Source organism: Pempheris klunzingeri, chromosome 19, assembly GCF_042242105.1.
Source record: "Pempheris klunzingeri isolate RE-2024b chromosome 19, fPemKlu1.hap1, whole genome shotgun sequence".
Taxonomy (NCBI): Eukaryota; Metazoa; Chordata; class Actinopteri; order Acropomatiformes; family Pempheridae; genus Pempheris; species Pempheris klunzingeri.
The window spans coordinates 14,665,010-14,779,699 of NC_092030.1; the positions used below are offsets into that span (position 1 = coordinate 14,665,010).

Consider the following 114,690-nt stretch of genomic DNA (forward strand, 5'->3'; position numbering starts at 1 on the left):
AAATGTATGAAGCAAGTTCAAAGTTAAAAGCAGACTGCAGGAGTTAAAAAACATGCATAGTTATATATTAAGATAAATATATACATATGTACGGTATGCACAGCATCTGAAGGGTGAAAGGGCTCCTAGATGATTAATGGCTCATCCGGTTGCTGAGATGCTCATTTGAATTGCTGCACAAGCAGTGTACATGTTTGTAACAATGAATGTGGCCAGAACCTCTGTCAACTAACTTACTGTCACTGTGTTTTATTATGTAGAGACAGTGTGGCGATGCTGGTCGCTGCCCCAGCGGACACCAATAAAACAAGTCATTCTCTAGCTTTGTTTGTCATTTACTGCATGTACTGCAACAAATGTGGCAAAATCTCTTGGACTTTATCCTCTTTATTGTATATGCTAAAGTGCACCATGGGAAAGTGAATGCGTTTTTAGTATGGCTGAAATGCGAAGAAAAGCATCTATTTTTGTAGACCTCTGGTGAGGAGCTTTTCCTGATGTCTGCAGTGTGTGGGTTCCCGTCCACGCTCTTTGATCTTTTTCTGGAATCAAATGTAATGATTGTGGCTAACTTTGAAATCTGGAAACACACTTGCTATGTCTCGTTGCAGAGCTCCTTTGCACGGTACTCACTGGCATTTTTAAGGTGCTGTTTGCTGCTATATTGCTTATTTGAAATACTGGAGATTTTACATGTGATACTTTGAATCACTGGCATCATTAGTAGTTCAAGTGCTGGTGGATTGAAGGGTTTCAATGTATCAATACACTGTACCAAATTATTCAAGGAATTTGGGGGATTACACTTATTCACCCTTTTGATGAGAGTTAAATGATAAGATGAAGGCCACTCTTACATTTGATAATGTGGTGCTAGAGTAGGGAGACAGTTAACTTAGCTTAGCATAAAGACTAGAAACAGAAACAGCTGGCCTGATTCTCTCCAAAGTTTAAAAATATGCCTACCAACACCTCTACAGCTCAAACAGAAATGTGAAAATGACTAGCCACTGTATGGTCTGGTGCCAGGCACCGTGACTACCTTGAGTCAAGTTCTGTTAAAGTTTTGAAACTGCCACAGAATTTTACTCCCTCATTGACCTCTATGAACAAATCTCCTTATCGCAGCGAATGTTTAGAGTCCAAAATTTTGCATCATAATTGCTGAGGAGACCGGGCACTGGTGCCAAATTAGCACAGGACTTCATCTGTCATGATTGGGTGTAACGAAACCTGCATACTCTGTGCCCTCCAGTATGGACCACAGCTTAGGCCGTATTGAATTACAAATACCTGGAAACCACATGTACTTTTTGTGCTCGCTAGTGTTATACAGTTTGATTTGACTGCTGTTGCACAAGTAATGTGTATTGATTGAATCTACTATGGTTGATGTTAATTGCACTCTCACTTTATACCTACTCTAATCTGTTTTCTACTCCTGCTGGAGTGCATTATTTGCACTCGCTAATAACAGTATTGCTTGCTTTTAGAACACTTCTTCAACCTGCTGCATGTTTATTTATTGCCCTTTTCAATCAGTCATTTTACATTTGTGCACAGTTTTAATTTTCCTCGTCAAACATGATCAAATACCAATATATGGGGAAATCCCGGTAAACGGAGCAACTGCCTTAAGAGGCAGAGGCAAACATGTTAGGCTATAATGGCAAATGGAATTAGAGCATAGACTGTCTTTCATGTGGTAATAGGCCTATTTGTTGGAGTTGGGGGACCAGGCCTTCGTGTTACTTAAATGGTTTTATGGGGCTATATCTCTCTATATATAAAAGCTCTTTTTACCATAAGTACCATGGAGGTTTTTTCATGTGCATTTTGTTATAAAGATGTAGAGCTCCTGAATTCTCTCCCAACCTCACACAGTATCTATTAATGTGAGCTGTCTTTAACTATGAAATACATGTCGTGATAATAGGTTTGTAAAATTCTTCACTGCTTTCTGTATTTTGCATATCGGTCCATTCTAGTTTTCCCTGCTAATTTTTTAACCATGTTGGCAGCATTACCCTATGAATGGCAATGTCAGCCTGTCCCTCCACTCCTTTGGTACCCATGAAAATTGGGCACAGACATTCACGGTCCCCAGAGGATGAATCCTGATGACTTAAGTGATCCCCTGACTTTTCTTCTTTTAAGACCAGCATGTCAAAGCTTTCACTTCACCCTGAGAAATATCTCAACATCTACAAGATGAATCTGCACAAGAGTTTGTACACACATTCGTGGTTCCTAGAGGATGAATCCTAATATCTTCGGTAATCCCCTGGCTTCTCCTGTAGCGCCACCATGAAAGTGACAATTGTGGTTTTGAGTCAAATGCCTTAACAGTTATGTATTGTAATTTTAATTTATTTCTTTACCTCACAGAGCTGCTAACATGGATCTAGACTCTCCTAGTTTTGTTTATTATTAAAAATCTGGGGAAAGTTTAGTCATTTACCAGCAGGTGCTTCCTTTATGTGTAATTTGCAATGTTTAAGGCAGGCAAGTGACCTCAGTTCTTTTTTTCTGACTTGGGAATACGTATGTCTCAGCTTTGCCAACTCATGTGGCATCGAGACTTTGATTTCCTCAACTTCATCGTCCAATGTACATAATGAGTTCAGAGCGCTTCAGGTTAAGAAGCTCTGCGCGGACTATAAATCTGTTACTGCATGAGATTAGACTACCTCAGTTGGTCTTGTTCAGGAGTCATTTGGCAACATAATGAGTTTTATAAAAGGATGCCCTCACTTGCTCTTTCTTTTTGCTCTCTGGCGATGAACTTAAAACTTCTTCTTCTTCTTACAGAAGTTCTAATTTAAATCTTTAGGGGAAAAGTGTTTATCACCATGACGCACAAGGCACCGGTTGACACATGCACACAATGTTCAAAATAAGAGTTTATAATTTCAGCTGAACAAAGAGTCTATTATGGCCGACTCACGGAGCAGAGAAGACGCTGACTGCTGATATTTCTGTTTGTTTAAACTTTTTACTCACAGTGAAACAACGTTAATTTTGGTTTGCGGGATGTTGGTGGTAGGGGATTGTAGAGCAGTGTGAAGAACAGATGGTCTGGGTAAAAAACCTGTTCAAAAACACACAGCCAGTTGTGACGGTGCTGCTTTTTTTCTTCTTTTGATTGTGAAAATGCAGCATTTTATGTTGACACGCAAGTGACAGATCACCGCGGTGGTAAGACAGCAGATATCTGTTTTAAACTGTTTGTAAAATTTTCTGTATATTCAATACAGTACTAACAGCCAAAGACACCATAGTTGTTTAGCAATCAGTGAACGCAAGAGAAAAAGAGAGAGCCCCATTCCCAGCCATAGCACACACATGGGAGTCTGTTCCCACTAGTGTCTTAAAATAGTCAAGAGGGCTTTTCAATTATACAGGCCACGCTGAAAGAAGGGGCCCAATCATAAAACCAGAGTGTTTACCTCCTCTCTAAATCTTACTGTGCTTTGATTAAGGGGGCAGAAGGCGGCTGGGAAGCTGGGATAGAAAGGACAAGGGGGAAGATACTGTACGAAAACTGTAGGAAACACAATGAGAGCTGTAATTGTCAGCCATCTGTGACCTGAGGCCAGCAGAGCCTCCACCTCCATAATGTTAGTCAGTCCTGTAACACTAGAAGTACAGAGAGAGAACATGAGTGGGGTCATTAAAGAGACAAAGTTAGGTCAAGGTGTGTGAAGCTGAAGTTCAACTCATTCTATCTTAAAGGGACAGTCCTTCCTTTTACTTGGGGGGAATGACTAAGCATGTGAAAAGTGAAAAAAATACTCAAGTGACTTCACCTGAATATTTCAGCTTGTTCTTACAAATGTTACACCGAAAGATTTTAATGTGGTAGTTTAAAGGTGGGTGGATTTGACAAAATGTGCTATTCAGTTGCATTGTGGGAAGTGTAGGATCCAGTGTTTTCAAAATTTGCTGGTTAAATCATCATATAGATCACAGTAAATATCTGGTTCTTAGAAAAAATTGGTACAAACCTGTGTACATAAAAACTTAGGGAGAGAAGTTAACTGCAACTCCCATGGGACATTTCAGCAAAAACACACAATCAGACTGATTGCTCATGGTGGATGGCATTGTAAGTGACTTTTGGACTTTGGATGAATTCAGCAACCATGACTCAGTGTCTTAGTCACAAATCAAAAAATAGGAGTGCAGAAAGGAGAACAATACTTTGCACCAATTTCGCAACTTTATTGAACCTGAGCCAGCAGGTAATTAGCTTATCTTAGCATAAAGGCAGGAAGCAGTGGGAAACAGCTAGTCTGGCTCCATCTAAAGTTTAATACCTCTAAAGCTCACTAATTTGTATCATCTTTATTTAATGTGTACACAAACATTAATGTTTCAGAGGAAGTAGCATGCTCTTACCATTTTTTGATGGTAAGACTTCAGGAAGTCATCGTAGCCAACTACTACTACTACTACTACTACTACTTGGGCATTAGCACATTTCTACTTGTGTACAAATTAAACAAACAAGATAGAACATGTTAATAATTAGTGATCTTGAGATGTGCTGGTAGGTGCGAGACCCACGCTAGCTGTGTCCATCAGCACTCAGGCTAAGCTAAGCTAATCATCCCCTGGTACCAGCTCCATATTTAACACAGAAACATAAGAGTGGTATTGATCTTCTAATCCAATGTGTGTAGTCATCTTTAATGTTTAACCCAGAAAATCTTTGGATAAGGTTTGTCCTCAGCTGCAGGATTCCCTCACTGTCGTCATGGAAAATAGAGCACCTCCTGCACACCTGCACACACACACATACACACACGCATGTGAAATTGCATTGTTTATGTGTCTTCATAGAAACAACAGCTGCATGCAAGGGTGTGGATGCAGTTATAGAAAAGGCTTTACGCTGCTTAGAGGACCCAGCTAGACCTGTTTGGACAGAGTTCCCTCTTAATAAATCATAACATAAGGGCCTCTTTTATAGCACACACCTTGCCATTCATGTTGCACTGCAGGCGAGATCATGATGCGCTGCTTTTCAATCAGCTAAAAAGCACTGAAAACAGTGTTGAGAACATTACTGTCCAGGCAGCTAACTGTTTACTGCCGCCATCGTGGAGCTGGTGTAGAGGCAGCAAATCCTCCTTAGTGCTTCAAGGCTGCTGAGCTTTTATCTGCACACGTCTTCATCAGGGCATAAAAAACATAATGTCTCCTTTATTTTCTCTTTTCTTTTGTCTGTTATGTGTTAATTTCCTCAACCTGAAAATCATCTTGATAATAATGACCAAAAAATGGTAATTTGTTTAAAAAAACAATGTAACTTTCACATCGGGTGACATGACTCATTGGGTTTCCAACAAAAAAAAGTAAAAACTAAGCAGAAAATGCTCAACATTTTCAGTCACAGATGTCAGATACTCCCACCTCTGAGAGATTACAGCATCTGTTTAAAAATAAATATATTAAACAAATACTTGTTTTTAAATGTAGGACTTATGCATAAATCATTGAGGCTCATTTAAGGGTAAATTAGAGTTTTGTTGATCTTTAATTCAGCAGGTCAACCTCAGCATAAACACCCTGTCTGATCTTTTTCTGCTGGCTGGATGCTCAGGGGATTATGTTTTTTAACGAGCTTCTCCTCATAGGAGGTGGATCATCCCTAATCAATATTTCAACGCATATATTAACATTATCCAAATTGATTAAGTGCCTTTGCATCCTTAAATGTTGTTTATCAAAGGAAAGGTCACTTGATGTATTTGGCTGTCCAACAGGGTATCTTCCTGAGGACTCCATAGGAAAACATGGTGTAATATTGATCAATGGTTTAGCTTAGCTTATCATCACTAAAGATTCATAAGTAAATGTTTACACACCCCATCAGTGAAAACAGAAAGCATCAGTATGTGGGTTTTGCAAATAAGAGACCAATCGGAAAACCAATATAAATCAGGAAAGATAGTTAAACCGTCATAACTGCTGCATGCAAATCAAAGATCACATCAGCAAAAAAACATAAAATTTAGGTTCAGAGCTCGATGACTCATAGTTCACACTCTGCAAAATGTCTCACCCCTGCAGCTGTGTTAATCCACTGCTCATTCTGTGTTGGTGTGGTGTTCTGCAGGGTTTTAGGCAGTGCAGTAAAACTAATTTCCGTATTGAACTTCCTCTGCCTGGAATAAATTCCCCACCAGCATCAGCCAGATCAAAAGTAGATTTTGTTTTGAAAAGTCACTAAGAGAAAGACTGTTGCATCTCACATTAATTTTACTTTAATTATTGTTGTTTTGAGGCCAGATTTTATTTTGTTTTTGTTGCTATTTATTAGTGATAATTTGGTGTTGTTGTTTTTGTGTGGACCCCCAAAAGACTCGCAGCCACTTTGTGGAAAGCTGATGAGGATCCACATAAAGAAGAAAGACTTTCTAAGAAGATTTCCAAGAAACCTGACATAAAAGATTTTCCAGCCCTTTGTCTGATCAAGCAGGTATTCATTTTTGATGCACAGATAACAGAAAAATGCTCAGTTTGGCAATGAAATTGGAACACAGCAGCGCCAAACAATAAATAGAAGTACTTCTCGGCCTAAGGTCTTCTTTTATTCTGAGACTACAAGTTCTCTCACCGCGTCTGACCTACTCCTGCTGATATAAAATTTGATTCAATTTGAGACAGAGCATGACGCGAACATTAAATTATTAATCCTGGAAGGGATAGCGTTTTTTTAATGAACACATAGTGGTGTATGATGCCTGTCTAATGCTCCATTTGGCATGTAGGAGGAGGTAAGATGATGTTACAGGGTGAAACACAAGCCTTAAAGATTTCTCATTATTTTTCAAGACGATGGAGAACAGAGGAGTCATTTTAAGCTTATCAATGTGTCCTCAGTCATTCTGCCTCTGGGATCTGTGGCCAAAAAGTTCGAGAAAGATTTTAGTAAAGGCAGAGGTCAAAGCAAGACTTTTCTGCCAGATGTATAAGAAAATAGATTGAGTTTGTTTAAGTTTGTTAATCTTAGATGCTAACCTCTTCTCTGGACATTGCCACACTGAAATTCCTCAGAAGTAGGAAGATCAAGCCAAATGAGGGAGCACATTTTATAGAGTTCCCACCAGCTACATGGTGTTGCTCTCAGTGCGAGGCAAACCATGCTGTTTGTGATCCATTGAGCCAACATGGTCAACTGAGAACAGAGACCCTTATGATCATTTTTAACAGGACTGACTGACACACCATCAAAGCACTGACACTATCTGCTCCATCTGTGCAGGTTGTGTCAGCTGGCAAGTGCGAATAAAGACATTTCACGTATTTTGATATCCAGCCATTTTCAGTTTTCTCGTCACCTCCTGTTCTCTGCAGCATGATTGAAATACAGCATACAGCTCTCAGTATAAAGGCCTTTTAAAATGTTTTTATTTTACCACCATGGCACGGTCCATAAAGATTAAATGCTGGTGTTGCTATACATGCACGTTCATATAACTTTGTATAGACAAGTAGATGGTAGCGTGTGCGCATTTTGTTGTATCATAAAGATGATTTGTACAAAGACTCCATGATATCCCACTATTTGACAGCATTCTAGCTTATCCTGTTCTGACATGCATTTGTTGTAAGCCTACAAAAGCTGAAATGTATTTCTCTGGATCATACACCAAATTTCCATATTAAAACATTTGGCCAGATCTGAAGCCACCATCAAATTCACAAAGTGCTAAACAGCGCTTGCAACACAGCAGAGAGAAAACTGTGTCGCAATCACATTCCACATTCTGAGCGAGGTTGACCCTCCCTGTCTTTCACAAACATAAACAAGCCTATGGTTTGCAGCTCATTCATGAATCTAAGTCTTTGGAGTTCCTGCTAGAAAGTGTAAGTCTACCAGGTCTGACTCAAGGCCAAGGGACGCCTTTTCTCTTTTTTCTCTGTCTGAGCTTTGCAACCATTCATGCCCTGTGGAGTTTACGCTCCACCCAAACAGTATCTCCATGGTGACACACATACTGTATATAGACCAACCTTTAAGGTGTGCGTCTGTGTGTCTTTTTTCTTTTTTTCGTCTCTACCTAAGCGGCCTTTGAACCATGACAACAGTTGAATGACAACGTCAGCAGATAAGGGGTTTCCCTCTTCGTGGCCTCCGGTCGTCCAGGCAACATTCCTGAGTCGACAAACACTGGCCCAGACTTGAGCCTGCATACCAGAGGATCTCCCAGGAAGTCCAAAAGGCTTTCCTGCTGTGTTGTTATTGTTGTTGCTATAGTAGTGGCTGGCAGCCAGCGAGTGTGTACAGGTGAAAACAGGTACACCTACTGTACCTACTTCTACCTGTTACCTTCCTGGAGATAGAAATAGAAAACCAGCTTTATATATAGACAAGGACACACCTGAAAGACGTCACAACTGATGTAACACTGTGGGCTTTCCCAAACACAAAACAATACACTGTGGCATGTTTGTACCGTAGTTATAAACAAAATACAAACAAAGTATTTGGATTAGATTTATAGTTTATGAAAAATGGGAACAGACATAATTATTAATATTTGTGTCTCATCACTGAGATCATCCAGAATAATAGATCTGTATGAGAATGATTTGCAGCATCCAAGCAGCACAAAGGTAATTTGGAAGACTTAGGAGAGTTTGCTGACCCGACCCTTGAAAAGTAAGTGTATATATATGTGTGTGTGTGTGTGTGTGTGTGTGTATCGTGTGTGTGTGCGTGTTTGCGCACATGGTTTGTCATGGACACTAGGGAGGCGAGAGGCTTGCAGCCGTTCAGTGCAAACACAAACCAGGGCCATCTGCATGCCTGGATCCCCTCCAACAGCAACACTAGCACACACACACGAACGCACACGCACACACACACTCACACACTCACACACAGACACATCCACATCCACACACACTTTACATGATATCATGAATTGGGTGTCAGCGGCTGTAGCACTTCATCTTTCGACGTAAATGTATACGGTCTGGGGCCCGGGCAGATGTTCTGCATCTTGTGATAATCTAAAGGAGTTTTTGGCAACAATTTTCATTCAGATCTCAGAGATGTGGAGCAATAATCATTGTTGAATTAGATATTTACAGTTTAAATTAAACAACAGCTTCTGCAGTGTTTGTAACAGTTTCGCATCACACAGATTGCAAGTTAGATATGTTTTGCCTTAGGCCCTGGCTTTACTGTTGCTGGGTAATGTTGAGAAAACAAGTGAAGCATGTTGTTATGAAACAGTGACTGATGCAGTAGAGCAGCAGGCCAAAGTGAAAATGCCTCTTTCCCTGCCAGAGATTTGTATTGGAAACCACAAATCCATGGCACAGGACCATTTAGGCCTTCCTCTAGCACACAGATCCAGTTCCACAGGAAAATGTGCATGTGTGTATGTGTGTGTGTTCTCTGGTTTTTGTGCGCGTGTTAGTAGCCTGAACATGTTTATGGGTTTAAAAAGGTTTCATTTGGTTTCAATCGTAACTGTAACCAAATGTCTTGCCAATTTCACAGCAAGGAATCAAAAGATAAACGACCTGCAACAGGTTGCCATGGTGGCTAATGAACATCTGATGAATGCCCTGTCATGTTGAAGTTTGTGAGTGAGCCCCGTAAAGGGCTTGGCAGCCAAACATAACTCCAGGTGAGGGTAATTCAATTGGCCAACCTAGGAAAAAGTAGGATTTATTTCCCTCACATACCCAAGTTGATGGAATCTTTTGGATTTCAGAAATTTCAAGACATTTTCTAAGACTCATCCTCAAACAGTAACATGAACTTGAACCTCACATCTTTACTCTACTACCCTCTTTTTCTTTGCATTCTTACTCAACTTTAATGGAAATGTTTAGAAGAAGACATCCTTAACTAATTAAGTCTTCGAAGCTGTCCTCTTGATCCACGTTGCCGGGCTCCAAATAACAGCATTGGGATCCCAGCTGTATATACTGTACAGTCAACCATCCATCAAGCTGGTCCCCTTCCCTCTGAAACTCCCTTTGAACCTATCATCGTGGACTCACAAAGAGAAAAACATATTTGATAGTCACAGCATGCGCGTGAATTATCGTCATGACTCAAGACCGTCTGCTGTGTCCTCTTATCAGTCGTGCAGAGAGCTAATACGTATGGATATTAGTCACTGAGTGCCCAGATTGTGCTGGAGCCTCTTGAGCTGTAGGACAGCCTGTCATTTAGTGGGGAACTTTGTTTACCAAAGGCTTGTTTGAGGCAAAGTTGTGTTTTTTGTTCCTTTCAATCTAAGTAAGTAAAAGGCTAAAGCAAACCCAGAAACTCTTGTTGCTCACTAGGAAGAAAACAAAAAAGGATGTTTACTTTATGTGACACTGAACAGAATGCTTTGTGAGTGATAGTGACGATTTCTTTATATCCTCAAAGGTTAAATTTCAGCTGCCAGGAAAACTTAAGTCTGTCCTTCTAGCTCTGATTTTGGTCCCCACCAACTTCTATGGGAAATATATGGCAGCTCAGTGATGCACTATTTTCACCAGCTTGTCACTAACTTTGCTTGTCTGCCATTTGGTGTTTAGTGGGTAGTGTACTGAATGTTATTGGGGCTTTTTTCTGCATATCTGCATGCTAAATCTTCACTGATTGATTTTTGTGGCCACTTTCAGCACATAAGCAAGGTGCAAACATAACAGTGACATATTATCACTTTATAAAGATGTTATGGCTAGAATGTCAGCAAACAGTTGTCTATTGACACATCCACTAGACACAAAGTAACTATAGCATTCATTTGGAGTCGTGTATCTGCTCACCTGACAATTGTAATTCCAAAACTCACTCTGGTTTCCACCAATTGTCTCCAATTTTGCAGCTGAAAAGGACTCCAATAAGAGCAGTTGTGATTTAACCAAGGTTGCTGTCCATAAAACCAAAACCATGACCTAAAAGGTTCTGTGGAATTAGGGGCTGTGGAGGTGAGTAATAATTATTTGAATGGTCGTCAATATTAACAACCCTATTCACATTACACATATTCTTTTGATCTATTTTTAATATAGACTTAGAGTCTTCAGCCATCTTGGCAGCTCTGTTCTCATAGTGACAGTGTTAACATGCTGATGTTTAGCAGGTAATGTTAACAGTTTGGACCAAAGTGATGGACAACCAGCTGACATCACCATACATAGAACTCTGCTGCTGAAGCATAGTTCTGAGCATTACTTCAAACAGCGATCAGTGCAGCTCCAACACAGTGGTAGAATATAGAGTATAGTATTTTTGCCCGTTCATCGTTCGAGTGACTGAACACATCCAATTAGATCATTAATTATCACTTCACTCTGACCTTCAGCAAGTCCCTGTTTTTCCAGGTGGGTTTTCAGATGAGTCATCCAGAGGTTTTGCAGGTTCTTCTAGTTTTGTGCTTGGAATTCAACAGATGCACTAAATTTCTACCAGCATGTGTGACACATCTGATACAACCCCAGCAGGAGTCATATCAGATGTACCGTGACCAACCTCACTGAAGCACTAGACATAGTTACGTGGCAAAGCTTAATCATAAAGCCCAATCACACTCTCATTTCCCATCAAGGAGTTCCCTGGATACGAGGATGTTTTCATGTTATTCAGTGGGCATGATACTGCAGATAGTTTTAGTGAATGTAGTGTTATGTAAGAGCTATCATTTTAGGTAATGCCCTCGAACAAGAATAAGATAGTGGCAGTCGACATTGCTGACACGATGACACAACTATCTTTAAGAAAGGTAATAACTCCACTTTAATTGGATTATAAGCTTTTCTATGTTTCTCACTCACTTGTGAATACCTAGTTAAGAACCCCAGTTGTGAACCAACAGTTTTCCCTCTTTGCTGATCCGAAGATCCATTACTCCCTACTAGATTTTGGAGATTTCTGTCATATCATCATCATTTCATCATATAGCTTCTTCTCTGCTATGAGTCAGTCTTGGGTCCTTCTCTCATTACTGAATCTCTCATTCGTATCACCACATCACGTCATTTCTCCCTCTTAAAATGCCACTTATATTTGCCTTCCTCCGTTGCTCACACTGAGATATGGGCTCAGTGACCACACCACCTGGCCAGACTAGCAGTCCACTGACAGTCTCAGGCCGATTGTGGACAACAATCCGTTGTAATATCACAGCTGCAGAATGCACTCATCTCAGCCAAGACCTCATAAAGAAATATTAAACTATCATATGACTACCCCTGCTCTCATATCTTGTATATTTTCCTGTTTTATTTGTTCAGTTTTCAAAACTTCCTCTCTACTATCTTTAACTAACAATTTATGCCAAATCTTTATATATAGGAATGTATTGCAGTCATAACGTAACATTATTCTGCTATTGTATTTATTCTGAATAACAATGTCAGTTAAATTGTGTAATGTGTATAATACATACCAAAACATCGAGATCCCTTTTAACTCCACACATGCCATGGGACATCACTTAGATATGTATTACTGTCTGCTGTTTTAGTGTCTTGTGGTGCCATCTAGTGACAATTACTCTTTGTAGGCAGGCAGTTTAATACAGCATGTTACAAGGAAAGTAATGCATCACAAAATAAATGTCAGATCTGTGTAAAGCGCTGACAGATTTCAGTTGAAAAGTGGGTCAAAGCTATAAAACCGCAGGCATCCTACACCTAGTGTATAGAGAGCCAACAAACTCGGAGACTGTGAGAACATCCAGGTGGGAAATGTTAGGGCTATTCCTGGGAATTTTAACAATAAAGTTGGTAAAAGCGATACCATCTGGATCAATGGATGGCTGCGTGAGATTTCCACTCGTGAAACCAGAATGTCTGAAACTGTGGGTGGGAGGGGTATTGTGTAAGGCGAGGGTTGATCTTTGTGGTATCACCAGGGTAATTCTCTGAGTCACTGTACCTGGGGTCATACCTGAAAAACAATCGTAGTAGCCTACTGGGTGAAATTTATCAAACATTTAACTGTATCCTGTTTGAGTTACAGAAAATACATTAAGCTTCAGTGACTTCATTTAAAACATCAAGTCAAACAATGTACCAATATAGCTCAGAATTACAGCAAACATTTGACACCTCTCATCAGTAGACCCTTGATTTGGATATTAGTAATTTGTAGTAATTAGTTTGTGTGAATAAGCTATCAATAAAACACTTACTGGTTCCTGTTGGTATATTGCTACTTTAGAGAAAAACATAAATACATTATACTTTATACAATATAATTTTTGTAAATACTGGGTGATTTGGGGCTATAGCACTGGGAAACAAAACAGAAGTTTAAGAGCCTTGTTCTAACTGTGTAATTAAAGAATTTATGATGTGTGTAAAAATGTGCTTTCAGCCACTAGAATTAAATAATACTTAAATCCTCCGAGGTGAATTTAGATGCCTTTGACTAGAGGCAAATAAAAGTAAAAGCACAGAGGCAATACAGATGATTCCCCGTGCTGCTGCACCCATTTTCACATCTACCAACACCCAAGGAGTGACTAACAAACAGTCATCTCTCCTCCACGGTCTGCCAAGCGTCTGATGATTCAACGCATGGACAATGTCCAGGCAAATGCAGTGAGAGTGAGAGTCTGTGAGCCATTATTGAGAAGGATGGGCCACTGAAAGAAAATATGTTGTTAAGGGAGAAAAGCCAAAATGTTTCGTCTCAAACAAATTAAACTAGACGAGGGAAGATACTAAGTAATAATTGAAGCAGTTACTTGTAACAACTGAAAAAGCGAAGTGACAGTTTGAATGGAGAAGGCTGAAGGAGGAGACTCAGTTATCAATACAGACTCAGTGTGTGTTTTTGCGTAAATGCTTGGTCAACTTTTGTATAAATCTGATGGCATGGCTGAAATTAGTTGTTTTTGTTTCCCTGCAGCTCAAACTTTGCAGGATGGACACCTAAGCTCTAAATTCAAAGCCACAGAACACATTTTCTGAGCAGCTGTTGATTGTTTTCCTCTTCTTGGTAGTCTGAAATCCTTGAGATTTCATCATATAAAGAAAAAAAATCGAAAATACTGGAAGGATTCATCACGCTGATGTTCCTTGTGTTGATTCATCTACAGAGCAAGTGCTCCAAGAGCCAGACTAAACAGAGTGATAGCGGAACTGACAAGAACATTCATTGACTTCACTGATTTCTCAACATCTTCAGAAAGATTCAGAAAGATGGACTTGTCTGCAATGTTCTCTCAAAGCTTCTTTTGCTTCTGAAAGAGCATCATGAATCAGCGGACAATGTGACTTCAAAGGAGCTTCAAATGGAGACAGAGTTGCATCTTTGTTTATCTGAGTGATTGATGTCTTTTAATATCTGTGGGTTTTCTCTCATCCAGGTCAGTGGGTTCAGACAGCTATAGCATACATCCCTCAGTAGGTGGCACTGCACCACGTCAAAAAAATTCATATCATGAAGCACTTAAACGCCTGTACATGTAATAAATGATAATGCAATAGATTATGATGGTAGTTTGGTGCTATATGCATGAAATTATTGTTGGTATTAGTCGCAGTAGATGGTAATAAGATTTGTTTTTTTAGTCTAATAAAATGTTTTGTTTATTTTACTATCAATATCATTTTCAGATCTTAGTCCTTCATTCTCTTTGTAACTTTAGATCTCAGTCAGTCCACCTTTAATGAGGCCGGGCTAGAGAAATAATCAAAGTTTCACTGTGGAGATCCATACCCTTATTTCATCAGCACCAATCTGGTTTAGATCTCCATGCACACTCCCACACATATAAACACACACACACACACACACACAGAGACAGAAAAGGGGGAAAAAAGAGAAAAAGATGAACAGACATCAATTACTGTGTGAGCACTGGTGAAAGCAGGACAGAGCTACACAGTCACACTGAGGGTTTGATGTGTCTTTATCCATATGAGCCTCTTTGTGCCTCACTGGTCATGGTGCAGCACCAGACTGAGCCTTCTTCTCCTCATGCCCACACTGCAGTGTCCTGATAACACTGTGTTCAGTTGTCACAGAAAACCTTACATGTGTAAATTATATTATAGACGCACAAAGGTTGGTGAAGCCTTCTCTAAAGCAACTTCTATCAAGTAATTCTGAATTGTGAGATACACTCCCTCTGACTCATGCTATCTGCCTCAGTGATGATTCACTGAGGGTGGGCATTTTGGGAGGAACAAAAAAAAAAAATTAACGGGTCACTTTCTGCTGTTAGTGATAATTTTGTCCTTTGAATAAAACTGAAGTAGGATTTTCAATAATTAACACTTTCAGTTGATTTTTCAAGAGGGCTCATTGTAACTAGAACTAGCAGCATGTTATTATGGATTGTTCATTCTTGATTGACACTGCCGATGAAAGAAATTGCATTTACAGGACGCACTTCTCTCTAGGCTGCCCAGTGAGCAAACCAATCTTTTTTTTTCATCATCAAAATGATTTATGGTGTTAGGATGTTGGAGAAAATGAGCCTACTGTAATGATCTGTAGGAGTCCAGCTGACAGTGAGATAAATCATATTGCTTTACTGGCCCTTTCTGACCCAAAAATGGAAATATTCCAGTATATGTGAGAAATGCCACTGATTAATGTCAAATTAAAAACAAAAACATGCTGTATAGATTGCAGCATAGAGTGCTTTCTTGAAAAATATGTTATAAGCTGTTGAAGCTGAAGAGACTCTTTTTGCCAACTACTGGCTCAGTATCAGATCTGTTAGAGAGTCCATCTATCTTTTTTTTGTATAGATCAGTAGCAGATCAGAGCCATTAATACTGAGTCGTTACTCTAAGTGTTATTTTGTTTGTATGATCAAATTATTGTCTAAAAAACAACAGAAATAATTCCAATGGAGTATCACATTTGATTTTATGCAGCCTCACAAGATTTAATCAATACCAACAAAAACCAAAATCAAGAGTGAATGCTGTCCTCCATCACCACCACTAACAACAATATAAACACAGAAATGGCCAGTAAAAAATGTCCTGCGATGTGATGTGAACGCTCATCCAGACCAAGGGATTACTGGACTTCTACATACATTAATCTGAAGAAAAGTCGATGTTACATCGCTATTAGTGTGGAATCCATCAGGTCCTTTAATTGAGCCTGTGGGCTGCTCATCGCACTGAACCGGGCTCACCAGCACCGACAGTAATGAGCCTGGCTCGTCCCCTGTAGCTAGTGATAAATGACATGGGGCCATAATGGCTTTGCTCTCTAGCATGTGACTGACAGCACAGTGAAGCAGGGCTTGTGAATCTGTGAGCATTTCAACACATAACATGCAATGTGTCTTCATACAAATCGGAAAGACTGCTTAGATAACAGTGGTGTTAGCTGAGTTTTGGGACGTCGCTCTGATCATGTGTTCATTTCCTCATCATTTCCTCATACGTCTATTCAATTGATTGATGATAATAATATTTCAAGTTACTGTTTGCCACAGGTTTCATTATTTAGGCATATAGGCTTATAGGTAATTATTTGAAGATTTTGTGTATGTCTGTCACTAAAACTTAAACAAAAGGAACACAATGCAACATATAGAGCAATAGCAAATCAATAAATCCTTACATATTTAAAATATCCCTATTTATACGTTCAGTACATTTTTCCATACTTTCACTGAATTTAGCCGTGAGCTCAGCTGTGTTCTACCTACCTACCTAGTATGTTGTGTAGTGATCAAAGCAGCGTTACTTTTACAGTTTATAAGTGTGTATAAATTGGATTTGTCCGTGTGTTTAACTTACAAGTACTTAACAAGATATATAGAATTTTTATATATGGTAATAGAAAAAGACAAAACATTATTAGTGCATTGATGGATGATTTTTTTCCCCCTGCATTGGATCCAAAATATGGCGACATCACTCACTCAGTCGAGGTTTACCTGACTAGATTGCCATGAAATTCACCCTGCATATTCACAGTGGATGATGATGATGATGATGATGATGATGATGATAATTCACAGGCAGAAATCAGAGCAACAGACTTTGCCAGGGACTGGGGCTCTGAGTGGGGAGAGGACATTACTAGAAAGTGTTGAAGCCATCGAGTGCCTCAAGAACTCTGAGCTCTGAGATCAGTGGGTAACATTTAGGATGCCTTTTCCATTTGTTGCATAAATTCTGGACTCTTTTAAACCCTCATAATAAATCTTACCATTCATGCCTTTGAGGTATGATCTAACATCTAATTTCCTGGTCTGCGATACCACTTTGAGTGCCCAACTCAAACCTACTTGCATCAGCCTTTTTGAGAACCATTCAATAGGCTTCACAGTATTGGTGTTTGTCACGACAATGCAGTGCCTGGACACAATTCCTCTATGCCAAATCATATCAACTCACCACTTAGAATTAAGCATTCTTTCCCTTCATTTCCTGTTTCTCTCCCTACTACCATCCATCCGATAAAAGCAAAGATGCCCAAATGATGGGCTAAGTAGAGTGAAATGCAAAAGGAAGGGATTTGTGGTTCAACTATCAGATGCAATAAATTAAAGATAATGCTTCCTTTTAAACTAAATCAGCCTAAGAGAACTCTTGATGGTTTTAGTTAGATATTTGGCTAAAGAGTTTAAGAGTTTACAGCCACGCTTGTGACTCTGTTTGTAAAGTATACCAAATTGATGACTAATCAAGAGGGACCAAAGTCATTAGGATTCCTCAGGGCACAATGAGATGTCTGTGGAAAATGTAAAGGCAGAGATATAGAAGTGGTGGACCAACAAATAAACTGATACTGTCATATCTAAAGCCATACTGACAGTGGCCAAAAAGCTTTGATGCAGAACTGTGTGAAGATTTCTCAGCCATCATCAGTCAGCAGCCTGTCAGATTTCCACGCCTCTTTGTTTCCCACTTGATGTGATTTTGTTTTCATGAACAGCAGATCTATGTGGCAAGTTATTGGCAAGTTGATAAACAGCCTGTTCGAGACTTCCAAGTTCCTTAAGTATTTGTCTGCACTACTAGAAACTCTACTATACAAATTTGTAGTAAAGAAAAATCAGGAAGCGACACAAATGCAGCACTTTTCTATTCAAAATTTTGGAATAGTGCACTAGTGCAAGGGTGAAACTGGAACCCCTGACTCCACCCAGAATTTGAATGGAGTGAATGGAGTGTGAATACACGGCTTGACAACAACGCCCTTCTCCAGTGTCTGCTCTACCAGTCCAACAAGCTAGAGACCCTAACAACCATAGTTTATTTGCCACGCATAGGTATTGTGGAAAGTGAGAAATGTAGAAACTTGAAAAAATTGTATGATGTTGACTATACAGGATGACTTACACAGAAAACTGAGAGTCCATGATGGTCCATAGACAGTATGTGTTGAGGTGTCCATTGAGAATAGAGTAATTCACTGGTGCAAAAATTTAATTAAGAATACTTGAACAGGAATTTGGTGAGAAAAGCAGAATTCTATACTTGAAATTCGTCGCACCACCAAGGCAACACCTTTTGATGAAAACTCAGTTTTCACTACGGACCAGCACGGTTCAAAGTCACCAATTTAAACTAGTCATTCCTGGCAGGGGTATTAAAGACTGAACACTAGTTAGCAAGCAAAGAGGTTGAAATGGGCAACTAAAAGTGGCTGACATAGTCAAATAATGAAACAGCTCATAGGATAAACAGTCTGAAGTCATTTCCATGTGGATATAATCTAACTGTGCCATTTCTTTTCAAACTGCCAGATTTCTCCAAAGAGCCGTGGCACAGCGCAGACGGGCTCTGGCCTATGTGCTTGCTGCAAAAATGGCCAGATGAGGCTCCCTGGACAGAAAAGAGCACAATGGGCAGGTACACACACATTGTTGTTTTCATTTATCCCAAATGAACAGTGCTAACACATATCATTGAACTACTTGTAGTTCAATGATATGTAAAGATATAAAAATATAGATAAGATAAGTAAAGATATAAAGATATAATAAATGAAAAGAAAAAACACTGAAAAAGAGCTGAGGATTTGAACCTGGAACCTTCTTGCTGTGAGGCAACCATGCTAACCACAGCACCACCATGCTGCCCCAAGAACAGACAGTGAAAAAGAGAAAACGAGTGGAGGAACATTGATAAATAGTTACTCCTACAGGACACAAGGGGAGCGCTGTGTCCTCACAAATGCAAAACACCTGAACCCAAACTTCTACCTGCACTGTGCCATGGCAAGTTCCTGAAACTTGATATCAGCTGCATCCCTGAACTTCCAAATCTCACCCCAGAAGCCCACGTCATTGCTGGACAATCTTGTCTATCTCTGCAGGAGAGTAGCCAAGGAGCTTGGCTATTTTTTCTATTTCTCCCAGGCTCTTATTGTGCTTTAGAGTTTCCTCTAAATTGAAAACTGACATGTACTGCAATGCTTCAATGTTGTCTGGCAGTCTCACCCTCAACTCATTAGTGAGGGAGATGGTGAAGGCTACACACCGCTTTCTGACATTGTTCTTCTCCTCAGGCGCAAGGTGGAGCTCAGCTGCCTTTGAGTCAAGAAGGTAACCAAGGTACGGTTTGGGACTGATGTATCCATCAATTGGCTCTTTGAGTACATCAGTATTTGCCAGTGGATTCAGCACCCTGCTACTCACAGACTTTATCAGGCTAACCAAGCTGTCAAGAAGTGAGGATCACTGTACATGGACTAGGGGGCAGCATGGTGGTGCTGTGCCTCAAAAGCTCACATTTCATGTCTAAACACATTCATCTGATGTTCTTGGTAAAGTTGAACGTTTTTACCACAAGCTGTTCGTGTCACTCAGGAGCTGCCACCAGCAACGGGGAAAAAGGAAAATAAATGACATTATAGATGAAGTTCACCTGCAAACATCACAGACTAAATGTGACAATAAAGTCTGTGATTTCTCACTTCAAAGCTGCTGGTTAAACTTTGTGGTTCACCACCTGATCTCAGCCATAATAAACCACTGATGTATTAATACTTCCCTGAGCTTTTGGTCTTTAAACCAATTTAAGAGAGTGAAGTTTCATTAGAGCAAAACTCCACTTTGTTCGGCAGGAAACAAACTTCGTCCCAACACGCTCCCGTGATGTGTTCATGGCACCAAGTGATGATTTGTCTCAAAGGGCTCAGCAGAGCAGACACACCTGAGCTCCAGGTGACACCACAGGGAGCAACGCCACTGCTGCCTGATCTGGTCCTGAAGAACATCCAGTTACAAACAGGCCACATGCTAATGCTACATGCTAATACTAGCCAGCGTGTTAGCCAGTGATTAGCCACATGGTGAAACTGATCAGTGATTATTGACCCTGCAGTCCAGTCATTAGCAGCAAACTCACTGCAGACACTTACTGATGAAACAGGACTTTAATTAACGTTACACTAAGTCTGAGCTTTAACTCTCCTGCTGCTGCAGAGTGTCTGTGAGCTCACCTGTTTCCTCTTTCCCCCTCTGAAGCAGCAGCTGCTAATTAACAGGAAACAGCTGTGAGGATCCATAAGGAACTTCTGGAGGTTCTAGTGCAAACACAGAGAACATCAGAGCCATCAGTGTTTATTACAACAGTAATCTGGTACTTTTGTTCCACAATGAAACCACCAATACATCCAAAAATCACAGAGTAAAACTGTTGTGCCCTTATTAGCATATATATATTAGCATTTATCCACCAAAATGTAGCAGATGTGAACATGTTAGTTAGCATTAGCTTATTAGCTAACAACTGACCACTGATTTGTTTGTGATTGTTCGGCCATTCAGCCTCAGACTGACCTCATTAACCAAAGCCAACTCCGTGTCTCCATGATGTTTTCCTCCTCTCGCCCTCCAAAGACTTTATGAAGCAGAAGCAAAGCTTCCAACTCTTTGTAGCTGAAGGAGAAGAGCCGACTGCCATCAGGAGCGCCGCATCTTCTGACTTTTATTGTGATGGGCACACCATGTGGCCAATCACATGCGAGAACAGAGTAGGATTATACCATTATGTGAAAGTAGGAAGGGCGACACTCTGAAGACAGCTACTAAGGTGGTACAGTCCAGGTACAGAGCCACAGAGAGACGGGGTGTCGGATTTAAATTCAAGTGGGTCGGGAAAGAGTGAACACTTGACTTTTAGTTCAAGAAATGAGCAAAAACCGCAAAAAGATGCAGCATCTGGCCTTTATTTATTTATTTCATTTGTTTGCTGTGGTTCTGTGTTTGAAGTGGATAGCTTCAACCCCTTCGGACTAGTTCGTTCATTTATGACCCCTGTAAATTGCCAAAAATCTACGGAAAATCCAATATGGCCAACTTCCTGTTGGATTTAGGTCATGCTCCAATTGACTTTTTTGTACATCTTGAAGAGACACATGAACCCACCAAATTTTGTACATGTACACAAAACACAGTTCCGGGGCTTGAAATTAGGGGGCGCTATGGAGTCATTTTGCCACGCCCATTTGCGAGACCACGACTGATGCGTGTGCAAAGTTTCATGAGTTGAGTATGTTGAGGCCGTCAAACTTGCAATTTATTTCGGATGCATTTCCTTGCATTTCAATAGGGTCCTCGCACCGCTTGGTTCTCGGGCCCTAAAAATCCTCATGGACCTGCTGTGCAGCTGGAGTTAACAACTAACTCACTTGTAGGATCAGTGAACAGCCCAGTAGTGTTATCTTGCACAATTAAACCGCCTCTAATTGGTAGTTCGGCGGCTGATGCATTCAGATGATTTAAAGAGCCTGCTGCACCTACACGCTGTGGGCAGCCCACGTAGAGAAAGAGCTACGTAATCTGTGTATGTGTGTGTGTCACAGACAGACAGACAGACAGACAGACAGCGGAGCGTCTCTCTCGCATCAGCACCACGGGCTCTGATCACTCTCTCTCCATCGCCGGGGCGTAGGAGGCGTCTGTCCAACCTGTGGAGCGTCTGTCCGTCCCTCTCTGTCCGTGTCCGTGTCCGCCCGTCTGCTCGGAGCACCCTACACGCGCGTCGCGTTTCGGAGTAGTTGTAGTTTAGAAACAATAAACCGGTTTTACTGCTCTTTGGGGGGGGGGGAATCTCCGCTGTCATCCCAGAAGACCCAGCGCATTCTCGCCTTTAAGGAAGTTGAAGCGAACAGGTGCGTGAACACAGCTCGTTAATCTCTTGTCTCTTTCTGCTCAAATCTGTCAAAAATCTTGAGAAGATCAGCTGTTATATATTTGATTTTCCAGTGCACTCCACTGTGATACGTTGCCTTTTTTTTTTTTTTTTTTTTTTTTTTAAATCCATTCATGGTTTCCCAGTCGGGCTGTAACCGATTCCTACAGGTGGGATTTTGTGCAGCCTCAGAGCAGGGCTGCTCTGCAAATATCTCACACGGCTGGACAAGCCTGTCAGAGAGGGGAAGTGGGGCGGTGGCATTGTTTGTGCGTGTGTGAGTGTGTGTGTAAGTATGTGTAAGTGTGTGTGTGTGTCTTTCTTGTCGCACGTTTTAACGCCGAGAAAGGCTGCTTTCTCATCTGCACCTGTTTTGACATCCCCACAGCTGTGTGTGCGCCAATCAAGCAGCCATGGACGCCTTAATGAAGGGTTTCTCTAAAGCCAAGGATGGGGTCGTGGCAGCAGCGGAGAAAACCAAGCAGGGAGTGACTGGAGCAGCTGAGATGACGAAAGATGGGGTTATGTTTGTCGGTGGGTGCTGGGGATTAAATTTATTGATCGTCATGTTACTAGACAAATGGCACACAAAGCGTTAAAACGCTGTTGGTTCATTATTATTATCAATAATATTGTTATTATCATTATTATTACTTCTGACTAAATGAGCTTCACCTGCATTTCCTTTCAGGCACCAAAACAAAGGATGGAGTCACAACAGGTAACACCATGAATTAATTCAGGCTTGAATGCATTTGTTCTCTTGTTGGCAACATTTTTACACAAGTAGATCTTTGACATAAAAGCAAAAAGGGGGTCATCTCACCGGATCCTCAAGTGCTCAGTAAGAGAGATGTACCGTAACTCTGAAGGTGAATACGTGTCACATTTCAACACTTTACCCAACCTGCCTAACTCCCCACGGGCTGGGCCTTGCTGCCATTTCTCATACATAACAAGCAAAGCGGCCAAGAGAGACTGAATGTTATAGGCAACCAGGGAAATTGCCATGGTTGTATCCTATAGGTGCAAGTAAAGTTAGTGCGTTATTAAAGCCACCAAATGCAGGAGGATATCGTTTTCTCAGTGGGGCCACGCAGGTTATATTAGACCTATGATCTTATAATCTGTTTTCAGGAGGTCCACATAGGCAGATATCATCAGCTTAGTTGTGATTAATCATTATGTGCAACACCCAAGGACTCAGTCTCCATGTGGTGCAGAGCGTCTGTGCCCAACCTTTTTGGCTTGTTGCTCATTAAAGCAAAGCAGTTCAAAAAATCTTGCATCCTCTCGAATTTAACTTGTGAACTCCCGCCAGGTTGGTGTAGAGAACAGCAAAACAAGACATCAAAATGCAGCAGCACAGAGCGACCCACAGTCAAACACCCGATGCAAATGGATCTGCAGGCTCATCAGTTACATACAGAGAATGTCTACTGGCTGACATTTTTAGCCTTGATTTAAGAGGAAAGACTCACTGACTTTAAAAAATATTGTTTCCAACATGCCTCAAAAAAGATGCACTGAAATGCAAAAATTATACAACAAGCAGATAAAGGCGGCCATCCTCCACCACATTTAAAAACACTAAATAGGAAGGTTGCTTTGATTTACTATGCTGATATAGTATTGTGACATCTGTGTCATGTTTATGTATTTCTTTACCTGTTAATCCTCACAGGTATAGAGGCTCTATAGAGATACACACCCTCCTCCTCCTCCTCCTCTCTTCCTCTTTGCTCCCTACAGTTGCAGGTAAAACTGTGTCTGGAGTGTCTCAGGTGGGTGGAGCCATGGTTACCGGGGTTACCGCCGTGGCCCAGAAAACTGTGGAGGGTGCAGGCAGTATTGCCGCGGCCACTGGATTGGTCAAAAAGGATCCAGCCAAACAAGTAAGAAAGATATTTTCAATTTAAAGTGAAATTCTGTAAAGAAATCAGTGGATTTATCATTGTTTTTTTTGCTTTTATTTGCTTTTCTGCCAATGAAAGTATCGCCTTTAGCAGTGAGGGTGTGACTTTTTGGGTCAGACTGATAATGCTGGCTTTGTAGTTTGATTGGAGTAATGTCTTTTTGGGCAGGCACTGGAATTATTTTGTAACATTGCTTAAATTTTACACAAGCAGCTAACCTGCTAAGGCACTGGAGTTGTTAAGGTGTGTTCAAATGTAAGTCAGCTGCTGTCAAATGGTTACCCAGAGGCTTAAAGCTGAAACAGTTCCCAAAAATATGTCCAAAAATGTTTTATCCTCTCCTTTTTTTGTTGAAAATATACACAGATTACACTAGAATTACACTAGAATAACCTTGTATCTTATATTTCCTTACATGAAAAGTGAGAATAATTCAAATTTCAGTTTATCCTGAATGCTTTCATTTGTCTGACCACACTTAATGACTGCACATATTGATGTTCTGCTAAACACACCTTTAGAAACGGTAGCTCACAGCACAGAACAGCACATCCCTCCATTTCATGACAGTGGCTGCCAGCTATAACTCTTCACTGTGTCAAAATGGCCTCCTGACCTTGAGTCATTTGTCACCACTTCTCATATCTGCTGTGTCTTTTTTTCGCTGAAATGAAAGCCGTTACATATTGTTGGCTTTCCTGCATTGTTCATCAGTCAGTCTGGCCATTGTTTGTCCAAAGGTGGAGGAGGAAGTGAAGGCAGTTTACCATAGCAAACAATTTACTGCTGCGACACCAGTCAAATATGAAATATGATTTTCCTTTTCCTTTTTCAGTGGGTGTTTTCTGTTTTTTGCTGTCTGTATCTTTTCTTTTTTACCTCATCTTTCTCCTTGGCAAGGATTTTGATTGCTGATATAGTCTGGTCTATAGCTACCATTTAGGACATTCACAGTCATTTAAAAACCTATGGGTTACAGATTAGGATGATTACAGTATTTTAGACCTCGTATTGTATATAGCCTCACAAAAATAAACTTTTTATCAATAAAAACCAATGTAGAGAACATGTTCAAAATCACATCAGGTTTTTCACATGTGAAAAAACGTATAGGTATCTGTGGTTTTGGAAATGTGGGTCCTGGTTTTGTTAGTGTATCATACAAACACTTGAAGGTCTAAGCCGCACAAAATAACAAAAAGAAGGCTGTAAAACACGGTCGCATAAACACGGTCCTAAACAGAAACATATACACTGGGTTTCAATGAGTGACGCAAACATAACTTTAATTCTAATGTGCACAAGATCCACAACCTAAATCTCCTCATTTTCCCTTTTACTTTACACCAGCTCCTGACAAACTTTACAAGAAGAACAGATGGCCCTCATGTTCATGCTCTGCTTTTTTACACTGAGAAACAATGTTATCACTGTTTTTTTGTTACACTTCCCAGCAGTTACACTTCCCCGTGGTAGCTATCTGGATTAATAACGTGTTAAAATTGGATATAATTGTGAAGGAAGGACTAAATTTGCCTGTAATTACCCTCCTTTCTCATAACGTCGCTGTGAGTAGCAGGAAATGATAAGCCAATCAAATATCTCCCTGGGCACCGCAAACACTTTGTTGATTGTTTGTTGTGATGCTTAATCTCCCATCCCTTAATTAGCAAAGGCGCACAGGGGAATCCATAACAACAAGACACTGAGAGATAACAGCACGCACACACACGTGCACACACACACACACTTCAGCTCTGTTGTAATTGGCTGTAATATGTAAAAAGATACTGATGAAATAGTTTTATTGCCAATGACTACACTGAAAAAATTTGAGCAACTCTTTTATCAATTTATTTTCATCCCATGCATTTGATCTCATTATCTAAAGGTGCTTGTGGGGTTTCCGACAAACGTCCAACTCAATCATTTCATCTTTGTCAGCGGTTGTGTTATTAAGGCACGTGGATAGCTAATCACAGTATTCACCCTGAGGGATAAAACACTGATGGAGCTCCACCTGGAAAGTGATCAGCCTCATTATGAAGTACGCTGACAAGCCAAACTGGCATGCAGAACAGACAAACAGATGGACAAGCAGACACAGAGCGGACTGACTGATGGGGAGATGGTGGGCTGATTTATAGAAGAAACACACACAAAAAAAAAGTGAAAAATTCCTGGCTTTTCCAGTGAGAGATTGACATGCAGACAGCAGCCGATTGTCCTCATTTGCCATCACTCCCAAGCGGCTCAGCCATTAAACGCCATTAATATTGATTTTATTTAAAAATTGATGCAAGGTTGAGAGAGCCCATCAGAGAGAGAGTCTGACACACACATAGATACACAACACACACACACACACACACCAGGCAACAGGGGAAGGTGGGATGCTGAGTCTGATTAATCTCCTCATCTAGTTGTTTCACTAATTCGTCAGCTGCTGGTGACTCATCTGAAGGGACACAAAAGCCAGAAAGGTAGAAGGAGTGGAAAGTGACAATGAGATAGAGGAGCAGGCAAAGTTGTAGGCAGAGTGGTGAGGAGCTCAGAAGGATGCATGGCAGGAAATGGAAATAATGACATAGAAAATGGTCTCAACTAACACATCTTGTTGCTCAGATCTTTTCAGCAGCATGCGATAAAAGAGGCTGCTGTATTTCACATCCCTAGGAAGCGATCTCAGATGAAAATTGCTTTGAAACAATACAAAGATTTCAGTTGAGGTGTTACGTTGATTTTGCTTTGGAAGATTATGATTTACGCAGATATTTCAGGTTTGATTTGTCCGATAAAGTGAACAAATCTTTGACTTTTGGCCAAAGTTGAATCTAACCACTGTAAATAGACAAGGCAGTGTTTTTTTGGCGTACTGAAGTCTCGGTGTATGTTTGTTTGTGTGTGTGTGTGTGTGTGTACGTGAGCACGCGTCTCTCTGGCTCTGCTGGGTGAACAGATGGAGGCTTGATGGGTGGTGTTAAATGCAACAGCAGGAGGAGAAGGTGCAATAACTGGTTTAAGGTTATGTCAGCCGCTGTTGAGCGTGTCACGTACATACGCATCCACACACACACACACACACACACACGTCAGTGCACTGTGACCGCTCCTCATTAAGGAAGGTCAGTTCAATGGCACGTAGTAATCAAGGCCCCCCTTGCACATCGTTTGTTGCTGCTTTCAGAATGACACATAGAGGTATAGTACAACAGTGTCATTTGTCAGTGCTTTACAAAACACGCATAGCAAAACTAAACTATTTTCTGGCCTTACACAACTGTGGTTAAGGTTTGGTTTTGTTAGGGTAAGGGATCGATCACGAGACAGTATTTGTGCACAAATGTAGAAAATTTAAACATTTGTCATATTTGTCATTTCTTCTTTGGTCTATTTTCATATTACACCCACATAAACTCCCTTAAGATTGTGCATATATCAAACTGGATCATATTCAAAATAAAGAAAATGTTTACCTTTTTTCCAGGGTGATGACGCCTCAGCAGTACAGAACATGGCAGAGTCACCGGTTGATACTGACCCTGCTGATGCTACAGAGGTGAGACTGCAGTGGCAACTTCTTGACATAAAAACAACAGTCAGTAATATGAAGCTGCATTTCAAAGCTAAGGAAGAAACAGTTGAAAGAGAACAGATTATGCCAATACTGCTGTATTCAAATACTGATGTAAGCAGTTGTTGCACCTTAAGACATAAAAAAGATGAGAAGCTAAAAATGATCTTACTAAATCAGCTGAAATATAAAAGTGAAGGAGCATAAAGACATTCATAATAACATTCAAATGTATTTGATTTAAATGTTTCCACAGTATGTGACATTTTAGTGGAGGCATTCATTCTTAAAGATGGCTAAATTGCATACATATTAGTCTTGATTGTCATCCAAGCCTATTAAATATTCTTCCAACGCTGAAAAACAAAAACTAAATCTTGCTGAGGACAAAGACTGAGTTTGAGCAGCCAAAGTAATGAAATAATTGAGTAACAACTAAGCCATTTTAATGGGTGTTGTAGCATTGCCTCAACTGGGTCCTGTGATGGAATGTCATTATGCTGTATGGGGATGTTGTGTTCAAGGTAGTTCAGACACAGCAGAGTAAATTCACCGCCCTCCTCTCGTCCCTCTTCTCTCTCAGGAGGACACCGATGGCTAAACTGGTTAAGAGCTTCAAAGATCAATGACTGAAACATTCCATGTCGCTCTGCCAAGTCCCGTTGTGCCTCGTTTTGGTCCTTCGTGGAGTCTGTGCCCAACGTTCGTGTGTGTGTCTGTTTGTGTTGTCACGTGTGTGCGGTACGTATGTACAGCAGTATATGTGTAAATGTTGTAGAGAACGAGGGATGTTGTGTGGGTGCGTGCGTATGTGTGTGCCTTTTACACATCAGTCCTGAAAAGGACCTCAGGTGTGTGTCATCTGTGACCAGCTGTCATTTGCAGTGAGTCCCTTCCACTGACAACACCACCTGGTCACTGTGTGTGTGTGTGTGTGTGTGTATGTTTTCTGTCTAACTTCGTGGCTATGTTAATAACTCAAACATGGAAATATTCCACAATGTACCAAGTCAAACACCTAAGTGTCTCTATAATAACGAACTATTTACAGTGATATGTTTGAAATGGAAGCATTAAAATATTCTCTATTTTTGTCTGTATACTGTCACTGTTTTTTGCGGTGGACTATAAAGTGCTGAGCTATTTGTGCATTCACATTGTATTTTATAAGTTATCACTGCTATAACAAATATATCTCATACTGAACTGGACTTTTGAAAACCAAGAGCATGTAGAACTACTCAGCTTAACTGCTGTGATGTGAATTTATTTGGAGTTAAGTGTTGAATAAAATATGCACAACGTGTGTTGTTGTTTTGGTCACTTATTTGTATGTTGATACGTGGCGTCAATAATGTTTTTAGCATCAGTGAAAATAAGCCCCTGTGAGGAATTATGGAGACTGCAGAAATGTGGGATTATTTACCTAAAGATATCAGTGGGATGCAGATCTAAAAATGTATCTTAGAAGATGTCCTCAAATAAATCAGCTCTTTTCTAACTAAATAAGAATATAAAAAAACAGCTAAATACACCTTTTTGAAGAAGCAGAGCCACATATGGTGCAGTGTGAGCATAGGGAAGAGAAATTTGACTAAAATTTGAATTAAATTGACTTCTTGGAAAAAATGCAAGCATGTGCATGAATCTCTAAAGAAGCACAATGCATGCAAATAGCATGGTTTCGAGTACCCAAGGACAAAACACACACAAAAAAGTAAAGGCTCATATTGCTGTATTATAGCAGTATGTTGTTGTGATTGGTGTTTTAAAATGCAAAGCAAATTACTGTGATATAGTAGTATGTTGCTGCAGACAACAGAGGACATGTGCTCATGCACCAACAACAAATTGCTCTTTCGGGGATTTCCTAATATGAGGTTTTATAACTACTGGATCAGTTGAAATGATGTCTTCTAGCACTTGCTTTAAAGGGAGTATTAATCTTGCCTCTAACACTGGCATGTTATTACAATAAACCATATTGGCCTTGACTATGTGCTGTACCCAGCTGTCCAGCAGCAGTCTCTTCAGTGTGTGCCAAGAAGGAAAGAGGAGGAAGACATGCACTAACAAAGGTCTGTCCTTGCAACCATCTCTTCCAGCATCTTTCCTCTGAGACAGTTCTGCCCCATTAACTCCAAGACCAGCGAATGCATCGCCAGCTTTTGCTCAACATTGCCTCATGTTTTTCATTTGCCCAGCAACCGCCTGTGCTGTGGTGTGTTGCTCACTGCACATCCATGTACAGCTGTATTATGTCTTTATGGACTGCACTACTTGAAAGTAGGCAAGAGAAAAACCTATGTACAAAAAAGAAATACAGTGCCATTAATAGGGTTTAAAAAAATCCCCTTTTCAAAAACATGTTTAAAGCCAGTTGTAATCGAGGCTTTTGTGCAGCTTGAATAACTTGAAGCGCTTCCATTAAGATCAGTGCTCCCAAGAAAACCGGGTGAGTCATTTGATTCTGTACTTTTCGCCTCCTTTCCTTACTAATGAATCCTGCAGAGAGACCTGGGCTTGCAAGCATCCTCACTTGTTATTATCCACATACCAGCCGACTGCGGTTTCATGGAACATCTCTGTAGCCGATTACTCCCTGTTGGTATTATCTATCATGCAGGGACAGGTATAGTGACAACATCATGATGTTCACGTTTTGTATTTTTTCATGATTCATAATTTGCAGCTGTGAGAAAAATCCTGATGGAAGTCCTGGTTCACCCACAGCTTTAGTGTCATGACACAATGTAACGTATTAAACTGGTAACGAACTGGCATACAGCATGTTTAAATAATAATGCCCCTTCTCTGTGATCTATTATAACGCAGATCGATGCAATCCAAACCTTAATGTTCACCAATGCATTGACTAATCCCTCATGCTGTTTAGATTTCGCATGTGGCAACATTACAGTAGGCCACAGAGGGTAGGGACACATATCCTCAACCAATGGTTCCAACCAGCGATGGAACGCTGTTTTCTAGCTGTGCAATTGTGGCGTTGGGAGAACAAAATGGCAAATTTGTAGCATTCAAGAGGGAGAGACTGAAGACAGACTGCACATTTCTTGGTGGTCAACCATGGCACACTGCAGAAGGCTGAGCTGGAAAACACTGTGTCAAGCACTTAGCATCGATACTGACTGACTTCCTTAAGAAGAAACTTCATGATGAAGTTAGCCAACCTCCTGAAGTAGTTTGGAGATTTAAATGTTACCTGATGGCAAATTAAGGCAAATTAAGGTATCATGTGTCCACAATGTCCAGGAGGCTGCGAGCAGCATCAACTAAACCCATGTGACAGACGTGAAATGTAAATGTTATCTCTCCTTTGAAGCTAATGTCATTTAAATAATGCCACTCAAGCCATCTTGTTCTAGTGCATGTGTCTAAATGTCACTCCAGGCAGCAGAGACCTTTAAATCCAAAGTGGGGCTATTTTAGTGCCGAATTAACCTTTGGGATCACTGCTGTACAATCAATAGAATTAATACTACGTTTCTGCGCGACTCTGCGGCAGCAGCAGCCACAGGGAACCATGGATCTGTCAGAACCAACCAACCTAACTTTAACCAGCTGTCTGCCAGACTAGTCAAACCACAACTCCACCGTACCCACATACAACCTCTGAATGATCCACTCAGCTGCACTGTATAACTTTTTCCTTCATTACTATGAACATGGGTGGTGAATGTTGTTTATTTGGAGTCAGTCCCACATCAGATTGGATTTTGGAGCGAATTACGAAAATTCGATTTTACAAAAATACGAATTTGTAAAAAAAAAAAAAAAGCACATGTAGAATGAGGCCTTGTGCATTTGCAGCCTTTCTGTAAATACGTCACTGACTTTTAAAAATACTTTTACATTTTCATCATGTTGGGAAAAACCCTGACCGGATGATACTGCATACAATATATGCAGTGTTGATGGAAAATAAGAACAGAAAGGTACTGTTCATTATTACTGTGATAGACTCCAGTGGGGGGGGGGGGAGAGCATGCAAACCAAATATTCACTGCTGTGTTGACTAACATTTCCCACAACAGTATCTGATCATCACATCAAGCGCCTACATCAGAGTATTTGACAGCTTGGTGTGTATTTCTGACAGCCCTTTCTCAGAGTGTAAAATATATGTTGCAACGAGCAGGTTGAATTTCTTTTATCTTAAAATTAGAAAATAATCCGTAAAATACAACAGTTGTCAGTTCCACAGATTGCAGCCTTGTACAGGCTGTTATCCAGTGGGAGATGTCCCATATGGAGAGAAATGATGAAGACTTCACTTCCTCTTCCTCTTCTTCAGGGCCTTCCACTCTCCCTCCTGAGTGGCCAACCCCCCAAAGAGTTCCCTCACTTTCCTCTTTCTCTCTGCATCTCTGCAACACAGACCGTGTAAGACGTTAGAGGCTTTTATCAACAGAAACATTTCATAGAGACATTTTAGTTTCACGTGGACGCTTGTATGTTCTCCTCACCTGTTCATGACCTCGCTGAGCTTCTCTCTGGCCAGGAAGCGCGAGTCCTTCCTGATCTCCCTCAGAGCGCCCTTGAACTCCTTCTTGTACTTGTGCTTCAATCGCTCCTTCTCTCTCTCCTCTCTTGTGCTGCCGCGCTTCTTTCCATAGTCCAGCCTGACAAGTATCGAAGAAGCAAATGAGATACTTGAAACAGTTGCTCTCACAGCGAATTTGAATTCTTTATTTCCGCTTCTTGAGGACGCTGTTTATTTAAGCGTAGTTAAAAACAGGCAGCTGTATTAACTGGATTACCACTTACACTTCAACAATCTTGGGTGTGAGCAGCTTCAGTGGAACTGGCTTCTTCTTGTCTAAAACCAATGGACTCTGAGTGACAACAGCGCTGCTGATGGTCTCCAGGATCTGACTGTGAAGCTCCTGCAGCAAAACAACAAACACTAGAATTAAAGAGAGACGGAACATAGGATACTTTGAGAGGGAAATAATAAAATAGAGACGTCACTGTATCAAACCCTCATTGGCACCAACCTGTAAAAGCTCTGGTAACGTTTGGGCAGAAAGATGCTTGGAAAGCAGCGTTCTGATTGGCTGGAAGATGACCGCGAAGGACATGAGGTCTTTGTAGAGCAGGCAGCACCGCTTCACCAGGTCCAGGCAAGTGGACAGACACGTCAACCTGCGGAGAGACGCGTAAACATCGGTTGTATAGTTTTATAGTGTCTCATTGGTAGGAGTCTCGGCTGACGTCAACAATAGAACCGTCACACCCACAGCACGCACTCCACCTGGTTATCTACAAGTGTTCCTCGCTGTTACTCCACAAGTTCTTGCGTACGAATACATGTGCTGATCTTTCTGCATTTAGACTCTGCCTTTCCCAACCCACAGGCTGTGTCGCCGTGGCAGTAATTACCACGGCTACTAGACTGTTCGCGCGCGCAGCTGCCGATGTGTGTCATTGTGATGCCTGAAGGAGTGCAGAAATTAGAATATGACCGGGTACACAGGTGTGAGGAGACACATACAGCACTGTGTTCACTGCAGTGTGGACAGGATCAGATCCCCAGACATTTTAATGATCTACTGAGTAGACATTCAGGGTAACAGCAAGCCTCAGTCTCAGTCATTGTGAATTAAAATACGATGTAAATGCTGCTTGTGTATGATATTGGTTAATGATTACAGACAAAAAATCCATTTCAATTTCTAATCTTTATAACCGATATTAGATACATAAATGTTTAAAGTAAGGATTTACTCTGTGACTTGTAAGTTTACTTACTTTTATTTGACAAATATAGCCAGTAAATTAAATCTCATGAATTTATAATTCAAAGAAAACCATGTTTGACTGGTTTATGGAATGCTACGAGTATTCATTTTAGTTGACTCCAAATAAAGCCGTACATTCTCACAAACTCTGCACAATTGTGGTCCGCTGAAGCCTGTTTGCAGGCTTTGCTGTGTGCCCACACACCAGCTGCTGTGTGAAGCCACGCTGGCGACTCATCACAGTCACACAAGTGGATGTATCAGCTCTGAGCTATAGCGTCAGAACAGGTAAACACAGCACAATGGCTTATCTTAGGCTTTCAAATGCGTACAGTACTTTTTTCACCTCTATAAAAAGGTACTTCATCGGTCTCACCTCGTCTTTTCCTTTCTTGCCCTTTCATTCTTGTTGGTCTAATTCTGTTCCAAACTGAACATGAGAGGCTGCGTGAAGACCAAAGGTTTTCTCACACTTTATGTCCCTCTCTCTCTTCCGACTGGGCCTATAATTGTCTCCAGGCAAGTGTTCAGATCTGTTATTACATGGTATTGTTACAGTGTGAATTCTGAATGGCAAATTAAGGCATTCTGATATCTGTTGTTTCTGAATGCCACGTCTCCGGGGGGGTCAGCTGTGTACGCAGACGGGTATACATAATACATCAGGGGACACCTTTTGACATCATTTTGGAACAGTGAACTCAAAGCAGCAATTTACTATAGACGTTGCAATATGGCCTAAGGACTAAATCTACAGTTCAACTGCAGTTAATAAAACTAAATAATGCTAATAATAATGATAATGTTGAGATAAAACATGTTAATTAGTGAACAGAGGCAGGCTGTTCCCTGCTATTAAATTTTGCTGACTTTAAACTGACTGAGATCAAAAATAAGTCTATGGTTTAGAGGTTTCACCAGCTTCTTTCCCTCCAGGTGTACTCCCCTCTCCTCCTACCTATAGTGGTCCCTGTCGAGGTCATTTTTCAGTTCCAGGTGTTGGGTAGCAGACAACGGAAGGCTTTTCTTGCTCCAGCTCTTACAGGAGTCAGAGTCTGACAGCACCAGCAGATCGCTGCACTTCCCCGACGGCCTGAAGGGTGTCACCACAGTGTATCCTGCAACACAAAGTCCAAGTCTGACGGCACGGTTTCCCCTTGCGAATGCTGGCAGCAAAACATGCATCGTGGACTGTGTGGTGAAAGGTGAGGGCGCTGCTACCTAAAGACGTCTTGTCCTGCACGGCCAGGTGTAGCGTTCCAGTCAGGAAGTTGATGAGCTCGGGCAGGAAGCGCTTTGAAAGAGAGATGTACTCTACTGCCAGAGAGCACAGCGCTAAACCTGACGTCACCTCCTGTAATGATCTCACTGGACACTAAGGATGCATGACAAATCATGGACACAAACACACGGAAGTATGATTATGGCGGTAGGCCTAAAATAACATCCACTTCTCCAGTAACATTGATTTTGAGGTATTTAACATGACATGCCATATAAACAGTGTTTTAGCTGCAGCTCTGGAGAGAAAACGCCAGTGTAACTTTACCACAGCTGTTGTATAAATATGTGATGAATCACAGAGAATGTTTGAGGCATGTATTCAGAGACCCTCTTCTTATCCAGAGAAAATGTACAATAAAAGTTGACTAACAAGAAGATGAGGGCTGGATTCAAACAGAATGCGAAATGGTGAAGCCCCATTAGAAGTCACAATGATGAAATAACACAGAAAGAGAAACACAGAGGCAGGTTGGCAATAACAGTCAAAACGGGACACCAGCTCTAACAACACAGATAGCGACAGTACCTTGGTGAGAGCCTGGCTGATGTAAAGCAGCGCTGGAGTCGTAACTGGGTGTCTGAAGTCTGAGGTAGGAAACAGCAGGGCTGTCACCTTCAGATAGATGAGCTTGAAACGCAAAAACAAACATACTGTTCTTGTATTTATCGCCCACAGAAGAAAGAATGGGCAACAAGTATTCTCATTTGATACCAACAGCAAGCGTATAACTTCCACTGGAAGTGGGGCGGACAAAGCTTGTTTTACAGGTAAGAACAAGTACAAACAAAAGAAAGCAATTCATCTGTACAGCGGCTGTTCTCCTAAAATGATTCCAGAAATCAAACATCAACCAAAGATAAGTCACTATTTGTAGCAAAGATATAAACACAGCATTCTGTTGTTAAATCTACTATTTAGAGTAGATTGTGTTTATGGTATTTACAGCAAGTCATCCGTACCATGTCCAGTGTTGGGAAAGCAACGTGCCCTTTGACCTCAAGCACCTCGTCCATGCTGTGTCCGGCGTCTCCGAGGATGCCCTGCATGGCCTTGCAGGCTGCTTCCGGAAACATCTGACACAAGGCGTACAGCTCACTGCGGAAAGAAACAAGAAAGAACAGCGCAGGGGTGAGCAAACACTTTTAGTTCCAGGGACTGAATGTTTGAGTCAGGAGGTAAACTTGAGGAAGAAAGGCACTTTTTGAACTCACGGTACAAGCTTATCTATGGTGGTGAGTTCGGGTGGACTGCGGGTGGCCACTTCTCCAATGTACTCCAACAGAAAGCCAAACAGTTTCTGATGAGAAGAACAGATAACACTGTAAATTCATGGCAGCCTTCAGCCTACAGAGACAGAAGTGCTCCACTAATTCACAGAGATAAACAGCCCTCTCCATGTTGTACCTGCAGCTTGAGCTTATTGCCTACAGCCAAACTAGGATGGTTGCATTTCTGAGTCCTGACCACAATGAGGCGCTGGTTGTCAGGGGTGTGGCCATTGAGCAAATCTTTCAGGTCACTGTAGCTCTCTGGGGCTATGGGGGTGGGGGGGGCACAGAATATAAGTAAAACATATAAGTAAAACACAATAAAAGCACTTTTCATTTTTACAATAAGCATCCGATTCAGATTAAAGTCTGATTTTAATGTCATGGGTCCTGAGTGTAGTTGCCCACATTTGTTTCTGTGTGTGGTTACCAGTAAATGTGTACGGGAGCTCTGCTTTAGCCGCCTCCTGCTGGGCCTTCACCTCCTCTTTGCTCAGACTCTTGTTCGGTTTGGCACTGTCCTCTTCATCCTCCTGTTTTCTCTCCTCATCCTCGCTTTCTTGCTCAGACTCCAGGTCCGAGTGTCCATCTTCTTCCTCTTCACTGCTGCCCTCCAGCTCCTCCTCTTCTTCTTCTTCTTCTTCTCCTTCTTCGTTCCCATCTCCTTCCTCTGCCTCTGATTCTTCCTCCGCACCGCTCTCTCCCTCTTCTTCATCCTCAGCCTCCTCCTCCTCCCCAGACTCCTCTCCAATGTTCCATTTTCCATCCTGGACATGCAAAAGAAATGTGAATTAGCATAGACATCAACTAAAATAACCTGATTCTTTAACATATAAACCCTTCTTCTCTTACCTGATAAGCCAGGGTCTTCTTGTCATCTTTCTCCAGGATGAAGCCATCATTGAGGTCATCAGCAGACATGTGGACCTGATTCGGTTTACTGTCCCCGACTTCATCTCCCATCATCCTCCTCATACGGTCAGCCTGGAGAAAGCAGAGAGAGCAATCTGAAAATCCGCTGTCGCGCAGAGCATTAAGATATGGTAAAACAAACATTTGATGAGGTGAGCACAAGAAGCTGTTTGCCTTGAGGTAAGAAAGAAAAAAAGAAAAAGAAAAGTCCAATAGCTACCTCTAGTTTCTGCAGCTTCTCCCTCGCCTCCCGGGCGAGCTCCTCGGGGGATTTCAGCTTCTCCGAGGGCTGAGCCTTCATCTCGAAACCGAGCTCTCTGACCATCATGTCATACTCTTCCAGCTGGAATGCAAAGGGGGGGGGGGGCAACGAGATATCAGGCTCTGCTGCTGACGAACGAAAGCACACGGTGGAGGAACAACTTTTTATTGACTGATCGCTGCGAGCCTACCTTGGGCTTTTCCTCCGGTTTGTCGGCACACTCAGCTTTGGGCGTCTTTTTCACCATCAGAGCCTGGATGCTCTTCCAGTCTTGATCCAGCTTCTCCGTCAGCTCCTGTGCCTCCTCTTTCTGCACCTGCCGTTCTCGCTAAAAAAAGTCAAAACATTTCAGCAAACTCGTCTGTACTTTTCAGATTCCCCAGCGTGTCTGACTGGTAATACAGTAATTAATAATAATTTCCATATTAAGATGGGCATTGGTTATCTTAGCTAAGGTTATTCAAACAGAAATAAATAGTGCGGCGGATTTGATGCTCTTGTGAGATTTCACAGCCGCAGGACATTGTAAGTGGGACCAACTCAAAATAAACTGCAAGGGCTATGCTCATATAATGGAGGAACATGTCAAAACAGGGTGAAAAAGGATCAGATTACAGGATTACAGGATGACGTTACTGGCTCACCCTCTCCTGCTTGGACTTCTGAATGAGCTCCTCAATGAGCTCCTGTCTGGACTTGGCCCTCTGACTTCCGTCATCCTCCTGCTGATCCCCTGAGGATTTCTTTCTGAGGAGGCCCCCTCCTCCACCGAAATGGGAGGCAGTCAGCTCGGCTAGGTGAGAAGGAGAAACGGTGTCACTATGACATCAATGATAGGACTTAGGGCTGGGAATGATAAACCCTTGCCTCAATAGCCATCACGTCCATGGGCTTAGCATTTTGATAATGTCAAGTTTGTAAACTCTATCATGTATTTATTATTCCTCCCTCCTTTTGCTTTGTTGTTTTCTTGTAATTATTAATTACTGAGACAGACATGCATGAAATTGAACTAAGGAGTACACAAAACAGAACAACTGATACTGAACACTCTTGCTAATTTAATTATTCATAAAGATAAGATCAGACATCGACAATAAAGGAGGAAAAAAACTGATTGGATTAACATGTTTAGATTTTCGTTCATTTAGAGTTTGGACACAAGCGACACTCACCTGACAGAAGACCTTTCTCTTCCGATTCATCATCACTGTTCCCAGTGTCATTGAATTTCTCAATCTCAGCCAGAGACTGGCCATAATGAGTCAGCTCCTCCTCCTCGTTCAGGTTGTACACATCCTTCTTATCATGGGCACGCTGGAGGATGAAGCAGAGTTTGGCGATTACAGCGTACATTGTGGGATTTGTTGTTTACAGAGCAACACGAGCAACTTAACGTCTCAGAAATAAACATCTGGACACATTAGCTCTTCTTATTTTGAGAGGTCGTTACTTTCAATGTGCGGTGTGTCCGTACAGGCAATATAGATCATTACATCACTGACCTGTCTCTCCATCGTGAACCTTTGAAGGATTTTGTCTTCTGGTGCCATCTTGGTGTCATATTCACCAAAGCGTCTGTCAATTAGCTTGTTGGACTTGTTCTTCAGTTTGTATTCCTTCAGGAGGGTTTCTTTTCTCTACAGGTCGATAAATAAATAAATACATTTTTAAGAATTGTATATGATTTCTCACACACACAAATTCAAAGCTGCTTCATTGATGAATCAGTCTGATTAGCAGGAAAACCTCACATGTACAAATATGTATAAAATCACAAATTAGAAGTGAAATTTAACCAAGTGTCCAGATTCTACTTTTAGCCTCACTTGTGCTTAGTTTTGGTCATGGTTCTCTCTGTCCTTACAGAGCTCTCAGTCTCTCCTGCAGAAAATCCCTCCCCCAGCATGACACTGTGAGCACCAGGCTTCACAGCACAGATAGTGTTAATGATGGATGATGAGCTGTGACCAACGGCTAGTGCTACAGTAGAAGAGTTTTTCATTTTTTATGTTTCATCTTTTCTTTTTGTGTTATTCAGAGTCGGACATCCTTCATTTTATTTTTATATAGACATTTTCCACTTCTATGGCTTCCACTCAGCTGTAGTATATCTTTACTACATATCTTAAATAAGGGTGCGTCAGAGTGTCTTCAGTCAGCTGCTGCTACTATTGCACCCTGTCGCTTTAATTTTTGTACAATTAAACCAATAATGAAGTTTTGGAAATATAATTCAGTGGAGTTAATTAGGATCCAGATGGCTCATCGAGAAACTCAGACTATCCAGAAATACCAGAGATGATGGTTCGCACAGTATTTTGTACATAAGCAGGTTGCAGCGCTGATGACTCCAGAATATCTCAACACAACAAATCAAGGATTATTCATCAAACCGAAAACGTGCTTCTCAGATTTTACTTTAAGCAATTTAAGTAAACTAAATAAATCAATGATTAAAGTCGATTTCGCAGCATTCACTTATATATTTATATTTTACTTTGTGTTTGAAGTTTATTCTTATTCTTTTGGAGCAGTGTGTAACAAAAAGCAATTTCCCCCTGGGGATTATTAAAGTAATTCTGATTCTGATTCTGATTCTGATCACTGCATAAAACCTTTGCTATACGAAGAACACCTACGTCAACAGTCAACAGTGACAGCTTATCAGAATCAGGGAGTTTTATTACTACTATTGAATATCCATATTTAAGGAATTTGTTTTGGCAGAGATGGTAAGTTTATTCATGAGACAGGGTGGATATTCTTGCTATCTATTTAATTCTGTTCCACGGGGCAGACCGACATCACTGGTAAATACATAAAATCTACAACTATGAATTAACTACATTGTATAATACTATACAGTATAAAACTGTTCAGTAAAAACAAATAACAAGACCTTCTAAGAGAACATAAAGTAGTCCATCAAGCAAAATAAAAGCTAATTAAAATGAGGGTTTATATTCAGTCACTTTTGGACGAGATGTTTGTCCATTTAAAGATCTTGTAAACTGAAGGCAGCAGAATTGTTCTTCCTGTGTTGATGCATGCAGAGTAGCATGAGATTTTCTCTCACCTTATTAATGGCTTTGGACCGAGACACACCAGGCAGACCCACGTCGTGCTTGGTTTTTCTCCCCAGAACATCAAATTTCTTTCTGTTGATCTTCACCTCAAAAGGGTTGTTTTTGATCTCAGAGGTGGTTTTGGTTTTGCGGACCTTGTCAGCAAGGCTCCTCTTCTTCGGCGCCTTCCCCATCTGAGACAGAGAGGTGGACTGATGAGGACACGTCGCTGACATTACAGACTCTTGTAACTGTCAGTGAACACACCACGATTAAAAAAGATACGCTGGATAAGGTGACAACAACAGGCAACAACTGGAGCTACTTTATAGCTAACTAGCTTCACTAGCCGACAACAGTTTGTAAACAAGCTAACATTGTCACTCAGAGACGAAGTTTACCTTTTAGCCGTGTTCTCGAGTCGAGTTGTTAAATCCAGGCGGAAGAAAACATGAGGCACTATCGCTCTGTCCACGCCGAATTCAATATATAACACCTTTTCTTTTACTATCCACGTTGATTCACACAGTTTCCATCACCAACGTGCACAAGTCTGAGGTCAAAGTTCAAAACCAAGAAAAGAGCTACTTCCGGTGTGAGGTTCCCTACAGCGCCACTAGCGTTGGAAATGGGAAGTTCACTATTTTAACCAGAAAACGGAGTGTGATATGAAGCAGCCTACAGCAAAGAGCTCATTTTAATGTAGTAAATAACAAATAAAAAATTGTCATAATGTTTTATCATAGTATCTAAAAAACTAGACATATGGAAGCCAGACATGCGTAAGTCATCTCCTGGCGACACATAGTATACAGAGTCATTTCTCTGAGTGGGTCCATCAGTTTGGACCAGACTGACGCACGATGTTATGTCATCTCTATTAAAAGATTCTAATCAGAATGGTTTTTATTTGTGTCTTCATACATATGCTTTTCTTTACATGTAAGGACATTGTTGGAAGGACTTTTTTTTTTGGTCCGCTGGCCAGGTAGATCTGTTCTCCATGCACATTACATGCATATTATCCATAGATAAAAATCCATATTGTAAATAGAATAATTTTCATATAATATAATCGTTTTTAAAACACAAATCCTACCATACTGACCCCAGCTCATTCGGCACACACACACACACTCCACTCACAATTACATGTGTATGATTAAAACATAGTGATGACCCATAAGTTATCTCAGTTGAAATAAGTCATTGCATTAAATGCATGGGAAATAAAACCTGATCATTCATGTTGACCAGACAGGCAGGAAGAGGGAAAATGGAAGAGTGAATTGGTCTACATGATCACAAAGCCATGTTTTATTTATGATAACATACTGTATGTAATTCCACAAGGTCATGGTCATTTCAGAAATGTGGAATTTAGGAAAAACTGCTTTTAATGCCGGCATACTTAACACTTATGGCGTTACTATATGGGTACAAGACAGTTAGCAATGATAGAAATGCTGTTAGACCTCAAAAGCAGCGTGTATGGTTTGGTAGAAGCATATTTTGAGCTTTGGTGTTGGACTGGCATGGGGCAGGTTTTGTCACACAGCAACCTTTTAGAAGCCTGAAGAACGTCGGTTTTGACAGGAAACACCCACAGATAGCATGGAAATACTTTGGGACATACAGCATGTGTCTGTTGCATTAGCCCATTGATATGTGCATGTGTTTGCACTGAGATTCTATTCAAAAGACAATCACACAGTACTGACTTTGATGGTAGTGTTTTTTTTATTCATGGTTGTAAAAGAGGCAGAACCATGAGAAACGAGAGGTGGAAGTATTAAGTCTGTAGATGATATAATGAGACATTTAAATTGGAAGTAGTTCAGACAGAATACAAATCAGCATAGCTGTGAGATTAAAACAAAACAAAACAAAAAATCTATGGTTTGATTCCATTGAAAACCACGACTACAAGGGACTGGTATCGTTATCTGTACGCTAATGCTAAAAGAAAATATATTTCAAATAAAAAGGGGTAGCTAGTCATTTAATAGGACAGTACACGCTCTCAGCACTCTACACATGCGGCCCTTCTTGAGTTAGACATTCTGTGCTTGTATGCAACAATGTAGTTACATCAGCTGTGGTGAATAAAGGCCAAGGTTTATTAAGCATCTCAGGTTAGGTGAAGCTTCCCGTTAGTTAAGCCTTTTAGTTCACCACGATTTAGACTGACTGATGACTAACCCTTCATTAAAACCAGATAAATATATGCAAGTTAGGAAGAATGCATGGAGATGGCCTTGGCATTAATGCCCTGCAACCTTAAGCACACCTCATTTGCCATCACGCCATTGAGAACACAGCGCAGACAAAAAAAACAAAAAATTACAATTGCTTCTCCAGTGTACATCGAGTGTTTACTGCAACTGGAAACACAGGTATTCAGGTATTGAATGATAAAGTCTATTTGCTCAGAGCCTTACACACAAAAGTCCAGATTGAGAGTTTTGAAATATGATTGATCATGCATCTTCGTATGCAACAGTGACATTGTCATATACATGTTCGCTAACAACGGTATCTATTTTTATGATGATAGACTGTGGCTGTCTGATGAAAACATGTAGTACCAGTTCCCAGACAGTGGTTTATAAAAGAGGAGGTTCACAGTGCTCTCTCACAGCAAGCAATCACGGCTCAATCTACTTTGTGAGAAAAAGCGCTAGAATAAAAAAAAAAAGAAATAATGACAATTAAGAACAAAATCAAACATGTAAACTCACAATATGTAGCTTTCCTGCCCCGTTTCTGACTTTCATAGAGACAGAGAAATCAAAGGGCAAATGCAAAACAATGCCAGGCTCAAATAATACGAAAAAAAAAGAAAAATATTAACTGAGAAAAAGTTTGATACTTCATACTAAAGAATTACAGCCAGGACCAAATACATTATTGACGCTTGGAATAATCAACAAGCACAACGCTTGCCAACACTTCGCACTCTGTTGTGAACCACGATCAACATCACCAGGTTCAAACCATATATCATCTACAGGTTTGCAGCACTGCAGATGGGTGTAGTGGTCGTCAAAGCCGGCTCAACTTCTACATCCCGCAAAGATCTAAAGCACTATAAAGCATACCTGTAAGTTAAGGCTGTGTCAAATGCTTGTGGGTAGAAGATTTTGAGTTTAAAAAAGTGAACAAACACCCATGACTAATTTAGCTTGTATGTGGTTGATCAAAATATGGGAACATGGACGTTATTATGGACTTTGTATGACTGCACTTTCCAACTGTAGTTCTTCTGGTCTGCTAACATGTAATTACATCTGTGCACAGCTTCCGAGGTAAAATTAGCTCTATGTAATTTGTAGTTCTTGTTGTCAGAATTTAACATGTGTTAAATGACATGGTACAAGCTTCTCTTTCTGCATTCACTGTTTTTAAAAGACACTTGGACATATTTTTGATACAATCCCAATACATTCTAGTGGTTACAACAGTTTAGTAATACTCTTTTTAAAAAAAAAAAGAAAAAAAAAAAGAGGGCAATAAAACCCTTAAACCTCACATCAGGTGTGTGGGCCTGTGGTAATAGACATGCATAAAAGGCCTGATGGAGTGGACAAGACAGAATGCATCACTCACTCACAACTAAAAGCCTCTAATAATTAAAAATCTTTATGCAATCAATCATTTTTACACTGTATACAAAATTGGCACACACTAACGAGGAAAAATAGGTTAATAAGCCAGCGACAAATGATATCAAAACAACAAAAAGCACAACTGGGTGTAACTGTGGCTTTGCTCGAAGGGTGCGATGCTAGCAGACAAAAAAAGCGAAAATGAATAGAGACAGAGGCCAGCCTTGAGGACCGATCCAACATTCTCCGATCTAGGACTCTGTCTTTTTTTTGTTTTTCTTCAGGAAGGATGGAGTGCGGAACTTCTTTTTCTTTTTGGAGGGTGATTTGCTGGGAGACTCTTCACCCTCCTGGTCGCCGGCGTCGGCAGGTTCCTCCCCCTCAGCTGCGTCTGTGTCTGCGGTGGCAGGGGCAGAGGCGGAGTCCTCGGCAGGAAGTGCGGGGGCGTCGGAGGGGTCATCAGGTGTCAGGTCTGGAAGGGTCTGTCTCAGGGTGGCTGCGTCGCTCTCATCCTTATAGGTCTGTTCTGGCAAGGACTCTGGTGGGGGTGGGTGGTGGAGGAGAGAGTTATTGATCACAGAGGACAAACTGATGGATGTGCGCTGCTGAGCTCACAAACCACTAAGGCTGCTACCAATCAACCACTGGTTTAGCGGGTAAATCCTCATGATTTTCTACTTAAAAAGGCATCAACTTGTCATGAGTTCACACAACTTGGCCTCTGTAGTTTGTGACACCTATGAGACTGATGCACTTAAATCCCTTCAAGATACAGTTGACTTTGAGCAATGTAAAGACTACAAGTTCTTTAACAGAGCCTCAAAAAACAAAAGACTTATTACTTCCACAGGGAACTTTCCCCCTAAAAGCCAAAGGAGCACTTCACAAACACATAATAAAAAAACATCTACAACACCTACATTTGCACTTTTCCTCAGATCAAAAGCCAAAACACGATGCAATCTGGCGTTAAAGAGAAGCATCTTTCCCTGACTCTAGATCTGTATGTCTTAACTCAAAGACTGACAATAAGCAACTACAAACAAAACGCTGCTCTCATTAACCAAGATTCAATCCTTTCTGACTCATGACAGGCCCAAGCTGGTACGCTGCATTTCTGTTTTACCTTCATGTAAACGGGGAAATCTAACCTGTGTACAAGCAAACCAAATAGGAGTCTACAACAACAACAAAACATTACTGCAATGAAAGAAGTAAAAGGAAAATTAATTCATAACTGGCGATGCTCACAAGGAGAAGTAAATTAAAATTAGGCCTTGAATCATCAACAAGAGCTCTTAGGCGGTGAATACAGTGTTATATTTTATAGCACTTTAATCCATGTGCTCGGAGTATAGCAACTACCTAGAGAGGTTTCCTTTGGTCTTGATAATGACCGATGGACTGTCTCTTTATCTAGAAAGTGTTCTTGGATTGATATATCAACTTGTAAATGCTGATTCTGTTTTTTTAAATATTCATGTTTGTAATACAAATAAAAGCCCCTTATCAGTGTGTGGCCAGTGTGTTTCAGCTACAAATGTTAGTACACCTGGCCAATTCACTTACTAGCAACAGTAGTAAACACTTCCAAGGCTGAGACTTAGCATATGATTAGCTAACCAACACTTCACTACTTTGTGAAACACAGGTTATGTTAGAAAAAGCCCCGTTCCAAACTCAAGCATCCACCATGATGGGGCCTGGTCCAGACGGTAGGTAATATCTGGATTTAGGCCAACGTTAACAGCTCTGCCCTCTTTATTGTATTTGCGGACTTTTGTTACACTTCAGCAGATCAGCTCCAAACTTGTTGCCCTCAATCTCAACAGCATTTTCTCTTGTAAAAGAGAAACATATTTTTTGAAAATACAAACTCTAAAACCTAAATCTTTGCGTTTGGCAAGGTATAGTGTAACTACTAAGCATCTGAACGTGGTTATGCTAGAGCAAAACCACCCTTTTGTAGTCATACTATAGTATAATATTAGTTCTAAGCAGACCTGCAGTACTTGGAGCCTGTCGGCTTTGACAAAATACAGAGTTTCTTTTCTTGCACATTTTCAGTATTTTCATTCCAGTCAACTTGAGACATGAGAAAGTATGATAGTGGAATTTAAGTCTGAAATCTGTAAGTGTCAATTGCCATTTCAGCTGGCAAAAATGGTCTCTGGCTGACAATGAGATGCTGCCATGTCTAAGTCATGCACCCATTATTTCTAAAATTAACAAGATTATTACTGGATTATATCAAAATTAGTGGTAGACTGCATGTCTGCAGTGCTAGATGGGGAAGCTGGATAGGTGTAGCAGAAAAGTAACTAAAGGGGTTGCGGCTTAGCAAACTGTTGGGACAATTTGGCTTTTTTTGCATCAGGAAATTAAATATATATTAGCACGGTGAGACTAAAGAAACTACTTACATTTTTGTTGTTTTTATTTCATGAGGGATTGTCAGCTGATTCAGCTTGGCTTTTCTAGCAACAAAGTGGTGATAGTTACTCCTCTGACTGTGCCGGCCTTTAAAATTACCCCCAGCAGAAAGAGTTAAGAAGCAACAAGTTCTGGTGCTGGATCTAGAAGGTCTGCTTCAGTAGACCTCCGTGGATCAGTGGCCAAAACAGCATTGAAACCACCACTTCAGGCCCAAGTAGAAGCTCACACAGTGCAGTCAGCCGCAAAAGGAATACAGCTTTGTTCATTTTTATTATTGCTCACATGCTAAAGACCTGCAACAACACTACACGTCAGCCTTCATTTCACAACTCCTGTCAGAACAGAGATGAGGCCGAACACGCAGACAGATAAAAATGGAAACTAAACACGCAGCAAAGCACTGGACCTCAACCGTCTTTCAAGCTACACCGACAGTCTCAGCAAAGCAAACAGCTGCAAGTTTGGTTCAAAAGCCACACTCAAATAAAGCACTGATGTACCTGGTAAAGGACTGGTCTGTAAGACAAACAACATTCAAACACATTTTCAAAACATTACCTGATTTTTTTCCGAGAAACAAAAATATACAGTGTCATATAACATATAGCATAGAATGTGCATGTGTGCAAGAGAGGTTGGTTAATTTGATAGTGGATCATTGGCAGGAGGAAAAGAGAGGTTATCTAAGGTAAAAGGTTTGGCGAGTTGTGAGGTTTGCTTCAGTAACATCCTCCACTTTTGTTTTGACCAGGTCACTGTCATTTGGATTAATGGGACTTAAATGCATGATATTGTGCATTTAAGGAACATACTTGATTTAAGATTGTAAGAAAAATTGATCAAGAGAACTATTTCTTGTAATCTCTTGCCATTTCAGTCATAAACGGAAACATTTAATAGCGAATCATGGCTCATTTCAATAAAGGGAGGAGCTCTGAAGTAACCCCCATCAAGCCCAAGAAGGAAATTCAGAGAACCGAGTTGAAATCGACTGAACAGTCTCAAACCCCCGGAAAATGGGTTAGTTCAGACCACAAAACAGCTCTACAGGTGAAGCCATGCAAAGAAAAAGGCTAAATGATCAAACACCGGCATGGAGGGTGGAGGGTAATTATGAGGGTGGTGAGGAGGTGGAACAGTACGTACTTACTATGGCAACAGGTATTCTTTTGTATTTCCATCTCCTGATTGTAATCGCAGCCACAAAGAAGAAAAAGCACAAGTAGAAACAAATGTCTATGCAGATCAAACCACAGGCACTGTGTTAAAGTAAAAAAGAAATAAAAATGTGAAAGAGAGAAAAAAAAAAAAAAAAACACGAGGAAAAATTTAAAAAGAATGGTTGGGAACCATTCTTAGTAACCCCAAAAGATGGAGAATGGAAGTGAAGGGGTAAATAAGATACTGTACATAGACATGTTATAAAACAACATTTCAGGTAATAGATTACACCTGCGACCAAAAACTTAAACTGTATTAGAAGTGGATGGAATAATGCCAATTACTGTAGAAATAAAGATTAGAATCTCCGATTTTTCTGTTTTTTCTGAGACAGATTTGGTACCATCATGGATGGTAATGTTCACATAGGTGTAATCCAATAGTAATAAAGACCAAGAGGGAGAAAAATAAATATATAAAAAGGACAAAAATAAACAGATGTCTGCACTGGGGTCCATCGTTAAATGCTAAAAAATGTTTTTAAAACTATGTCTTTATAATACATCTGCAGATGGTGTATTAAAGCTTTATCTGCAGCAATAATGTCCCATCTCTCATAGCATTACCCTGATTAAACAGTCTAAACCTCTTGGCCTGTTATTACAGAAAACACAGCACAACACCTGTAGTAGTATTATTAAAGACCACAACATGAACAGACCCCAAGACAGACAGGCAGGTGGACGGGCAGGAGCCTCTGCATTCCCTCTGTAGACCCTAGAAAAGCCCCAAAACCCATGCTGAACCAGGCGAGCCGGGTTTGTCAAAAATGCCAGGCGAACCTACCTTCTTCTGCTCTCACTGGGGTGCTGGGTGGTGTGGTGGTGGGTTTCTGGCCTTTGGGCTCCTCCTCAGGCTCTACTAGCTGCTCCAGGTCTGAATGAAAATCAGCAGAAATTAAACTGTGAGAAACTGCTTGCCACAAACTATGGAATGCAAATCAAGAAATCACAGAATAAATGCACATTTTAATTGTCTATAGGCTTAAAATTGTGATTGAACTCCACATTTTGTCTTGAAGAATCTTAAGATAACAACACCAACAACATTGCAACACAAACAAAAGGGAGGACAACACAAAGAACCAAACCAGGGAGGAAGCTTTAATCAGGAGAACACTGCAAAAGCTTTTAGACTAATTCCAGTAAAATCAACCCTAAAATATCCCAGAGAGCTAAACACACCAAAACTACCATTAGTTTTACTGGAAATCACTCTGAGGCACAGGAGGGAAAGTGGACACCAAAGATACATCTAGGACAGGTTAGCAGGAAGAGAAGGAGGACGCCATTATTTATGTCCACACATGGGATGCTCTGATTGGATGACTGAGCTCAGACACAGCTTCTTCAAAGGTTAGCACCACACTCCACTGCAAAAGCACTTTTAGACTTGCCGAGAGAGCACCCTTAATGAGTTTTTATATCTTAAAATGAGCTTGCTTTTACTCCTCACATCCTCTCTAGTCAGCTCCTCGTCCAATCAAACTGCAGAAAGGTATGTGATCGGGCAGAACTCTGATGCCTTTGGGCAAGACATCAGAGAGAGGGGATGAGGGAAAATAATCAAAAGCAAAGACTTTGAAGATTGAACTGTGGGTGGGGAGGATGCTTGTGCTTGGTAAAACAACAGCAGCAGACTCCAAACCCCCAGAAAAAGGAGAGGACATAGCAGGCAGGGATTCCCACACTCCCAGTGCAGCGGTATGTTGTGAGACGGGCCAAGGTTGAGCAGGGAAGGAGTGAAGCAGAGGGCCAGATTTTAGGCACGACTCCGCTTCATCTGGTGTACCTGGAGCCTGATCTGCCTCAGCTGCCTCTACCCCTGACGGCTCCTTGCTCAGGGCTCGCAGCACGGCACAGTGGAACTCCTTATGTGGGGAATCTGGAGCTGAAAGAGCCTCATCTGTGGCTGAAAAAACGTCATCTACGACCGTCTCTGCAGAGTGCGCGCTGCCCTGAGCTGGCTCGGCCTCACTGGAGAGGCCGAGGAAAGAAGAGCCCTGCTCAGAAGCTGGTGTTGCTGGTGTGGCAGTTGGAGGTGGGGCTTTCTCTAAGCTGGGCGACTCGGTTGTAGACTGTAGAGGTGTGGAGTCTTGACCCCTCTGTAGCGTTTCAGGCTTAGGACAGGGTACGCTGGAGGCTGATCCCTCCCTACTATCTTCTTGTCCCTGCACTGTGAATTCATGTGTGTGTATGTGTGTGTGGAGAAATAACATCACAGTTTGGCCACTTGACGTTTAATAGGTTTTTGCATGATTCATAATCATATCAAAGTGGAATATAGCCCATGGCTGGGAAAGAAAAGCCATTTTGACTGATATTGGAGTTGTCAATTCATATTCAAGACTAAAAATGTATGTCAAACTCTTTGTAAACTGACCACTGCGGTAAGCAGACAAAATGTTTTCTTCAGCGGTTGTAAATATAATTTCATATATTACAAAATACCAAAAAAAAAGTGCTGCTACAAACTGATAGAGTGGTGTTTTTTCACATTTCATCTCATCTTCTCCCCTCATCCCCTTTACCTTCAGTTCCTTTCTGTTTCTGCTCCACCTCCTTGCGGTATTCCTCCAGCTCCTGGTCAGTGAGCTTGGTGAAGGGGTTGGGACCCTGCTTGCTGACGATAACCTTGGGCTGGTACTCCTTTTCGATGATGGCCTTGGATGCGGTCACTAGCTCCCCCTTCAGGACACACAGAAGGAAGGAAGAAAGAGATGAGACCACTGTACGACAGACGACGGGTACGCATAGATTTAATTGATTGAAAACTAGCTGCAGTGTTAACTACAGAAAATATCATATAGTTTAAAAAATTAGAGCAGGATTATGAGATTAGGGGCAATTTACACACAACAATTATGCAGCATGAGCAGAAGTATCAGCCATCTATGAATAAATGTATATCTTGGAGTTAGAGCTACTAGGCCATTTCAGAACTCGAGAGGCACATTATATGTAAAATAACAGGTTACTTTAAATACATTAGGAAAGAGCAGGATTCTTCCTTTTTCATTTCATACAATGACACTACTATATAAAAGCCAAGCTGACAGATTTAAGAAACAGTTCAAACCAACAGTACATCATCAGGCACGCAGCAGGTAGTCATGGAGAAGCCAAAAAAAAGCGTGGTTGCAATGAACTAACCTAAAGAGCAATGGTTGCGTTCTTTAAATTAAAAATCTTTTTTTTTAGTTTTAACTTCACCTGCTCTTTAAGGACTTTTTCTAATGCAGCAAACATCACCATCATCGGATCTATTACCATCCCTCTTTACTGCTCACCTTAACTTGGAACAATACGTTTTGAAACAAGAGTGAAAATCTGTCCTGGAGACAGACTCAATCTTTCACCTCAAGGATCCTGGCTCGCACAAAAACATGAACTCAGCTGTGTTCAAAGTTCTCTGGCTATAGAGAACATGACAGTGTACAAAAGACTAGGTCACATGACAAGAGAATCATAACAAGAGGGAAAATGGCCTCATTCTAGCACCGTTATTCATTTAAACTACACGAGCCTGCAAATATGAAGGCTCAGAGGATTGACTGGAGGATGATGTGAAGTACAGGTGAATAGTATTTGTGACTGGAACAGTAAGTACCTTTCTAATTGATTTAGCAGGGCTATAGGACCCCTCGGACACATCGAGGCCATCAATAGTGTCTGTACAGTCAGATAGAGGGGCATCCTGCAATAGTAAACCCAGTGAGGGGCTCTTAAACACCAGCACATTCAAATCAGCAGTCCGTCAGGCAGGCATGAACGTGTGCAGACTTTGAGAAACCTCTCACACACACACACAAAGGTGGAAAGAGTACTACCATGTCTCACTCATAGACAAATACTATCTAATCCTCAAGCAGGTGTGAGGCTACAAATAAAAGGTCACTATGATCGGGCCAAATTGTCAATCTGACCATAACCATTTCAATAACAAGGCACATTTAAGAATATCCAAAGTGTTAAGTTTTGAGAGAGGCTGTATTTCCACTGCATGGTATGGCTCAACATTACGCGCTTTCGGTGGCTTTTCTCATTTTCATTTTTTGCGACTGATCCTCAGTGTAGGTGGGATTCTTAGCTGATGCCATGGTGACGGTCCCGTGAAACCTGTGCATTGCTCCGTCCAGCTCTCGTTGGGTCATTTCATCGGCAGCCAAACAGAAATGTCTGCACTTCATCAGTTAACCACGGCAAGCTTTTGCAGGCTGCCATTTTGTTAAATCTGGGTCCAGGGAATGAAAAAAAATTGCAGTTGCTACTTGAGCAGGATGTCCCGTGTCGCGCAAGTGACAATTCTCTCTGACCAATCAAGTGTTTTCACTCCACCTTTTAGTGTCGGCTCGGCTCGCTTGGATCCATGACGTAGGTAAGTCAAGTCGAGCCGTATCATGCAGTGGAAAACAGGCAAAAGTGAATATGTCCTCCTGGTTATAAAATACAGAAAGAACTGCAGCCTGTAATTCTGCCTTGTCAAAAAGTAGCTGCATTACTTTTCTTCATTAATAGCTGTGTTAAATCTTATTAAAGCAGGGTTAATTATTTTCTGTTTGTCTTTTCTTAATCACTTTCCATCTCTGCATACATACATACATACATACCATACAGACATACACAAACATTGGAAATGCATGCAAAGAGATGCTTCTGGAGGGAGATGTGGGGCTGTGTAAAGCATGGCAGTGATGGAACAAGTAGCAAAGATCATGCATTGTAAAGGCAAACTATCCAGACAGACGCACAGTGTATGGTATATAGAATACACAATCTGAGCCTTAACATAATAACGGCACATCAAGGACTCCTTTATCTTATTGTGGACATGCCGGGTGAAATAGGTGCCGCTAAAACCTAGTTAATGATTGGTTAATCATTAAAATAATTTGCAGGTCTATTCTAAACTGCCAATGTCCTGCTCCTCATGGTGCTTTGGGTTAAATGTTAAGGAAGTGGAAGAGTTAAGCTAAGCGAAGGGAGGGCAAACCATGCAAACTGAGCTGAACTCAAAAGTAACATTTTGAGCAACTTTTTTTTTTCTTTTACATCTAAAAAGAGTGCATGCACAAAAGTAAAACACAAGTATATTAGTCTGGAGTGGGGATTTAATTCAACATTGCAAGAAAAATGACCAGCAAGAGAAATGACCAGCCTCGCCTCTGAACTACTGAAAAGAGGAGGCAAAATAAATAAAAACCAAAGAAAAGAAAAAGCAAACAAAAAACAATGTATGAATATGGACACAACCTGAGCTGGCAGGTTTGGAGAGCCAAGTGAGGTTACGGCTCCCAAACACTACTCACCTGCCAGATTGACAATCTCTGTGGTCAAAGAATAATGTAACAGTTATAAAGTCACCCCATGCTCAGGGACACAACATGGAGGACATGTTTTGCTCTTTTGTTATTAGTAGTGAATTTACTCCTTCAGAAACTTCTGTCAGATCAGATTACAATAAAAGGGGGTCTGATTGAAGCTTATATCTTTCATTAAAGTTTGGTGTCCAAGATAACTTCACAAACACAATATTCATACTTTGCAGCATTTTGGTTTAAGGGGTGACTCCAGACCTGGACAGAATATTTTCTGTTTTTCAGAAGTGTTTAACATGTATTCAAACTGAATAAGAGAGATCAAACTTCACAAACTCAAGTATTTCATCAGTATGAGACATATATTCATCTCCAGGTCGGGAGAGCTGAGGCAGCGAGGTCTGTATGCGCAGAGTTCACTGACCTGGTTGAAGGAGCGTTCCACCACGGTGCCGGCACACAGAACCTGTGACTGGGGTCCCGCTGTCTTTATGTCCTGCAGGTTCTGCTCCCGGATCTACAAATAACAACATTTTCATAACAGAATGATAAACCTTCTTAATTCGTCTTTAATGCACAAAAGTAAAGGCAATAAAAAGGAGAAAAAAGCAATACCTTATTCCTCATTTCCAGGACTTCTTTTGGGTTGGTGTTCAGTGGAATGAATTGATTGGCTACGGCAGCCTGGCGGAGTCCATCCTCCTTTGTCCACTGTAAACACCACGTTAAGTGTTACAAAACAACTAAAACCAGATATAATGAATTAAAAAACCCAAGCACAAAAACAGATTTAGACAAAATACTATGCAGGCTTCACAATACAAGAATCATGCTGAACTGAAATGAACAAAGTTTGATGGCTGTAAAAAGGTTTGAATGAATAAAAAAAGTGAACCAATGATGATGAGGAACATTTAGGAAAATACATTTAATTTATACGGTTCTACATCATCACCTACATGTTAGCATTTTCCCAGTAATGTAGGATGAAATTATTTAATTCTGTCTAGCATGTGTGGCTCACAAACTAAATTATCTACATGGTAGTTCACATTTTTGAGTGTGATTATTCTGAAACTGTTGCATTGAGCTCAAACATCACCAAAACAAAAGGTGTTTGCCGAGGTCTGCTAGGAAACTACTTGATGCTTACCCAGGAGCATGTAAATAAAGCTAAAACACCAATTAAAATCAATCAGTCAGTCTTTATAGGTTGCGCATCACATCTCGCTCAAAATGGCTAATGGCAGTATTTTGTAATTAAATTTTTTCCATTCATTCATAGGAGTCAAAGCCAAAGCACTAGAAAATTCCCACATGAACCTCTACATATGGCTGCTGGAAGCGAAATCACTGTTGACACTGAACATTTATCAGCAAAAACAAATTGTGATTTTAGCATGTTGTCCCTTAGTAAATTTTTTGTACAAAAAGGAGGTGCAAATTTCAAGCACTCAAATGAGAACGAGTTCATGATTTTAGAAGCTGCTGGGAAGTAAAGCTCATACAACAGGTTTTAGGAGCCCACACAAAGATGAAACATCTTCTTTTAAGATTCCTCAGATGGTTAAACATACTTTTTTGCTAATACTTCTGAGGTGTTGAGTGTTGGTGATGCTCAGTCAGAAACTGACAAAAAAACCTTGTGCGTGACGACAGTTGAACACATAGGATGCAACAACTAAAGCCTAACAGTGTATTTGTACTACTGAAACCCATTTGTCATCATCATTGATGTACTATTAGCATCAAAAGCAAACAGAAGTGGCACACTGAAGATCAACTGAAAATATCACAGAATGACAAAAAAAAGGTAGAGGGGATAAGGGAGGGAGAAGTGAGGGGTGGGTGGTGCCAAGAGATGAGGGAGAGTGAGGGATGGCTGGGTGGGTGACTGAGATGAGGAGTCTGGCTTACGAAGCGAGAGTGGCAGTGAGGGGTGAGCTGGCATCACCAAAGTCATTTCCCAGGCTGATACACAACAACAAGGACGACAGAGATAAGAGAGAAACACACCCGAGGACACTCGCCCTCGTTGGGACAAAAAAAAGCCACAACGCTACAAACTGTGACAAGAGTGCATCTGTCCTGCAGAGGATGAAACCTTTTATCGTCTTTGTTAACTGGCATTTGAAAAAGAAAGGAAAAAAAGAAAAATACCCCACTTACTTATTGCAATGATTTTGTAAACCTGGTAATGCTCAGCATGATTGAAGGAAAAAAGTTTGTACCCATTTCTTGCACCAAACTGAATGAGCGACGGGTGAATATTCAAATCAAATCTTCAGCTTTCATGCAAAATTGTTTGTTTAACCATCTTAAACTAAGCATGTAATTTGCAGTGGAAAGCGTAAGCTCATGACTTCATTCCTATGTTAACTTCAAAGCTTGACTGGTTAGCTGCCAAACCAGGGGCTAGATGAGGAAGGGTTTCTGAATGGAAGTAGCTGGGTTGGTTGAGTATGAGATGAACATGTAAACACGATATACTCACTGAGAAAGAGTCTCACAACACAACATTTCCTACTTTCCCAACAGGAGATAATTGATTCAAAAGTCAGGTCAAATTCCACGGCAATTTTTTTTTTCCAAACAAATCCACTCATGCAGGCCTTGAGGTGTTCAAAGCCATTTTCAGCATAAACTGAAACCGGAAACTAGAGAGAATAAAAATAGAGGAAACAGAAACATACAACTGCAAGCAGTTGAAGGCGTTTGAAAAAATAGAAATTAGAAAAGCAGGCTGCATAACTCTTTTGCCAAGGAAACTTTGCTTTGTTGTAGGACAATATTTGTTTTCTTATCAAGTACCTAATGTATCTGGCATTATTTTGGTAATTACATGCCACCTCACTCATTTATGCAGGCAATTTAAGTCTTACAAATATGCTTTGAGCATCCCACAAAGCAAACTCATAATTAAAAGGTTTTGGTTGCTTGTTTGGTTGTACTTGCCTTTTCTTTTTCTTTTTCACTGAATCATGTTTGGGTGACAAAGGTTAACTTCAAGATGCAAAGACAGAACTAAGCGCGTATACTACAGGGCGGTGTGGCCAGTGGCAATGTCACAGTGTTTAACCACGTTCACCTGCCCACTCGAGGACCCGTGCCACACCCCTGCTGCTCGCTCCTCTGGGAAAAACATCAACACCAACAATGCATTTCACTACTACACATGCAGTGGGGCATGCTGTGGGCAGCTGGCCTGGCATCATGAAGCATTGGGAGACCAGAAGGAAAAGAGCAATGGAAGTCAATAAATAATCACAGCTATGCTCCAAAGTAATTAACAGAGCACAGTTAACTGCACTAGAAAGGTGGGTTAATAGGACATCTGAAATTACACTGTGCTTAAAATATAGTGAAAAGCAGGACTTTTTAGCCAGAATTTATACAAGGCTCAATAAAAGATGGGTAAACAATCGTGCTATATTTTTACTCCTCACTGTCCCCGGAACATCAGGATGCCAACCGCCTACCCGTTTCCACCAACAAGGTAGCTGTAAAATCTATACTATGAACAATAAGGTAGGCACAGACCAAGCAGTTGGATATACAGCTTGGCACGCAGACACCAGACGAGAGAGACTGCAGCAAGGGTTTGACGTGATCGTGTGTTATGTTCGTCCACACCTTAGGCTTCGACTTGGGGCTGCTGCCGTCGGGCCCATCCTCGTAGGGCTCGTCGGGCCGGCCGCCGGCATTGAGCCAGCGGGTCTTGTCACGCTGGCCACGCTGGAAGCTGTGTTTCAGCGGGGAGCGAGCACCTGAGTCACTGTCCTCCCCATATGAGTAACCACCGTGGGCGGAGGGAGCGATCTCCACATCACTGTACTTTTTAGTTTTGTCTCGCAATGCCGGGCAGCGGTAAGGATAGCCCGTCCTGTAGCCCTGGGAAAGAAAAGGGGCAAAGAACGACAAGGGGTAAGAAACTGGTTGTTTACTACATGTATGCAACTATGGCTATGTTTGAAAGACAAGAAGCCATGTTTCTCATCACAAACAAAAAATGTAATTTATTAATGATTACACCCGGGTTTTACGGCTTACTTGGCGTGGCGTGGCCATTGGCTTCATGATAGCAAACTTTAGGTAGATTGCTGTGTACCTTCATCTCTTGATTGTCTCTTGTGGCAATTGAGGTCTTTGTCTAAACTTGTAAAAAGTTTTAACCATGTAAAAGGATCATGGAGAAGTGGAGATGTAGGTAGCAATTCATCCAGTAGCCAGGGTTTCAAAAAAATGCAAGGGTCAGTTCATCCAAATTACAAAAAACATGTCTTGAATCTTATTTGTATATTTTTTCAGATCTCTACCAATGAGATTTTTGCCACTGGTGTTTACAGTATTTTAAAAGCATGTGGTAATCCACAGACATTAGCGGCAACATGTCAGTGGGAGCTGTTCTGGCACTAATCTGTCCACTTCAAAGTGAGTAGTTAATTATGAGTAACTGGGATGTTACTTTGGAAAGACACATTGCTGTGGAGTAGTTTCATTAAACTCCACTGTTTGGAATGGAATGAAAACAGCAAGATTAAGTTAAATCATCTCCAGAATTCTGGTTCAGCGGCAAGGAACAAAACTGTACAAATATCGTAAATCCAATCAGACTTCCAAGAAGCAAGACCCACATTGCTAGTAGTGAGGTTAAGTTAGGAAATTATCTTTGTACTTATTGAATAAATTCAGCAACGTAGAACAATAAATTGATTTTGGATCAATTGTGGGTGTCAAATCACAACAGGAGAGGTATTAATATACCCCCAGTCCCCTGCAAAAGGTTCCCTTGTCTTTATACTTACCAAGTTATCAAGCATTCTCATGAGAGCCTCAAACTCCTGCTCCCCGACTTGCCACTTGGGGTGTGTAGAGGACCCTTCGCCAGCTGGCTCTGGGACCCGTGGGCGTGCTTTGTATTTCGCCGGGTCCAACAATACCAGATTATCTGGCCCTCCAGCGCTAGCCAGTGTTCGCACCTGAAAGACATTGGGAGGGGAAGGGATATAGACAGACAAACCACAGACAGGATCCCCAATACAGAGGGAAAATAAAATGTGGACATGAGAGCATACAGACACAAAAACATCCAACACACACACAAAGACATCAACGTGAAGAAAGGTGAACACATATAAAAATGTGGAGAGACAAGAGACAAAGACAATTGTTATGAAAAATGCAGACAAACATATGAAGCCAAATATAACAACCCAAATGAAAATACACAGTTCTATACATTATACCACTTGATCGCAAAGTGATAATCCTTTAGATTATTTGACATAAATAAATGCCCACGCGCTAGTCGCTGTTGCCACGTGATATTTCAGAGGGAATGTCCTTTACAGAGCTCAGTCTGTGTCCTACCTGAATCTCACAGGCAGTGACCAGATTGTGGATGTAATAGAAAGCTTCCTCCACCGTTTCGCCTACAGTCACCAAGCCATGGTTCCTCAGGATGAGCACCTGGGACAGAGGAAAAATAAAAGCTTGGCAAAGAACAAGGTATTGTTTGCTGCGGTTGGTCTAATAAAAAAAAAGCAATCTCATCTCTTCCATGTGTTGCAGAAGTTATAAATTGTATAGACTCTGCTGTTACCTTGCTGTTAGGCCCAAGGTTTCTCTGTATGAGTGTGCTCTCTTCCTCATCCACAAGTATGCCGTGGTAGTCGTGATAGGCCACCTCACCCAGGGACAGTGCCTCAGGTGAGATGGGCAACAGGCCGCATTTCATGGCCGACACCTTCAGCCAAATAAACAAGACAACAACATATGACATTAGACTATAATGCCTCTGTGCTTGAAACTTTGTATAGTTATTTTGAGTATAAACCGCCCCTTACCGCAGCACCCGCAGGTGTGTGTATATGTACGATACACTTGACATCGGGCCGTGCAGCGTAGATGGCGGAGTGGAGCGTGAAGCCAGCCTGGTTGACTCCGAGATTGGTGCTGCCCCGGTCCACTATCTCACCTTGAAGGTTTATCTTCACCTGGAGGCAGACAACAAAGGGTTACTCAAAGCAATAGATTTAAGCTTGATTACTTAGCTATAACCTCATGGCGACAACAGGCAGTTCTTGGTTGTCATGTACTAGAATGTTTCAGAAATAAGTAAGAAATAAGTAATATGACAAAAAGAGCAAGAAAACATAAGACGAGACATTTAGTTTTAATTGAGATTGCACAAATCCTCACCAGACTGGAGGCGGTGACTTCACTGTACAGAAGCCCAAAAGGGACGATTAGGAAGCGCTCCTGTTCCGAGTTGACCCTGACCTATAAGACCAGAGGACAATCACATTAGATTATAGTGTTACAGAAAAATAGGCTCCAACCAATCACTTCCTCTTGTTTTTAAACACCTGCATGCACATGTCCCTGCCTGACAGTTTGAAAACCTCTGCTTTAGTAGAGCAGATTAAACAAAAATGATGGGTGTATGAAAAGCCTCAATAGCTGTAAATATCTTTACTTGAACTACTGGATGACAAATTCAGTCAACTTGGCCTGTAGTATTAAAAAGAATGAAGTCCATCTTACTGTGAGGTGGTTGTAGATGAGCTCGGACCATCCAAACAAGTCAGCAAGCCGATAAAAGGCAGCCAGCTTGCAGCGAAGCAGCTTCTCGCCCTTTTCATAGGAAATGGAGTCAGAGCCACGTAGATCATTCACTGGGGTCACCATACCCAAACCTGAGATGAGAAGATGGAGTAACAGAGACAGATAAGGTTTGTTTATATGTAAGGAGAAAAAGGAAAAGAGAGGCATAACGAGGACATTAATGGATAAAACACTGTGCTCTACACAGAAAAATACAGAACTATTTCTGATTGCTAGCAGGAAAGAAAAACACTTACAGATAATGACAATTACAAGGAATCTGCCAACTGGGCCCTTTGTCCAGACATTAATTTTGGCTTAAGCTGCATTACTCATTGTGAGCACAGACATAGCAGGGCTGGGGTCAAAAAGTCACACACACACTCATTCTCTTCTCTGCTTACTCATGTTGAGCGCCGCCATGCCTCCTTGTGGTGCTGCAGGATACATGGAAGGCATGCTGGTGGTCATGAAGTCAGCGATCTGCTGCAGAGCCAGCAGGCTGGTGGGCGTCTTCCCCTTCTTCAGCTGATCCTGGATCATTGTCTCCAGCTCGTCGCAGAATGCCTGCCAGTCACCAAAGCAGACATAAAAGATTGGACGGTAACGCAAAACAATGTAAAGGCAAAAAAAACTTAGACATAAAAGTGTAGCTATTGAAAACCATCTTTTCAAGCAATATTGTAAACAAAACACAAATGCTGATGTAGTGTTCAGATCTAAAACTAAAGAGAAGTGGTACCTCCAGTTGTCAGGGTTCATCTAGCAGAGACTAATGCAGTCTAATATAATAATGCAGCAATAAATCTGCCCTTCAGGAAGGTTATAATGTTACGTTTTTGTTCAAACTGTTTGAGCGAGATGTAGATCAAACACTACATAGTTCAACAACAGGACTGCTGTATTAGACTGCATTAGTTTTAGCTAGGTGCACCTAATAAACTGGTGTAATTCAACAGTGCGTGAGACAGAGAAAAGGTCATAAACAGCTCGACGTCTTCCTCAGCTCTGAGCTGAACTTAAAATACAATAAAAGCCTCATTTTGCAGCAGGCTGGGCCCCTTTTCAGGACATAAATACATCAGTGCTTTTCATACACGCGATAGGCCTTTAAACAGTGCTGTTCTCTGTCATGGGTATTCAGCAGGTCACAAACACACTGTTGATGAGGAATAAACTGGATCCATCATGTGATTTTCAGAAGGCTGCTGCCTTTACACTAAAAGAGCCTATTAACATTTTGAAATGCTGATTATGGCAATGTGCATTTACCAACTGTGAGTGCAGAATTTTGTCAGTAATGAGGTGAATGTGCAGCAAAGGTAGTGTATGCTGCTGAATCTAATTACGTGAGTCTGATTTAATGTGTCTGTTCCACTGACCGGGCTCTGTAGGATCATAGAGACCCTCTTCCTTTGCTCCATCATGTTGAAATCCTGCCTCAGGTCAGGAGCCATGTTTCTCTCTCTCTGGTACTCCGGACTGCTCTCGTCCACCCGGTCGAAGTACCGCTCCTTGTGGGGGGCTGTGGTGGGAGGGGGGGCCGTCACCACTCCGGCACCTGACTCGCCGTTCATCCTGGACTGGCCTCCTGTAGAGGGAGTGGTGGAGATAACTTTGAACTTTTTCTATTGGTTAAAAAAAAATTTGTGGATAACACAAATCACTTCAACATACACCTTTTTCCTAATTTTCTCTCTAAATCCAAGTTATTTGTTTTTTTCTGGATGATGGGACAAACACATTTTCCTGTTCAAAGTACAATGGGCCTACCTCATGGCCCAGACTTTGCCAGATTCACAATTTGTGTTTAGCCATCTGCATGAGGTCATATAGGACAACAGGTTTTTTCATGAATGACGTGTTCTGGCCTAGAAGTAAACTTTAAATATTTGGCCTGATTAGTTACACAGTATTACTGTGAAAAATTATAAAAACTAAATGTGAGTAAATGTGTAGAGAAACCCCATGCATATCATGAACTAATACATAAAAATGAAATAAAAAACAAAATTCTGGAAGAGGGACACATTAAGTTTCCCTGGGTAGATGAAGAAATGAGCTTGCCACTCAAACCAGGAGGCTACTCTCAGTCTCTCCCCTACCTCCTGTCAAGATCACATGACCACTCTACCCAGCTCAAAGGGGTTTTCATTGATTTCCGCAATGTGTTTCCTGGAATCACAACACCACTCAGCTGTCAAGGCTGAGGGAAGGGAAGTAGAACACAACTCTTCATAACCATTCAGCTTGAAAAACATTTAAACTAAAAGTCTTAATTATGACTCAGGAATTTCTAACTCATGTTATGGACATGACAATTACAGTGTACTGTATGCTAGGGCATGAATAATCAAACGTTATCATGTGTCCTGCTCAACTGAAAGCAACACGGAGCGATTACAGGCACAGTGAGAACAGAAAGACAGATTTTATGTCGATTCTTGTCCATCCAGCACACTGGGTGTATGGGAGGATAAAAACTCTCCGCCTGTCTGCCATAGCACAGACTGACTACTCAAACCCTGAGTCTGAAGGACACAAACAGACTTATGAGTGAAAGGAAATGTGTGTGTGCAAGCATGCATAGGTAATGGAGGGGTGCTCTGGCAGAAAGTGATGCAGCCCATTAGTCGGCATCAATACAAATGTTCAGCCAAAACTACCATGACAACTGCAGGCCAAACCCAAAGCATCCAGTATCACACAGAGAGCTAACTGAGAGCTTTCTGTTTCCGTCTACTTGTATTGGTGTTCTAAGATTTTCCACAAAATCGAACCCAACGTTTTCTCTAATCTCAGGTCACCTGCTCCAATTAAGGTTTTTGTTTTTTCATGCTGCTTGGCTAATTCTGTGTAAACAGCGTTTCGTCCATTTTCACATCTTAAGCACGGAAATAAAATAATCACAACATGACATTGTAGAGATCAAGATGGAGTTGAGAAAGGAGTTTTCAGGCTGACAGGGTAAACTGTAGCATGTGGATTAGATGTAATACCTGCATTTTTACAAACTTAGTTACCAAGATGTTTATTATTTATCACAGGCCGTAAATTAGTCCTGCAAATTTGCAAACTGCAAATTTAACATGTTTTTTTCCTTTTAAATAATACAAGTCTATAGCATAAAACACATTCATTTAAAAACATGCCAGATTCTGGATTTACTAAATTTAGATATTTAGTTTAATATATTTCTATCATATCTATCAAATGTCATTGTGGATTAAATTCACAACAAGAAGCAGCATGCATGAAGAAGCTCCAAACTGTGTCTAAAGAGGAGGAACTTGGGGTGGAGCCTTTGTAACAACATTCGCCCCTGATTTCCTAAACTTGAGTTCTCTTATGCTCTTCTCTTTGCTGTATCCTCTCCACTGCTTTCCTTTAGACACAAATACGAGAGAAAGAGCATGAGAAAAGCAGGCTGCATACCGTTTCTGCGAAGTGTGTGATTAGGACTTCAGCTATTGACAGAAGAATTAGGTTCTGGTGCCAGATACTCTCATTAGGGAAAAAATAGTGTCACTCCCTGGCCCATGTGATGCACATCATAACCAGCCACTTCAAAATGTCTTTAACAGCAACACTGATAGATACAGACGAGGTTGGTATAAAAGGTACATGTCAACACTTGAGTCTCTGCAGCTCTTCCAAGACTGGGCCATGTCAGTCTGATTTACAGGAGGATGGTCTTAATGCTTTAAGACTGGTAGTCTGACCTCCTTCCCTTTGGTCCCACTTGTTTATGCTGCATTTGGCTGTCTGTTGTTCATGGTGATGTTCACTGCCAGTGGCAACGAGACAAATCAAAAATGTTTGCTGACAACAGGACAACTGAAAAAAGTGGCAAAGCCCTAAAAAGATAAAGCATTCAGTCCAACTGCAGTCCTTGCCATGTCATGCTGCCATGATTAATGATGATCGACTTTAAAAAAGCTTAAGCTTGTGTGTAATTTTTACCTATTATCATTATAAGTGATAAACCAAATCATTCTGAATCATTGTTTGTTTATTATGATGCTGACACTTCTTTTAAGCACCAAGCAGCCAGACACTGATGTCTTCAGTTGTTGTACAGCATGTTAAATTATTTTAGCACTAAAACCAGAGGTTAATATCAATGCTACCCTTCCTCACAATGACCCATCTCTGTTCACTAAAGCACTGCAGAAACTGTGTAATAGGATGCTTGTCTCAAGGCCACCACCAATCCACACAGAGTCCAGCACTGCAGTGCACACTACCACAAAATCTGCTAACACCTGCAAAAATTACCCATAAGTATTTGCTAAAGTATCTCTAAAACTGCAGGAAGTACAATGATGAAAGAGGGGATGATGCAAGGAGGAGGTCAGCAGGTGATATCTAAATATTCTCTTGTTTTTAGCTCCCTGTCAGTATGTCAGTGCCACCTCAATGTCAGAGTAAACAACGCCAGGTGAGTTTGAAAAAGGGACTACAACATGACGTACTGTGCAACAAATATTAGTAACTGTCACCTTCACTGTCACCTCAAGGAGCATTTGTTTGAGTAAACTCATTTACTGATGCACTCTGCCTTGCCATGAATATTAACTGAATCACTCCAGCTGTGCAGTACTACAAACTGTTCCAACTATGCTCCACTATTCTAAAACAGCCCACATCCCACAGTTGTTTGATGCTTTGTGGAAAATGTGGCAACAACAATGGCCATAGAGGCAGGAAACAGTCTCAGTCTATGTACAATATCTATCTGACAAACCACAGGTGCCCCCCTACCTCACATCTCTCCTCCGATATGTGGGTGTAGGGGCTCTGCTAGCCTCCACTCCTGTAAAGAGTGCAAATCGCCATGGAAACCAAAAGACATTACCATGGAAACATGGGACAGCCTTTAAAGATTACCGTTATGTAAGAACAGCTATAGGCCAACATCACGCTGCAGTGTCACAAGGCGCACACCTTTAAACTAATGAGTTACTCGTTTCACATTCAATTCAATTCATGTCGGGGAATCTGCGTGCAAGAGTATGTGCATTTCTAGAAATGAAATACACGCTGAATTAAAAATGGGACACTCTTGGGAATCCAATGGTATTCTATGAAAAATTGCATTAATGAAACAAAGCGAAATAATGTGAGTTCCCAGGGTTACAAACAACTTCATAAGAATTAGACGACCTTGTTACACACTTGAACTTCTGTATCAAGACATTGGCTGAAAACTCTGTTTGGAAATGTCACTGTGCATCAGAAGCACCTGTCACTGTGCATCAGTGAAGGGGAAAGTCAGTACAATACGCTGCCGGGACAAGTCATGACAACGTGCTCATGTCTTTTACCTAAATGTTCTTTAGAGGAAAGAGATAAAAGTGCAATAATTGTACAAATGGAAAAGCTTATGGTGGCCTGTCTCCCTAAAGGCTGATTCACCCTGGCTTCTAATAACCACACCAATTTAATAACGTGTATTGGAAAGTACCCTGTCCTCACTGAATGGAACTGTGGGTGTGCCTGAAGCTCCAGCTCATGCACCACTCTGAAAGTGCTGGAGAATTTATAGCAGCATTGTCAGATGTCACCCGCAGGTTTGGAAAGGAAATTCAGCTTTGCTGAAGCTACAAAATAAGTAATATTTACAGACACTTGTGCAGTGGCCATGTAAAGACAGAGTTACACATTCCAATCATGGGTTGTCACCAAACCACCTAAAATTTAAATAATCAGCTTCGTCCATTGCAAACAGGAGACACACCCCAACCTCCTGAAAAAGAAAACTGGCAGAGGGATTTTGCTTTTAAGGCCATGGACAAAAAATGGATCAGCTCTGGTTGATGGCAAGTCTCAGACTTAATCTCATTTTAAGAGTAAAATTACCATGTTTGAGTGCGTGTACTAGGAGCCACTAATACGTAGAACATTTAAGAGCTTGTACACGTCAGACACTGCTATTTCTGCCTTTATTTTCACTGTGGATGTGAAAAACCTTTAGACTGTATGCATCCAAGTGGTTTTTTGTCTCCAAGCAACAAGAAAATGTTGTGATGATGAATCAAGTATCACATTCATGCAGTACATGCCACCTCCTTTTGAGTGAGAAATTACAGCAGATATTTTAGTCAAGTTTCAGACTTGCAAACACTACAAAAGGAAGCAAAATATGAGGATGTTATGGATGTGGAAATATTTTACAGGGTTTTGGCTGACTTGGATATTGAGCCGTACTTAAAATCGAGCCAGAGCATACGACTGAAGAAGTGCAGCGGAGTGGCTTGGGCTGCAGCTGGAGGGATTTGGGCGTTGGGTGTCAGAAGATTGTACGCAATGCATCTTGGTACATGTTGGTATTGCCGGCGCAGCAAGAGGCTCCAACTTTCTTGGTCGATATATAGCATGTACTGAGGTATTTATTGTTTCAATTAACTACATTAACAATTGATATTGCCTGGTCATTCACATTAAACTTGGCAGAATTTCCATTTCACTCTCTGCACTTTATACAAGTGCCATGTGGAAACTTCCAGCATTCAGTGCATTGATGAATGACAGTAGAAAAGTCTACTTTCTGAGGCAAAAAAAACCCTTAAACCCAGAACCTCCTCTATGTGCATACCAGGACAATGTACATCTGTACACTCAAAAGGAAAATGAGCTGGATGCTGTTGCATTAAACAAGCTATGTTGTGTTTTTGAACTTGCTATGACAGCACTCAATACAGATCCATTCTCCATAAGAAGCGCTTTGAGTCAATGGCAAATTGGTAAAGTAGATATTACAAATGGTAAGAGATATTATAGGAATGGGAGCACCGGGCTCTCCGCTCTCCCACCGTGGCTGGCTTTTTGTAAACTTTGGGCATACATTGTGTATGTTTCAATGTTATCATAATTCTCTTTTGAAGGACGGAAGCCTGAACTAAACACATATTTTCAGCATGACTACGCTCTCTGAAAAAATCCATTTAGTTTGTTCCAAAAATATGTCAAACAATCTCCAGTGAAAAGATCGTTATGGTGCAAACAAAAAAAGAGGGCCTTTAAAGTCTTGCTGGTCTTTCTTACAGTTTGTGTGTGTGTGTCTGTGTGTGTGTGTGTGTGTGTGTGTGTGTGTGTGTGAGATGCCATTTTCAGACATTTGAGAGAAGCACTCAGACAAGGATCTTTATATCTCTGAGCTGGATGCCTGTCATTACTAAGAAGAACCCACCAGCAACTGCTTTTTAGTGTGAGAGTGTGCGTGCGTGTGTGTTACAGATTCTAACTACTGTGATTGGTAAGAATGCATTAGGTGTCGTTTTAGCACTGCCCCTTCTATGGTCTTGTGTAACAGAAGGTAATTGACATGCACAGGGAAGTCCATGTGTTATTCACAACATGAGCTAACAGCTGACAAACTAAAAACAGTGTTTATCAAAATGAGGGGTCAGCAATACGAGTGCATATTACTGATCTCACTGCTCAAAACGCATCATTTAAGAAAAGGCGGCGAGAACATTAGGTCTTGTAGCAATATTACCCATGATTCTCTGCTTAATCGTTGCCATGTATAAATATCATACTACACTGCATGCAACAAAAAAATGGCATTTTAATATCCTGAATTCCATTTTTTACTGTCCTCGTATAAACATGGCCTTGATTTGAGAGCCATGGCTAAGTATGAGCCCATCTCACATTTTAATCGGTTGACAGAGTAGCTGTTTAGCTTTTTATGTTTTATATCAGCTCCTAAGCATGGTATCCATCTGTGCAACTGTACCAAGGTAAAAGCAGAACACACGGAAAAACTGAGATGGCATAAGAGGAAGAAAGAACATCCGAAACAGATCTGATCTGGTAACTTCACGAGAAATTTTGGTAAAAATTTGGCCTTTGAACATCTGGGACATACCGCCGGACACTTTAGTGTTTTGGTTCATTCGCGACGGTCTCACTGCATTTTCGGAGAAAAAGAATTACACTACCTGCTCAGCACCCAAGTACAGTAAGATACACTCAGCAACTAGCTGGGGAACACTGAGTAGAGTATAACAGCTTAAGAGCCAAATATTTTCCTTGGGAGGCAAATTACAGAGCTAAGAGACCATGACTTGCATTGAATAAATGGCCAGAAACACAAATCCAAATGAATGATATATTTTCTCCATATCTGCTGGATGTGTAAATACCAACAACTTTAACAAAAGGTGGATGTAAACTTTGACCCCTACTCTCAACTCCAATAATACAGCATGCAGCTTTTTCAAGCTGCCCAAATGTTCCACACTCTAAAATGAGTGGTCATCGGATGAATATATGAACACATCCAAGTTTCATTTGACAGACAAGGACAAAAAACAGCCCCTAGGACAAAGCCAACAGCATGTTTTTTTTAACGTATTCACCATCACCATGGGAAAGGTATTATCTGTTGCCGACTACCAAGGACAAGCCAGACACTGTGTTGTGTTAGCATGCAAGTACAGCTCAGAGTTTATCTGGCTGTCGCATGTCATATGGGACAGAGTGGTGGAAGGTTGTGCTCTGAAACAACACGCCCCTCCCTGTGCAGTTTCCCTTGTCTCAATCTGGACTGTACTATCATTAGTGTGCATCTGTGCAGCATTGTGCTGGTTAAATATTTGACCTGCACATAGCTACACATGTTGACAAAGTCTTTGGTCACCTCTGTGGTGTGAATGAAAGCTCCAGAGTGACGGTTTTCACATCTCAAACTTAAAAAAAGAAACCCTGCTAAGTGATCACATATGGGGAGGAAGGAAGGAAAGAGTGAAATACAGAGAACAGACTCGCAATGAGGAACACATTTTCAGCTGCACTGCAGTCAAGGCTGTGGGCGTGGGGAGTGGGAGTAAAACAAACACGGAGCTCTGTATCTGGAGTGACTGTGTGTGTATGTGTGTAGTAGTGTAGTGTGTGTGTGTGGAGGGTGGCAACATGGAGCCAGACTGACAGAGCAAAGCTGCGTCCTTTGGGAACTCACTCATTCTAGCAGAGTTACCAAATCCAGGGAGTTACCATCCTTTAACACACACTCACAGACAATTTATCTTGGCAGTTTGGATGTGCTAATCCTCACACAGTATAAGGGGGGACGGGACTTCACAAAGAAGCCAGGCACAGGAACAACCCACTGGTTGTTCTCTCCATTTTGGGCCTCAAAACAAAGCCAGGTTATTATCACCTCTTAATTCTCTCACTTATGCTCTTATGGGGAGGTTGCTTATTAATCTGCCGATCATTTATTTAATTACTCCATTAATCTTCATGTCTATAAAAGTGAGAAAACAGCGAAAGAGGGCAAGTTCCCAGACCCCATGGTGATATGGTCAAATAGCTTGTTTTGTCCAACCAACGGGCCAAAATGTGAAGATAATCTACTTACAATCATATCAAAATAGAAGCAAAATGGAAAATTCTTACATCAGAGAAGCTTGAAGTGGAAAACATTTCTCCTTAATGGATTTCAATTCACTTCAGTCAGTATCAACATGGAGCATATTATATTTTTGCAGTACAAATGTACTACATGCTGTGTAATTGGAGAGTAGGGGTCAAGGTTTACATCCGCCTTTTGTTAAAGTTGTTGGTTTCTTCAACCTGTTTTGTTCGATGCATTTAACTTATACAACACAGTATCCTATTGGAATGAATAAAGCACTCCATCTGATGCAGTGTGCCATGCCATTTCCTCTTATAATGTGCAAAGATAGGGCGACAAGGGATGTGCTTTCACTTAAAGAAAATTTACTGTGCACAGTTAGTAGTAGGACATTGTGCTATCTGACCAACAGGAAAGTGCTCCATCACCACTAAACGGAATGCAGCCCCATTACCTCTGCTTCAAAACACGCCCAGACTGGGACACTACACGAGGAAACGTTTTTGACCTGTGCAGCACCGGGGTCCGTATCATAAATGGCCATATTAACTGTGCGCATGTGAAATGCAAAATAATGCGAGCACAGGCCTGCTCTGCTCAGGCAGCAGGCTAACGATACTTACGGCAAGGCAACACCGGGCATAAAGTGTGTGGCCCTGGGCTGCTGTTCAACACAGGACACCGTCTGAGCGGAGCCGAATTCATTTAAATACACTCAAACGCACAATTCCTCGTTTTTTCGGTGTGAAAACGTGCACAGCCGCCTCTGTGCGAATGGCAACATGTTAGCAAAACAGTGCGGGAGCTCCCCATACGGAAACCACACCGAGAGAGACTGTGGAACAAACATTTAAAAAAAACAACACATGGGTCGTGTTGTACCGGACAAACACTGCCGCCGATACGCAAAACAAATGGATTATTTCTCCGCTTACCCTCTCTTAGATGAAGTGATGAAAATGAACAGTGCTCAGTGAAAGCGGGACGGTGGGTTTTCACTATTTTTATCCCCAACCCTGGTGATTTCAGAGTGGGTTTATCTCTCTGCGCCCGTCGTCCCTGCGTCGCTCCGCCCAGCCGCCATCATCCCACTTGGGTGCGGCAAACTGGTTAATCTGCGGCTCTCTATTGGCCACCCGCAGGCACGTGACAGCGCCGGAGCAATTTGATTGGATCAGGAGCTCACTGCCCGCCCCGCAGAGTGGGGCTTTGCTTGCATGGTCCTTACTTTAATGCTCAGGTTAAAGCGATGAACTGACCAGAGCTACTGCTGGTTGCAGAAATTAGATTTTACAGATTTATATACCTGTCCAGTTGGTGGCAGTAATGCACTAACAAGTTCGGAGAGGAAATCACAGTTTCTGTATATTCTCATACCTCTGAAACCTGTATTTTGTACTCTAGCTGCTGCATAGGATTTAATCTAAATGGCATGATTATGTATTTTAGTAAGGGTATGATCTGCTTGTTCCAGCATATAACTATAATCTACAGTTAAAAATGTGCTTTTGTTGGCAAAATACTTTAACCTATTGCAACTCACAATAATAGTAAATTACAAATGTATTTATAGACAATGTGATATGTCATGATGTGGTCTGTCCATTCTTTGAAAAATGACAAAAAATGACCAAAAACATGATGACATGGAGGATGCTTTTGTTTTTTTGTTTGGATGCACAATTTGTTTTAATTGACTTTTAGCCAGATTATCTAAGCAGTCAAAGATCACACTGGGTTAAACTCTAATCTGTATCTCTGTCCCTGTGCAAATGTGTGTTTGTAAATCTTACAAATAGGTAACAAAGACAGAAACACACATTATTAACCCGAGCAGCACAGGAGTCCATAGCTACATAATTATGTAAAATATTGCAACCACAGGCCTGCTCTGCTCAGGCAGCAGGCTAGTGATACTTGAGGCAAAGCACACTGGGTACAAAGTGTGTGGCCCTGGGCTGCTGTTCAACACAGGAAGCCGTCTGAGCGGAGATAAATTCATTTGAATATGCAAAATACAAGATTTAAAAGGATTTTTTATTTTTTTTTATATATAAATGTTCACCTTCCTCTCATTGTGACTTGCAGCCATATTCCATTTACAATCATCTTGCTAAAGCCCAGTTCTACTGCAGCAGAGGTCCTCATGTTGACTCTACACTACAGGAAGAACAGTAAAGCTGGAGCCCTAAACACCCGCCAGGGGGCGCTGTTGATTGATTTGTTGGAGATGAGAGGCGGGATTTCCGGTGAAAACAAGTCAACTTTCCCTCCATACAGTCCACGGTTACCTCTGGAACGAACTCGCAACATCTCTATGCACAATTTAAAAATGTATACTCAGACATTATTTATTAAGACTAAACAAATTAAGGACGCCTGTCCGGTCTGTGCACACGCAAGATGCAGCCATGTGCGCGCAAAGGTAATTCAATAAGCAGAAGGATGACATGTTCGGTATTTTGCCACTAGATGGTGCTGCTTCGTCACGCTGGTGTTAGGCAACCTGTAAGGCTTTATTGTAAAGTAATGATGTTATATCCTGAACTAATTAACTAAGCTGACCAGAGATGATATACATCACACTATTATTGGTTTAGGAAAACATGTGGGGTAATCATTAAGCTTAAATATAGAAAATATGCCAAGAATGCTTTTGCATTTACTCAAGCGGAGAGGAAACTTCAGAGAGGAGAGGCCAGCAAAAGGCTTCAACATAGGCGCAAGACACACATCTACACATTTCCATTTCTGTAAGTTTGTGAACATATTCATTTCAGTCTGTTGCATTTATTCAATAGTGAGAAATAGAGAAGACACTTTTGTTAACGTCCGATCACACTAGTTTTAGGTCTCTCTGAGCTTTCGAGGTTTGCAGGACTCCTGAATTAAAAGTCACATAGAGGATGATTTTGCATGTGACACTTCTGTGTTTACTGCATGTACTTTTCATATGAGTGGCCCTGACCTCTGACTCTTGCAGCGCCAATGCTTTCCCGTACCAGTCGACGCACTCACGTTCTCTACTCTTGACTGATCTCTGACCAGCGCTGGCCTTCCCAGTGTTGTGAATAATTGTGGTCTGCCTTGTAGCATGGATACACCAGCTAGGGACGCTAAATATATCCAACTGGTGTGTCTGAAGAGCTCAGGCATGAAGATCATGTACTTGCACTGGAAATCTACAACTAACTCTAAAACTTTCTCATCTATTGTGTGTGTGTGTGTGTGTGTGTGTGTGTGTGTGTGTGTGTGTGTGTATACGTGCCTCTGACTCTCTGTCTGTCTTAAATTTACATTTCAGGTATTTATCTCCTCATTTTGACTAGAGCTGCATTCAAATATGTTTCACGGTGTGGTGTCGTGTCCCTGTGTCTATCTGTCCCTCTTCTTTTAACGTCTACAGTTCAAGTGTTAAAATGTCATTCTTATGCACAGGGTGTCCATGCAAGAGAAATTGATTAAGGAAAAAGAGGACAGACAAAACAAGTTAAAGAGAGAGTTATTATCGAGAAATCAGTCATGTACATTAAATCTGTCTCTAAAATGCAGATCTGTCTAAGTGGTAACAAATCATTTGAGCTTCAGTATTACGTTTAGGTTTCAGCACACATTCCTCTGTCACCTGTTTTCTCTTAGCAGCACATGTCACAGAGTGAGTGAAGATAAACCCAGCTGCTTTTCGTATTCATTTCAGGCAGCACTTACCGTCCCCTTTTAACTCCAGCCAGCCTTCAACTTTAAGCTCTCAAATCACCAGGGGCTGATATGAATATAAACAATTTGTAGTGTAGCTGATGATGCCTGGGAGTACTGGCATATTTAAGAATATGGCCTAATTCTTCCTTGTTGAGGTAAAAGGAATATTATAGACTTATCGCAGCTCAACTGGGCAGGTACATTTCTTCACATTTGTTATTCATTGAGCCCACAAAGCAGCCACAGAGGTAGACTGCGCCGCTGTTCTATCTTCCACCAGCAGCAATCTGTCTTTCACTCAAAGATGGTATTGTATTCGGCCTGCAGTGCCATGGAAAGCCCCTCTCCCTCCTCCTCTGCCCTGCACAATGAGACAAGGGTCAGTCTGTCTTTCCTCCACTGTGTTTTTGATTCACTTCTCCTTTAGGAAAATGTTGTATAAACTTTGACCTCCAACAGTGACCTTTTAAACCCACTGGCCCCACCTACAGTGTCCCCTCAGCCACGATTTAAGGTATCTGATTCCTCACTAGGGTTGAGGCTAGCTACCACAGAGGACACTGAGGTCATGTCCTCGGCAATAAGTCTGTAAATTTGTGGGGTTTAATGACGTGACAAGGAGTTAACATTACATCATTACAAATGGGTTTTTAAGGCCGATTTGATATTTTGAAATGTGACTAGTTTTAGACAGCAAAAATGACATTGAAGGAAAGGGATTTAATGTTCTTCACCAGGTCACATTCCTGTAAAAAGTATAGGGAAGGCTTTGGGAACAACACTTTGACAATAATGTTTGGAGATTAAGAAAATGAATAAATACGTAAGTCAGCAATCTGGTAAGTCTGGAGGTTTTGCAAGAGGACAATTTGAACTCATGACCTCAGTATTTCTAAAATCCTGGCTACACTGAATGTGTGCATTGGAGTCACTGCACTTGCACTCTTCACCAGACATTTATTATGGTTGCGGCAGCGGTGGAAGAAGTATTCAGGGCCTTTACATGAGTAAAAGTAGCAATGCCACAATACATGAAAATACTCCAAGTACAAGTGAATGTCATGCATTCAGAACTTAATAAAGTAAAAAAAAAAAAAAAAAAAAAGTACAGCAGTTGTCCAGAATAATGCGCCTTACTTTATAATCTGATCACATGTTTTAGATGAAATTTTAATCTGCAAAGTAACCAGTAACTCTAGTTGCAGGAGAAACTCTTCAAAATGTTACCTATGTGAAGTAATTGAGCAACTGAACTTAGTTACTGTCTTTAACTGGGTGTCAGTAGGCCGATAGGAAATGTCCACCTTTATTCCATTTATATATTTTTGAATAACTTCATAAAATAAAAATAAGTAAGTAACTATGTTTTTGTTCTTGTTAACGCTTAAGTCACAGTAGCAATACCACATGGTAGAAATACACTGTGAGAAGACTTTTACTGTTACAGTCATGCATATTTGACCTACTTTGTACACTGCTGGGTGGCATAATCTATAAGAACGCATCAAAAATGATTGGTTGGTTATATTTGGTTTTAATAATGAGAATCTACGAAGTAACTAAAGCTATAAAACAAATGTAGTGGGATATAAATGTACCTCCAAAATGTAGTGGAGTATAGGTATAAAATAACATAAAGTTGTTCTCTTAACTTTCTCTAACTCTCTCCTAACTTAATTACTTTCCAACACTGACTTTCAAGGGTGGTGTAAAGAGAAACCCTGGCCTGTGGACCACTGTGCTTTATTTCTTTCTATTGTTTATTTTCTACATTCATTACTTGCACATTCAGATAATAATACAATATATACATAATAGATTATTATATATGAATATATACATGTGTGTGTGTGTATCAGAGCGCCCATTATTATATAGATGATTCTGAAATTCTGTGTGATGACTACTTTTACTGTTGATACTGACATGACTGACGTTGTGACAGGGTTTTTGTTTTTATTTTTTCCCCACAAATGCATTGCAACTTTTGCTTTAGTTGAACATTCTGAGCACTTCTCCGGAAGGGTCCCTCGGCCTCACTCCACCACCACCACCACCACCTCCTCCTCCTCCTCCTCTTCCTCCTCCTCCTCCCCCCGCAGCCTGCAACCTCCCCCTGTCTGTTGATATCCCAGCCCGGAGAGGTTTGAATCCAGACTGTGGCCCCGGCCGCCATGCTGAGCTGAGAGAGAGAGAGAGAGAGAGAGGGAGAGAGTGAGTGAGAGAGCTTTAAGCCAAACTTTGTCACGCTGCCGCTCCAGCGACGCTCAGCTCCGCACACACCGGCGCAAAGACGGAAAAGTTCCCCACGGTGAGTTTTACCAAACCTCCGCACTTTGATGCACAGTTTTCTTAGCGCGATCCCGCCGTTGAATGCACCGTTTCTGCTTCAAATGGCTCAGTTATTCCAGCCTGGTCCTGCTGGCCGGATCCATGCGTGCTGTCGCGGACTTGAAGCTCAGCTGCACTTGTTGCACCGTAGCCGAAACCCCCACTGAGGCACAAAAGGAAGGAAAAACACAGCTGTGCAATGTTCTCTTCTTGGACTTGTTCCGCGTTTCGATGGCGCTTAAAACCATTTTTGAATTACCCTCCGGTGGCTTTTTCAGAGCCGAATTACCAAAAAAAAAAAAAAAAAAAACATGTTTAGCGGACGACTGTTGCGCAGAGAGTCCGCGCAGTCGCTGTCACCGGCCTGGAAGCGCAAAATAAGCCGAGAATTATATTAAGTGTCCATCAGCCGTGCTCATCTTTTTTTAAAGAGTAAACTCCCCGGTTGCACTTCGAAAATGCCATTCTGGCACCCAGAGGTCATTCAGGGGATTCTCCCCTTGGCATGCATAAATCAAGGGTGCTCTTTGAGTGCACCAACAAAAGAGTTGTACTGACAGCACTGAAGCACATATCTCCACAGTGTGCATGGCAGCACCCAGTTGCCAGCAAACTGCAGGAAGAGCTGCAGCATGCACCCTGATGTCTCTCATCATGTGTTTTTGTTGTTCCTTAGCCTGGAGGGCATCTTGTGCCAAGGCAGGAGGGCAGTCCAGTGCAGCTGGGGCTCCTCACTGGATGCTCATAAACCTTTCACCTGCCTGCATGTCTAGCCTTAGCTGGTGAGGAGCTGCACGGACCGGAGGGGGTAATAAGAAGTTATGGAGCTGCTTTCTGTCTCGCTATTTGCCCTCTGGCCTGGTTAACTGAGGTCCCGTGCGTCTGCGTGACTCTCTTGGCTCTGTGCTGTGTAATTTAAACGACGGCGTCATCACCGTGGTCCTTCTCTTGGCCTTCTTCAACCTTAGAATGAAGTACAGACTTCTGAGGGACCGAAGGAGAGATGGCATAAATGCCAGATGTTTTATGATTCCAGTCTCTCAAACTGCAACTAGCAGTTATTCACTTCGTCGAGCAATGAAATGTTTGCTTCTTGAAATAGAGAAAAGAGCCCATTGCATTTTTTCTTAAGAGATGACCTAACAGTTCAACCCCCTCCAAGTATTCAATTTACTATGACAGAAGACTAAGAAATCAAGAAAAGATCCACATTTGTGCTGCTGTACCCAGTGAAGTAAACTGCAGATGAATTGTTTGTCTATTAAAAAAAAAAAAAAAAAATCACAAAGTAGTGAAGAATGTCATCGCGATTTCCCAGACTACAAACTGATGACTTCCAGTTTATTTATTTATTTATTTTTTGGTCTGACCTGCAGTCCAAAGGATGCTCGCGCAAATTCTCCTATTGGAGGTCATCGGAGAAGCTAGAACCATCAAATATTTGTCTGTATTTCTTGAAAATTGACTTTAAAAGATGAAAATATTCAATCAAATTAGACTTCAATTCTGGTTACTGACGAATCCTTTCAACTCTAAATCAGTTGTTTTTCCAAGCGAAAATGCCAAACCTTAGATGGCTCCAAATGTGGGAATTATATTGGAATAAACTGAATATTTTGCAAGTTTGGACTGTGGGTTGGACAGTTAAAGTGCCCTGGGTAATTATGAGGTTCTATTTTGACTTTTATATGTGTTAACAGTTCAATGATTTAAAGAAGAAAATAATCTACACATCAATTGTAATGATCATCGTCGGTTGTAGCCCTGTTCCTGGTGGACAGAACAAGTTGTGTCTGTCCCACATGCTGTCTAATATTTCATATAGACTCATAGGAAACACATGAGTCACTTAAGAGTAAAGGAACGCCCCTCACATTACGTACTGGTTTAGTTTACATTGCATAAGCATTGAGGAATTTTTGGACATGCCAGCCATTTAGTGTTTCCCTAAAGACAGCGTTTACTAAATTTGTTTTCCGCTGCTTCGTTAGTGACATTGCCCACCCCGCCTCTTCACCAAAATGCACGGGTTGTGACATCCCTTCCCTCGCGGCCTCAATAAGTGATTCTTCTGCCTCATCGAGTTTGATTCCACAGGTCCTCGGCTGGGTCATATTGGCCATGTGGGCGGCCACCCGGATCTTGTCAATATGATGGGGCTGGCTGGCGCTCCAGTGGCACCCAGGCAAGCCAGAATCATGTCAGCCGGACCCTCGGGTGGGGTGGGGGGGACCCGGAGAACTAGCCAGAACAGGATATTGCTGTGCGATCATTCACCAGCAGCAGACAAATCATTAAACCACTGGCTGCGTGCCACTGGGTGGTTCAGGCATTTCTGTCTGCCACTCTGACTTTGCCTCAGGTTAGAGGACGTGTTTGCATTGTAAGGCTGACATGGCGTCTTGCAGGTTTTTTTGAAGTGTCTTTGGATGGGAGGGTATATGTATGGTAGGTTTATTGTTTTGTGTGAAAGTAAATATGTAGGAGTGAGAATGTAATCAAACTTTCTTAATCCAGCTCAGAATCTTGCAGATTACTGTAGTTTTTTTTTTGGTTTTTTTTGTGTGTGTGTTTTTGTTCATCTTACCTTCCTTTGCCTGCTTTTTACAGGCAGAAATCCTTGGAGATCTCATCAGGCTTCTCATTTTAGGAAAGCCAATTAGTCTATTTTTAACAGGCGTGTCTTTATGCGATTCTTTTAGTGAAGGGTTTGAACTATTTTTAAGTTGCTTTTTCTCTTTTTCCCACATTCATTGGAAGCACAAGATTCCCATGTGCAAAATTAAATTACACAGAACGCTCTTCCCTGTTGATGATAACCACACTTGTGCACGCAAACCCATCTTCAGAGTCTTTTTTTCATCAATAATCAATTTAAAATGGGTGGGAAATGGGAATTCAGTCAGGCAGTGCGTGGCTGAAAGAGAGCTTTGTTTTAAACTTGAACTTTGTGCAGAAATGGCACTTGTTTTGGATGTCAGGGGATATTTACTTGGATGCCTTGTTTGGGTTTCAGAACAAGCCCTGGCTGGCTGACAAATTTCTCTCCTTGTAAAGTTGGGAGCATTGAAATTGGTCCTTATTTGGAGCCTATTCAGCGTTGCATATAGGAGCTCACATTAAGCACACATGCTGCATTGGTGCGTGTTACTCTTGAGATCCAAATGCAATTATTTGGCCACCTCAAAGGAGACCCCGTTTTAAGAGATGTCACGTTTCTCCACATGCCTACAGTGAGTGTCTGTCAGGTAATTGAATAAACTCTTAATGGATTTGAGGGTGACCATTCATGAGCCTTCAGAGGATCTCCTCTCACCCCCTCTGCTGGGTTTGGTCGTCAGCCAGCTCCTCTTTTTGAAAAGGCTAGAATACCTGCAAATGGTCTGGGCAGTAGCACGCCGCCTCCTGCTGTGGAGGTCACTGTTAAAGGAGCCATGTCTCTGACACAGACGCATACGACCCTTTTTTATTGTTCCCCCTCGCTCATTAGCAATCTAATCATCAGGAATCTCCTGGCAGTCGAGTCAGCAAACAAGGTTCTCTTGCTTAAATTCAACATCTTATGTGACCTTACATAAAAGCTTATTGGATGCCACGGTTTCAGGAAATAAGGTTGGAGATTCTGATGTATGATTTGCAGTAGTCTTATTGTTTTTGGTCCTGCGGGAGTTAAAGGGTAGAGGTCAGGGGTCTGTGCTGCTCTGATGTTGAGGTGTGCTGTGCTGGCTCTATGGAACAGACATCTGGGGCAACCCCCACCTCCTTTTGAAACACACACACACACACACAAACCTCCCCCTGCCACACCCTAGTGCCCCAACACCCCCAGGCTGGAATAATTTCCTATTGGCAAAGAGTGAAGCATCTGGCTCCATATCAGCAGCAGACAGTGGCATGTGTAGAGACTTTATGTGTGTTACCGGCCATGCATAATGCATTGCCGCATTCCAGAGATGTCTCAGCAAAATTGTCTCATGATTGAACGGTGGTTTCAAATTGGTAAACACATGGACGCTACGCTTGCTTTCCTGCTTTTCTTCGATTTTGCGTGGTAGGTACCGATAAAGGTGAAGAACAGTCCACACCCTGCAAGGCTTCTTTGCACAGCAGTCGTCGCTTTGATCGAAATGCTGACATTAATTGCGTGAATGCAAACTGTTCAGGAAACCTGGGAAGATTCCCAAGATGCAGCACCCATAGCAATGACTGATTTATGCTGAGAGTACAGAAAGCTTGCTGATGTGTTGTTGCAGTGCTATTGACAGCTTACTTGGTGTTTTGAAAAGGTTCCCATCGTTGCGTTGCTGAGAGCAGGGAGCTGGAAGGGAATGGAGTGGGGAGCTAGTCTACATACAGTACATTCTGTCACTGTGGAGGATATCACTGTGTGACACAGCTGAATGGAGAAGGTGCTCTGTCTTTGTGCGGCTTTCGTCTGCGATGAAGCGGTTCGGTGGTCAAATGCTCCGTAGAATTTGTTTATAGGTGATAGTTTTGCATAGAGAAGATGTTGCATGACAAACTTCATTCACAGTCAGCAGATTTTAATCCGTTTTCCTTTAATCGACTCGTTGTCACTGACTTTGTTTAGTGTTTGCTTAGTGATAAGTCCCAACCTCAGCGATTCATTGCCCGAGGATAGGGCAGGCAAACTGTCTTTACAGTTTAACTGCGTGTGTGTTGCCACTTAATTAGGTACAGCTAGGTAAAACTAATGCAGTCTAGTAATAGATTCTCTCATTGTGATGGTTCTGATTTTTCAAGAGGGGTATACAGACAGGTGTTTCTTTTATTTGCTCTCCCCTCATTGATATAAATGTGTTGGACATAATATTAGAAACACCTCAGTTTAATTTAACCGCACCCCAAACTACAGCCTCAAGTAGTTCTCAGATAGTTTGAACAAAACCTGAACATTATAAACTATAATGAGGGTAAGGTTTATTTCAGGACTGCTGTGTTGCGCTGCACTACTTTCAGCAATGTGTACCTAATAAACTGAGTGTGTAGATCTCAGTGCTAAATACAGCGCTGAGAGAGTGCAGCAGCTGGACCTGCAGTCCCCATTCACTCCTTAAGGGAGAGAAAAAGCCGTCCCCACAACAATAGACACACTCCCACAGACAGACAGACACACACACACACACACACACAAACACACTACCCTAACCTCAGCCCCCTCCCCCCTCTTCACTCTCCTCACCCGGCACCCCAAATTCCCCCTCCCCCCTCCTTGGCAATTGTGTGCATTGACGCTTTCCAGAGGCGCGATCTCTGCGCTGTCGCTCTCCACTGGCAAGCAGCGTTTGACTGCTGTGACAGGGGAAAGGCAATCCTGACTGTTTTGTTACACACCCAGATGGAGACAGTCTGCCACTGACATGCGCTAGTGAAACAGGCCTTTAATGCAAGCACTGTCTCTCCACCCTTTGCAGCTTCATGGGCTCTTTTTTTTTTTTTAGTGTTTATCGTGCAAGAGAGAGCGAGAGAGAGAGAGGCAGAGGGAGACCGAAGAAGGGAGTGTAAGAGAGAGAAGGAGCATGACCGGGGAGGAGGAGGGTGGAGGTGACAGACCAGTCGTGCTGGATGATCATATTCAATTTATTTATTTTTTTTAATCTGTCATGCAAACCAGCTGTGACTTTCCCCGTAATAACAGTGTGACCTAGCCGAGTTGGAGGAGTCTCCCTTTCAGCGTTCTTCTCTGTCAACCTGCAGGATCTTCCCACTCAGATTATGGTAAGATTCACATCGCAAACAGCTTTGTGCGGAGTGCCTTATCTGCTGGCTTCTCACAATGTCAACACATTTTTTTCCTCTGTAATAGCAATCAGATATGGTCAGTGTTTACACTGGGTAGAGGAGAGTATGGTGCGTGCTATTTTTACCCAAATCTCATCTGGGAGGTAAATAATTCAGTGTTTTCATGATGCAGTGAGTTGGACTTTGTTCTGCCGTATTCCAGGAAATACCCACGCAGTCCTCTTAGATGAGCTGCTTTTTGCTTCAATTTGGCTGCATGAGTAAAGATTTGAAATATTTCAAGACAAGGAAAAGGCCATATTTTTATTATTTTCACGGCTGTTTGTAGAGGTTAAGCTGGACAGACACTGGACAGCCGTGGCCTGAATTGGCTGCCCCTGACTGATTTTAGAATTTGGCTGTATTTTCCAGGCTGGCTGTCGATTGAAGTGCAATTTAAAGAATGTCACAAAGCCTTATCAATCGCCTCAACAAACTGACGTATTAAAAATTTGGTGCAGCTGTCTTGCAGTTTTCGCAGTTCCACTGTCTGGTCTCTCTCATGGTTGCTGCCAAAAATATCTGTTCTAAAGTGCAGCGAGCTTGTTTCAGTCTTACTGGAGTAATATTTTTTACATGTTTTGGCTAAAACTGCAGTCTTGCCACTGCTGTGGTATAAAAACGAACTTTGCTGCAGGACGGAGACCATATTGGCATCTGCAGCTCCACATTTTTCTTTCTCCTTTTTCTCTTCCTACTTTCCTTTTATAATGGAACTGCACAAAGTAACGCTGCCCGTTACTCTTCTTGTCAACACTGAGGATGCAGCCATTTTGATTTGATAAACTTAGTTGTAAGTGCCAGTAGTTATAACCATCCGGGAGTGGTTGCGGTCTGTGAGATCAGCCACGTCATGGCAGATCAGACGGTTCATACAGTGGGAGCATAAAAGTCACAGGTTCTGCCTGCAGAGATAGGCCAATTTAAAATGTGTAGTGTGAGTCAACACAATGTACGATATCAATAACCCTGCACAGTGTCTGCTCGGCTTTAGATATTTTAAGAGTTTGTCTTTCTCTGGCTGGCTGTTCATAAATCTCCCCTGAGAGACGTCTCCCTCGCAGTTTGGATCTTTCAGATTTTTCCTTTTCCACGCCACAAGTTGCTCTCTGTATTAGGGCAATGAAACACGTGAGGGAGAGAAAAAGTTTGGTTTCATTGTTTGTGAGCGTTGGGCTCAGGTAGATGGTGGCTTTTCAAGTGCTGTCTCTATCGAAGCCATGCGCTGATACTGTCATTCACATGACCTTTCTTAAACCACAAGCTGCAAATTTCTTGCAGCACAGTTTGCACACTGCATTCAGTGTTGTGTTGAATGAGAGCATCCAGGCACTGTATCACTGTTTGCGTGAGAAGGCAGGAGTTTAATTTGGGGTTTCTGCTTAAGGAACTCCTCGCTTGGCAGGAAAGCACTACACACATCATAACAGAGCGCATGGGACATTTTTTCTATAAATCTCTCATACTTTATCTGGTGGATTGCCACATTGTGGACTATTTCAACAATTCAGTAATGTAAGGAAATGTTATTTGGAAATGGCTTCTCGAGAGAAACGCTGTGACATTTCATCCATTTCAAAATTGTGGTGCACTGTAGCCTTTTTTTCAAATTTCACCCCACTTTGTTCAAATTTCTCTAAAGGTGACAGTGATGTTGGAGTTATTATTATTTTTTTTTTAACATTTCCCATAAACACAGTGGCTGAGAGACCAGGAAATGGAGCTAAATTGATTACCGGAGATTACTTGGGTGTATACAGCTAATGCCTGCCTCTGCACTGGAGACAGACGCATGGGCACAAGTTAATTTAGCAGCTATTAGGGAGGAAAATGAAAGAGACCAACTGACAGGTAAACAAATGCACTGGTGCTTCAGTTGAGAGTTTAGGAGAGACGAGGAGGAAAGCATGGGAAAAGGAGGCACATGAGCCTGCTGAGCCATGGTCTCACACAGCCTGTCGCTGGCTGGCTCCAAGGCTGGTGGCTGTCAGTCTGGATTTGGGGCTGACAGGACTGGGTGGGGTTCAGAGTCAGACTCTGCCTTCACTCCTGTCTCCCTCCACTTGTAGATGACAGCGATAAAGTCACTAAGCTGCCTTTGGTTAATCAATTGAAACTGAAATAAAGTAAAACCTATGATTTATTTTTTTTTTAAATCACTTCCTACTTCAGGTCTATGGTGTATACTCGACCGCCTGTGGATGGGCATCTAACCTATATCTGCTTATGGACCCTAAATCCCACTCTGGAAGGTCACAATCTGTTATGGGAGTGTTTTAACACATAACTGGTTCTAATCTATGATTCTAATGTGCTGCTGTCGTAATCTTTTAAAGGCAGATAAGCTGAAGGGCTAATGCCAGGTTTTGGGGATTGCTCATCAGCCTGCAGGACACAGGATGTGCCTTGTCTCACCGCCTCATTAAAATTTCAAAACCAAAATCATCAAAACATCTACTTATTTATGCACATTAACCAAATATGCATTGTTGAAGGTGTGCTTATAGATAATTTTTTTTTAACTATAGCATTTGTTACACCCTCATATGTTTTTTCTATGCATGTTTAATGTTGGATGATCACCGGCTGCACTGCATCCAAAATTGTCATCAGCGTTCCTTAGTCACACAAAGCATTCTTCATCTGTGATTGGATTCATGCGGTCTGCTCACTACCCGGAGGATTTCTTGGTGCACTCTATTTATGCTGGCTGGCTGGCTGGTTGGCTGCCTCGGTAACTATGGTAACAGTATCCCCCAGAAAGTTGAAGAGACCAGGCCTTGCTAGGCTAATTGTGAGCAAGTGAAGCATGTCTGCAAAAGTTAGCTGTAGGTCCGAGCCTGGACGATGGCCTGGCTGGCCACTGGGTTGTTTTTGTCCTCACTGATTGACATGCAGTCACCATCGCAGTAGAAGAGATTTGCTCAGACCTTTTTTTTTTATTTCATAAAGTGTTTATTTCTGATCATAGCGCATTGAATCATCTAGTTATTTGATCTACATAAATGCGGAACAATAAAAAGACTTAAACTTAACTAAACTTAACTAATTCACCATTATAAACACAGTTAAGTGATATATGGTATATTATGTTGTACAGTGAATATCAGCACAAGTGTAATAACTGTATAAATAATTACACAATATCAAGACCATCCACGGATTATGTATTATTATGTTGTTTTGTCTCCCCACTGTAGCTGTAGATTTACTCAGGTTTTCTCTCTTTCGTAGACTGGTGTTGTGATTTGCCCTGGACTCCTCGCTCAACCATTTCCAACTGTGTGAAGAAAACCGAAAATAAGTTTTAATGAATCAGTATTCGCTAGCCGACGCCATGACAGACAAGTAAGTGGTTTATCTTCTTCTAAAGTGTGTTTGTGCAAAGAGTCCACTGTCCTCTGGCCTATTGTTTAGTGTGAAGTAAGATGTTGTCTCATGTGGTTACACTTTCTCTCGCTCTGCTCAAGATTGTCTCCTGGAAGTGTTTGTGTGAGTGTGTGTCAGTGCAGAACTGGAGGAGAATCGGGGGGTTCTGATAGCACAGAGAGAAGCGTGTTGTGTTGGGGGGTTGGTATAAAGACGGCCTGTTTTGCCCCTGAAGACGTATGACATTTGCATCAAGGCTGATTTGCATTCTCGTTCACTGTGCTGGTATGTTGCTGCTGCTGTTAGTTGCTCTTTATTTCCCTGACAAAACAGTCATTTAAAGGGTTTGGAGCCTTTGCCTCACTACCTCTTCCTTCGCTCCTTCTCTGCATTCTCCCCTTTTTTCCTTTCTACGGTTCCCTCTTCATCTTTTCCCTTCCCCCTTTTCATTTTGGACTCGTTCTATGCTCCCTATCTCTTTTCTCTTTTTTGTCTCTTTTGTCAACTTTGCCTTTGTCTCTCGCTTCGGTGTTTGTTGGATTTTTATCTATAGAGGATGGAGAATTTGGGTGCAGTAAGCAAAATAATCTGCTGTCAGCGTTCATAATAAGCGGAATAAGTGGTGCAGGCCAGTCAGCTGAAAGGGATAGATGCAAACACGGTGAAGGCCAAACAAGGCCAGGCCTATTGTGTGATTGAGTTACAGAAAATGAAAAGGGCAGTTTAAAAAAAAAAAAAAGTTCAGGCCACAACAAAACAGAAGAAAGTTGGGTTTTTTTTTTTTCAGAATTTTTGCATCGTAGTGATAATGAAAGCCTGTGGAAAACTCACCGAAGAGACGGAGGAGGTTTATACAGTTAATTTTCCAAGGTAGTGGATGAAATGTGGTTGATGCTATTTAGTGTGTTTTAATACCAATGCACCTGTTGACCCATTTGAGAAGGGGGGGGGGGTCTGATGAGTCACTCAGTCTTTCTATGAAACGGGCCTCAGGATAGTTCACACCAGCACGCTATAATGTCAGTATAAAACATTGTGCATTTAGTTGGGTAGCAGAGCCAGATAAAACTATATTTGCCCAGAGGGGAATTTCTCTTGCAAATTAGAAGGTTGCACCACTTCATCCGTTCCCTTAAGGATGCGTTGCTGTTTTTTCAGAGCCAGACATTAAAGCCTAGAAGATTTTTACAAGTGTTTTGGATGTAGCACAAAAGGAAACGAGAGAGAGATTTTTGGAAACTTTTATTTTGAAAATAACCAGCAGCAGTATTTTTTAATAAGAAACTCCCAACCTTCACCTCACTTCAGTCCAGCAGAGCCTAAGTGAGTGATGATGTTGTTGTCCAGCTGTCCCATTGGATGAAAGGTATCCGAGCAACCAGAAAAGGGCAAAATGGGGGGAGGGTGGTAGTTTATTGTGTGCTATATGCTAGTCCATGTTGTAGGATGATTGTTCATCTGGGAAGAATGATAATTGTTGCGGCAAAAGGAAGTGAGGGGAAAAGTTGGAGGACGTGCCCCCCGACAGTGATGGCGAACAAAGCCCCCCTCAACATGGGACTACTTAAGATTCATACAAAGGCAGAAGAAGACAGCCACTTATTTTCTCTCTAACGTGCACACAAATCCCCCCCCCCCCTTTTTTTTTTCTCTAGCTCAATCATGAGCAAACATTTACTCTTAGCAGGATATCTGTGGACATTCCTGTAGATATGTGCATTCCAATTTGTATTCCCAGATACATGTTAGCCTGCTGACCACATCTAGAACAAGTTGAATACTCTGTGAATCTGTGAAACTGTGAATACAAAGTCCATGAGACCCCCAAGTGCACAACATTTACTTTTGTTTAGTAAAAGAGCTTTGCATCTGTGTTTTCAATCCAGATGCTGCTGTTGACTCAGAGGCTGATTAAACATCTGCATATGGGCTCTTGCATCCTCAAAAATGAACGTTTCAATTGCAAGACTTAAAGTTCAGCCTCCTATTGTACCATGATGCTCCGCGATGAGGAAAGTTTCTAAAGCCAGATTTGCTCCGTAGTGCTTGTAGACTGGGATTCTTTCTGTTGAAATTCAAGCCTGCATAATCCTCTTCAGCACACTGCTTTGTGTGTGTATGTGTGTGCATGTTTTGTGTGCAAAAGTACAGAGTCCATGCACCCTCCACCCAGGATTTGAATGAACTGGAATTTCACCTAGTTGTTCTGTTTTTTTTGTTTTGTTTTTTTTCTTTCAAAATGATTTGCACCAGGGTTCGCTGTATTGCATCATATATGGAGGCAGGACAAAAAAGCGACGCTATAAATGCAGAGATAATGTAGTCGTATGAAAATATGTCACTTGACATAATAAAAACAAAAGGTTATTTTGCCAGAAATACACGTCTCGGTGTAAAAGTAAGATGGAAACATTTGTTGTTCCTTGAGCCCTCAAACCATACTTGATCATGTTTCTTTATCCAACGGTTCCATTCTTGTTTTCCATAAGGACAATCCTCCTCCTACACATTTCTCCTCTTTCTTCTTTGTCCTCTCTCTTCAACCACTGCATGAATTTGCACGCTCGAATGTCCTCTCTCATAGCAAACCCTGTTTTCTCTCTCTTCTTCTGTCCTTCTCATTTTCCTTCCCTCCCCCACCTGTGGTGGTGCACGCTGACTGCCCTGTCAGAGACTTGGGATGTTTATAGATGGACAGTAAGGATGGCTGCACAGATGAGTATGTGTGTGTGTAGTGGAGTGAGATAGAGTTGAGGGCTTTTACTGGAATGACCACATTGTCCTAGAGGTGAGGGGCCTTTCCCAGTCTAAAGTATATTTTGCTTTGTCTGTATCTGTCAAGGTCCCACATGTGTGTGTGTCCATGTCAGTGTCAGAGGAGCGAGGATCCAAAATTACTGGTAATGTCAGTTGTACCACCACTTTCGGTCCAGACTGAAATATCTCACCAACTATTTGCTGGTTTGCCACAACATTTGTTACAGATATGATAAGATGCCTAGCACCATGACAGTGTTTCTGGAGACTTCCTATATAATAAGGATTTGGTTCAAGTATTCAAAAAATTAATTCTACAGTGCTGTAAGACACAAAGTACTGGCAAGAGTAATAAAGTTGTGGTGGTCATAAAATACTGACAAAAGCTTGAGCGGGGACCTTTCATCAGCTCTTGGTAAAATCCGGTGTCACAGAGGAGTTGGCTCAATAGACCATCCTGTCAGTATGTTTACCATAGGTTAGGTTTCTGAAGTGGGGCCTATTAATAAATTTGTTCTGCCTTGAAGAGCCTTTAAAAGGCCAGCTTTACCAGGTCCTCATTCAAGTCCACTCATCAATTACAAACACCCAGACCCGTGACATCTCCACTTCCTCTCTGTCACCTCTCAAGGCCGCGGTGTCACCAAGGGCGTGGTTTGGGTCACCACTGGGCTCGCACCCAGGCTCGACAACCACTCAGGACGTCCTGAATTGAGACATTTGAAGGCATGGTGTCATTGGTGTCATTGGGATTCGTGGGTGCATAGTAAAAAAATCTGTATCAGCTGTCACAGGGTTTTTGTGGGAGCAGAGAGAAGCCAAGTCAAAGTGCTTCCTAAGGATGTTGAGGGGGATGCACCCTTTGGCCTACGGCTCATCAATCTTCCACAACTGTCATCTTCTCCCAGTGGTCCATTGATGCTGTCAGAGGAGGGCGAGAGCCAGGAACTCGTTGTGTCGTGTATTTGTGCTTGCTTGCATGCGTGGTTGTTTTTTTTTTTTTTCCTTTGTGTGTGTTTCTGAGTGAAGAAGTGACATGAGAAGGCAAGTCTGATGGAGGATGGAAAAACACAAGGTGATGCGCTGTGCATATTGAAGGACTGCACTGTCTTAAAGATCTCTGCTTATTTTCAAGTTCATACTCGTATTAGGAGATCCTACTAGAAAAGGTTTTCATGTTATTGCTGCAGCTGTTGTCAGCCTTTGTCTACATGCTCTGTTTTAAAAGAACAGAACAGTTTGTTTGCTTTGCTCTCACATTGGACATCTTTGTGTTACCAAAAGCTGGTGTCGGCGAGGAAAAAACAATGTCGGACAGCGAGGTGGATTCAGGAGATATTTAGAGGGTGGGGACAGTCGGCTTGCTGAAGGGCCAGAGGAGGTCACAAGATCGATAAATGGAGAGAGGATGGTCTTTTATCATAGTTTGGCACACTGGGGATACACAATTATGTTGAAAAGACATTCAAAAGTGCATTTTGCAAAATATCAGACCATTGATATCAAACATGGCTCTTGACCTTCATCTATAAGATTGACCATCCTTTGTGGGGAAACCGATAGTGACCATGAAAAAGATCTGAAATGATATGCTGTTATTTAAAGTCTGCAGAAATCTATTTGTGATGACAGAAATGAAATAAGCAATCTTAGTATGAATAAATATGGACGACCAACTCATTACAGGTCACAGTCCAGTGAATGTGAAAGCCCAGGAAAGATGGTAACATACAGTTAATGTTCATGCACATTTAAAGCGTATTTTTGTCTCAATATGACCCAGAGTAGGTGAACTGTCCACATTTGTAGTCTGGTTTGTATCAACTCTGCTTAACATAATCTGATTATTCTTTTATACAGTAGAGCAGGGGGCCTGCATTACACTAGCTTACCCCACCAAGCAAATGCTAATGATTCTGCATGTTTGGGTTGATTTGGGTGACCTGAATTCAGTTGTCTGGAAGATTTGTCTCCTTGTTCTGGGACAGGTTTTGTTTTTGCCTGCAACATCCACTCTGATGGTTATATTAGGATTGCACTGACATTTCATTTATCCATATTTATTCAAAGAGATATTGAATTTTTAGGATGTAGAGGTAATTTAGCATTGATTCTCATAGAAGTTCTCATAGACGTTGAACTTGAGTCACAAACTGAGCTATAGTGAAGGCAAAGTAAATATGTTAGCCCATGTTTTTTCACTCAAACAGAGTTGGATAGAGGTTGGGTGTGGGAATAAAGCGTGTGTACTTGTGCAGGGAGAATGTATTCAGCCTTGTTGTAAAGGTTTTCATTTTGCTCAGGGAAGCAGTCTAAGGGAACAGACTGGAAAGTGTTGTGAATAGAGGCCCAACCATCTGTCACGATGGCAATAAGAAGATTTCTAATTTCCCTCCCTTTGACTTATAAAATCTTGTTTTCATGCACTGAAATGAAAAGCAAAAGAATTTTCCAACTGACTGTTCTGTTTCTCCTGATGCAAATGATTCCTTTTAAGTCTTTGTTCTCGTTATGATTCATTAGTGATGCACAGCTCCAGTGCTGACACTGTACATTTGTTTGGCCCCGAAGACCTATTTTTCTTAATCAGCATCTTTTCGTTAGCAATGAGGTCCTACATGAAAACAATGTTCTGCCAAAGTTTAAACAGATTTTCTGTATTTGCTTTGTTTTTTTGCGTTTTGAATCGGGCAGGCTTGAGTCCAGCGATAAACTGTGAAACATGGATCGACATAATATTCATGCTCCCCTCATGATGAATTATACTAACTTTATAGTGCCATCATTGGCAGAAATACCAAACATTTGCAAGTTATTTCTTGCCAAATATGAGTATTTGATGCTTTTCTTTGTCATACATAAACTGAGACTTTAAATCTTTCGATTATTAAGTTTTTAGGCAATGCTTAAGGGAAAGTTTTTCTGCATTCCTCTATCAAATTGGTAATCTAATAAATTGAGCAACCCATTCTCAGAATAAAAATAGTGCAGATTTTAAGGCTTGGCTGTGGCTGACCTCGTGGGATTAGCCCACATAGAGCAGATACAACTCAACAATGTTGAAGGGAGAGTGCTTTTACTTTTACATCTGGTTGTTCCACATATACGTGACTGCTCATGTATCTAAGACGGGCTAGAAAATGGTGCGAGGCCACAGAACTCGGGTTCCTCTAATGGTATTCACACAAGATAATGTTTATCATCTGGCTGGACAACATTCATTTGTCCTTGGTTATAAAAAGGTAGCTCAGTATCCTGACAGACAACATGTGATATCACCAGCTTAGTAGTCAGTGGATATTTAAGTCATTATATAATTGTTTTGTCCTTCCCAGAATGCTCATTTATCTCACTTGTGTGTATGTTTGAATACATAAATAGATGTTATTCCGATAAGTTTTTGTAAATGTTATGTAATTGTATGTGTGTTTTCATTGATTCATCATCTGTCTAACAATGGTCGAGACGACTAACCACATAAACACACACTCAACACACACACACACAAACTGCCTCTTGTAGACACACACACACACACACACTACATAAATGTCTTGTCTGATCTTTCTGTCCTCTCCCCCCCCCCTCCCTAGCTTGAGGATTTTATAATTCTCTCCGGAGGAAGAGCGTCGCATCTTGTAAGGAGTCACAGGTCAGAAACTCTACTCCTCTCCCTCCCTCCCCCTTTTTGCTGTTCAGACCGACACTGAGCTGCTTGTGGGCCCGCATGCTTCAACACGAATGCTGCATGCTTCACCAACACCCCTCTCCTGTAACCACCTGAGGGCTTTGCTCCTCTTTTTTTTCCCTCTTCTTTTTTTTTATCCCCCCTGCATGACCACACCTGGGCAATCCAGCTTTGATTTGGCTCCGCTTTGCTTTGGTGTCTGTGGTGCGATGATGCTTTTCTTTATTACCAATCATTTTGTTATTTGCCTTCGATTTGATTTCCCTCTTCTCTTTAAGTTGTGATTCTGTTGTTTTATATCTGCTTGGAAGCAAACTGAGGTGAGCTGATGTTTGTTTTTTAGCCTCGTAGGCCAGCGCAACAGGGATAGCCTCTTTGCTGTGTGCACAACTTCCAAAGTCCAGTCAGGTAAAAACAAAGGACTTTATAGAATAAAAACATAGGACTGACCGACTGTTTGCTAAACTTCTCCCCAAAAGTGATTGTCCAGACCTGGAACAAGGCAAAGAAGTGCTGGCAAGCTTTGAGTTTCCCCAAATGCTGAAGCAGTATGAATAAGGCCCTAAACTCAAACATTTGGAGTGTGGCATTTTTATTGCCTTTTCAAAACCAAAAACATAAGTGCAGAATTGAAAGTGACGAAGCAAAGTAATAACATTACATCACACCAAGGAGCGCTAGTTTACTGCACTATAATGCAAGGTTACAGATTACTTAAAAAAAAAAAAAAAAAAAGCTTTGTCCAGGAGCTACACATGCATACATGTGGTTTGGAGGAGTGACTAAATCACACATTAAAGATAACATTACTTTTCTTATAAAGTATCCCAAATCAGTTAACCCTCACCCTCCAAAGTCTTATCTCTTTCATAAGTGTATTGTTTGAAAATGTGAACAGTGAAGCAGAAATCTAACCTCTGTTGTCCAAATATGTTTTTCTACTGCAGCAGTAAGGTTATGTAAGAACAAAATACCACTTTAATTACACTTTATTTATAATACTGTATATAAATATATACACTATACACACTATAAAATCGTCACCTGTATAGCTGGCTAGAAATGAGAAGCCTGTTTTTGTTTGTTTCTGTGTGAAATTGAGGACATGTTTCCAAACACTGAGTGGTAAATCTGCCACTGTTACTGTCAGATGCATATGTGCTGTGTTCTCAAACTGAATGACTGACACGCAAAGCAACAGTAACCAAAGGAGGAGTCGGCAAAGGGAAAACTGATGCCGACAGCTGTTTCCCTGGGATCAGTATTTAAAGAAGTGATGCCTTTTCTTCAATTACTTTTTGATAAATTCCTATTTTGCTTATTCAGCTGCTTGAGTTTTAAGCGACCTAATTTTCTTAAATGCCTTCATCTATTTTCATTACCACGATGACGGAGGTGTGCCCTAAATCAGCCCGCAAGATCACAAGCAAGCCGTGTGATGAATGTTTTGGGCTTGGCTTTGTGTTGTTTGCCTCTGTGTGTGCTCCGATGGAAACGGTGAAATTAGTGTTTTATCTCCTGGTGTGCCAAGTTCAGGAGGACACACTGTTGTTTTGGCAGCCTGTGGATGATGGGGGCGAGTTTTCACACAGCACTCCAAAGGAGGTTTTTGTCTCTGCTGGCCAAAATTACCACCATGAAATCAGTGCCTGCTGAAGACTGTACTGAGAGAAAAGCAGGAGAGAAAGGAGTCCTTCTGAAAGGCAGAAAGGAGAGGACAAAATATAGCAGGGTTTTTAATGATGTTTACAGCCCCCTCAAAAGTCCCCTGACTGGTGGGAAAACTGTAATCTGAAAGGGTTTACTTTTGTTTCTGTATTCATCTCATCGATTTCCTTCACCAGTGCATCACAAATCAGTCAAATGTTTACAATAACTAAGGGCAATTATATTTAGATATTTCTATTCCACGTCAGCTGATTCAAAACCCAGACCTAGAGATTTCTTCCACTCTGGGAGTTGAAGTCACCTGCCCTTGGTTATTGCTATTTAAAAAAAAAAAAACACAGCCAATGTGACAACCATTCACCATCTTGGGACCACAAGGCCTTCTGCTCGGGACCACAAGACCTTCAGCTGGGCTTTCGCAGCTTCCCAAAATAGTCCCACATTATACGCCCCAAGGCCTGGCTGGCATCACAGTAGCCTCAAGGAAACTACATCAAGTGAAAGGTTTATGGCTTTTCTGTGAGCTGCGGCTTCCATGTGACCCCCGGCCTATATGGTGTACCAGCATTCAACCCCAAGATACACGACAAAAGTTTTTAATGCCATATCTGAAGAGCAGTATCACCTATGCGTTTGCAGCAGCTCAGCCTAGTTTTGGAAGGGAGAACTTCTTATGTTGCTGTCTAAAAACTTCTTGGGATGATGATCTGAAAGGCAATTTTCAGATGTGCCTTTATTGTTATTTTTGCCGTTGCAGATGTCAATAGTAAAACTCCTCCACTTATTTTCTCCTTTTAATTAAAAGAAAAAGCGCATGGTGATTATGTTTTCATGTTTGACTACAGAGGCATATTCGGCACTTGGATGGGGAACACCACACAGCAGTCCTTGTTCCTCTAGTTTACCTCACTTGCCTGTGTGTTTATAGGGACGTTTTTCAGATCTTCCAGAGCCATGTGACTCAGGGAAAGGGCGTGTTGTTTTTAAAAAGCTTGCCATCGGCAGACTAAATATACCCTTTACTGGACCTGACCCCTCATTTGCCTTTGCTGTGGCCACTTTAGGTCGACATGCTAGCTCAGCAGGGGCCCTACAACTAGTGATTATATAGGAGGGTTCCCATTTAACATCCCCTGTATAGTGTTGCCCTCACACAAGCTCTTTTCCTCAATTTAGACATTAGGGCTGTCATTGATTTTTTTTTTTTTTTAAAACCTACATTTGAATTCTACTTTATTTTCTGAACCAGTTTCCAGGCTCAGAAATTAGCATTGTGCGCTCCTTGTCATCATTAAGCCACAAATGTAAATGTGAATTAATGATGTGAATGTCGGAGATCATGCTGTTAATCCTTGATCTCGCTTTTTAAAACTTTTCCTCCCCATCTGTCATCCAGTGAGCTCACCATGGATGATGTACGATGCTGCTGCATCATCTGTTGCAGTTTTTAGATGATTTTCTCCATATGACCAATAGCCGGCTGTGCCGCAGAGTTCCCACAGCTGTTCTCTGGTTTTCTGATGACTTTAGGTTAACATGATGCGGCTTAGACACGGTGAGTTTGCACTTCACAACTGAATGCTGATGCCTTTCTGCAGTAAATTCCAGATTGTTTGGACCTGGACAAGAGCTGCGAGATTAACTGTTGTATGCTGATTTATCCAGACAATTTGAGAAACAAGACAATACGAGCAAGACTGTTCTTGACAGTAAGGTTTGACTTTGACATTGACTTACGCATCATCGCAACATCTGTTTTCAAGGTCCTGGGAGGAACTTGTACGGCACGTGTGAAAAGTTGTGTAAAGCCCTTCGTGGCTCCAGAGGGAGATACAGGAAGTCTGATTAAATTGCCTCAAGTGACATAACTTGAGGCGACATCGGTGGGGCTGGGGGAAAAAACTAGAGTAAAAAGATGTAGCAAGAAGTGAGGTTACCAGACCTCTGTACCTGCTCCTTGTTTCTGCTGGACGCTACTGGCTACATTAACGGCTACACGCCTGAATCTCCAACAGTCTGCGCTCAATTTGCATTATGGGTTAAGTAGGTGCCAAGTTTTGACAGGGAAGAAGGTGTGATCTAAATAAGATGATACCTCTGCTTCTGCAGCATTGATTTTGATGACTCTCTTAAGGTGTTGCTCATGAGTGGTACAAAAACTGGAGACAGACTTGACAATCAGATTAGCATACTGACAGAACCCATGATTGTCTACACTCGAAATGTCAAAAACAGTTCATAAGCCTGTGGGGAAACGCAACCCAAAACTGTTATGCAGCTGGCAGTATTTTAAGCCGGGCTCTTGGTCCCTGTCTGGTCTTGTAAGAGGGATTTGATGCCCACAGTTGGCGTTATCGTGTACACATGTGAATGTGCTCGAGTCCCTGTCACATCTATAACCAAACTCCATTAATCTGCAAATGACATTGGAACAGACATCTGTCCCCATCAGTGTGTCATCCGCCGTGGCTTCAGTATTTTGCTTCAAGCTCTTCCGCTCGCTCACTTTATCATACAGACTTGGCTCCAAATAAACCACAATACCCCTGGAGAATATAAGAGCATTGTGCTGTTGTAGTAAGAAGCGCCAATCGACTCATCGACAGTGATGCTCCTTTATTGCGTCTGCAAAACAAACCTACAGATGTATACTCTAAAGAAGGTTTATTCATATGATTACTGACTTAGGGGGATGCTAGAGACCATGGGGATGTTTTTAAAATATCTTATTTTAAAGGACAACGAACAGTGAAACGTGTACTGTCATAGAAGGCTGAGAAAACCAAGAAATATTTACATTTGAGAAGCTGGAGCCAGCGAATAAAGAATTGCTTAAAGGGTTAACTAGCCAAAATCGGTGGGATTCATTTTCTGTGGTTCGGTTAAGTGGCTAATCCAGAAGCTCTGAATGATTGTAGTAACATTAACTTGCCCCAAAAAGTGCTCAAAGTTAGTCTAAGGCTTGATTTAGATATGTGTGAATTAACGTTTGGCTAAATTATGCATCCATATCTGCTGACAGTTGTGTTACCACCCGTTATGACGTCAATCTGTATGATAATGTATGACAATCTGCATAAAAGTACTCCGGTCAGCATAAGCTACCCATGCTGTTATCACCATTCCCACAGCTGGGTGGGTGCTGTACAGATGGTGCTGTTGATTAAGTTAACAGTCGTACTAAGAAAATGTGGTGTATGCTCTCAGCTGCCAGTTTATCATGTACTTTTAGCTAAAGCTCTACAGTCTAATTCCATCTGTCCCACCTTCATGAGGGTTATAATGTTCAGTTTTGGGTTAAACTGCTTTTAGAGATTCAACTTGGTGTATGCATTTTGTGCTGATGTTGAACTGAGACATTTGTTATTTAGGGTGGGCAAAATAATAGAAACACCTGTCAGTATAACGCAATACAATTTCACAACAGCAGAAGTTAATTTCACTAAAAGGAAACGAGCTACGTGGAGCAAAGTTAGTGCATAGCATTAAAAAGTCATACTAAACTGCCAAAAGCAGAAGCGCTTTAAGTAGGTCCGTTTGTGGAAAGAATATTTCCCATTACACAGTTTGTTTTTGCGTGGTTAGGCCCATAGGTATTATAGCAACAGACTGGGCAGAAAAAAAGAAATTAATAGCAGCCTCTTGGTGTGCTGCAGCAAAAGGAAGAAGAGCATCTCTGTGCACTGATGCTGATGATGTGTGAGTACATGGAAAAGGGAGCCAGTGAGCAAAAAAAGAAGTGAGTGGTTGGAGTTGTTGGCAGGCACTGAATGTCTAACTCCCTCACATCACCCTCCATCACACTGTGTATCCTCACCATACTCACAGGAAGTGGAGCTTCTTTTCTGCACTCTGCATTGGAAATGAAGTGGCAAGTGGTGAAGGCACTATGTGGTCTTACGTGACGAATCATCCCACCATTTCATCAGGGAATGTGATTCCTTTTGAGACGGATAGGGTTGGTTTAGATACAGCATCAGTCCATTTAAACTTTTTCCTTATTAGACCTTTTTCTCCTAATATATTAACAGATGTTAATCATCACAAACAATCAAATGACAGCGGAATTACTGAATTTATAGTCCACCTGTGCGCTTCATTCAACATTCAGCCTAACTATCAGTTACTTGATCTAAATTCATCATTAGTTGTGGTGCGTTAGGACCTGGCTGACTTTACTCAAGTCTTATGTTTACTTCAATGATGGAGGGGGGAGAAATAATGGAAATTTTGTTGAAGGAGGGAACAATCGGGTAGGATATATAAAACCACGTCGAACAAGCAGAGGAGAGCAGTCAGTCCAATGTGCGTTCATGGCAGACCCTGCCACGTCTGCTGATCAGTTCCTTGAGTGTTACTGATTATTTTCAGAACTTTCCAGAAAATCCACTTGTTTATTTTCCACCAGGGCCTCTTCATTTACGGTAATGAACAAGACGTGGATTTTTGCTGTTGAGGTGGTTTTTCCTTTGGTTTTTCCAATTTGTTACAACATATTTTTGACAGAAATGACTTATTAGGGAAGAGTGTAGTTGTTATAGTCTGCCTTGGTAATTCAGCATTGTGGTCATGCTTAATTAGCTAAGAATGTGTTCTGATGTGAAAAACAATAAGCAAAAAGTATATAGCTGCTGCAAACACCCCACCCAGTTAAATCTGGCTATACAGGCATTTATTATGATGACCGGCCTCAATCAAAATGACATGGCTGGCATGCCCTGAATGGTTTGCATGTGTTGCATAAAGGCATAAAAGCACTTTCCAAATAAAATAGACTTTTTTTTTTTCTATTCCATACTCCCTAACACACTCAAAGTGCCAGTGCACAGATAGGCAGCGCTCCAGTTTCCCCCTCTCAGTCCCCTGTCCTCAGTGGGCAGCCTGCCAATGTCTGTGCCCAGTTAGCAGCACAGTGCTGGGAACCCCAAGGCCCCCAAGCAGGTGTCAACCTCCCTGCCCAGCCAAAGGAGCTGAGAGGGGAACACAAAGGGCTCAAAGAGACCTGCCAGCATGGTAACCGTCTTAAATATCCCAGGCCAGTATGGCCACTCCTCTAAATCTCTCAGCAGCATAGGGTAGCTGCCAGTGTGCTCTTTCTGCTACTGTAACACTGACTCAAAAGAGGTTTGAAGCCGTTTTTAAAGCGTTGTCCTAAATGGGACTCGGTGGTGACATTGATAAAAGGCGTCAGGAGGGCACGGGTGGAGGGATGAGTCTAGTTTCAGGCTATTATTTAGGCAGTGAGCTACTAAAGGATTTTTCAAAAGGCAAAAACTGAGAGACATTTTGTCTGTCTGGGGGTTTTCATCATGGGTTCAGTATTGTTATCTCATATATTCACACTGTGCTTGCGTCACTTTCTGTCTGTCTCTGTTTGACAATGACAGTTTCTGCTGCCATCATCAGACAGTATATGGAGCATCTTTACAGGATGCATCCAGATCCAGATCTCATGGGCTTGTGTGATCTTTGAAAGCACTGGCCTGGCTCATGGCTAAGCTGTCCTGGCATTTAGATTGGCACGACTGTAAAAGAACTGGATGAGAGGGAGAAGTGATGCCTTTCTTTCTCCTTCGTTCTCTGGCCTCTCTCCCTTCTTTCTGTGTCTCTCTGTTCATTGTTGTATACTGTGCAGTGATGATGTGGATGTGAATGGGGGTGGAGTGGAGTGGAGGCTACCCTCATCTTCAGTAAACAATAGGTCCTTGTGTAGTTGACCCCTCTCTAGCAGAGTGGAGTCCATGGCTAGGGCTGAAGCCGGGATGGAATTCCATCTTTGCCAGATTTAGCCGGTGGAAATCCTCACAAACAAAGAAAAAACAATCCCCCAGTATCAGGAAGGTCATACCTCCAGGGCCATTTGTTATTATTTACAAGCACATCAATAATCAATTATTGTTCTCTCCCTTTTTCTCTGGCTGTGGTGACCCTCATTGATTGTGTATACACACTGTGCCTCTTGATAGATCTCCCCCTCAGCTGTGTAACTGATTACTAACCTATATTTGATTGGAATGAGCCACAATGGTGCTAATAGGTCATTAAAAATGGTTGACAATGATTCATTTGGCCTATGACCCAATCAGTTGCTCTGTAATTTTGATCAAGAAATTGAAAATCAGGACAAATGACCCACTAAAGTAGTAAAAATACTTATAGTACCTTGTATGTCATTTATATTCATTAGGTCTTCCTTCAGCCTCTTGATTTGAACTTTTTCGGGAACACAGTTCTTTTCAGTAACTTAAATGCTAATTAAATCCATATTACAGGGACGTAGTGAGACTGCTTGTTGCTTCCTGTGAGAGCAAAGTTTTATTATCTCAATCCTCATCTTACAAGACATCCGATATCCTTTTATCCCCTCCTTCTTGTGACCGGCCCACCCATTTTGCGAAGGTGTGCTGCAGGTACCTCAGTTTCTTTTGAGCATGCTGTGGAGAACCAGAATAACCTGCTTTGTGTCAGATCGCTTTACTTTCTCAGAAAAGAGAACTGCACCTCATCGCCTGACAAGCTAGATCCACCTGCATCCTGCCTATTACAACAACAATGGCCTTCAGCAATTACACAGGGCTGCATCAGCGATCCAGAGTCATCTGCAGTTTTGTAAAAGCCAACTTCATCTGTGTTTAAAAGAGAGAAAAGCCAGAGTACAAAGCTAGGTTTGTGCTGACATCTCCCACATTGCTCCTTTTCACTTGATTGGATCAAGAGACAGGAAGCACTCAAGCCTTACAATTGAATTATGTCAGTTAATCACTTAGTGAGGTAAGACCATTTCAGTGTTGATAATATTTACAGAGTAATATAGAATAATAAAAGGTAATCAGTCTTCCGCCCATGTCAGAGTGAGCTTGGTTGACAGTCATGAAAACTGACCAAGATTATTTTGCATGAACCCTGCACCGCAGTAAATTTGGCAAACATTGCATTACAAGCAGGATTGAGAACAGATTTAGAGATTTGTTTTAATATTTTACTTAAGCTTTAAAGCGAGAGCTTTTTCCCCCCAGCTTTTCTGTTGACCTAAAAAAAAATATAAAATTCAACTTGAAATTGATTGTGAATGATTCTGATATCTTCTGGTTGATCAAATCAAGTGTCTTGCGCTTTAAAGCTGAACGCCAAACACAAAAGCTATTCACTGATGATAACTTCATTGAATATGATCAACCTCCTGAGGTGGGCCGGGACAAGTTAAACGCTTGTTCAAATGGCACAGAGCAGGCTAATGGAGTCCTTATCAGGCACATCCTGAAGTGAATGTACCAGGGTACAGCTGTTAAAAGGCAGAAAGATCACAACGCTCCACAAATTGGTGATAGCTGCCAGGAATTCTGTCGTCGTCATCTGCGGCAGTCACACCTTTCACTCTGTCTCGACATTAGTCGAGATAAGTTTTCAACAAAAGGGGATTTTCTTAAGCCTGAGGAGTTAAGTTGTTGCACAACACATATACCAACGATAAAATGAGGTGTCGTACAATGGGCGTAACACACACACACACCACATTAACTGCGGAGTTTAAACACACTTATTAATTGAATGTCAGGCCAGCTGTGTGTGAGTGTAGTTTTTGTCTTTGTTACAAACAAGTGGGTGTTTTTCTTCCGCCGTTAGTCATATTAGTTCAGGACCTCATCATGTGCTGCAACCCTCCCTCTCTTTCCTCCTCACTGCCCCCCCCCCCCCCCCTTATTCCTCAGTCACATGGAACTCTCCACATCCATCTGTTTTCCTGATTCGTTATTCAGCCCCACATTTCTAAAATGGTTTCAACCAGTCATTTACAAGATAGCATTTAGATGTCACTTGGCATGAAAGTGTGAATTTGCAAATGCAGAGTGGTACTACCATGAATATGAAGGAGAAAGGACAGAAGTAGCAGTAGTTTATAGGTGACTCTTGCAGAGCCCGACTGACTGTGTGCACAGTTTGCTTAAAAGCCAATACAAATGAAGCAAGAGAACTAAAAAAGCCAAATAAAAACAAAGTTAATGAACAAGGTATACATAGAGGTGTTTACAGTTCATGTGTGGTCAAAAACTCACATGACTACATCATGTGAGCTTTAGTTTTTTCTGATATTTCACAATAACATACCTAAGCGTCATATAGGGCTGCAACTAACGATTACTTTCAGCAATTAGTCTTCAGATTGCTTTCTTGCTTAATTGATAATTATTTAGTCTATAAAATGTCAAAAATCAGCATCTCACATGTGAAAACATACATTTTACACATGCTTTTACTGAGAGGCTTTTTTTTTTTTTATTGTGCAGTTTCTGTCCAAAATGTCTTTCCCTGATTTTATTCAAATGCATGTTGATGTGCTCTCTGAGCTTCCTAAGCGATGAGGATGAATCAAAGAGGATGAATCAGCCCTGCCAGCTTTCAGAATGAGGGAAGTGGATTTGATGCAGGTCTCCTTTTTGCTGTCTGTGCTGCGTTGATAAAATCAGTCTATGAGGAACTCGTTCATTTCTGCATCCTCGTTACACTTTTCTTTTGGTGAGTCAGGTCGCTTTGCTTATGTGTTGCAGAGGAAACTTCACAGTTCCGAAGTTATCAGAGTCTAATATGGGTTTTGGAGTGCTGGGAGTGTTTCTGGGGCTGCTCCTTGAGGTCTCCACCCATGGACCCCACGCTGTGCCTCGAACCTCCTGGAGACACCAAGGTAAGGCTTAATGCGGAAAACATTATATACATGTAATTTTTCAGAGTGATTTAATGATTGGTTGTTTGAGCAGTCACACATTTGCTGATAATGAATAGTATGTTAGTAATAGATAAGATACAGTAGAGCAATAGAGACATGCACTTTAGTTCTAGTAAATTCAAATTGGTGCTTGTTATAAGTTCTCTAATCAATAGAATTCTAAATGTATCAAGTAATCAAATATTTAATATATTAGTCACTATTAAAGGCTTTTGTGAGCAACATCCCTGTACTTCTGTGTCCTTTTTACAGTAAATCTGTAAAATATCTAGTAAATGTCCTTTTGAAGCCCTTCCGCTGATTTAAATTGAAACCAAGTTGAAAGAAGCTCAGTATGGGAGTCATAATTTTTTAGTCTGAGCTGATATATATGAGCTTATGTAATGTTCAGTTAAATTACTGGCAATGCATGGAGAACAGAGCTATCAAAATGTATGAATAGATCTTCAAAACATATCAAAACTGTCTTTCTCAAGGTTCACAGTAGATAGTTTGGCGACAGCTGTTTTCTTTCGTGTCTCTCAAGGGACTGCCCTCAGTCTCACCACAGGCTCTCAAGTGTGAGTACTTCCTGTCAGGCGGACGTTCTGTTTACACGCTGACGTTTACATAAATAGCTCCAGTAACTCAGTCGCTCTGTGAGAACCGGTACAGCTCACCCTTTAACAAAGTCAAGTTCCTCCACTCACTGTGGCACAGTCACTGCTTCAGTCAGTCACTGAGGGTATTTGCTTTCATCATTGTGGTGTTTATGTTCAGGCACCTGCAACCCGAACCCACTTGCACCTGGCACAACCAAAGCCAGCTAGACACGAAATCTCCACTAGGTTTGCCATCAATCACAACGCACTGTATAATGAGAGATGCGCCTAACACAACCTTAATGCGTCTCACCTAGAAAGGCAGAAGCATGTGTCTGGGTGCAGGCTCTACAGTAATCAAAGTTGTGTTTTGGTGGCCTTATTCCCAGATTACATCGGCCCCCTTTGTTGACATTGTTGATATCTAGTTGTTTACTCCTGATGAACACAAGGCAAACTAAATCTGCATTAACTGCTTTTCTTTGGCCTGTTTACCAACCTAACACACGTGGAGCAATAGAACGGCTTTAATGTTTCCGGCCACCTGATTAATGGAGGTGCAATGTTCACGTCTCCGTTTAGCTCTGTTTTGGTCTCCACCATCTCCTGAGAATAATAGCCAACCCCACGATATTTACCAGCTAGTTGCTAACTTTGACACTCTGCTGATTGGTGCGGAGCAGGTAGGGTGCAGTGCATTTATCAGAGCATTTCCTTCCCTGAAAACGGCTGTCTGCCTTGACTGGAAATGACACTGATGAGAGCAGTGAGAGTGAGACAACACAGCGAGACAGTTGCACCCCGTAAACCTAAAATAATGAGCTAAAAGAAATTAAAATCCTATATAGAGCCTAAGGGCACTGGAGGGTTTGGTGAAAATAATCTGCGATTGTCACAACAAGCGGCCCTTTGACACATTTGATCCTTTGCTAATATAAAACTATGGATTACAGCAGCTTGTTTTACTCTACAACAATATTGGGGAATTTAATCATGTGTAGTGTATGGCCGTTTTGGATGCTGTTGTAATGTGATCCAACGGTTTCGTGCTCAGATTTAGATCTGATGGAGTTTTCGGAGCCCAACATCTTCAACTACTCCACGCTGCTGCTGAGCGAGAAAAAGGACGCACTGTATGTTGGAGCCAGGGAGGCCATCTTTGAGCTCAGCAAGAAGAATGTGACAGTCAGACACAACAAGGTAGGAAAATGCTGGAGATCTGGGACGACAGGAGAAAAAAATAAATACTTGTAAAATTTTCTGATGATTTGATTTTCTTCTATGAACTATTTTTAGGTTCAGTGGACAGTTGCAGAAAGCCCCATGATGATGTGCACACTTAAAGGCAAATCAAAAGAGGTTAGTTAATAATTAATACGTTAATGTTGTTTAATCTGTATGGTGCCAGAATCACTTTGTGGTGTTAAAGAGTCTACAATAGAAATATATAGTATAGTTTCATTAGTTTATTGCCTCTTTCTCTCCAGAGGGACTGTCTAAACTACATTCGGGTGCTTCAAGTCGTAGACGATGAGCGGCTGTACGTCTGTGGCACACACGCCTTTCAACCTCAGTGCGACTACTTGGTAGGTTAATGCTCAGTCCCTCCTCACACTGGGAACACTACACTGCACAAATAAACATGCGCTCGGCCTTGCCTATTATCTGAAATCAAATCTCCTCTTTCAGAACCTTGCAGACTTCTCGTTGGATGGTCGACCTGAAGACGGCAGGGGAAAGTGCTCCTTTGACCCCTCACAAAGCTTTACTACTGTCATGGTTGGTGAGTGGAGGCCAGTTTTATGTCATTTCACAAAGAGCTCTTTCTGTTGTTAGCCCTGCAGTAAAATGCATAATAATCCCCAATGATCTTTTTATTTTTATTTTTTTGAAGGGCAGCAAGGCAGAATTGACTTGCTGGACAATAAATTGCTTTTTTGTTATATTTCCTGCTTTTCTATCAGATGGAGAGCTGTACTCAGGGACAGCTTATAACTTCTTAGGCAGTGAACCGATTATATCCAGATATTCTCCATCCCAGTCCCTGCTGAGGACTGAGTACTCCACGTCGTGGCTCAATGGTGAGTTGGGACAATACATGACAAGTGAACATCTTTAATTTAAAGATTGTTAGCTTGTCAGAAGAGGATGTTTTTACATACAAAGAGGCTTTGTCAATAGCAGATCAATCATCCCAGCCTTTCTTTCCCATTCTCTGTTGAACTAATCCCTTCTCTCCTCTCCCTGCTGTCCTTGCAGAGCCCAGTTTTGTTTTTGCCGACGTGATCAGGGATGGGAGAAACAGAGGAGATGGCGAGGACGATAAAATATACTATTTCTTCACTGAGGTGTCGGTGGAGTATGAATTCTTTGGCAAGCTGCTCATCCCCAGGGTGGCGCGCGTCTGTAAGGTCAGCACACGTCATTTGCCATCTGCACATACCAGCAGCATCCCTCTTTAGGCCTTATGTTCCTGTGGTCCTCATGTACGTCTTTCTCCCTCCTTCCATTAATCTTGCATCGTTTGTATTGATCTAACCTGACCTCATATTGCACAAATCGACTACAACTAGTCGGTTATTAAAGCAGTGTTATTTGTTGCATCATGCACACACAAGTGCCCAGCTCCCATTTCTCCTCACTAATCAACCCCAAGTACTCGCTGTTGCTAGTTAAACTTATTGCCTGGAGTGAATGGTAATAACTGTGTGCTGAGATGAGTGTATAAACCATTTTTTGTTAAGAATCATCCTCTTATGTGGACCACTGTTGGACACCCCCAGTGGAAATTAAACCCTTGCACACACTCTTAAAGCTGCAGTTTGTCTTCCTCTTCTCATCTTTTTCCTGCCACCTCTGTCCTCTGCTTCTTCTCTCACCGCCCAACGTGCTGAAAACAAACCTCCTTTCCCCAGGGTGACCTCGGGGGGCAGCGCACTCTGCAGAAGAAATGGACGTCCTTCCTGAAAGCCAAGCTGGTGTGCTCCATGCCCGAGCTCAACTTTGTTTTCAATGTTGTGCATGATGTCTTCATCCTGAAGGGAGCAGACTGGAGGGACACGGTCATCTACGGGGCTTTCACATCCCAGTGGTCAGTCGTTTGAATATCCTGAGTAGGACAGCAGTAGGGGTCAGAAAATTGGGGGGGGAGTGGGATATTATTTTAGATTGTACATATTTTATATTTTCATATAATGTTTCCTTTTTTTACTATTGTTTTTGTGCCTTAAGTGTTGGTTGTATTGGGGTGGCTGTTTGTTGTCTGTCTGTACTGGTGCCGTGACAAAATAATCTCCTGTGAAGGATCAATAAAGGAACTATTCTATTCTATTCCATAATCTAATAATCTGATATACTGCAGGTCCTTAAATTCACTTCTCTCTCCTCCCCTTTTTCTGTCCCGACTCCAACATCCTCGTCCCACAGGGGCAATGTAGGCCTGTCGGCAGTGTGTGCTTACAACATGACTGCTGTGGAAGAGGTCTTCTCCAAGGGCAAGTACATGCAGAAGGCTACAGTGGAGCAGTCCCACACCAAGTGGGTCCGGTACAATGGCATAACTCCTTCTCCACGTCCTGGAGCAGTAAGTATCTTTGGCACAGCTGGAATAATTAAGACTGAGCTCAGTTTGGTGCAAACTTTGTCATCCAGGGTGAGGGAATGTCTTGTTTGATAATTAGAATGCAGACAGAATAACATGTCTTATGGGGTGTTATACCGCACATACAATGGATATGGACACACTCTCATTTGTCCTGTCTGCCCTTTTCCTCCTCCAGTGTATTAACAACCTGATGCGACAGCAGAACATCAGCAGCTCTCTCCAGCTGCCAGACAAGACCCTCCAGTTTGTTAAGGACCACCCCCTGCTGGAGGATCCCGTCCTGCCCATCGGCAACGGGCCTCGTCTCATCACCAAAGATGTCAACTACACTCAGATTGTTGTGGAGAGGGTCCGTGCACTTGATAGGAACATTTATGACGTAATCTTCACTGGCACAGGTAAGGACTCAATAGGAAACTGAATATGAATGTGAAATTGAAACGATCGAAAAAAAATCGAAACATAGTACAAGTACTATGTACATCCACTCAAAGGAGAGGCCTCATCATAACGTAGGTGGTGTTTATAGATCTCAAACTTTTGAAATGCAGACGATACCATCAATTGAACTACACCTCGATTGGTTGGGTGTACCGATCATTCAGCACAGCCCACGTTGCAATTTTGTCTTAAAGAAGCTAATTTCTTTCTTCAACCCTAACTGAATGATTGACATTTCACCACTCTCGTCTTTAGATAAGGGGGTCCTGCACAAATCAGTAGTTATTGATGGAGAAGTGCACATGGTGGAGGAAATTGAGCTCCTGAAGAACTCTGAGTCCATCAAGAATCTGCTGTTGTCCTCTGAGGTCAGTGACTTTACTGTAATGGCTAGTAACTGGTGTTTTAACCTTAACAAATACACACCTACACAGGCAGTGTGTTTGTGTTGGTTTTCTACTATAGCAGCAAAACCGGTATTTCTGTAAATCAGATGAGACTGATTTGTAGACTCGGCAACCCTAAGCAATACAGATAATGGAATGGATGTAGACCTGTTTCGTGTGTGTGGTGAAGGGTTCATCTTTTTGGCATTTGAACCTGGTAAAATTCCAAAATAATCAATAAGGTGTATTTAACGTGTGAGTTTGTGCTCTCTTTCTCTGGCATATTTACGTGAACAAGTTTGTGCTTCCACAGACGCGATCACTGTATGCTGGCTCAGACTCGGGTGTAGTCCAGTCACCCACAGCCTTCTGTAGCAGGTATCTGTCCTGCGATGACTGTCTCCTGGCTCGAGACCCATACTGCGCCTGGGACCCTCACACTGCTGCCTGTGTTAACATCTTTGATACTCCCAGCCAGCAGCTCAGGTAACGCATCAGCACGCTAGACTTGTAACATTCACTCCCTATCAATCCATCTTTTCTCTACATACCGGTACTCCGCTCATGCATTGTTACACTCGGTAAGAAAAGCAAAACTACCATTGTACAACATCTTTACCGATACTCCACCCAGTTTAACCTGCTTTACTGTCCCAGACTAGATTTTTCTTTCATTTCAGACTGTGTGTGCATTTCACTTTGTCTTAAAAATGTTGTCTTGTTTTTCTTTTTCAGGAGGCTAATCCAGAGTCTGAAAGGTGACGCAGACAAGTGTCCTTCAGGTAGGCTGCAACATGCTCACATACCTGAACGTTTTATGATGTGGATAATGAAAGAGTAAAAAGTGGCTTCCTAACACAAAATGTTTTTGCACCGTAATAAAGCCTTCCACTATATAAAAACGTTAATCAAGCCAAGTGATCTATGAATGTTACATTGTTATAAATATCATCCTGGATACTTATTATCATAATACCTTAGCATAACCAAACCCAAAGGCAAGTCATGCAGTGTGATTGTCCACTGATGTCTGTTTAAAGCAGATCACACTAAGTCAGTATTTAACTGACCATAGGTTTTCTTTCTGTTGTGCCTCGCAGTGTCAGGTCGGTCTCTGAAGGACCACCAGAGTGTGACAGTGAAACCTGGGAGCTCTGCTGAGCTGCCGTGCCTGGTACACTCCAACCTAGCCCAGGTGATGTGGAAATCCAACGGCTCGGTTCTCACCGAGGCCTCTCGCTTCCACCTCATAGGCGAACATGGTCTCCTTATTTACAGCGTGGCTCCAGAGGATCAAGGTCACTACGAGTGCTGGTCAGTGGAATGGGCCCCCGCTGCCGGGAAGAACTTCAGCCGCCTCCTGGCTGCATACGTCCTGACTCTGGATCTGCCGCCCAGACCCCCCCACCAGGCAGGGCACGTGACCACCACCCTCAGCCAGGAGTCATCTAGCACACGTGCAGCTGAAGGTAATGGTAAGACAGACAGAGCCCCGCTAACTTCGGCCCTTGCCCCCCCCAGCTTCACAGCCACAGTCCAATTCACCTCCCCACCCCAAACTGACTCATCACTAACCCCGCCCCCCAGCAGCACAATCAAGTTCCAGCCAAAGCAGCATCTTCCCCCGAGCTCCAGCGCCCCCCGCCCAGACAGCCAGGACCCGGCGGCTGAGTATTTACAGCACAACAACAGCACCGCCCTCCTCTTTCTCTTCCTCCTGTTTTTCCTCCTCTTCCTGGCTGCACTGGCGTACAACTGCTACATGCAGTATCTTCCAGCTCCCTGCCTGCGGCTGCGAGCGGCTCTGTTGGGCAGTCACAAGAGCGCCCATCAGCCTGAGTATCGGGCCTGTGAAGCAGGTCTAATGGAAACGTCTGCAACTGACAAAATTAACATGACTGAGCAACCGACGCAGAACGGCAGCCAAACCACTCAGAACCTCCGGGCGCTCCGTGACACTGGGTACGAGACTGAGCCGGAGTGTGGCAATGGTCAGATCCCCTCTCACGGCTTCAGAGGCGACAGCCCCTCCCAGGAGAAACCCTTTGATGTGGACTGTGAATCTCAGCCCATCCAGTTTGCAGATGCAGATGAACCTTACTGCTAGTCAGAAGCCTCTGCTCTGCTTTTGGTCCTCTCGACATACAAACTATTTTATAGGGGGGGTCATTCTCTTGCTGTACTTCCCACAACTTAAAAGTCCAAGTGGTGTCAAGTGTACAGCATCACATGAAGTTTAACCATTGTAAGGCTTAAGTCAGGTGTCCCACTTGCATGTAGAGATTTAACTCCTGCAGTCTGGTTTAGGACTTATGATGGAAGCAAATCAGCTGTAGTCACAGAAGCTGCACCCTCTCAGCTTAGTCCAGCAAGAAAAGCTATTTGTTAAATTCCAAATTGGAAACATTGTTTACCAAATTGGTAAGTTACCCTGATGTTTTCCAAATTGGAGTCATTTTTTGTACAGCTTGGGGGGAAAATGATCTCTCAAAGCTTTTGCGTTTTTCTTTCTTTTTTTTTTTTTTTTTTTGTTGAAGCAATATGTAGGCTATTGGACTTGGGTAAATGCTTCAACATTACAGTAATTTCTCAGGGAAGATTTGCGCAGTACATTATAGCCTGGCTTTGTTGTACTGTCTTGCCATCTGCAGCACCTGGTATGTGGGCCCTAATCTCACTGGGTGAGGTGGCAGTGTAGGTTTGAAGGTCAGGAAAAGAGAACAAGTGGACAGGTGACGACTTGCGTAATAGAAAAATGCTGGAATAAATCAAACCACCACGTTGTGTAGAAATGTCTTGGGTGACAATATTGATTTTCTGTTGTCTTTTTTTTTTTTGCTCCTTGTGAAGTCGACATTCCTACATGGATACACTTTTTGAAGGTCCTGTGTATTAACCTTTACTAGTCCTCCTCCCTTAAGTGGTCTGTTAATAACTGTTAAATATGCTCTGTATGACATGATGCTTGATATCAACCATCACTTATTCTTTTTCTAAAAAAAAAAAAACCCTGGAAACAATCTGAAGATATTTTTTTATAATTATTTTTAATGAAGCCTTCAGTTTTAGAACATTTTCAGAGAATTATTATTTAAGATGCGTCACATTTGTGGTAATATCATTTTGTCTATTGTATAAGTAGTTGTGATCTTTTTTTTTTAAACTTAATTTATTGCAGCAGATTTGGTTTTAAGATCCTAGCCCTCATTTATTAGTCTCCCTTCTTTCTGTGTTGCATGTCACCGCTTGCTTAGATTTCCTATTTTCCTCAATACTCTCTTTTTCCCATCACTCCCTCCCTCACAGCCTCCTCTCCTGTCGACACCTCATCTTCCCTGTCCTCCTCTGGAAGTAGCGCTCCCTCTGCCCTCCCTTCCTCCTCCTCTTCCTCCTCTTCTTCCACCACATCCTCTTCCTCCTCCTCCACCAAGCCCCACAGTGTGGAGGCCCGGGAGGCAGAGGTTAGACTGTTGCCTCCCCTGTTGAAGGACCAGGCCTGGGGGGTTCACGCCCAGGAGGCCTTCCTGCTCTTCTGCCTGGCCTTGGGTGAGTGGTGCCTGCGACAATGACTCGGCTAACAGTCGGTTTGGAAATCTATTGCTCTCTAAACCCCCCCCCCCCCCCTTTTCTCTGTGCCATTCATTTTCACTCATTCCCTCTCCTTTCTACTACCGGCATGTTACCATTTCTCAAACGTAAACTAACCTGGAATGTGTGTGTGTGTGTGTGTGTGTGTTTGTTTCTGGATTTGTTTAAAACAAGCCTGCCCATTTTTTTTTTTTTGTCTGACTCGTGGAGAACTATTTTTCTCGATTTTTAGGTGTGTCGTAGAATGTTTAATGAGTGAATGGTAAAAAGACAAAACTGGAATTCAATATTAAACATTCAAACTCATCGATGATCTGGTTGTCTCGCAGTTCTCAAATCTATGAGAATGAAAGGTACACTTTTTTTGTATATTGTGTTAGAGCAGGAAGCCTGTAAACTTCAGAAGTGGATCCTCTTTATCCAGGGTGTTGAGAATCTTTCCTCAGAACAAATCATAGTATGCTCAAATGTCTTACATCTCAACACTAAACCTGGATTTTTTTTTGTGCCTGTAAACAAGTGTAAATACATGTGTATATATGGGAAAATACCTTTGAAGATGTACATAAATCTAGGGGAAATTTTGGGACTATTGCTCTTGGTAGGGAGGCTGAATAAATCTTGTCAAATGTTCTCAACCCTGGTTTGTTTTCTTATGTTTTTTACTTAAGTCGTCGCTCATATTTTCTAACAATGCGGACTCAATAATGAGGACAGTGGCAAAAAGCACTACTGAAAATTATAAATTGTTAGAAAAATGTTTAATATTGGTGATCTGGTAAACACATGGGTCCACCAAAGGCAATTATTCCCATTTCATGTACAGAACATGCAAGTGACGTGTCAGTGTCCCTGACCAGTGACCATCAGGTGGTCAAACATGAAGTCCAATTCTGTCCCTCAGGTCCCAGTGATGTCCACATTCACTGGCTAATAAACGGGCACAGTCTGGACACCCCCATAATGGAGTACCGCCGGCCGCTGGGTCAGAGGGAGGTACTAGTGAGCAGCTGGCTCAAAGAGGGGCCGCTGATCAAGGACGCCCGTTACCACTGTGTCGCTGAGGCCAGCACAGGAAATGACATGTCTGAGGTCGACCTCCGCCTCACCATTGGAGGTATCTGGACCTGGTGGATGTATTTGAGTGCCTGCGATTGGTTGACAGAAATGCAACTGCCATTGTGTATTATTAGAGATGGCCATTTGTATTGGTTTCTATCCATAAAAGCTGTTGTTATTTGACAGATGAGGAAAGCATTCCATCCAGGGATTTGAACCAATGGAGGGGTGCGCTCACTGAGCATGAACAACTGCTAAAAAGATGGGAAAAGGCCTGGGTAGGTCGGCGTTCTTGCATGTGGGTGTGTACTGTGCAGTCGTCTGCGTCAACTTACATCATGCGCCGTATGTTTGGCTTTGGCCAAGTGCTTTGTCCTCTCTATACCAGTTTGAGTTTTTTTTTTTTCCAGTGCCAAGTCCAGATTTTTTGGGGGATTGACAAATAAATGGGGACACAAAGCTAAAGCCAAATGAATGATCTTTTAATCTACAGTCTGAATGGCAAACGGTGATCTGGGACTTAACTAAAATGCTACTACTAGCTGTTCCTGCAATGCTTTACTTAACTACGTTACACTTAACTACATCTTCTGATCCATGTGATCTACTAACCACACTCAGCTAGTCTAATTGTGTAGGAAATAAGAAAACCCTTACGTGTTCCTTTTTTATGGGTCACTAGAGGATTCCTCCAAAAACATTTTTCTCTAAACTGAACTTGTTGGAAGCAAGTAATGGGATCTATTAGTACGCAGTAGATTTGAGTTCACAACTACATCACAGTTCTTTCTCCTGTTTCTACACGTTTTTTTCTATTTAGTTCATAATGGGCACCGGCGGCCTTTCTGACTGTCACATTAAAGGGAACTTTATGTCTTTATGTTTGCTTTATATATCCACCTGTGCCTGTAGCTTTACAGGTTTGGATAAAGATGCATAAAAGTTTTAAGATTGACATCTCTAATCTCTTTTTTTTTTTTTCCAGTTTGAGTGCTGGTGTACTACATGCATGCATCAAGTGTGACCAGAAAACAAAAGCAAAATACATGCAAAGCTAGTAAAGTAGTTTAACTTTAGCCTGACATTCAGACTGAATGACCACTGCGCTTCAATCTGACATGCGTGCAGTGATTCAGTGGTCAAGAACCAAGCTAGTTTAACCTCGGATATTAACATTAACGTGGCGAATGACAGCGTCTGATGTCTTTAATGTATTTAGAGAGGCTATAGAAGACTATAGATCACTAAATCACTAAATATCCTTTTCTACTTGTACAGTACAGCTCTGTTTTTCCCTCCACAGGAAAGCTGTGATGGCCACTGAGCTCTGTGAGGATATCGCGAGCTTAACTTGTGCTTGCTGACTCTGGTTGTGAACATGGTCCCCAGCCTAGTTGGACCACACCTTTTTGACACTGAAAACTATTATAAGCAGATGGAACACAATGTCCCAGAGTCACCTCTTACACAGGAGTTTGATGGACCGTGCAGCAAAGAATTCACAACACCTGCCCGCTGCAGGGGCTCGGCGGGTTGTGGTGACGGTGTTGGGACTCCTTCCAAAACTGATGAGGAGATGAAGCTCATCTGTTGCCTCAGTCTGAGGACGTGTGAGCTGCTTTTCTACCAAGCACTCATTTACTTCTATTTTTATTGATGCAAATGAAAATCTTGAAAGCAGTGTCTGTGTGGAACAACAAAACTGACGGTCCAGAGAAGCACTGATCTGTATTTGTAAAGTGAAGCAACATCTGTGACGGTTTAGGCCTGTTTCTAGTTAGGTTTATTTTACAAATACCTTGGATTTTTGCACCTTCGCTGCCTTCCAAAGCCTCAATACGGTCCTTCAGAGCTACCTTGCAGTTTGACATTTTCACTCAAGATTTTACAGTGTCTTTAATCTTTTTTTTTTTTTTTTTTCCTCCCAGAGAGTCAAAGCCTACACTCCATCACAGGATTTTGATTCCAGGAATGGAGCAGGTTACTGTGGGAAGTACGACACTTTTCAACCACAGTATAACTCTTATGCTTGGCAGTAAGGAAGATTGTATCACCAAAAGTGAAATAAAAAAACAACAACCCTAGCATCCAAACTGCATAGGTTGAGTAACAGAGTAAGAGTCTATACCTTACTGCTTTCTGTCTGCAGTTTTTGTTCACATTACGACTGTGACTACCTATTTGCCTTTGAAGCAGAAATAAAGGGAGTTTGTCTTATCTGTTGCTACATTTTTGCTATGTTTCAAGTAAGCATGTTCATCACCTTTTTAATACATGATAGAATAAATATTCACATACCTGTTTCACCCACTTGCGAAAAGGTTATTACTCCTGCAGGATCAAACTAGAGTGGCACTGTGACACGTCAGCCTTTTTTCCTCAGGAACACTTTCTACGACCTGAATTATTAACCAATCTCCACCATGTGTTTCTCCTCAGAAGCCAGTTATGACATTTTCAGAGGATACAGTGTCCTTGGCTAAAAACTCATTTCCTTTGTGGCATAGATGTTGATTGTAGGCCAAATGCTGAGGCCCTGATGCATCACAGATATGTAGACGAGTGGGCATAAAATAACAATATAAGTGGGAATAAGACAAAAAATTGTTTAAATAGGCATGTTTAGTATAATATTAAGAACAACAATCCAACTGGGGAAAATCCTACATTTGATGTTTATTGCCAGTTTCTGTAGCTCAGCATTGCAGTGAAATGTTTCAATACCTTTCATGGAGCCATCTACAACTGGAGCTATAGCACCCTCTTGTGACCAAATACAGGAGCACAAGCAAAAAAGGGGGAAAACGTATATATGTGGTCCTTTGTTTATCAAGTAATACGTGACTAAAAATGTCACAGCAGCAAAGTTATCTGAAAATTGTAAATGTCAATTATCCCTTTTTTTTAATTAGACACTGTCTGATGGTCTAAGAACCTCTAATCACACATTAACAATGACATGAGCCATGTAAGACTATTCACCCATCACAAAAAAAAGCAGCATTACTGTTTAAAGCACTCGCTGTTTGCATCACCCACAAATTCAGCCCATTTTGCTGGATCTCACATGATGTCACAAGACAATGTTCCTCCTCCGCAGTGTATGAAATCAGAATTGTTGTGAGCTTAAGCTAATGCAAATCCTTGCAACACACCAGTAAACACAGATGAAAAACAGGGATGTCTTACTGATTATTTCAACAAGTTAATATTTCAGGCACGTTGGATGTAGAGTTGTTTGACAGGTGCAGGAGCAGAGGGATCCCATATACGGCAATGGGCATAAGACCCACATCTTTGCAAAAACTGAGCTCTTTGGCTGAGAAAATGTGGAAAATGTAGCAGCGAGTCTCTCTGAGCCGTGAGGAGGTCAACACTGCCCCCCGGAGGTCAAGGCGCGCACAACACCTACTGCTAACGGACTGCTAGTGAGAGCTGCTGTTGTAGCTGTAGCTGTAATGAGCCGATGGCAAACCCGAAAAGAAACTTGAACAAGCGACACAACGGTGATGTTAAGCCTCATCTAAAGTGCTTTGAGTAATATTTTTCTGTTTACCAAAGAAATGCCTTCAAAGAAGAAGACTAGCTAGAACTGTTTTGGTAAATGTGAGCCTGAGTAATGCAGATTCATTTAACAGACCTACAGTTTGCTAGCTTGTTTGCGGTAAAGTAACGATTTTAGTGATAGGTGTTGCACGCCTGTACTCATAGTGGTCGTCATTCTGCCTGTACTAATAGTATATTCGCTTGCAACACATTTTTGAGATAAAGTCTGGCGTTAATTAATGTCTACATCGCAAAATGACAAGGATTAGCTTATTGCTTTAAATTGCGCGAAAGCTCTGATTGGATGATTTAGGCCATGTGACCACGTCACAGGTAAGTAATTGTTTATCAAGTTATTGTTTCATACTTTTTTGTCCACTAAGTCTATATAGAGTACAGCTATAACTGTCTCGACATGTCAAACACCTTTCAGCTTAATGAAAAGGCATAGACTATATAAAAGGTGACGTCACCGTGACGTCACCCATTGGTTTGTGGACCGCCGTTTTGAAGCCTAGAGTTCAGCTTTACGGAAGTCGCCATCTTGGTTTTTCAGGAAGTAGAATAGACTTTCGTTTCACAAAGACCGCCTCTGATTGGTTAGTCACAACGTAGTCCCGCCCTAAATCATATCCTGCTTTATGGTCTATTTTTCTCTAAATTGGGCCAGAATTTACTAAATGAACATCATGCTGTATTGAAGAAGACTTGAAACTGAGACTATTAATTAACTCATTAGGAAAGTG

The 114,690-nt window shown here is 41.7% G+C and overlaps 4 protein-coding genes across 8 annotated transcripts; 2 read left to right on the plus strand and 2 right to left on the minus strand.

Annotated features, from left to right (window-relative positions):
- Positions 1-22,514: 22,514 nt before the first annotated feature.
- Positions 22,515-28,281, plus strand: LOC139219190 (alpha-synuclein-like). The gene is made up of 5 exons (XM_070850996.1): positions 22,515-22,635; positions 22,793-22,822; positions 23,854-23,996; positions 27,505-27,576; positions 28,175-28,281. The coding sequence occupies exons 1-5, from the start codon at positions 22,515-22,517 to the stop codon at positions 28,190-28,192; spliced, it is 384 nt and encodes a 127-aa protein (XP_070707097.1). The 3' UTR covers positions 28,193-28,281.
- Positions 28,282-31,305: 3,024 nt separating this feature from the next.
- nop14 (NOP14 nucleolar protein homolog (yeast)) lies at positions 31,306-40,651 on the minus strand. 2 transcript variants are annotated; one of them, XM_070851030.1, is made up of 19 exons: positions 40,550-40,651; positions 40,160-40,360; positions 38,586-38,720; positions 38,256-38,397; positions 37,725-37,873; positions 37,271-37,408; positions 37,039-37,161; positions 36,759-36,890; positions 36,337-36,673; positions 36,043-36,173; positions 35,850-35,935; positions 35,598-35,733; positions 35,164-35,265; positions 34,575-34,728; positions 34,312-34,471; positions 32,610-32,757; positions 32,380-32,498; positions 32,079-32,234; positions 31,306-31,979 (listed from the first exon to the last, which is right to left on the minus strand). In XM_070851030.1, exons 2-19 carry the CDS (start codon positions 40,340-40,342, stop codon positions 31,883-31,885), a joined length of 2,628 nt encoding a protein of 875 aa, XP_070707131.1. In that variant the 5' UTR covers positions 40,343-40,360; positions 40,550-40,651; the 3' UTR covers positions 31,306-31,882. The 2 variants fall into 2 exon arrangements, with proteins under 2 accessions (XP_070707131.1, XP_070707130.1); XM_070851029.1 differs by having other exon boundaries at positions 31,307-31,979; positions 40,160-40,342; positions 40,550-40,638.
- A 1,214-nt stretch (positions 40,652-41,865) lies between these two features.
- add1 (adducin 1 (alpha)) lies at positions 41,866-69,765 on the minus strand. 3 transcript variants are annotated; one of them, XM_070850779.1, is made up of 16 exons: positions 69,639-69,765; positions 60,719-60,927; positions 59,741-59,903; positions 59,277-59,428; positions 58,932-59,012; positions 58,577-58,726; positions 58,333-58,476; positions 58,101-58,199; positions 57,536-57,709; positions 56,364-56,621; positions 53,346-53,441; positions 53,155-53,247; positions 49,944-50,100; positions 49,205-49,588; positions 48,200-48,289; positions 41,866-44,294 (listed from the first exon to the last, which is right to left on the minus strand). In XM_070850779.1, exons 2-16 carry the CDS (start codon positions 60,911-60,913, stop codon positions 44,008-44,010), a joined length of 2,523 nt encoding a protein of 840 aa, XP_070706880.1. In that variant the 5' UTR covers positions 60,914-60,927; positions 69,639-69,765; the 3' UTR covers positions 41,866-44,007. The 3 variants fall into 3 exon arrangements, with proteins under 3 accessions (XP_070706880.1, XP_070706881.1, XP_070706882.1); XM_070850781.1 differs by lacking the exon at positions 49,205-49,588 and adding an exon at positions 47,343-47,376 and having other exon boundaries at positions 44,174-44,294; XM_070850780.1 differs by lacking the exon at positions 49,205-49,588.
- Positions 69,766-74,616: 4,851 nt separating this feature from the next.
- Positions 74,617-112,507, plus strand: sema4d (sema domain, immunoglobulin domain (Ig), transmembrane domain (TM) and short cytoplasmic domain, (semaphorin) 4D). 2 transcript variants are annotated; one of them, XM_070850778.1, is made up of 21 exons: positions 74,617-74,713; positions 83,770-83,883; positions 90,255-90,313; positions 100,564-100,697; positions 102,375-102,520; positions 102,617-102,679; positions 102,808-102,906; positions 103,010-103,103; positions 103,285-103,401; positions 103,580-103,731; positions 104,236-104,411; positions 104,747-104,903; positions 105,100-105,322; positions 105,621-105,733; positions 106,065-106,237; positions 106,487-106,533; positions 106,852-107,226; positions 109,058-109,297; positions 110,244-110,456; positions 110,585-110,676; positions 111,702-112,507. In XM_070850778.1, the coding sequence occupies exons 4-21, from the start codon at positions 100,601-100,603 to the stop codon at positions 111,720-111,722; spliced, it is 2,598 nt and encodes an 865-aa protein (XP_070706879.1). In that variant the 5' UTR covers positions 74,617-74,713; positions 83,770-83,883; positions 90,255-90,313; positions 100,564-100,600; the 3' UTR covers positions 111,723-112,507. The 2 variants fall into 2 exon arrangements, with proteins under 2 accessions (XP_070706879.1, XP_070706878.1); XM_070850777.1 differs by lacking the exons at positions 74,617-74,713; positions 109,058-109,297; positions 110,244-110,456; positions 110,585-110,676; positions 111,702-112,507 and adding an exon at positions 80,407-80,472 and having other exon boundaries at positions 106,852-108,270.
- Positions 112,508-114,690: the final 2,183 nt, after the last annotated feature.

Excerpts from the sequence above, each read along its gene's own strand:
- LOC139219190 (XM_070850996.1), top strand. The coding sequence starts at position 22,515 with ATGGACGCCTTAATGAAGGGTTTCTCTAAAGCCAAGGATGGGGTCGTG. Across the intron at positions 22,823-23,853 it reads AAAGGATGGAGTCACAACAG|TTGCAGGTAAAACTGTGTCT; the intron begins GTAACACCATGA and ends TGCTCCCTACAG. Across the intron at positions 23,997-27,504 it reads AAAAGGATCCAGCCAAACAA|GGTGATGACGCCTCAGCAGT; the intron begins GTAAGAAAGATA and ends CCTTTTTTCCAG.
- nop14 (XM_070851030.1), bottom strand. The coding sequence starts at position 40,342 with ATGGGGAAGGCGCCGAAGAAGAGGAGCCTTGCTGACAAGGTCCGCAAA. Across the intron at positions 35,266-35,597 it reads CTTTCCCAACACTGGACATG|CTCATCTATCTGAAGGTGAC; the intron begins GTACGGATGACT and ends TTGCGTTTCAAG. Across the intron at positions 32,758-34,311 it reads CTCGACAGGGACCACTATAG|GTTGACGTGTCTGTCCACTT; the intron begins GTAGGAGGAGAG and ends GTCTCTCCGCAG.
- add1 (XM_070850779.1), bottom strand. The coding sequence starts at position 60,913 with ATGAACGGCGAGTCAGGTGCCGGAGTGGTGACGGCCCCCCCTCCCACC. Across the intron at positions 58,727-58,931 it reads AAGTCACCGCCTCCAGTCTG|GTGAAGATAAACCTTCAAGG; the intron begins GTGAGGATTTGT and ends GTCTGCCTCCAG. Across the intron at positions 57,710-58,100 it reads TCACTGCCTGTGAGATTCAG|GTGCGAACACTGGCTAGCGC; the intron begins GTAGGACACAGA and ends AATGTCTTTCAG.
- sema4d (XM_070850777.1), top strand. The coding sequence starts at position 100,601 with ATGGGTTTTGGAGTGCTGGGAGTGTTTCTGGGGCTGCTCCTTGAGGTC. Across the intron at positions 102,521-102,616 it reads TGACAGTCAGACACAACAAG|GTTCAGTGGACAGTTGCAGA; the intron begins GTAGGAAAATGC and ends AACTATTTTTAG. Across the intron at positions 104,412-104,746 it reads GGGGCTTTCACATCCCAGTG|GGGCAATGTAGGCCTGTCGG; the intron begins GTCAGTCGTTTG and ends CTCGTCCCACAG.